This window comes from Wyeomyia smithii, chromosome 3 (genome assembly GCF_029784165.1).
Source record: "Wyeomyia smithii strain HCP4-BCI-WySm-NY-G18 chromosome 3, ASM2978416v1, whole genome shotgun sequence".
Classification (NCBI taxonomy): Eukaryota; Metazoa; Arthropoda; class Insecta; order Diptera; family Culicidae; genus Wyeomyia; species Wyeomyia smithii.
The window spans coordinates 169,248,116-169,392,294 of NC_073696.1; the positions used below are offsets into that span (position 1 = coordinate 169,248,116).

The 144,179-nt window shown below is 37.1% G+C and overlaps 3 protein-coding genes across 4 annotated transcripts in view; 2 read left to right on the top strand and 1 right to left on the bottom strand.

The window, feature by feature from the left end:
* Positions 1–10,378: 10,378 nt before the first annotated feature.
* Positions 10,379–12,527, top strand: LOC129728830 (uncharacterized). Its single transcript, XM_055687297.1, has 2 exons — positions 10,379–12,425; positions 12,502–12,527. Exons 1-2 carry the CDS (start codon positions 10,379–10,381, stop codon positions 12,525–12,527), a joined length of 2,073 nt encoding a protein of 690 aa, XP_055543272.1.
* Positions 12,528–34,961: 22,434 nt separating this feature from the next.
* Positions 34,962–117,616, bottom strand: LOC129732222 (O-acyltransferase like protein). 2 transcript variants are annotated; one of them, XM_055692873.1, is made up of 13 exons: positions 117,555–117,616; positions 116,634–117,428; positions 110,803–110,993; positions 109,124–109,353; positions 95,039–95,301; positions 71,979–72,058; positions 71,254–71,352; positions 70,870–71,147; positions 70,621–70,815; positions 58,915–59,084; positions 58,359–58,535; positions 57,958–58,154; positions 34,962–35,137 (listed from the first exon to the last, which is right to left on the bottom strand). In XM_055692873.1, the coding sequence occupies exons 2-13, from the start codon at positions 117,361–117,363 to the stop codon at positions 35,027–35,029; spliced, it is 2,721 nt and encodes a 906-aa protein (XP_055548848.1). In that variant the 5' UTR covers positions 117,364–117,428; positions 117,555–117,616; the 3' UTR covers positions 34,962–35,026. The 2 variants fall into 2 exon arrangements, with proteins under 2 accessions (XP_055548848.1, XP_055548847.1); XM_055692872.1 differs by having other exon boundaries at positions 117,528–117,596.
* A 26,274-nt stretch (positions 117,617–143,890) lies between these two features.
* The window catches only part of LOC129728831 (uncharacterized), a 5,448-nt gene continuing 5,159 nt past the window's right edge, over positions 143,891–144,179 (top strand). Inside the window, exon 1 of the mRNA XM_055687298.1 lies at positions 143,891–144,179. This exon is cut by the window's right edge and continues 995 nt beyond it. Coding sequence (XP_055543273.1) covers positions 143,891–144,179 — 289 coding nt within the window.

The following is a 144,179-nucleotide window of genomic DNA, read 5'->3' on the forward strand; positions in this document are numbered from 1 at the left end:
CTTCACACCGTCACGACTGATTTTGGAACAGAAAGCAAAACTTCAGCGGAACGATTTATTACTCCGCCACTAGTGCGAAGCACGCAAAACGTTAACGAAGGTAATGAAGAACCTTCTAACAGCAGTGTAAGTCTCCCTTTTTACTATTCACTAGAAGAAGGTAGAGCAACGCATAAATGGACCGACGGTCCAAATGTAATCCGGCGGTCGCCTTTGAAATGTTCTCAAATGAACAATCCGTTTAAAGGCAGGCCGCCGGAACAAAATTGTACCAGTTTATGCTGGTTTGAGGAGATTTGCTGGCCAGACACCAAGATTTTTCCCGGTAGGATCAACCAGCTCGTAAGACGAAGACCCCTTTTTGGCGAGAACTTTCGCCGGTAAGTATTGTGGTCCAATTTTGGCGTTATAAGGCTCTAGACACCTTCATGTCGTTCGACACCTTCATGTTTCGTCGGTAAACAATTTGACCGACGGCGAATGGCTTCGCAAGTTGGCGATGTCGCCCGTTGTATTGCTGTCGAGCACCCTCGGAGGCCTTACTAAGATTTTTAACCACAATACCCCGAATTGTCTCTAATTTGTCCTGTCTTGATTTTAGATCACCCTCCCCGGAAATCCTGTAGTAGTCATCCCCTGATGCCATTTCGCAACCATGGACGACGAAATGAGGACGAAACCCGGTGAAGAATGAACTGTGGTATTTAGGATGCGTTCCACATCAGAAATGCGGACATCCCAGTTGCGCTGGTCCGTGCGGGCGTACGCGCGAATTGCCGTATTTATAGAACGATTCGTTCGTTCTACCGGGTTAGCCTGCGAATGATATCTCGAATTCAGCCAATGTGTAACATTTGTTTCTTTTAGGAACCGGCTGAATTCTTTGGAGATGAACGTCGAACCATTATCGCTCAACAGGATTTCCGGACTTCCATGGCGGTTGAACCATTGTTCGCGAAGTGTCGCACAAAGTGAGGCACTGCAAAAAGGCACTGCGAACGGGGGTCAACATTACGTACTTGCTGAAGACGTCGAGGACGACTAGCAAGTGTTGATTGCCCCGTTTGCTTCGAGGAAGTGGGCCTATGTAGTCCACCGAAATCATCTGCCACGGTGCACCGGTTGTGCGTGACTGACCCATTTCTGGTTGGACTGAGGTAAATGGTGCTTTTATCTCTTTGCAGGTCCCACATTGGCGAATATATTCGCGAACTTCTGGTCCCATACGAGGCCAAAAATAGCGTTTTGAACCTCGTGAATCGTTTTATCATAACCCACATGAAGCAATTCATCGTGGGTATGTTGCACGATTTCTTCTCGACACTCGGGAGTTGGGACCAATTTCCAACTAAACCGAGAGTCGAATGGTACACTTTTCGAGGCAACGTATTTGAAAAGTTTACCATCTTCGACTTTAAAGTCAGGATAATCATCAGGATTAGCTGAAACTTTAGACTTCATGGAACAATACCAGTCTGAAGTGGACAATGCCGAAATGGCAGCTACAGCACGGGATAAGGCATCCGGAACGACATTGTCCTTACCTTTCCGGTGCTCAATGGACATATCGTAGAGTTGTAGTTCCAAACTCCACCGACTCAGGCGCGAACTGGTTTTCCATTTGGTTTTCAGTATCCAGGTAATGGCTGATGAATCAGTGACAAGTCGAAAATGATAACCTTCCAAGTAACCTCTAAAGTGTTCAACCGCCATAATCACCGCCAGACCTTCCTTTTCGGTAGCGTGGTAATTCCGTTGGGGAGTGGTTAGCTTATGTGAAAAATAAGCTACCACTTTTTCCCCCTCTGGATGTTCTTGCACCAACACAGCCGCGACAGCAGTGTCGCTGGCATCTGTCTGCAAAATGAATTCCTTTGAAAAATCTGGCAGGACAAGCACTGGAGGAGTGACTAAAAGTTCCTTTACCATCAGGAACGCGAGTTCTGCTTCGGAGTTCCAGCCAATATTCTTGGCCTTTGTTTTCAAGAGGTCGTTAAAAGGCGCGGTCACCTCACTAAACCGATCAATGAAACGCCGGTAGTTACTGCACATTCCAAGGAATCGGCGCAGTTTAGTAACCGTCACCGGCCGCTCGTAATCGAGTATCGGCTGAATTTTGTCAGGGTTGACCTTTAGACCTTCCTGATTCAACAAATAGCCAAGAAATTTTAACTCTGGAACCCCAAAACGGGATTTAGCCAGGTTTATCGTCAGATTGGCTTTGGCTAGACATTTGGCCACCTCTTTAAGCAATTGTAGGTGATGCTCGAACGCTTCGCTTACCACGATAATATCATCGAGGTAAACGAAGACGTACGGTTCCAGTTTTCCTCGTCCTAACACCTGGTCCATCAGACGTGCCAAAGTGGCAGGGCTGTTAACAAGACCGAAGGGTAGACGAGTAAGTTGGAACATACCCCTGCCGGGCACACTGAAAGCAGTAAACTTACGACTGCCCTTAGCCAAAGGAACCTGGAGAAAAGCCTCCTTTAAGTCTATTGTAGACAGGTACTTGGCTTTAGGCAGGCTTCCTAAAATGCGCCCGGGATGCGGCAGAGGGTATGCATCACGTACTGTACGCTCATTAAGAGGCCGGGCATCTAGACAAAGCCGAATAGAGCCGTCTGGTTTGGTCACCGCGACAATATTCAAAGACCAATCGGAATCTGACTCTTCAATAATACCCATAGATCGCCAACGGTCGACTTCTTCCCAGACTTAAGACAGTTTTCTTGGGCTCATTTTATAGGGATATCGGCAAACAGGCGCGGCACTTTGGAATTCTTCCCTAATTACGATCCTGTGCTCTGTTAGCGAGGTCGTATTCAATTTTTCGGGCACTACCGCCTGGAAACAGGTCGTAACCTGTTCGATACAGGCAATCTGCTCCGGAGTAAGTATAGACTCACTCGGAGCATCAATCTCTACTTCTTCGTCCTGCTCCGAACCTGAGTTCAACAGAGCACAAGTTTGCAACTCGGGTGTTATTCCAAAGGCGCGCCAAAAGTCCATACCGAGTATTGAAGAAACTGTTAATTGCTCCACTACAAGGGTGCAAATAACCTTTGTCTTGTTTTGGAAAGTGTACGGAAGATATATTTGTCCAAGGATCGGTAAGGTCTGTCCATTTGCTGAACGAAGTTCAACTGGCCTTTCCAAACCTTTCAATGGACTTTTGGAAAACTTTCGGTACAATTTTTCGGTGATAATGGTGGCATTACTACCACTGTCGAGCAAAGCCTTGAAGGAATGGCCATATACTGCGACAAAAACGAAAGGACGATTATCGGACGGATCAACGAGGATGATGGTTTCAACAAACAACGGATCACGATAATCCTCATCATGAGCTGGTCGAAAACTGTTGTAAATTTGGGGGTCTAATTTTAGGCTTTCTATGGGGCGCACAACCTTGCACAACTGCGACTTTAGTTGGTACGAATCCCGTTTTTTAAGCAGTAGGGACAGCGAGAGACATCGAAACCCTTGAATCCACACAAAATACAGAAGACTCGTCTAGGATTTCTATACGCCTCATGCTCGTGTTCAGTACCACCGCAGTTGTAACAGACTCCGAGACTAGGAGGTCGATGCTGTTCCATCAGATAGTCGAGACAAATCACCGGTTTTTGTTTGGATTCCGGTTTCGAATTTCTCTCGACAAGATTCTTTTCCGTCTGAACACCTGGCTTTTTCTTCGTGTTTTCAGACGGCGTTTTGGAAGCAAAATTATCCTGTTGGGAATTTTTGCTCCAAAATGTTTTGGTTTTAACGTGGCTGTTATTCGAACCACCTCTCTTTCTGTTTGGTTGGTCCTTTTTCGAGGTGTTAATTGGTGGATTTACCGAATAAGCAGCGACTTCCTTTTGAGAACCGAACACTTTTCGGTAAATCGGTGTTTTGTACGCATCAATCGATTTACCTAAAGTCATCAATTCTGCAAGCGTACTCACTGGCTTTGAAATTAAAACTTGCTTATAGTCCGGCCTGAGGTTCCGCTTGAGCACGTCGAGTTTTTCGCTCGGTGTCATGGGAACCGTCATAGCACGAAATATTTTTTCCATTTTCTGGAAATAGTCCAGGAAACACTCGTTTCGCATCTGCAGGCGCTGGGAAACCTTTGATTTGAGAGCGGCGTCAAGTTCCGGATGAATGAAATTTGCCTTAAGCTCACAAACCAGATGGTTCCAGTTGTAAAGCCTGTTCTGCGATCTCATAGCCCGATACCAAGTGAGAGCGTTGTCAGTGAGTAGGTGCATTGCAGAATTGAACAGCTCCTCCTCTGAAATTTGCTCGCACTGAGCATAATTTTCAACGGAGTCCAGAAATTCATTCAGTCCTAGCCCATCATATGTCCCAGCGTATTTCTCGATTTTCCAATCGGAAACACGCTGAGGTCGACGAATGTAATGGTAGCCCGAGCAGGATGGTATTTCATTACCCGTATGATTGGGCAAAGGAAAACGCCCACCTGTCGGGCTTGACCTTCCATTCCCATGGTGTTTTGGGGCCTGGGACTGAATGACTGGTAAAGCTGGTTTCGTGTTCTCAATCGGAAGTGACGGACATCGCTCTTTCAGGAAGTCCAGGAGTAACTTTTCCACCACGGTTTGGTTTAATGTGGGCGCCAGTGGTGGATCAGGTACTTCCGGTTCTTCTGGCTCGTCGATTTCGTCCGTCTCACGTCTTTCGTCCAGATCGGTCTGAAGATCAATCTCGGGAACGCCAGCTGGTTTAGAATGTACCAGCGCCCGAAGTTCACTGACGGATTCACGAAGTGAGACAACTTCTTGAACCGTCTTTCGCAAAACTGAAGCAATCGTGTTCAGTGAAGCAATCCCGCCCATTAGCATCTGAGTAGCTTCCAAAAGACTATCAGGCCTCTCAGCCGCTAGAGATCTATCCTTTTGGGATTGCTGACGTAAAAGTCGAATCTCGTCCCTTAACTCGCTCAAGACAGACCCAACATCTTCTTCTACGAGCGGACCAGATCCTACACTTTGCAGGGAAATGGCTGCCGTTTGTGATGGTGGCACGTTCGTGTCCAGCAAATCTCCCAAACCTGCTCCACCTTCCCCAGTATTTTCAATTGGAGGAAGCACTGCCGACAATTCAAAATGTTCTTGATATGTAGCAGCAACTTCCGCCAACAAACCCAAAATTTCCTGGTTGACCTCCCCTGCTGTGTATTTGTGGATTATCTGGAGTCTAGACCCCAGATGGAGTAACCTTGCTCGGTAAACCTCCTTGTTTGGGCATCTATAACGGAGATCTTCCTTAATGGAACTCAACTTCCCAAGGCAGATCTCCATTTCTTCAGCAGCATCCCCATGAAACACACGCGAGCGTTCCACCGGAGAAGACCGTTCTTCGGCCAACAATCCCCGTAAACGACGCTGCCGCTGAACCCCAGATGGATCCGAATTAGCCGAGATGACAACATTCCGCGAGCTTAACTCAAAATCTAGCTCGTCGAAATGCAAATGGTCGACCCGCATCAACCAATAAGCTCTATTGAGCTCTTCCACAATCATCGCCATTCTCTCGATTTTTCCGGAAAAGAGCTCGAGAGCACAAAGCATTCAGTATCGACACGGTAAGAAACTTTGTATTATTATTTCGCCCACTAACGATTCCCTTTTATTTCAGGAATTTGAGCGGAATTGAAAAATGTTTTGAATCGGATCGGAATATTTTATGGTTGGCAACCACTGGAAAAGACTCAAGCTTTCCACAACTCGTCTGGCAGTTCCACCAAAACCAATGCAAAATCACCGATTCAGAAAACAGAAATAAATAAATATATACAATAAATATTTAATAAATAATATAAATAACACTGAGAAATAAATAAACAATACGACCGCGAACAATATTGCGGAAGAAATCTCACCACTTGCGTAACAAAAATTCTAGCAAAAATCCAATTTTTGATAGAGGTACCCCACACTCAAAAAAAAAAAAATATTTTTTTTAAGACAAATATTTTTTTCAGTGTGGTTTTTGCGCTGTGCGCCAATTATTAGTTGTACCTCTATACACTTTCAGATTCTTGCTAGAATGCAAGAACAAAAACCAAACAAACGAATAAATAAAACAGAAAGACTTATCGCGTTTATTCGTCCTTCCTCTAGCTGCGGTGGTGAAGATTTTCAGTTGTGGTCGTCTGGTGTTTCCAAGCTGCTCCTGCAGCAGTCGTCGGCGGGCGGTGTTTTTTCCGCCTTGACGATTAGCCGGGGTAGCGAACACTGCCAATCTGGCGAGCGAGTAAACACCGAAACTCGCGCACTCGATCGTGACACAACAGAACAACCTTCGTTGTAAAGCGGAACAACCTTCGCTTTCACTACACACAAACTGTAAACAACCAACAGTTAAAACGCGCACTTGAACCGGACAAAACAAATGACGCGTGTGTACTTGATCACGATCGAGGCTAAACTCACTATCCCACGATGGCTGCCGACCACAACAAACCCGCCGAGACTTAATTCAGCACCACTTTTTCGCAGCTAGAGGAAAATACCGGCCTATCTATCCCTAACAATTATTCTACAAATATGACATAAAAATTATCGAACCTATCTAACGCGACAATATCGTTCACAAACGGAAAAACGAACGAATTTAAACGAAAATAAACAAACTTATGTGAACGATATTCAGCGCAAGTGGTGACAGTTGTCATGTTGGGTACACGCTGCTGCGGGGGTGTTTAAATGAGGGTAATTTTTACTCATACACTCTACCACGGTAGTACCAAAATTAGGTAAATTTCCACTCGATGCTGAAATTGCAACCGCACCCGTTACAAATGTCAACTGCCTGGGGCCAATTACGGCAGGTAAACTCTCTTTTTTGCAACAGGCAATGTTCGATCTTATGAACGCCATGTTGCAGGCAAAATCAATGTTTGAAGCCATTCAAATAGGCACAAATTTTACTATTAAAATTGTTTCTAATTTAAAATTTAGCAATGATTTTAAATAAAACAATTAAAATATTAAATTGGAATGCTCGCTCATTGAAGGCCAATGAGAATGAGCTTTTTAATTTTTTAACAGTAAATAATGTGCATATTGCAATTATTACTGAAACATTTTTGACTAACATAAAATTAAAATATGATCCCAATTACGTGGTTCATAGATATGATAGGATTCAGGGTTCCGGCGGTGGAGTTGCAATTGTTATTCATCGTCGAATCAAACATCGTGCTCTTCCCCATCTTGAGACGAAAGTTATTGAAACTTTGGGAATTGAAGTTCAAACTGAACTTGGGACTTTATTTATTGCCGCAGCATATTTACCATTTCATTGCACACGCGAGCACAAAAATTATTTTAAAGGTGATTTACAAAAACTCACCAGAAATCGTTCGAAATTTTTTATAATCGGTGATTTTAACGCTAAACATCGTTTATGGAATAATTCTCAAAGTAATTCCAATGGAAAAATTTTATTCAATGATTGTTCTTCAGGATACCATTCTATTTTGACTCCGAATAGTCCTACATGCTTTTCTTCTGTAAGAAACCCTTCAACAATTGATTTGGTGCTAACAGATCAAAGTCATGTATGTAGTGATTTGATCACACATGCTGACTTTGATTCTGACCATCTTCCAATAACTTTTTCTTTATCACATGAATCAGTTTTAAACCCTATGAGCTCTGTTTTTAATTATAACAAGGCTAATTGGGAAAGATACAAAACTCATATTGGGAGAAATTTCAATAATGAGCTTGATTTGCAAAACGAAGTGAATATTGATTCCGCTTTGGAAGCATTAAAATGTGCAATTATTGATGCCAGAAATTATTCTGTTCCAAAGGCTCAAGTGAAATTTGATTCACCAATAATTGACGAAAATCTTCAACTTCTAATTCGTTTGAAAAATGTCCGCAGACGTCAATATCAACGTTCTCGTGACCCTGTTTTTAAAACTATTTATAAAGATTCACAGAAAGAGATTAAACATAGATTTACTCTTCTGAGAAATCAAAATTTTGAAACTAAAGTTGAAAAATTGAAACCATATTCAAACCCTTTTTGGAAGCTGTCGAAGATTCTTAAGAAACCTTCAAAGCCTATTCCAGTTTTAAAAGATGGTGAACGTTTTCTTGTATCCAATGAACAAAAGGCTCAAAGACTTGCTCAGCAGTTTGAGAGTGTTCATAACTCAAATTTGAATTTTGTGAGTCCAATTGAAAATGAAGTCACACGTCAATTTGATTTAATTTCTTCCCAGAATTTTTTACCTGCAGAAATAATTGAAACTAACTTGAATGAGATTAAATCAATCATTAAAAATTTAAAAAATATGAAAGCACCTGGTGACGATGGAATCTTTAATATATTAATCAAACATCTCCCTGAAAGCACAATGGAATTTTTAGTGAAAATTTTCAATTGCTGCTTCAAAATTAGAAAATCTATAACGAGCGTCTTAGCAGAGTGATTGAGATCAATCAAAGAAATAGTTATCGGTTTCCGTTATACTCTACTAAATTTTTTGGAAATAAATATTGAAATTCAGTCCGCAAATATATATTTCGACTGTGACGTACAGTCTTCCTCAGTGCTTATGTGAACCAGTCCACATAAGCACTGAGGAAGACTGTACGTCACAGTCGAAATATATATTTGCGGACTGAATTTCAATATTTATTTCCAAAAAATTTAGTAGAGTATAACGGAAACCGATAACTATTTCTTTGATTGAGCTTCAAAATTGCCTATTATCCCAAATTATGGTAAAATGCAAAAATTACTCCAATTTTAAAACCGGATAAGAACCCAGCTGAAGTTTCCAGTTATCGACCAATCAGTTCGCTTTCTTCAATAAGTTAATTGTTTGAGAGAATTATTCTTAACAGAATGATGTCACACATGAACGAAAATTCAATTTTTGCAGATGAACAGTTTGGATTTCGCCGTGGGCATTCCACTACTCATCAATTGCTCAGAGTTACTAATATGATACGAACTAACAAATCTGAAGGTTATTCCACTGGAGCTGCTCTTTTAGACATAGAAAAAGCATTCGACAGTGTTTGGCATAAAGGTTTGATTGCGAAATTACAAACTTTTAATTTTCCAATTTTCCTAATCAAAATTTAAAAAAATTATCTTACTGATCGAACTCTGCAGGTTGTCTATCAGAATTCAAAATCTGATAGATTTCCTGTCAGAGCAGGTGTGCCTCCAGGTTCAGTCTTGGGTCCAGTCCTGTACAACATATTCACTTCAGATCTTCCTGATTTGCCTCCAGAATGCACAAAGTCATTGTTCTGCGATGACACAAGCATTTCCGTAAAAGGAAAAAGTCTCCGTGTCATATGCAGTCGATTGCAGAAAAGTTTAGATATTTTTTCTTCCTACTTGCAAAAGTGGAATGCTCGGTTTTTATTTTTTCAAAATCACTGTGTTTTTTAAATTATTTACCGCTCAATATTGACGAACAGATTGCTAAATCATTCCTGTGCTGCGTAAAAGTGAAGTTTTTCTTGGATATACTTATCTAATACTTGATTTTACGAAAAGTTTGTGCTGGTGAATTTGTCTCAAAATAAACAATGGAGTTCGTATGTAATAAGTGCGCCAAACCAACAAAGGAGACTGATTATATCAAATGTCAGGGCTTCTGTGAGATGGTGGCTCACTATAAATGTGCTGGCCTAAACAATCAACATTTTACAAAACTGAAGGCATCCACGGAAAATATTCTCTGGCTTTGCGATGGATGCTTAAAGTTGATGAGATTCGCTACTTTTCGTCCTACGATCGCCGCACTTGGCAATACTATTGCTGAGTTGATCAAACAGCAAACTGCTGTCATCAATGAACTGAAAACGGAGATGCGAAAAGAAGTAGCAAAACATACTTGTGTTATTGATAAAGCAGAAGCTATACCCCGCGGCTTCCGTAGCAACTGGCCAACCTACCGTCCAACGCCAAAACGTCGCCGTGAAGATCAGCCCAATTCTAACCGGGACGTTATAGTCGGAACGAAAACCAACCTATCATCAACTGTTGTTACTGTTCCTGTAGCAGAGAAAAAGTTTTGGGTTTACTTGTCTAGAATCCATCCAGACGTTACAACCGAAAACATTCAAACTATGGCAAAAGAATGTCTACAGTGCAACGAACCACCTGATGTTGTGAGATTGGTTAAAAAAGACGGGGATTTAAAGTCGCTGCGCTTCATTTCATTCAAAGTGGGCATTGATTCTAAACTTAAAGCGGTAGCGTTGGCACCTAGTACTTGGCCCGCCGGTATTTTCTTTAGAGAGTTTGAGGATTATGGAGCAAAAAACGAACGTGGTGTGGCGGCAGCCACGCCATCGGTAAACACACCAGTTATTCCTTAGATGCAATGACTTTACCGCCGGGGGACTCTGGGGGCCAACGGGCCCCCGACCCAGTTAAGTATATGTATTTTAATTGTTTACAAAAAACTCAGGGAATGTGCGATTTTTTTAGCCCACTTGACCAAAGTATTCACTATAATGCTATCTTTGACAAATGGAATGAAGATGACTACTGCGAAGGGTTCACCCTATTCAATAATAGTTGCATTTTTGACGCCGATCGTGATAATCGTGATTCACAAAGGCTTCATCAATATAACAGCGAGGACTATAGCGCTTTTGACTCGGGCGAGTATCAGGAAGCTGATTTTATATCGCCACCATCTGCACCTCCGCTTTCTCAGCAATGCAATCCTTCTGATTTGACCAAGGAAAACCAGGATGTGCTACGAATCTTTTACCAAAATGTACGAGGACTCCGAACTAAAATAGATGACGTTTACCTGGCGATTTCAGAGAACGATTATGATGTATATGTACTAACAGAGACTTGGCTCGATAGTCGTATCAATTCATTGCAACTATTCGGCGATTCATACACTGTCTTTCGCACTGATCGCAACTCAAACAACAGCGTTCGTCAACGCGGTGGCGGCGTATTAATTGCTGTTTCCACGTCGTTCGTTTGCTCTCAAATAACCGAAGTAGTTCCGGTCTGGCTTGAAACGCTCCTTGTAAAAATAGCTATTGATACCCAACATGTTTTTATCGCGGTGCTTTACATTTCACCTGAGAAACGTTTAGACTGCGACGTTATGCGAGCTCAACTGGAGGTGTTTGAAGCTGCTACTACTAGGATGAGGACGCATGATACATTTTTGATACTTGGTGACTTTAACCAACCAAATTTAGTTTGGAAAAACTATGCGCAAGACTATGCGATTGCAGATCCAATTGAGTCTGTTTTTACGCCCGCTAGTCGAACGCTGCTTGATGGTGTCGCCTTTTTGGGACTCAGACAAAAAAATGTTGTTTGCAACCACCAATCGCGTTGCTTGGATCTTGTTTTTGTTAACAAAGATTGTTGTTCTAATTGCCTTGTCTCGGAAGCACCAGAAACGATTGCTGTACTTGACGTGTTTCATCCTGCTCTATGCGTAGAACTGACTGCCCAACGGATTGTTGAATTTATGGACGAGCAAAATTTGAACCAACTGGACTACCGCAGAACGAACTCAGTGTTGTTACGTGACCTGCTGTTACAAGTAGATTGGAGTGTGCTAGAGCAGTTCACTGATGTCAATGATGCCGTCGCCTTCTACAATCAGATAATGATGGACTGCGTATTGATTGCTGTACCCCCTCGTCGAGCTCCCAGAAAACCTCCATGGTCCAACGGCAAGCTTCGTCACATGAAAAGAATCCGGGCGAGGGCTCTTCGAGCTTACACTCGGCAACGTTGCCCATTCTTGAAACATAGCTTTACCATAGCCAGCAACAGATATCGCAACTATAACAAGTTTCTCTACAATCTTCACATTCGTTCTACGCAGCAAAGTTTGAGACAAAATCCAAGAAAATTTTGGAAGTTCGTTAATACGAAGAGAAAACAAAATGGCCTACCTTCGACTATATTCCTCGATGGTGTGACTGCTACATCGCCCATCGACAAGTGCAACTTATTTGCACAGCACCTTTCAAGCGTTTTCAGTAGCACACCGATTACCGTTGCACAAATTGAACAAGCTCTGACCAATGTGCCACCAGAAATTATAAGTATGGACATTTTAAGCGTAAGCGAACAGCTCGTTGTTTCCGCCACCAGTAGAGTAAAACCATCCTTTTCGCCTGGCCCTGGTATAATTCCTACGGCTATTATGAAAAGATGTGCCGATGTTATAGCTGCCCCGTTAACCTGGCTCTTCAATTTATCTTTCCATCAACAGTGTTTCCCCATTGCTTGGAAACAATCTTGCATGTTGCTGGTTTTCAAGAAGGGTGATAAATCCAACGTAGTAAATTATAGAGGAATAACCTCTCTATGCGCGGAATCAAAAATTTTTGAGACGATTGTCAACGAAGCGTTATCTGCTGCCTGCCGAAATTATATAAGTACGGCGCAACATGGATTTTTTCGCGGACGTACCGTAGAAACCAATCTCGTAAGTTTCGTATCGCATTGCTTCAGGAATGTTAGCGCCAAAGCGCAAGTAGATACGATATACACCGATCTAAAAGCCGCTTTTGATACTGTGAACCATGCCATCCTTTTAAATAAATTAGAAAAAATAGGCTGTACTCAAAGATTTTGCAAATGGCTGGAATCCTATCTAATAGGCAGGCAAATTTTTGTGAAAATCGGTAATTTTAACTCTGATGAATTTACGAACCTATCAGGTGTACCACTGGGTAGTAATTTGGGCCCATTGTTGTTTTCAATATATGTTAACGATGCAGCGATTATTCTCAATCGAGGCGGGAAATTGTTTTTCGCTGATGATCTTAAAATATATTTGACAATCCGCCGAATAGAGGACTGTAGAGAATTGCAAAGGTTGCTTGATCTGTTCCATGACTGGTGTACGCGAAACCAATTGATGCTGTGCGTCGATAAATGTTACGTAATAAGTTATCATCGTACCCAAAATGCAATCCATTTCGAATATAATATAGCCGGCATCAAACTAAGCAGAGTTAAGCAGGTTAAAGCACTCCCAGGAGTGACGCTCGATGAAAAACTGACTTTCAAGCTGCATATATCCGCGATTGTTGAAAAAGCTAATCGTCAGCTCGGATTTATTTTTAAAATAGCTAATCAGTTCGTTGATCCCCTATGCTTCAAAGCACTGTACTGTGCATTGGTTCGTTCAAACCTAGAGTTTGCCAGTGTTGTTTGGTGCCCGTATCAAGCATTTTGGATGGACAGAATAGAAAGCGTTAAGCGAAAATTTGTCCGCTATGCTCTACGGAACCTTCCTTGAAACGATCCTCAAAATCTACCTTCCTATGAAGACCGTTGTCGACTGCTTGGGATGAAAACTTTGGAACAACGAAGAAGTGTGTCACAAGCTGTATTCATGGCAAAACTAATCACAGCCGAATTTGATGCTCCAGATTTTCTGTCTGAAATAGGATTTTATGCACCATCCAGAGTTTTACGATCGAGATCCATGCTCCAGGTTGAATTTCAGTCAACGCAATATGCTGCCCATTCTCCAATTTCTTCAATGATTCGTCAATTCAACCGCTATTCTGATCAGTTCGACTTTAACGAAGCTCCCATTCTATATCGCCGCAGAATTGAAAGCAATATGTAAAAACTATCGTAACTATGTTATTGTGAATTATGTTAATGTGAATTATGTTAATGTGAATTATGTTAAAGTGAATTATGTTATTGTGAATTGTAAAATGTAGTGTAATGCTATTGTAATTGTTAAAAGGTGGTGGAGTTTTTACGCACATTTGAGGAGGGTATTAAAGACCACCTCCAATGAGCTTTTTCCCACCCACACACTCTTTACATTTTATTTAGATCGTAAATGATCAGTTAAAGAATTCAAATAAATAAATAAATAAATAAATAAATAATTTTTCCGCATAAGCCTAGGGCTTCTTTCCTCAAGCCAAACAATAATCACGTTGTCAAGATGAATGGGGTTATTTTAAGTTGGTCTGACAAGGTTAAGTACTTGGGACTAATTTATGATAAAAAACTTATTTTCAAAGAGCACATTGAGAGTATACAAGCCAAGTGCATCAGATATACGAGATGTTTATATCCTCTCATTAACAGGAATTCTAAACTTTGTTTAAAGAACAAACTTTTGATTTACAAACAAATTTTTAGACCAGCAATGCTTTATGCAATACCGATCTGGTCAAGTTGCTGTTCAACAAGAAAGAAAACGCTCCAAAGGATTCAGAATAAAAATCTGAAAATGATGAAAATGAAGCGTCCTCCTTGGTTTGGTACACTCGAATTACATAGACTTACTGGTGTTGAACCATTAGAAACTATGTCAAATAAAATTATTAACAATTTTCGACAAAAATCGTTGCAATTCTCAATTTCTATATAGCCAATAAGTTAGCAATTAAGTTAGTTGTAAGTTTACTTCCCCTTTTCTGACAAGTAGGTTTAAATCCCTACGAATGATAAGTCCTAATTGCGAAAGCAAACAAATCCTAACAATTAAAATTACAAATTTCTAACAGTGTTAAGAAGTCACCATTTGTGATTGGACACACATACTCATTATTTACTAATATTTATCATAAATACTTAAGCTACTAACAAATCCCCCCCTTGAAAAAAAAAAAACGTTTGTAGTTTGATTTGCTTGTCTCAAATCAACTGTTCCTCCTGGTTGAAGTGGATTCAAAAATTCCGAGCTTATATTGTGCATAGTCGTGTTGAGGTCTTAATTCGTAGGATTTTGCTTTCAATCATCCGAACCTACCAGTGTTTACCAGATACCATTTCGAAATTCCGTAATGATAACCAGTTCTACGCATATTTGTCCCATGCTCCAGATCAAACAAACGAGTGTTTAGTGGGACGAATTTGATTAGAAAATGTCAAGTGGGTTAAATATGCGTGGAAAATCATTGATGGGACAAACAGGCTTGGTATTGTTTTTGCAGATTTTCGGAACGAACAATGCTATTTTTAATATATTCTGAAAAACCCCTCCCTTAGTTAGCTTAACCAACTTCAAACGTTTTTCAAAGCTGTCACAGGCGGCACGGATTCGCAGATTTTCTGGATAACCGCTTTAACCACTTTACAAGTTGGAGATTTTGTAAAAAAAAGTTTATTGAGTTGACATCAGGTGAACTTAACGGCAATTTATTTCTATTTAAAAAGTCCCTCGAATTGTCCCTATACCAACCTTGAGTCAAGTTCGCAGTATGCGCTGATGCACCGTCTTGCTAGAACATATAGAGTTTTCGAAGACACGGGGTAACGTTTTTTTTCTCCAAAACTACCGTTTTATAATTGTCATCACGGCAAGTGATTTATTTTCATGTTTCTTATTTGGGAAAAAATATCCCATTGGAAACTATTCTAATTGCAATATCGAGCTAGATACGTTTGAAACGGAGAATAAGAAATGAAAAGTTGCTATAATGTTTACGTAAAGCTTCGCAGGTAAATTTAGCGCTTTTGCTTTTGTATCGCATTCATATGCGCACGACCACACCTACGCATGTTTCGTTCGCGCATGTATCTCGTATTATCCTTAGCGTTGATTAGCAGGATAAGCGAGATGCATCTAAAAATGTATGTGTTGGTAAGTTTATCAAGTTGTATGAATGAATTTCTGTTCTTGTTTCGCGCATTGATAAAGATAAGTATCTAGCCATTCTTAATGAAGGAAGGAATCTCTTCTCTTTCTTACCCATTGTTAGTATGTATTTTACATTTAAGACAGTGCATTAGATTTAGGTATAAAAAACTCTGTAAATTTCATTAATAAATTCATTCTGTTTGTAAATTCTTTTGTGGAATATAACGATTCAGTTCGTTCACAAAGAAAAGTCCATTCTTTAGGAAACCATAGCGATTCAGTTCTTTCCTAAGAATCAAAAGCAGTCGAAAAAACTAGTGATTCAGTTCACTCGTAGAAAACTGCAAGGACGTCAGTTGGTATCTGCTTCGGACTCCTGTGCCGAGTCGCAAGCACGGAAATACCAGAGAGGACAAAAGCGTGTTCGGTGCTTGGAAACCGAACTGTAAGTAAAAAAACAAGAAAAAACCGTCGGCACAATAATAAACAGCATTAAATTCGGCGTCTTTGTAAATGAAAATCAGAGGAAATTGCTCCCGAGACCATCACTAAAGCTGTACTCTGCAATCGAGGAACACTCCTTTAGAACTCTGAAATGTTGTCTCTTGCTGCTGCCCACATTCGATTGTTTCGTGTAACCAGTCACACTCCAGGCCAAATAGTTTCTCATCAGAAACAATGAACTCACGAACAGCGAGTTGTGAAAGTATCATTTTCACTCTATCGAGCCTCTTTTTCTAAAAGAATCGGCCAAAATATTGTGGACCGATTCAATAGTTATACTCAGATGGGTGGGAATTACAAACTGAACGTTATCATTTCGCCGGACACGCTTCTTCATAACAGTCACAATTTTACGACTTGCGGCATCCTTGCAGATCGTGGCCGACAGAATTTTCAACGATCTCCCAAAGATCCTATGTTCTAAAGACATAAATTTCAGATAAATAATTTAATTCACTTTTGGTTCAACAATGAATTTCAAAACCCTCTTTTGTATATTTTTGGTCACTATTTTGTCTCTATTTGGTCACTATTTCAATGAAAAAAGTCACTAAAGTCACTATTATTTTGCTCCAAGTTCGCTACTAGCCCTGCCGTTTTAGGAATCATTATTGTCTCAGGAAAATTTGAATGTTAATTTTCTCTGCGTAACTTGAAAGCTGACTTGCATGCAAAATCTTGCGCATTTCTCGCATTCAAGATCTTGCGCATTCAACCCGGGTGAATGTTTATAAAAAATGCATTTTCGGCATCATGATATGAAATATTGATTAAGTTCCAAAAACTGACATTATGTTCTGCGGGAGGTTATGTTTGATGTTTTATATTGTTGATATTTCATATCTTATGTTAAGAGCAATTTGTTCGGTGCAAAATTTTGAGTGTTTTGTGAAGCTTCTTATGTGCAATACCCATGGGCGCAACTAAGGAAAATTTCTAGGGGGGGGGGCTAGTTTTCATACACTTCATTTAAAAAAATAGGAAAAAGAGTTACAATGCGCCTATTTAAAAACGCATAAAGTAGTGTCGTAACAGAAGACAAAATCACTTCAATCGGGAATAAATCTCCGAAGATGTATTGAATATCTTGACCATCTCTTTCAGCTGACACTGATTCGATATTGAGGCGAACTAAGTTTGGTAAACGGCTGGGCAGTGCGTACTAGTAGTACACCCGTGCTAGTCGGCATAAAATAGATCCCAGTGTGGTCCAAGGCATAATGCCATATTCTTAACTCCACGTGGAACCGTGGAACCGTGGAACCGACTGGAATACGAGCAACCATGAGAAGATTGGGGAACCGGGGGGAACTTGGTCGTATGCTGACAGAGAAGCGGTAGTTGTTCTCTTCGGAGAGCAGCTTGTCTGAGCGTCTGTTTTCCAGGATGGGGGCGGCTCGAACAGCGACTGATGCGAAGTGGACGGTGAACTATGAAATGCGGTTTCTCGCCTCTACACCCAAGACAGCGGCCCCGTCGCGAGACTAGGTAACAAACTACGAATAATCAAGAATTGAAAACGAACCGGAATTACCCACAATGATCTAGTGACGAAATAAGGCCGACGATTAGAAGCACGGTACATGTAACAGTAGATCGCTTAACGCCTCGGATGCCGACCGGATCCTGCTGGATCAGCTAGAACTTCACCAGTTCGGCATCGTTGCGCTCCAGGAGCTTTACCGAAAAGGAGAGAAGGTACGGCGAATTTGTGGCCGCAAGGCACAATTTTACCAGAGCGGCGGCACAAACAATGAGCTGGGTACCGGTTTTATAGTGCTGGGCAGGATGCAGAGTCGTGCGATCAAGTGGCAGGCGTTCAGCGACACGTTGTGTTTGTTGAGAATAAAAGGCCGGTTCTACAACTACACCATCCTCAATGCCTACTGCCCTCTCGAAGGACGTCCCGATGTAGAGAAAGAAACGTTCTACGCACAGCTGGGGAAACTCTACGATAGCTGCTCGCGTAGAGACATCAAGATCGTCATTGGGGACATGAACGCTCAGGTCAGTAGGGAAAACATATATAAACCGGTGATTGGCCCGCACAGCCTGCACACCGTCACGAACGACAACGGCCAGGGATGCGTCAACTTCGCAGCTTCCCGCAGACCGGTAGTCCGAAGAACCTGCTTTCCCCAAAAAGACATCCACGAAACCACCTGGAGATTACCTGACCAACGAACAAACCAAATTGACCATGTTCTCATCGACGGCTCTTTTTTCTCAGACATACAAACGTACGCACCAATTGTGGTGGGGGTATTGGCATGACCACTTCGATCGAGTCTAGTGCGACGAAGTGAAAAGTTGACGATGTAGCTGATACGACCGGTAGTTCTCTACGGAATCGACACATCAACGCTTCTGGCCTTAACGCTCTTGAAGTTTTCGAACAGAAGGTGCTGCGGACTATCTATTGTGGACTACAGACAGACGATGGATAATGGCGACAGTGCATGAACCATGAGCTGCACGCGCTGCTTGGAGAGAACCCTGTTGCACAGCTGGCGAAAGTCAATAGGTTGCGGTGGGCCGGTCGCGTCGTAAGGATGCCGGACGATGATCCTGTGAAATCACTTCTCTTCAGCAACCCTGTGGACTAGGGGGCGCAGCGTGTGCGATGGCTCGACCAGATTGAAAGAGACTTGCGGGTGATGAGACGTCTGAGAAACTGGCGAAACACAGCCCAAAACCGAGCAGCATGGCAACAACTCCTTGATACAGCACGAGCCACCACGGCACTCGTCTTATTAGTAAGGTAAGTAAGAGAGCTAGGTTTGAGAATCGATCCTGGGCACAGTACTAGTTCTCAGCCAATGAATGATGACTTCTCAATTTGTGTTGATTTTGATGCTCTGATAGGAAGTATGGGATGTATTTATATTGACTACAATTATTCTCTGGGAAATTCTAGGGGGGGGGCTTAAAACTTGCTAGGGGGGGCTGTAGCCCCCTTAGCCCCCCCGTAGTTGCGCCCATGGCAATACCTACTGAATATTCTTTTTTTGGTTATTCTAGATCTAGATCTAGAAAAAATGAAATCAAAATCTTCAACGAGACCTACAATTATGACATTATGTCTTCACGTTAGCACATCAGTTGAATTCACTGACAACAGTGATATTTGAGCTCACGGGTGACTTCAAAAACCCATGACTAGATTCGGGAAACATGATTTTATTTTATTTTCAATTTCGTTATTTCGTTTAGACTTTTCCCCGGAATCGTATTTCAAGAACAACTTTGGTGATTGGGATTCCATTTTTGGCATGTTGTTAGGGATCATTCATATAATACATAACGCGCTCAGGGGTGGGGGGGTATTCAGCTAAGCGTTATTTTGCGTGTGTCAAACATGTGAAATTGCGTTACGTGGGGGTGGGTGGGTATTGAAAATTGCCGAATTCCGCGTTATGTAATATTTGAATGGTTTCTTAACATGTTGTGTGTGCGTTAAGGGGTAATATGGCGTCGTACACAAATTACGTAACGCTAAAAACCTAGATTTCAGACCCCCCCTATGTAACGATAAGTAACGTTCGATATGACTTCCCCCCCTAAAATTACGTAACGCTGGACAACCTTTCCCCCTCCGAATTAGCAATTTTGAGCAAACATCACAGTTACGTAACGATCTCAACTAACCCCCCCCCTCCCCCTATGTAACAATAAGTAACGCAGACTTAACCCCTACTCCCCCCCCCCCCTTCATGCGTTACGTAATTTGTGTACGACGCCTATCTACCAAATGCTCAAAAAACAAGGCTTTTTTCATGATTTTTTCTAAAGGACATTTGAGGTGTAAGGTATATAATTAATATATTGTTGGATTAAGCAACTCTTGGAGAGTAGAAAAAAAAATTTATTGCTGCTTTTTTACAAAATGGCGGCTGTGCAGCAATTGCCGTAAACCGCTTTTTTAAAAGTTGTTCCGCGGCGAGCAGTAGAAGTCGTGCCCAACTCCACCTTTCACTAAAACAAAAATTTTCTCATTATCTACATAAGTGTCGCTAGTGAAGTACACATGATTATATTTTTAGAATTTTTCTTCGCAAAATGGCAACGGTTTGCACAAAAAAATTCTTTTCCGACAAAAAAATTGACTTTTATTGTTTATAACTTTTGTTGTTGTTAATCAATCGCCAAAATCGTGTGTACTTCACTAGATAATCTAATGAAGATGCTACAGTTTCAAGTCAATCGGATGTAAACTTGTTCAGTTCTACTGCTCGTCGATTTTGAAAACATGGTTTTGAGAAAAACGTTAAATGTTTCAAAATGCTATAAATCATAAGAATCGCAATAATAAAGCCCCTAATAATTTTTTAACCTTCAGTCAGCTATCCCTGTGCCGTAAAGCTGTCCTTCCTGGGCTTTATCTACCTCTTCTTCCTTTTTTTAATCTGATCTAAGGCTGCGCCTAGCCTCTTTCGCGGTATCAGACATGCGACGCTTAGTGACTTTGACGCGGTTGGCGTCAGATCCCACGCAAAACTCAAACTTGTCACTCATATTTAAGTACTTTTGAGGATAACTCACAGTTAAAAAGTATCAAAAAACTCAAACAAAGAACGTACACCACGAGAACGGCTGATCGACTAAACAAATGGAAATTGTGAGTAAACACATGCTGTATAGACGCTCTGTAACGGTCGAAACTTAATGCAGCGACCTCTATACTTCACATTTGAAACACGATATCGATCATAGGTAACTTCTACTGGTTTACAAAGCCTCGAAATTGAAAACAAAAACAAGCATGGCCAAAATAAACGAAAAATGATATTCTGGAGCATAAAAGTTGTTCGGTAAAAATTGATTTAAACGAATTTTGAGTTTAGATCAGTACTTGGGCGATGTAGATTTTGATTCTAGGATAGTTTTAGCATGATTTAAGCCAATGAAAAAACCTAAATTAATCCACCTAGCGGTGAGACCCAGCCTTTCTCATTCGAACTTATTATTTGTTACAATAGATTTACACCAACACTTAGAAAATACACTTTGATAATTTCTGCTGGATTTGTTATTTATTCTAAACAACAAATTTTTTGTAGCCAACAGCACAACTATACCGAACATTTAAAATGTAATATATGAACATACATTAACACATATACATGCAAATAACATTAAATTCTTTCAAATATATGATGCGATTTTGTTTTGATCGTGGGAAAATCGATTTGTACTCATATACTGCGTATAAATATTCAGATTGTTTATGTCAACGTTAGTCAGTAGATTTCAAATAATGTAAGGGTAGTGGGGGTAAGCCCGGCCCCCTAAGGAAACTGATTCTTCAGTAGCACTTGATGGCGAATATTGTTAAATTTCTTTCACAGAATGATTGCCCAGATTGTTTTCTACAAGATATGAAGGTTTTCAGTACTTTCAGACTGTTATTTTACAAGGAATAGTGAAGTACATTTGACACCTCTAATAACCCTTGGAATCATTCATAAATCACAGAAGAGCTTGAGTGCATGGTTCTAAGTCAATTAATTAATTAATTTATCAGCGAGACATCGGTAATAGATGCGAAATATGTGTCAGTAACATCCAACTAGCCTCAGACCATGGCGGGCTTACCCCACTCACTGGGTGACGGTGTTACCCCGACAGCACACATTTTTTTTAAAAGAGTATTTCTACAAATTTATCGCTTCAATTTACCTCAGATCGAATTCCTGTGATTGCTAACAATACAGGCAATAAATTGTAAAGCAACGAAAAAATATTTTAGTCTTTTCAAATGAATAAAAGCTTAAGTTCCACTCACGAAAAATTACATCCGTTTACGCATCGGCTGCAGTTGCGTATGTTTTGTCTACTAATTTGACGTTTGACGTTTCACGGTGGCTTCGATGTGTCTTAAAATGTCTAAAATAATAAATACCAACACTTCACATATTCCAAAACACAGTTAATTAGCGTTTTCTAGTAATATCCTAGGGGTGACGGTCTTACTCTCAATGCCGGGCTTACCCCCAGTACCCCTATAATTAAATGTTGTTCCTTATACATTAATTTGAATGATCTTATCAGTGAAAATGAAATTCTTTAACGCAGTTGATATTACTGATCGTTTTTGAGGGGCATCCAATAAATGGCCAAATACCAATCAATATGGGTTCTTAAAACTTGGATTATACCGAGTGGTCAGAATCCGACCTCAAACCTAGTTTTCAAACAAGATGACCACTTCTGGTTGCCTGATAATCATAAAATCATAAAATTGCCGAACTGCCTGATCTGGGTATTTCGATGGCGAAGATGGTGACAGTTTCCGATCAACAGTCTAAAGTGACAAATATCATCCAATACGATTTGGGGTAGCGGTATGATATCCGGAAGCCAGAAATCATCTTCAGGCGCAATTTTATATTTCTAGACAGTAGCATCCGGTTTCTGGAAACCAGTCTAAAAGGGACAAACATTACCCGATGTGAGTTTTTCAGTACCCGGGATGATGCTCAGAGGCCAGCAATCAACTTCATACTTCATTTTGAAATCCGAATTAGCGACTTCCGCTTTCTGGAAAACATCCTTCAGTTGCCAAATACAATCCAACAAAGGTATATCAACTCTTTGGATTGTAGAATATTGATGTTGTATTTGAATAAATAATTGGAGCATAGTATTTGAAATTTGACATAATATTTGTATTGAATAAATAGTTTTTCTATCATAATGACTCCTAATTTTGAACTTTGATCAAAGCAGCTAGTTTTAAACAGACTTAAGGGTTTGATTCTTTTTAAGTTTGAGGAACAACCTGTTCGTTTGACACCTGTTTTCTTTGAACAAGTCGTTTGAGATGGAGAGAATAGATTTTCAATATTTTTACAACTTAACACATAATGGTTAAAATAAAAGTCCGATTACACTGGTCAACACAAGTGTTGCCCCGAAGGTAAAACTAAGAAAAAATGAAAAAAATGTAAAATTTTGGTTTTTCCTTTGAATTTTTTTCTTTCTAGGGCAACTATTGTGAGCTTTCTTTTCATAACCTTCGAACTACGTGTTCAATCATCATAAAATTCGTTATTTAGGGGTTTTGAAGACAGTCCGTTCATTTGATACTATTTTGTTCAATTCGGTTGTGTAGTTTCTGAGATAATAGAGTTTCATAACTTTTACATTTGGGTACATAACAGATAAAGTTACAGTCCGATTATAGTAAAATTCAATTGGGTCTTATCAGGCAACTAGACCTCTCTATTGCAACTTATTTTGTGAAAATCGGTCGTTCCATCTCTGAGAAAAGTGGGTGAGTTCAAACAGTTTTAGAAACATGTTTCTTGTCATAGCCTGATTTCCCATTATTATACATAACGGACAAAGTTGAAGTCCAATAACAAAAAAATTCAATAGAATCTTATGGGGCAGCAAGACCTTCCATATGACACTAATTTTGTGCAAATCGGTTCAGCCATTTCTGAGAAAAGTGAGTGAGTTTAAACATTGTTTGAAACACGTTTCTTTACATAACTTTTGAACCACATGGCCAATTTTTATAAAATTATTTTACAAATGATTCAAAAAACAAGCTCGTTCTTTTGATACCAATTTTGTTCAAATCGGTTGTGTAGTTTCTGAGATAATGAAGTTTTGTGATTTTCACATTTTGATACATAACCTCGAAACTAATAATCCGATTACAATGAAGTTCAATGGGGTCTTATGGGACAACTAGACCTGTCATTTGCAATTAATTCCATGGAAATCAGTCCAGCCATCTCTGAGAAAATTGAGTGAGAATGGGAGACCGTTTTTTTCCCTTGTAGAAGAAGACTGTGGGAGACCGTTACATACATACATACACACACACACACATACACACACATACAGAAAATGCTCAGCTCGTCGAACTAAGTCGATTGATACACGAGATTCGACCCTTTGAAGCACTTTTTTACCTTTGGTTTTTTTAGTGATTGCTATACCTTTCTAGGAGAAAGGCAAAAATGACAAGAACATTTTTTTGGTAGATATTACCCCTTAAGGCGCCGATCACTTGTATAGGGAAAAGTGACCAACAAAGTGATTGAAGTTTGGCCTCTTTAACATAAAAAAAATCAGCCAGGCTCATGAAATTTCGGAATAATTGTTTTGATTCCATATAACTTAAAAATGCACAAAACGTTGAGATCTGGTATCATCTAAAAATCCCTTGGGTGATTTTTCAAGACTTCTTGAACATTTTTCAAAAAGTATCTAAAAACGGTATAAAACGGCAAATGGTCGAAAAAACGGTACTGTCCTGTTTAAAATGGTACGTCTAATCAGCCCAGCAAACCCGCTTTTTGAAAATAAGTTGAATCTAAAAAAATTTCGCTCGTGGAAAATACTCATTTTACTGAGCCAAACACGTGTGCAAAGATTCATCAAAATTAAAAATGGTCTATATTCGATGATAAGTTTTTTGGCATGGATTCACTTAATAGAAAAACCATATTACTCCGTTAGATAAATTGAATTTTCTGAATAATGAACCGATATCAAACACTGGCTATAAAAATTATTTACAATTTCTCACAGGACACCCACGTTAGGCGTCGTACACAAATTACGTAACGTAATTTGTGTACGACGCCTAATGTGGGTGTTCTGATGGGGTTCCCCCTCGCCTCGATGTAACGTTAAGTAACGTTCGATATGACACAAACACATACACACACACACAGAGACACACAGACACACACCCACACACACACACACACACACACACACAGACACACACACACAGACACGCACACACACACACACACATACACACACACATTCCGGATAGGTGGAAGCGGTAGAAATTGGTCCTACTGCCGAAGGCTGGGAAACCACCAGGTGACCCATCGGCATATAGGCCTATCTGCCTGCTAGACACGGCGGGCAAGGTGCTTGAGAGGATTATCCTCAACAGACTGGTGAGGTACACAGAGGGTGTAAACGGTCTGGCAAGCAACCAGTTCGGCTTCCGGAAGGGCAGGTCCACGCTGGATGCCATCGCCTCCGTCACCAAGACGGCGGAGATAGCACTCCAGCGCAAGAGAAGGGGAATACGCTATTGCGCAATCGTCACGCTTGACGTGAAGAATGCGTTCAGTAGCGCCAGTTGGGACTCCATAGCGCTCGCGCTCAGGAGCATCCAAGTACCGGTGTCGCTGTACAAGATTCTGCGAAATTACTTCCAGAATCGAGTACTGGTTTACAACACAGAGGAGGGTCAGAAGTGCGTTCCAATCCCCGCAGGGGTTCCGCAAGGTTCCATCCTGGGTCCGGTGTTGCGGAACGTCATGTATCACGGGGTGTTGAAACTAAAGTTTCCTGTAGGGGTTGTGATCGTCGGCTTTGCAGACGACATAACGCTAGAGGTCTACGGCGAGTCGATCGAAGAGGTCGAGTTGACGGCTGCGCATTGCATAAGGAAGGTCGAGGACTGGATGCGCTCCAGGAAACTGGAGCTCGCGCACCATAAGATGGAGGTCACGGTTGTGAACAACCGTAAATCGGAGCAACAGGCTGTGGTCAGAGTCGGAGACTGCACCATCACCTCAAAGCGATCGTTGAAACTCTTGGGGGTTATGGTCGACGACAAGCTCACGTTCGGGAGCCACGTCGACTATGCCTGTAAGAGGGCCTCATCGGCTATTGCAGCATTATCTCGTATGATGACCAATAGCTCAGCGGTCTATGGCAGCAAGCGAAGACTTTTTGCCAGCGTGGTTTCGTCCATACTTAGGTATGGTGGGCCAGTATGGTCCAGAGAGCTAGGTACTAACAGTTACCGCGGTAAACTGGAAAGTACCTACAGGCTCATGTGCCTGAGAGTTGTGAGTGCGTATCGTACGGTGTCATACGATGCAATCTGTGTCTTGTCCGGCATGATGCCTATCAGCATCGTCAACAAGGAGGACAGAGAGTGTTTCGACCACCGTGACACAAGGGGCATACGAGGCACCAGAAGGTCATTCTCGATGCTCCGTTGGCAGAGGGAATGGTCTAATTCCACAAAGGGCAGATGGACGCACCGACTTATACCGGAGATATCCGGCTGGGTCGGGAGGCGACATGGCGAGGTGAACTTCCACCTGACACAGATCCTGTCAGGCCATGGTTGCTTCAGGCAATATCTGCACAGGTTCGCGCACGCGGGGTCCCCCATGTGTCCCGAGTGCGTGGAAGAGGAGGAGACTGCAGAGCATGTCTTCTTCGTATGCCCTTGTTTCGTAAAAGCGAGGAGCAACATGATGGCTGTGAGCGGGCCTGGCACTACTCCGGACAACCTTATCCGGAGGATGTGCGACGACCCGGACATCTGGAACGCGGCCTATGTGGCCGCCTCCCAGATTGTCTTGGAGCTACAACGTGTGTGGCGGGTCAACCACCAACACGCCAGTGGTAGCTAACTACGAGTCTCCAGGTAGTTAGCTAGGAGGTTATAAGAGTAAAGAGGGTGCATCACGCACAAAAGCCACGGGAAGAACAGGGCTGGAGACTGGAGGGGTTTTAGTGGGTCGGGACAGGGATCAGTAGGTGTCTGGGGGAGTGTAACTACCCCAGCATCTCTCCCCTAGTCTCATCCCCACACCCTGAGTTCTCTTCTCAGGTGTCTGTTTGCAGATTTCCTCGCCACCTTTAAAAAAAAAAACACACACACACACATACATACAGAAAATGCTCAGCTCGTCGAACTGAGTCGAGTGACTTATGCCATTTGGACCAAAAGCACTTTTATACTTTCGGTTTTGCCAATGATTTGCTATACCTTTCTAGGAGGAAGGTAATACACCTTAATCATTTCTGCAGGAATTATTTTTCACTCTAAATAACGAATTTCGAGAAAAGCATAACTATAGCGAAAATATTGGAAATAACATGAAATAAATATGTTTTAAATATATGATCCGATTTCTTTTTTCTTTTCTTAGATACCCAGAGGCCAAAAATCAATTTCAGACGCCATTTTCATTACCCAATGTGAGTTTTTTAGGAAGAACCGGGATTATGCTTAGAGGCCGGTGATCAACTCCAAACTTCATTTTGAAATCCGATTTTGCGACTTATGGTTTCTGGGAAACAACCTTAAATCGCCAAATTGAATCCAATAAAGGTATATTGATGTTGTATCTGAAGTAATAATTGAAGTATAAAATGTGAATTTTAATTTGTAATCACGAGCTATACCGGGAACGTTCAAATAGTACAATATTTTTGATCAATCAATTTCGTTTCTTTCCATAATTTTTGAACCACGTATCAAATTGTTATGAAATTTGTTATTTGTACGTTTGAGAAACAGTCCGTAGTTATGTTCAAATAAGTCGTGTAATTTTTGAGTTAATAGACTTTCGTTGTTTTCAGAATTTAATACATAACGGATGAAATAAATGTCCGATTAGAATTGGGTCCTAAAGTTTTGAACGGTTTTCTGATTTTTATATATCAGCTGAAAGAGTGCAGTTTTCTGAGCAAAACGTGATTTTTAAAAATTGTTCATCATTTTTTTTTTGATTTTTAAATGAAGAATGAAAACTGATCGAAATGCCTTAAATGACAGCTCTCTCATATACCGTACATGGGCGAAACGTCATCTAAGACCTTTCGAGCACTTTTTTTATTCCTTATTTACAAATCGAAGGAAAACGGTAAACATTTTTTAAAAATCACGTTTTGCTCAGAAAACGCGGCTTTTTCAAATGATATATAAAAACTGGTATTGCTTTAGGACTCAAATTGAATGAAATGGCAACCAAACCGTTTATTTGACACTGATAATGTTAAAATTAGTTCAGCCATCTTTGGGAAAACGAATGAATTTGGAAAGTCATCGGAACATGTTTCTTTTCACAACTTTTGAACCACATGCCTAATCATTATAAAATTTTTCAGTTAACCCTTAACTAGCCCGTTAATTTGATACGAATATTGTTTGAATCGGTTGTGTGGTTTGTGAGATAATTACAATCAGGGTACGTTAATGAAAAGGTATTCTGGACTCGAAGTGTGTCGACACACGATTCACACATACACTCTTAAATATGACGTGTTAGCTTTAATAGAATGCGGCAAACGCATAGCATTTCATGACGAAATCATTTTTTTGCTGCAAATACTACTCGCTCTACTACTTTTTCCCCGATAGTACTGCTGTAAAACGTAGTATATTGCGTCTAGTCTACCTTTAAAGCTGAAACAAATAGCGTGTCTGAGCTGATCCTGCAACTGCGACGGATTATCCATAGGCTAAAGTATGATACTAACATTTCAGATGAAAAGAAGGGACATTGATTTTTGTTATTGTCCAGAAGGTAAATTTATGGGATAATGATTCCATAAACGTTGACATATACGGCTTTTAGACCAAAATCTACGCTCTAATTGAATTTATAAAAAAGTGTATGGGCGAAAGCCCATGCAAATAGGGCAGGTCAAGTATGTGTGGTTTATGTATACATACATCCCAGCATTGCTTAAAACTAAACTAAACTTCATCGATATTTTTAGATAAATAGTGTGAATTAGTGATAGTGTCTGGGAGATTTTGGTTAAGTCTGCTCATACAGGCACTCTAAATAACCCAATGTTTAGATGAAAAAGAAGCCCAAGATAGAATTCCTTTACGCTGCAATAAACAAATCTGTACATTAAACTAAAATAGAATAAATATAAACCAATTTAGTCAAATTTCCTATACAACTCCATGCAACTTGCAAAGCTAACACGTCACAGCCTCTCTACTTCTAATGCACTAGTTTTATTATAAATGGAACTTGATTCCACAGCACCTTTCACATTCATCCTAGCCTAACCCTCTAGTGCCCAAGTTAATTTTCAGACGAACTTCGGTAAAATCACTTTAAATCTTTACAAACATTCGAACTTCGGTAAAATCACTTTAAATCTTTACAAACATTTTTAACTTCAATGGATAATTGAAGTTTTTTAGAGGTTTTACTGAAGCCCGGCACTGGGCACTAGAGAATTGAAGGGTTATATACCTTTTTGCTCGAGAAAAAAGAGCAAAGTTTGATTTTTTTTAAATTCAGTCATTCAACAACAACGAAACACGTTTGTTTATAATAAATACCAATTATTTGGTGAGTAATGGCGTCCCCGAAACGCTTTTTTCGCAGAGGTTTGCGGTGTTTACCATAGCGACCCAGCGGATCAACTGAAATAAAAAAACTCATATTATTTCATTAGTTTAGAAGTGTTCCGGGTATTTAACCGATAATTTGTATAAGTATTATATTCTCAGGGCAAGTTGGAACGTTTTTCCCGAAAAAACATGTTTTTAGCGCTAAAAATTGCATTACAATTTTTTTGCAGCAAAGTTGAACTTCGTGTATCAACAAACGATCGTTCAACGACCGGGGAATTAAATAAGGAACATTTAAAAAAAAGATGAAAAAAATCGGTTCAGTTGTTTTACCGCAATCGTAAACACGGCAGTCATTTTTTGAAAAACACCGTTCCGAGATAAACGCGTATAAAGTTCAAGTTTAGTTTATGCGCCCGTGGCGAGGCGCGCTGCAAATCGCTTTAAGTTTTTCTCTATTGCTCAAATCTTTTTGAAAATTTGTAAAAATTTTCTCAAGACGTTATACTTTAAGATAATGGTATTTTTATTTAAATACAAAATATCAGATATATCCAGTGGTGGGCACCGCTAACCGAAAATTTAGCGACGCTAATCGCTAAGTCGCTAACCGGAAAATTTAGCTCGATAATCGCTAAACGCTAAACCCACATTAGCGGAACTTTCGCTAATCGCTAATCGCTAATCGCTAATCGCTAATCGCTAATCGCTAATCGCTAACTTATTAATATGTAAATAGTCATATCGCTATGTTTATTGCTCATGTTTTGTAAGATTTGGACCACTTTGATCTGTTTTGGTTAAATAAACGAAAACAATTACTTTTTAAAGCTATTTACAGTAAGAGGTTCACGAAACGGTATTCATATTTGATTTTGTAAAAACAAGAATAACAAAAGTTATTAAGCTTGCATTGAAAATAGATACTCTTAGGAATGTTTTCATGAAAATTCAATTATCATCTGAATCGAAAAAATAGAACCAAAGTTGTCATAATTTCAAGCGCATTGCAATTCATCAAAGTTCTTGGTGTGCCAAAAATTCAATCTAGACCTTGTGCTTGTTTTTCAAAATGCTCCTGTGGCTTGTACGCAACTGGAACTCCATTCTAGGGTAAAAAACTGACAAGAGCCATCAGCAATTCACAGTTTTTTTAAATATTTCTATTGTCGCTTCTCCACAAAATTTACCGAATTAGCGATTAGCGTTTCGAAGGCCAAAATTTTAGCGACGCTAACAGTTTCGCTAACCAGGTCAAAAATTAGCGAAATCGCTAAATCGCTAACTGAATTTTAGCGTCGCTAATTAGCGAATTTGTGAATTAGCGGAATGGTGCCCACCACTGGATATATCAGGAAAACACGAATGACAATAATATTTATTAGCAGATTTTTTTCGTCAAAGCAGCCTTGCATTTCTGATTTTTCTATGTCTTGAAAAGAAAAAAAAACTGTTCGCAAACGGTCACTTTGGGCTTGTAATTTCGAAATGCTCATCGCAAAATCTATATCACAAAATCTGAATTTGAAATTGGTTGTTTAATTAACGGCTTGCAGGAAACGTAGACAGGGGCGGACGAAGGCTGATTTGAGCTGCAGGCGAAGACTGATTTTGCCGCCCCCCCCCCTCAAATTTTTATTTTATATGAAACGCATTTTCTATAGACTCGAAAATTTGATTAGACAGCATGTGTTGTGTTAACAATTCAAAAATGAACATTTCATGCTTTCAATGTTGAAAATTTTTTTATCGTTTCCGAAATATCAATTTCTTGAAGCACCTGTCTTTCTATCGATATTATCGCCAAGCCACACAAACGTTCTTGCGACATGGTCGATCGTAGTTACGTTTTTATAAGTTCTAATTTTGAGAAACTTCTCTCGCCACTTGTTACTTACTTAATTTACTTTTAAGGCGACAGACCGATTATCAATCCAGTGCCGAATCCAGAATACGTCGCCATGTCACTCGGTCTTGGGCTGCTATACTCCAATCGCCCCTAACACCTATTTCGCGTGCATTCTCGTCGACAGCACACATCCAACGAGTGCGGGGTCTACCCCGAAGTCGACGACCTCTATCGGGATTCCTGCCAAATATAGCCTTCGCTGGACGCTCATCCGGCATTCTCGCTACATGCCCAGCCCACTGAAGCCTGCCGTGTTTTATCCGCTTGACTATATCCGCCGACTTGTATGCCTGGTACACTTCATGGTTCATGCGTCTGCGCCAAACACCATTTTCTAGTTTGCCGCCAAGGATTGAACGCAAAATCCTACGCTCAAAAACACCAAGAGCTCACCGATCGGCCTCTTTCAGCGTCCATGATTCATGGCCGTAGAGAGCCACCGGAAGAATCAGTGTTTTATAGAGTGCAAGTTTAGTACGGATTTGCAGACTGCGGGACCTTAGCTGGTTACGTAGTCCGTAAAAGGCCCTGTTTGCGGCTGCTATCCGCCTCTTTATCTCACGGCTAACCTCGTTGTCACATGTCACTAATGTACCCAGGTAAATAAATTCGTCGACTACTTCAAATGTTTCCTCATCTAGCACCACCGCAGCACCAACCTCCAACGGACTACCACGCACTCTGCCAGCCACCATGTATTTCGTTTAGGCAGAGTTTATGACAAGCCCCAATCTCACAGCTTCTTGCCTGAGAGGTCCGAAGGCCTCTTCCACTGCTCTACGATTAATACCAATAATGTCGATATCATCCGCAAAACCTAGAAGCATGTGCGATTTCATAATGATGGTGCCGCTTCTCTGCACACCAGCCCTCCGTATAGCACCTTCCAATGCGATGTTGAACAATAAGTTCGACAGCCCATCACCCTGCTTCAAACCATCTAACGTCACGAAAGGGTCCGATATCTCACCGGTTATCCTGACGCTTGATGTAAAACTTTCAAGGGTGGCACGTATCAGCCTAATCAGCTTTGTTGGGAAGCCATGTTCGAGCATGATCCGCCATAACTCATTTCTCTTAACTGAATCGTACGCTGCCCTGAAGTCTATGAACAGATGGTGCGTCTGCAAGTTGTATTCTCGAAATTTATCGAGGATTTGTCGCAAGGTAAACATTTGGTCCGTCGTGGAGCGTTCCCCTCGAAAACCGCATTGGTACTCGCCAACAAAGGTCTCCTGCAACGGCCTCAGTCTGTGGAACAGGATGCGGGAGAGAATTTTGTACACGGTATTAAGAAGAGTTATGCCCCGACAATTGCTACAGTCCAGGCGATGACCTTTTTTTGTAGATCGGGCATATGAGACCCTCCAACCAGTCCGAGGGCAATTCTTCATCAGACCACACTCTGCGCTTTCATTGTATGTCTTTTCCAGGAGCTCAAAGAACACCACTTTTTACACTAATGGGTAAAGTGAGTAAAATTCTCAAAGATACAAAAACATTTGAAAAAGTATCAATCAGTTGATTTTTTGTGATGTAGTTTCACGCATTCATTGGAGTCGTCTCAGCTGCCAATAAGGTGATAAACTAACAAGTTCTTGGTGCATTTCATGTCCATCGATGTCACACTCTTTCTTGTGTGTGAGGATTTTCTGTAAATGTAGACAACTTTTCTCTAACTGATCTGTACTACAACCCATTAAACTGTGAATATCATACAAGAAGCTGAAATTGTCACTGTGATTTTTCATTAACTGGAATCGATCATCGAACGATGCAATAGCTACATCCAATACAGAATGGAAGAAATTCACTTTGAAAGAGAGTTTTTTCGATGTAATTGGTTCATCTGACTGTTCGTATGCAAACTGTTTCTTTATCATTCTCGGCCGAATTCGTGTTTCTGTTTGAAACTCCGGATTTACTTCTAGAGCATCAGTAATGACGCTATTCAAACCTTCATTCCTCATATTTTTAAAAAAGTTTTAAACGCTGCCTATCAAGTCTATAGTGTTTTCGAGACTGCTATTTATTTTTTGAAGGTACTTACTCACTAAATTGATTTTGAACAAAATTGAATGCCAAGCTACCAAACTGCATAAGAATTTGATTTTTTTAATTTTTTTTGCTAGGCTTTTTGCAGTATTTCTTGCAAACGCATCTTGCTTCAGATCCTCGATTGCTTCATATAGGGCATAATAAATTTCTCCTATATTAATCTTCAAGGGAGTGACAGCATCAATTCGACTTTCCCAACGCGTTCCACTCAGAGGCTTTACCGTAAGAGAAGTAATGTGTTTTTTGAACGATGAGTTGAAGCAGAAAAGAAGTTGAAAATTTCTTGCACGACACTGAAAAAGTCTACTGCATCAAAACATGACTTGGCACCATCGCTAACAACAAGATTGGTTGCTGCATGGAACGGATTGATTTTTACTAAAATTGATTTTTACAAAAAAAGTTTAAGATAATTAGTTTAAGAGATTATGACAGATCTCGACGTTTCATGCATTTATAAGACCATTTTTTTCAATATCGAACATTCTACGAACTACCTGTGCATTTTTTATCGGCCGAAAAAGTGAAACTTTGACCGCTACGAGGCACCACTTTTCGAAGTCCGACTGAGCTGAAATTTTGCAAGAAGACTGTGGCATGTGGAGTGTTAGTACGACGTTAGTTCATGAAAATGTGGATGGTCGCGTCGCACGTGAATAGAAATCCTGCTAGAGAGAGAAAAAATTTCCTCGTCGCTTAAAAAATAAGCACACGCATTAGCCGTCTGTTTGCCGCCCCTCGATGATTGACGAGCAGGCGACCGCCTGCTTCGCCTACGCGTTAATCCGCCCCTGAACGTAGAATATGCTATAAAAATGTTTGTTATTTAAAAAAAAATTCATTTTTCTTGCTAAAATTACATTTTTTGCCTAACTTGGGGTTTGCCTTATTTTTCGTTGCAAAAAATAGTTTTCGTTATCCCACTGTTCCTTTCTTTATACAACATCTAAGAGTTTTTTTCCTGTTCTTTAGGATTTTCCACCACTCTGTTTCCACATTTCGAATTTTGTCTATTTAAGCTTTCCTTCTTCACTTTTTATTCACTTCTTTCAGCTGCATTTTTCGGACAATTCTAGGCATATGACTGTCGGATCAATAGCTAGATACTACCGTGAAAATATTTTTATTGTAGTTGGAATAAAAGTAAGACAAAATTAAGGATAATGAGAAGAAAGTCAAATTAGATCCATCGGGCTTTCCTTCTTCACTTTTTTATTCACTTCTTTCAGCTGCATTTTTCGGACAATTCTAGGCATATGACTGTCGGATCAATAGCTAGATACTACCGTAAAAATATTTTTATTGTAGTTGGAATAAAAGTAAGACAAAATTAAGGATAATGAGAAGAAAGTCAAATTAGATCCATCGGGCAAAAAGTAAATTTGATTGTTCTAAAGATTCCCTGACTTTTCCAGATAAGATCAAGTTTCCAGATAGTTCCAGGTTTCCTAGGTTTTAGCTGCTGCTCCTTTTCCATTTCCTTTTAGGAAGTACTAGTGAAGTACGCTAGCTCATAGTAGGGGCGACTAACTTGGACGTTGGTTTACCAATGAGATATTTTCGGTTTCATTTGCAAAGTTTAATTCAAATTTAGCTTTAACAGTTCAACGATCCTAAAATTTTGTCGCTAATATGGCCAATATCGAACACTTATTAAGAAAGTTAAATGGGAAAACAAGGCCCAGCATATAAATGAAAGTTTAGTTACAAGATTGATATGTTGCAAATTTATAATAAATATTTAGAAAACAGCAAAGCATGAGTTCTGGACCGTGATTTATTTCTTTTACTTATAAGTCGTATAATATATCCATTCATTTATTACATTCTATTATTTATTATTTTATTTCTTAAATGCTATCTTCAAAAGCTTTATCACAGGTGCTTCAAAAACTATAGATACAAAAAACGACAATATAAATGAAATAACAGCGTTTCCGAAGAAAACAGTCACCTGAAATATACAAAAAAAAAAAAATTATGAATATATAATTACATCAATGTTTGGTACATGGAGTTTTATCTAAGTTTAAGTCTAAAGCGTAACGGTGCAAAACCACATCAATATTCTGCAAAATTAACGCAATTTTTCATTAAGTTTGTAACTTGAATATCGAATGGGTTTCAGTAATCTTATGTGTAAACGCGGGAATTTTTAATTTATTGACAGTTAATACTAGCGATACTCAGAGGGAGAGATACGCGAAGAGAATGTTGTGAGCCAAACGAATATGTCAAAACCCGAGCCGAACGAACAAGAAAGTTAGCACATTGAAAGGTGTTGCAATCAAGTACAATAAAGGATATAATTATTTTCACTCGTTTTTCATGTTTTATTGCTATACAGTCATGTTTTTTACGCGGTTTTTGATACGCGGTTTTTTTATGAGGTTTTTTACGCAAATTTTTGAATTAACGCGGTTTTTTACGCGGATTTTTTAATTAACGCGGTTTTTTTACGCGATACCGCGCTAATTCAAAAAAATTTTCACGAATTTCCGAATTAACGTGGGTTTGGAACCAGAAACGTGTAAGTGTTTATCTAGTCAAAGACTTAGTCGAAAAAATCCGCTCACCGAAATATCCGGAATGACCGTCAAAGAGGACAATTTTAAATACTGGTTCTAGAGCGTCTCGGGTTTTTTCTAAAGCCCTTCTTGCTGGACTACTTTACGCGGATTTGAAAAAAACGTGTTTTTTTTACGCGGATTTTTGAATAAACGCGGTTTTTTCTACGCGGATTTTTGAATTAGCGCGGTTTTTTTACGCGGATTTTTGAATTAACGCGGTTTTTTTACGCGGTTTTTTTTACGAGGTACGTATCCCCCGCGTAAAAAAAACCTGACTGTACAATGAATTGAGAATGCTCCAAAATTGGTTTATCACAGTGAAACCTTTTATATGATCAACAAATAATGATCAATTATGGTGTAAGTATATAAAGTTAAATATAAACATAAAATTTAACACCTTCACGGTTTTTGTGATGCACTTTATTATTCCCAAAGACTTCCACCGTCACCATCAGTTATACGAGTAGAATGAAAAAGTTAGTCAACATTGCGCTTTGAGAAGAGATCTGGCACCTCTGACATGTGAAACATAGTTGCCAAATTGGCGTTTTTTTTTCATCGCTTATTTCTCTCTCTCTGAGTCAGTGTTATGAAAATGACTGCAAGACAATGACAGCAAATTTTTAACTGATCCGGCTCTCATTGTATTACACAGCTCTCTCTGTTTCCCATACGTTCGGTGAACAGTCCGACAGCAACTGACGACGGCACACATGCAACTCCATACGGGCTGTTAGTTTTCATCTCCTTATGTCTGTTGGTTATTCCAAGCTGTCGTAAATGACAGCCTATAATCTTCCGACATCCTTCAGCACGAATCCGAGCGGGATGTCAGGTGATTATGATACACGACAGTAAGGCCGATGAAAGAATGAAAGAGAGATAGTGCGAAGCACGTTTTTTCTTACGTGGGGAATAATATCAACAATGGAAACGGTTTGCTTTGTATTCAATATGCCACCGGCCTGTGAAAAAGGAGAAACGAAAAAATGCGAGTCGAGGACAGCCGCAGCCGATCAGCAGACTGTCACACTGAGCAAACTAGGCTGTCAGGTCCGAAAGAACAAAATACATGCGCAAGAATGAACTGTCGTACGCAACACAAGACAGTTTCTTTGCCTTGTTTAAGCTGTAGCTGTATGTGAGCTCTCAAGAAAAGCTCATGCATGAGGCTGTTAGAGTGAAAAGAGAGAAAAGTCGTCAGTATAATGTCGCTCTCCAGTCATTCTCCTAAGCTTGCTCTGAGTATTTCTAGTTAATACCACGTTAGTATGACCACAGAGAACAGACATTTATGTTCATATAAAAAAATTGAAAATCGTGTGTAAAAATTTGAATCAAAATACGTTAATACACTAAGGCGGCATCCATAAACTACGTAACACTCATAGGGAGGAGGGGGGTATCCTTGAGCGAACGATTTGTTACACAAGGGTGGGGGGAGGTGAGTTCAGCGTTACGTAACAGAAACTATCTGGAGAGACTCTCCAAAAACGAGTATTTTTATTAAGCAAATCCTTCTACAGATTTCGTTACGTATAGGGGGGTGGAGGTCTAAAAATTGGGTTTTTGCGCTACGTAGTTTATGGATACTGCCTAATGACATCTGTCTTGTGGTGTCCCAGTTGCACTGCATAAAGATTGCCGTATCGATATTTTATCGAGATCAATGCTTGGTTTATCTTTAACACAAGCGCCACGTAGCGGGAGCATTACCACTTACGCACAGAGCGGAAGGTCAACTTCAGGTGGTATAAAGTGGCATAATTTATTCGATGTTTTGAATTGACGGTTATTTCAAAAGTTTAACCTGTTCAATTCGAACTTTTACGTGCAATGCAAAAACGTTGTGCGAAAACAGCAAAGTTTGACATTTGTACAATTTTTTATATTCGAAAATGTATAATGTGGCATAGTGGAAGTAAGTGAAGGTATCAACACAAGCTATCTGATGTCCCGTAAATGTTGGTTTGGAACACGAACCACAATCAATGCTATTTAAAACCGGGTGTTCGAGACTGTTAATGATGCAATTATTGCGAAGGTCTTCCTCTCACGATTGTATCATGTGTTAGCGACAGTTATTCATAAAAATTAGTTTGAAACTTTATCGTTGTCATAAATTAAATATGAAGTGTTTTTTTTTTGTTTTTGTTTAAAGGAAGTGCTACTTTGTGTTGTAAGAAGATGTTGTACAGATAAATTTTGTTAGGCAAATATCTAGATATTTTATAATATTGAATCAATACCTTAGTCGACCATGAAATTTCTAAACAGGTTTCATCCTGTTATTTCATTATATCACATGTTTTATCGATCACCCGAGATCCAAACTCTGAAAGTATATTGGTTTTGGACTCATTGGTGCTAGATGCATCCGATGGAATAAAAATAAGGAGGATGAGATTAGTTAAACTTGGATAAGCTTCAGGAGCAACGGATAATGTGGTTGTACGAACGGATAATGTGATTGTAGCATATTAATTTTGCGAACGATATTTCGATATTAACTATTCACGGATTTCTGTTATTTATATATCAGCTAAAAGAGTGTGATTTTCTGAACAAACATGATTTTATATCATTGTCCTTCAATTTTCCAATGAAGAATAAAAATCGCACTAAATCGCATGAATGACAGTTGGTACATGGGCGAACTGTTATTGTAGCGATTTCGAGCAGATTTCGAACTGTTTTAAATCGGAATTTTATAACCGAAGGATAACGATAGAAAATTTTGAAAAATCTTGATTTAATTTGAATGTGTGAATGAGAATGAGACGGTTCTTAGAAAAGAGCGAAAAAATGAACGGCTCATGAAAAAGAGCCACGGTTTTTTGAGCGCATCAGAACTGATGGATTCGCGTGAACCCGAAGTTTACCGAGAAAATACGAACTGTCCACGTGAATATTTGCGAACCATGAGCCGTTCATATGAGTCTGTTCGGAACGGTGAGTGAGCGGTTCAGAGCCGCTTTTGCAAAAGAGCCGTTTCGCACACCCCTATGTGAAGTCTTGCTCTTCGGCCTAAATAACACAGTTATACATTTTGCCAAAGCCCGTCAACATGTTGAGCAGGAGTGTGGATGAAATAGCTGGTCCCCGGGTCGTTTCACACCTCCTGTTCTACTGTTCTTATTTCGAAAAATGTACACGAAAAAGCAGGTCTTCTTCACACAGAGTTCTATTCCACAAAATCAATATGCGTCGAAGCGAAAATAATTTAGAACACTTCTATATTAAATTGAAATAAGTCTTAGAATGATCTTTCACATTATGTGGATGTAACCAATATCTTCTTTTCAATGGTAGTACAAAGGATTTAGCAAATAGGATATGCAATCTCTCTGGTGCAGCGATACTATGTTAATCGCAGATTCTAAAGCAAAGCAAAGCCTTGCTACTACATTCTAAATCGGAACTAGATAATCTGTTATACACCGACTTCGCATCCAACTGTTTGAGTGTACAGGACAATTGCGGGGCTAGCACTACGATCCTACTGACAGTGTCAGTCTGACACTAACAGTCTCTTCCCAGCCGAGACTCGAACCTACGACAACTGGCTCGGTAGGCTAGCATCGTACCTCGAGACCATCTGGGACGGTTCGAGATCGCACATTCTATAAGCATTCGGATCCTAATCACTTTTCGTGACGGACGCAATTTAAATATTTCTTTCATCCCCGTACCTCTCTGCAGGGTTGATATTTGTTGACACTCTTGAGTGAAAGTGAAAAAAAGCATCCATAAACGTTATTTTTTTACAATCCTTTCAGAGTTCTCCCTTCCCGGAACTGAACTGACAAAACACCTCATCATATTTCATGCGATGGAAGCAAGACAGAAAGCAGAGCTTAAAAATGTGTAAAATTATTTAGGTTTATTTTCATATCAGGGAAGGGTTCGACGGTTTTTTCACATTATTAAAGTTTGTATCCACAATAATCCAGACACCTTTAAATCAGTGTAAATCTGGCAATAGACCATTTCACGAACTGACAGGTGTCACGGATCCTGCTGATATTGATGCTGCTTTTACGTACGTTATGTCAGCGGTTCCGAGCTTTCTGTCGAAATTTCATTCATGAATTGAGTTCAGAAACGTCTCGTAAAATGGTCTATATACAAGCTATGAGCGGCTCTTTTCACTCAAACAAAGGAGGGGGTCACTAATTTCCCTTCGCCTGCTTTGATTTGCTTTGACATTTCGTTAACAGTGCTCAAAATGTCGACGAACAAAAATACGTGCGCGAGCAGATCTTGTACAGCCGTACCGCGAATCCTCACATCTCGATACGTGAACCAGCAAAAAAGCCTAATTTACCCAAAATTACAGTCCTCAATGAGATGAATAGGTTTGCTGAACATTTGAGTGTCGAAAGGAAACCAAGCAGTGACAAAAATATTGGTCGTACGGATATTTCTAAGGACAGAAAAGTGAAGAAAATTTTGAAGAGGAATCCGAACCTCTCTATCTGAACTGTGGCTCAAATAGTAGGAATGTCACTAGGTTTTGAAATTGAAGGAAATCTAGGAAATTGAAAAAGCGTTTCGTTTTGAAGTCCTACAAACTTAAAAAGAGTCCCCATACACTTTAAACTATGTCACTTGGATTGAAATTATGCACTAGAGCAGTGAGCTTGAAACCGAAGAGTAAAACCTCACACACAAGCACGGGTATAAATGATAAGCGTATCACTTACTTCAATAGTGATACCGCAGACAGACGTCCAAGCTGAGTTCCAAACTTGTGTAAAGTTTTTTGCAGTAGCAATCTGTAACCAGATAGCGCTACCAGTACAGCCAGCCTCGTGCACCAGCGAAAAAAAATGTATTGTAGCGATAAGGTCACCAGGCGGCGCTAGTGTACAAGTGATTTATAACGCAATTTACACGGAAATTTTGATCAATGTTGTTCTTGCTTGGACGTCTGTCTGCGGTGATACTGTCAATAATATGAAGTGCGGAGTACATAAAACACCTGGGTAATATCACAATAGATCAAATGTGGTCGTAGTGATGGCTACTCTACTATTACTATTACTTAACAGTTTGATAATTTGTTTTCGATAGGAAATTTATAACTAAGCATGTGAAAGTTAATGCTTTTAGATATAACACAAAATATCCATGTGAATGACGTGAATCCTTCCACTGTCTACCCTTTTTAGATTAGTTAGTTAGTAAACAATTATCGAATATATGGATATCACTCGAATTTGGTATATTCGGAACTGGGATGACCCCACACAACATTTTCCAAAATGGCGATTTCTGGTTTCAGGAAAATAACCTAAAGTGGTATTTGGTCAACCATGTCGATACTTCCGAAAGTGGAACTCCATACGTCATTTTTATATCCAAAATGGCGACTTCCAGTTTCTGTAAAACAGCCGAAAATAACAAAATGCAATCCAATATGAGTATTTCCGTTCTGTACGTTCTCAGAATATTAAAGTACTTAAGTGGTAATATCCACCAAATGCTCAAAAAACAAGGCTTTTTCATGATTTTTTCTAAAGGACATTTGAGATAGAAGGTATATAAATGATATATCATTACATTAAGCAACTCTTGAAGAATAGAAAAAAATGTATTGCTTATTTTTAAATTAGGGGGCTTGTTAGTAGTTTAAGTATTTATGATAAATATTAGTAAATAATGAGTATGTGTGTCCAATCACAAATGGTGACTTCTAAACATTATTGGAAAAATTGTAATTTTAATTGTTAAGATTTGTTTGCTTTCGCAATTAGGACTTATCATTCGTAGGGATTTAAACCAACTTGTCAAGAAGATAAGTGAACTTACAACTAACTTGATTGCTAACTTATTGGCTATAAAGAGAGCTTATCATATCAATTGAGGATTGCAACGATTTTTGTCGAAAATTGTTAATAATTTTATTTGACATAGTTACTAATGTTTCAACACCAGTAAGTCTATGTAATTCGAGTGTACCAAACCAAAGAGGACGCTTCAAAATCATTTTCAGAATATTATTCTGAATCCTTTGAAGCATTTTCTTCCTTGTTAAACAACAACTTGACCAGATCGGTATAGCATAAAGCAATGCTGGTCTAAAAATTTGTTTGTAAATCAAAAGTGTATTCTTTAAACAAAGTTTGGAATTTCTATTAATGAGCATCACGTATATTTGATGCACTTGGCAATGTGCTCTTTGAAAATAAGTTTTTTATCGTAAATTAGTCCCAAGTACTAAACCTTGTCAGGCCAACTTAAAATAACCCCATTCATCTTGATAACGTGATTATTGTTTGGCTTGAGGAAAGAAGCCCTAGGCTTATGCGGAAAAATTATCATTTGAGTTTTAGAAGCATTGGGAGAGATTTTCCACTTTTGTAAGCAGGAAGAAAAAATATCTAAACTTTTCTGCAATCGACTGCATATGACACGAAGACTTTTTCCTTTTACGGAAATGCTTGTGTCATCGCAGAACAATGGCTTTGTGCATCCTGGAGGCAAATCAGGAAGATCTGAAGTGAATATGTTGTACAGGACTGGACCCAAGACTGAACCTTGAGGCACACCTGCTCTGACAGGAAATCTCTCAAAAAATTAAAAAAAAATTAAAGCTTTGCAATTTCGCAACTATGGCTAAAAGAGCAGCTCCAGTGAAATAACCTTTAGATTTATTAGCTCGTATCATATTAGTAACTCTGAGCATTTGATTAGTAGTGGAACGCTCATGGCGAAAACCAAACTGTTCATCTGCAAAAACTGAATTTTCAATGATGTGTGACATCATCCTGTTAAGAATAGTTATCTCAAACAGTTTACTTATTGAGAAAGCAAACTGATTGGTCGATAACTTGAAACCTCAGCTGGATTCTTATCCGGCTTTAAAATTGGAGTTATTTTTGCATTTTTCCATAACTTGGGAAAATATGCAATTTCGAAACAGTTATTGAAAATTTTTACTAAAAATTCTATTGTGCTCCCAGGAAAATGTTTTATTAATATGTTAAAGATTCCGTCGTCACCAAATGCTTTAATATTTTTGAAATTTTTAATAATTGATTTAATCTCATTCAAGTTAGTTTCAAATATTTCTGCAGGTAAAAAAATCTGGGAAGAAATTAAATCAAATTGACGTGTGACTTTATTTTCGATTGGACTCACAAAATTCAAATTTGAATTATGAACACTCTCAAACTGCTGAGCCTTTTGTGCATTCGATACAAAAAAACGTTCACCATCTTTTAAAACTGGAATAGGCTCTGAAGGTTTTTTAATCTTCGACAGCTTCCAAAAGGGTTTTGAATAAGGATTCAATTTTTCAACTTTAGTCTCAACATTTTGATTTCTCAGAAGAGTAGATCTATGCTTAATCTCTTTCTTTAAATCTTTATAAATAGTTTTAAAAATAGGGTCACGAGAACGTTGATATTGACGTTTGCGAACATTTTTCAAACGAATTGCTGCCCCTTGCATGAATATTAAGACTTTTGTGATTATCATTCATTGGCTAATTTACTAATAGGGGGTGAATGTTTGTAATGATTTATTTATGTACTAATATCTATTCAGAATTAATATCGTGTGTTCTGCCACAAATGGTGACATATCAACACTATTATATATATTTGTACGCTTTTTTATATTATTGAATGTTATCAGCTTTCGCAGTTAAGTTAATGTAGTAGGAAAATTATTCAACCTACTTGTCAAGGAGAAAAAAAAGGAATAAAACAATACTTGAAATAAACTTAAAACTATCTTACTGACTATAAAGTGAGCTAATCGTTGCAATTAAGAATTGCAACGATTTTTGTCGGAATTTGTTGATAATTTGGCTTGGCATATTTTCTAATGTTTCTACATTAGTGAGCCTATGTAGCTCGTTCGTGCTAAACCAGGGAGGACGCTTCAAAATCATTTTCAAAAGTTTACTCTGATTCCTTTGAAGTGTCTTCTTCCTGGTTGCACAACAACTTGTCCAGATGGGAACTGCATATAACATTGCAGGCCTAAAAATTTGTTTGTAAATTAACAGTTTATTCTTGAGACAAAGTCTAGAATTCCTATTGATAAGAGGATATAAACATTTGATATACTTATTGCACTTTGACTGGATATTTTCAATGTGCTCCTTGAAAGTAAGATTCTTATCATAAATTAGCCCTAAGTATTTAACTTGCTCGGACCAATTTAAGACCACACCGTTCATCTTAATAACGTGGTTATTGGTGGGTTTGAGAAATGAAACTCTTGGCTTATGGGGAAAAATAAATCACAGTGTTTTAGAAGCATTAGGGGAAATCTTCCATTTCTGCAAGTATGAAGAAAATATATCTAAACTTTTTTTGTAGCCGACTGCATATAACACGAAGCCTTTTTTCTTTCGCGAAAATGCTTGTATCGTCACAAAACAGAGATTTCTCATAACCTGGTGGTAAATCAGGAAGATCAGAAGTAAAAATGTTATATAACATTGGGCCCAAGATACTCCCCTGAGGCACACCAGCTCTAACAGGCAATCTATTAGATTTACCATTTAGATAGTTAACCTGAAGAGTGCGGTCAGTTAAATAACTTTGTATCATTTTTATGAGGTAAAGCGGAGAACTGAAATTTGACATTTTAGCTATTAAACCTTCATGCCAAACACTGTCGAATGCCTTTTCTATATCTAGAAGAGTAGCTCCAGTCGAATAGCCTTCAGATTTATTAGTTCGAATCATATTTGTTACTCTAAGTAACTGATGAGTAGTGGAATGCCCATGGCGAAAACCAAACTGCTCATTTGCAAAAATTGAGTTCTCATTAATATGTGTTATCATTCTATTGAGAATTATTCTTTCAAAAAGTTTGCTAATAGAGGAAAGTAAACTAATTGGTCGATAACTTGATGCCTCAGCTGGATTCTTCTCGGGTTTTAAAATTGGAGTGACTTTGGCATTTTTCCATTTCGTAGGAAAACGTGCTGCAAATTGCCTAATTTATTATTTTGCTTTTTTGAACTGACACCTTAGAAGCGCAGTGGTAGTTTTGTTTGGTTATTCATTCGCAACATTTAATATGTATTTTTGAGCATGCTTTAGTTGAAAATTATGTTGAAACCGAGGTTGAAAATATAAACAAAATCAAGTGTTACATGATTGATTGGGTAATACTGAGTATCGATATTTTTGATACTTTTGAATAACGATACTTTTTCAATTGTCATTGTATCGATATCTGACGTCACGGTTTCAAGTAAACTTTATGAGATTAATATATATCGGTATCAAGCACTGAGCATTACTGGAGTAATTTCTTATTAACCTAAGGTAGCAGTCATGATGAAGTATCTTTGTCAATATAATAAAATATTCCTGTTAAACGTTTCGATATCGCTAGTATCGATATCTATCGCCCATGTGATAATTGTGTCTTACGGGGTAATCTGAACTGATGTGAAAGTCGCAATAGAAGTTGAAGATTTTCGTCAATTATTGGTGAATCAAATTTCACTTGAGCCTTTGGAACAGAATAATTCCTGGTATCAATAATTGCACATTTTAGGGCTTCTAAAGCGGAATCAATATTCACCTCGTTTTGCAAATCCTGCTCATTATTAAAATTACTCTCAATATGAGTTTGATATCTTTCCCAATTGGTGTTATGATGATTAAAAACAAAGCTCATAGAGTTTAAAACTGATTCATGTGATACAGAAAAATTATTGGAAGATGGTCAGATTCAAAATCAGCATGATCAGTGTCATCAATTCACTACATACATGACTTTGGTACGTAAGTACCAAATCGATTGTTGATGGATTTCTTACAAAAGAAAAACATGTAGGATTATTCGGAGACAAAATAGAATAGTATCCTGAGGAACAATCATTGAATAAAATTTTGCCATTGGAATTACTTTGAGAATTATTCCATGATCGATGTTTAGCGTTAATATCGCCGGTTATAAAAAAATTCGAACGATTTCTGGTGAGTTTTTGTAAATCACCTTTAAAATAATTTTTGTGCTCGCGTGTGCATTGGAATGGTAAATATGCTGCGGCAATAAATAGAGGTCCAAGTTCAGTTTGAACTTCAATTTCCAAAGTTTCAATAACTTTCGTCTCAAGATTCCAATCTTTCAATGTTTGAGCCAGTGAGCGGCATTCGCCTCTTCGACCAATTTGATAAGTAACTTTGACGTCGAAGAGAAACGTTAAAAGTCCTCTTTCAAAAATGTTAAATTCAGAAGCAATAGTTACCACAATAGGTGGAACTTTTTGCCTTTCTCTTAGAAAGGTATAGCAATCACTGCAACTAAAGGTATAAAAGTGCTCCAAAGGGCCGAATGTCGTATATCACTCGACTCAGTTCGACGTGCTGAGCATTTTCTGTATGTGTGTGTGTGTGTATGTGTGTGTGTAACGCTCTCCCAATCTTACTCGATTTTCTCAGAGATGGCTGGACCGATTTTCATGAAATTAATTGCAAATGAAAGGTCTAGCTCCTTTATAACATTCTATTGGATTTCATTGTAATCGGACAAATTCACTCGTTTACCTGAAGATAGCTGGACTTATTTTAACAATCTTGTTGTCAAATGAAAGGTTTGGCTTACCACTTCATTTGATAATAATCGGACTTTTATTTCAACAGTTTTGTATTGAATTAAAGAAATAACGAAAGTCTATTATCTCAAAGATTGCACGACTCATTTGAACATAACTACGTGCTGTCTTTCAGACTTGCAAGTAACAAATTTGATAACGAAATAAAACGTGGTTCAAAAGCTATGGAAAGAAATGAAATTGATCGATCAAAATATGTGGCCTCAACATAATTCAAACTTGGTATTGTACTATTTGAACGTTCCCCGTATTGCTCGTGATTAAAGTGTTCGAAATTAAAAGTCATTTTTTTTCATTCTGCTATTTCTTCAGCACAAATATTGCGTCAAATTTCATATTTTACACTTCAATTATCACTTCTAATACAACATCATTATTCTAGATCCCAAAGATTGAATATACCTTAATTGGATTGTAATTGTCAATTTAATAATGTTTTTTCGATATCGGAAGTCGCAAAATCGGTTTTTAAAAATGACGTATGGTGTCCCGACCTCCGAGCATTATCCCGGTTCCCAAAAAACTCACATTGGGTAATGTTTGTCCTTTTCATGCTGCTTTTATCCAAAAATTCAAAATGGCGGCTGATGTTTGGTTTGGGTATCATATTGTTTCACAAATACTCATATTGGATGATATTCGGTCACCTTAGACTGTTTTTCAGAAACCTAAAATAATTATCTTCGCCATCGAAATATCCAGATGAGGCTATAGTTGACTATTCCTAAAATACAACCTTAATTTATTCAGGCAACCAGAGGTAGTCATCAGGATTAAGAATGGTGTTTGAGGTCGGATTCTGGCTTCTGGGAAACATCCCGGTCCTAAAAACCTATATTGAATGGTGCACGGATGCATCTCAGAAATGGAGGGAATAATATCACTAAAGAAACTGCCTTAGGGAATTTTATATATATAAACAAGACCATTTGAATAAATTTATAGGGAAAATCAGAAGACATATTTATTACAAAACCTAAATTAATCCACCTAGCGGTCAGACCCAGCGTTTCTCATTCAATTTTTTATTTGTAAAAATAGATTTACATGAACGCTTCAATCCAATAAATGTATATTCACTCTTTAGGTTCTAAAATATTGATGTTGTAATCTTTACATATAAAAATGCAGTCAAGTCTGTCTGTCTGATCCATATAGGCTCGAAAACTACCGAACCGATCGACGTGAAAATTTGTATGTAGGGGTTTTTGGTGCCGATAAAGGTTCCTATGATAGTTTGAGACCCCTCCCTCTTCTGGAAGGGAGGGGTCCCATACAAATGAAACATAAAATTCTGCACAACTCAAGAACAAACCAAGCAAATGAAACCGAATTTGGCATGTGGATGTTTTGAGGGGTAACTAATATGTCCATAATAGTTGGATGAAACACAAATTTGTGCACATCTCGAGAACTAATCAACCAAACGGAACAAAATTTGGTAGGTAAATGTTTTTAGTGGAAACAAATATGTACATAATGGTTTGAAACCCGACTCCCTCTTCTATAAGGAAGGGATTCCATGAAAATGAAACACAAATTTCGCACAGCTCAAGAACCAATCAAGAAAATACAACCAAATTTGGTATGTGAATGTTGTAGAGGTAACAAATATGTCCATAATGGTTTGACGCCCCTCCCTCTTCTGGTAGTACATGTTTCTTCACAAATTTCTGCACATCTCGCGAACTAATCAACTAAATGGAACCATATTGGCAGGTGAATGTTTTTAGTGGTAACAAATATGTTCCATAATAGACCCCAGACAACATTTTGGATTGTAAGATGGCAACTTCCGGTTTCTGAAAAACAGCCGAAAATGGCCGTTTTCCACCCAATATAATAATATCCGGATCTAGAATAATACACAGGAGCTAAAATCGACCACAGATAGCATTTTAAATTCTAAGATGGCGACTTCCGGTTTCTGAAAACAGCTGAAAATGACCAAATACCACCCAATATTAGTTTTTCTTCAACCAGTATGCCGTTCAAAATCCAGAAATTGTCTTCAAATGCTAATACGAAATCCAAAATGGCGACTTCCGGTGTCGGAAAAACAGCGGCAAATGACCAAATACCACCCAATATGGGTATTTCCGGAACCTTAATGATGTACTGGAGCTACAAATCGACTTCAGACAACATTTTGAATTGTAAGATGGCAACTTCCGGTTTCTGGAAAACAGCCTGAAATGGACGATTCCCATTAAATATTAGTATTTCTGGAACCAGAAAGATGCACAGAAGCTACAAATTGATCACAGACACAATCTTGAATTTTAAGATGGTGACTTCCGGTGTCTGGCAAAAAGCCGGAAATGATCAAATACCATTCAATATGAATGTTTTCGGAACCAGAATTACGCCCAGATGACAGAAATTGATTTCACAGGCAATTTTAAAGTCCAAAATGACGACTTTCGGCTTCTGAAAAACAGTCAAAAGTGACCAAATATCACCCAATATGAGTTTTTCTTTAACCAGTATCCTAAATACCATTTTGAAATCCAAGATGGCGACTACCGGTTTATGAAAAACAGCCTAAAATAAACAAATACTATCCAATATGAGTATCTCTGGAACCAGAATGATGCAAGGAGCTAACAATTGACCTCAGGCACCATTTTGAATTGCTAAATGGCAACTGATAGGAAACAGTCGGAAATGACCGAATAATACTCAATATGGATATTTCCGTAAACGTGATGATGCATAGAAACCAAACATTGACCCTGGACACTATTTTGAATTTGAAGACGACCACTTTTAGTTTCTGGAAAACAACCCAAAATACCTCCCATTATGGGTATTTCCGGTGTCAGATTGATGCCAGAAAGTCTGCTGATAATGACAGAATACCACCCAATATGAATATATTCAGAACTAAGGCGATGTTCAGAAGCCAAAAGACGAGGATGTTGTCATTTCGATAAAACCAATCATTTCAAACGATTTTTTATTTGACTTTGATCATATCCTATGGCCGATTCGTCGTGCATTTGCAGACTTCAAACAAACCGCAAGGAATCAATGAACTTGGAACGTTCAAATAGTACGACACCACATTTAAATTATTTTTAGGCCATATATATCGATCAAAGCGAGTATGGTTTCAAATAGTCTTTGAATTTCTCTTCTTTCCATATCTTTTGAGCCACACATCAAATTGTTATGAAGTTTGTTATTTGTAAGTTTGAGAGATGACTCGTTCGTATGACACTAGTTATGTTCAAATCAGTCATGTAATCGTTGAGATAATAGACTTTCGTTGTTTTATCAACAATTTAATACATAACGGTTGCTTAAGTTCGATTATAATCAAATTAAATGGGAACGTGTAGGGCAGCCAAACTTTGAAACCACGTGTTCAATCATAATTCATCAGTTAAGCCTTAACTAGCCCGCTCATCTGATAATAATGATCAAATCGGTTGTGTAGTTTCTGAGATAATGAAGTTTCGTGATTTTCACAAGTCGGCACATTACAAATGAAGTTACAGTTCGATTACAGTAAAATGCAATAGGGTTTTCTGAGGCATTCATTTGACACTACTTTTGTGGAAATCGGGTCGGCCATCTCTGAGAGAAGTGAGTGAGTCCAAGTAGTCTTCGGAATATGTTCCATTGCATAGCTGGATTTCACATTTTTAAACATAACAGGCAAAGTAATAGTCCGACTGCAAAACAAATCAATAGGGTCTTATGGGGCAATTAGTCCTTCCATTTGACCTTAATTTTATGAAAATCGGTCCAGCCATCTCTGAGAAACATGAGTGAGATTAAACAGTCTTCAGAACACGTTTCTTTTCATAACTTTTGAACCACAAGTTCAATCTTTATGAAATTCAAAACTTAAGGGTTTTCTAGGTAGCTCGTTTTTTTAAGACCAATTTTGTCCTAATCGGTTGTGTAGTTTCTGAGATATTGATGTTTCATGATTTTCACATTTTTAAACATAACCTCTAAACTAAAAATTCGATTACAATGAAATTCAACAGGGTCTTATGGGACAACAAGACCTTTCATTTGCAATTAATTTAATGAAAATCAGTCCAGCCATCTTTGAGAAAAGTGAGTGAGAATAAGAATCTGCACATACACACACACATACAGAATGCTCAGCTCGTCGAGCTGAGTCGAGTGATATATGCCATTCGGCCCTTTGGAGCACTTTTATACTTTCGGTTTTGCAAGTGATTGCTATACCTTTCTAGGAGAAAGGCAAAAAATTATTTATGTCGAGTACTTTTTTATAGAAATACAGTCAAACGTAAAGAAAAGTTTTGATCAGTGTATATTGATTTGTTTTCTTTTGACCATAAACGTCAACTTGTTTTGATTTTTAGTTTAGAGGTTATGTGTCAAACTGTAAAAATCATGAAACATCATTATCTCTAAAACCACACAAATGATTTGAACAAAATTGATTTCAAATGAACGGGCTACCTGAAAAACCTTTAACGTTTGAATTTGATAAAGATTAAACTCGTGGTTCAAAAGTTATGGAAAGAAACGTGTTCTGAAGACTTTTTAATCTCACTCATGTTTCTCAGAGATGGCTGGACCGATTTTCATAAAACCAGTGTCAAATGGAGGGTCTAGTTGCCCCATAAGACCCTATTGATTTGTTTTGCAATCGGACTATTACTTTGCCTGTTATGTTTAAAAATGTGAAATCCAGCTATGAAAAGGAACATATTCCAAAGACTACTTGGACTCACTCACTTTTCTCAGAGATGACTGACCCGATTTCTACAAAATTAGTGTCAAATAATAAGTCTAGCTGCCTCATAACACTCTATTGAATTTTACTGTAATCGAACTGTAACTTCGTCTGTAATGTACCGAAATGTGAATATCACGAAACTTCATTATCTCAGAAACTACACAACCGACTTGATCAATATTATTATCAGCTGAACGGGCTAGTTAAGGGTTAACTAATGAATTATAATTGAACACGTGGTTTCAAAGTTTGGCCGCCCTATACGTTCCCATTTCATTTGATTATAATCGAACTTAAGCAACCGTTATGTATTCAATTGTTAAAACAACGAAAGTCTATTATCTCAAGTATTACACGACTTATTTGATAATTTAAATTATAATTCAAATGTGGTATCGTACTATTTGAACGTTCCAAATTCATTGTTTCCTTGCGATGTGTTTAAAGTCTGCAAATGCACGACGGATCGGCCATAGGATATGATCAAAGTCAAATAAAAAATCGTTTGAAATGATTGGTTTTATGGAAATGACAACATCCTCGACTTTCGGCTACTGTACATCGCCTTAATTCTGAATATATTCATATTGGGTGGTATTCGGTCATTTTCAGCAGAAAATACCCATATTGGGAGGTATTTAGTTACTTTGGTTGTTTTCCAGAAACTAAAAGTGGTCGTCTTTAATTTCAAAATAGTGTTCAGGGTCAATGCTTGGTTTCTATGCATCATCTCGATTACCGAAATATCCATATTGAGTATTATTCGGTCATTTTCGACTGTTTCCTAGAAGTTGCCATTTAGCAGATCAAAATGATGCCTGCGGTCAATTGTTAGCCCATTGCATCATTCTGGTTCCAGAGATACTCATATTGGATGGTATTTGGTTATTTCAGGCTGTTTTTCACAAACCGGAAGTCGCCGTCTTGGATTTCAAAATGGTACTTAAGATAATTTCTGGCCTCTGAGCGTCATTTCGGTTGAAGAAACACCCATATTGGGTGTTATTCGATAATTTTCAGCTGTTTCCCAGGAACCGGAATTTGCCAACCCAGAATCCAAAATAGGGTCTGTGGTCGATTTCAGCTGCTGTTAGACGGAAATCGACCATTTTTGGCTGTTTTTCAGAAACCATGATTTGCCATCCTACAATTTATAATGGTACTGGTAAGATTAATCACCGTGAACGTTTACTTGTCTGGTTTATTGGCTCTTATCGGTGAAAATTAAATTAATTTAAAAATTAATTTTCACCGATAAGAGCCAATAAAACAGACAAGGAATTCATAATGGTGTCTAAGGTCAATGTTTAGCTTCTTGCAACATTCTGGTTCCGTAGATACTCATATTGGGTGGAATTTGGTCACGTTGGGCTGTTTTTCAGAAACCGAAAGTCGTCATTTTGGACTTTAGAATTACCTGTGAAATCAATTTCTGTCATCTGGGCGTAAGTCTGGTTCCGAAAACAATTATATTGAATGGTATTTGCTCATTTCCGGCTGATTGCCAGACACCCATATTGGGTGGTATTTGGTCGTTTGCCGCTGTTTTTCCGAAACCGGAAGTCGCCATTTTGGATTTCATAATGACATTTGGAGACAATTTCTGGATTTTGATCGTCATACTGGTTAAAGAAACACTCATATTGGGTGGTATTTGGTCATTTTCAGCTGTTTTTCATAAACCGGAAGTCGCCATCTTGGAATTCGAAATGGTATCTGTGGTCGATTTGAACTCCTGTGTATCATTCTAGATCCGGATATTATTATATTGGATGGAGATCAGCCATTTTTGTTTTCCAGAAACCGGAAGGTGCCATCTTACAATCCAAAAGGTTGCTTGAGGTCGTTTATTGAACATATTTGTTACCACTAAAAACAATTATCTGCCTAATATGGTTCCATTTAGTTGATTAGTTCGCGAGATGTGCATAAATTTGTGCAGAAACATGTGAATATACATTTATGGGATTGAAGCGTTCATGTAAATCTATTTTTACAAATAATAAGTTTGAATGAGAAAGGTTGGGTCCGACCGCTAGGTGGATTAATTTAGGTTTTTTTAAAACTCTTACTTGTTTTGATTTTTAAAATATATTTGAAATTTTGATTTCTTTTTTGAAAATTTTGATTTTTGTAATTTTAATCAAGTTTTTTGGTATTATCTTATTTCTTATTTTCATTTTTTGATATTTGCATTTACTTTTATATTTAATTTTTTTTCCTTACACATTTTCAAGTTCTTTTAAATTTCTTTTTTATTTTATGAATCAATTAGAAAACGTTCATTGATTAAAGGGTGAGTGAAAGAAGCCCGCAGTGTGTGGATACTTTGTTTATCGCGTCTTCAATAATCGCGTTTAATTGTGGTGCATAGTGCGAAAAATTGTGAAATGATGTAACGATTTTTCAGACATCTACAGATGCGGATGCGGATGCGGATATGTGATTACGGATGCAGATGCTGATGCGGATGTCAATTTTCATGCAGATGTTCCGCATTCGGGGATGCGGATGCGGATATCCGTAGCATCCCTTGTGTTATATTTTGCTTTTTTCACATAACCGTGCCCCTCCCTAGTGCGAAAGTTATTTGGGCGAGCAGTAAATACACCAAGGAAAATTTTTCTACTATATTTTATGAAGCGATATTTTGTTTCAATATCCGCATGGTATGATGCGGATGCGGATGCGGATATGTGATTACGGATGCAGATGTTGATGCGGATGTCAATTTTCATGCGGATGTTCCGCATTTGCGGATGCGGATATCCGTTACATCCCTAATGCTTGTCGCCGATGGCAAGTCCTGCTGGGAGGCAGGAGCCGCGAGAGCGGCAACTGTAATCATGGAAACGAGTGCGAGCGCGGCGGCGTGCTTGACTCACTGAATGCTGCTTCGGCGTCTAAGATAAGTGCATACATTTACAGATATGTTAATTTAAACTGCTGGTGGCTTCCACCGACATGAATCAAATACTTATTTTTTAGTATGTGTTTTATCCCTCGAGTTGTTGGGCTGATTGTGGTGTGCTGAGGCTAGACGGCGCAAAGTGTAGCGTTTTTATATATTTTCTCATTGTGGACATTCATATTTCTTACCTGAGAAAAGACGCGTACCGCACAACTTGTTTGTCTGTTTCGCGATATTTTTGAATTGTGAAAATGTTTTGAAATTTTGAACTTTAAATTTGTCCAATTACTTTGTTTTGATATTCTTTGTTTTTTTATTTGCTCTTAATGACTCCTCTGGCTTTTGGATGGTTATTTTTAGCTCCAAGCTAAATTTTTGTTATATATTCATAGACGCAACACAATTAATTTTGGACGTTTTAGTTTAGGTGTGTGTGTCTCCTTTTTTTCTAAATATATCTTTTTATCTTTTATTAGGTATTTTTTGCGTTAACGATTGATATTAATGGCGAATATTCATTTAGTTTTACTTACACATGAGCAGGCTGGATGCGACAATACCCGCGTTTGAAAATAATTTACTTTTCACAACTCGCATTCGAATATAAGTCACATTCAAATGTGATGAAGATAGCAACTTTATACCGTATAGTGGCCGCTTCAAACAACGTCATCGCGATATATATTGAATGTTCACAGTATTTTTTTTATTATTAAAAATATCAACTGAAAATTCTTATTAAAAATATCAACTAAGGGTCTAAAATAACAAAAAAAAAAAGAAAGATAGGTTTTGTTTTTAGTATAGTGGTTAATCGTTGAAGTTCGATTTGACTGTGACTCGCGTAGCTCACTCTCACAGGACATAAAATCGGTATCTGCGAATCAGCTCGTTGTTTCGCGCTTAGCTTTTGTATCTGACGATTTATTATTTGGTTTGAAAAATTATTCTTCGCGCGCGGGATTTAAAAATATCTGATAGTATTGCCTACCACGGCGAATCCTGATCTTTCCTTTCCCATCATACTAACACAAATACTCTTCCTGTGACATCCGTAGAGATGCAGAGGTGAACTCGGTCTCATAACAACGTTTGTCGAACTAACAATCCTCTTCCTAATTTTCCCCAACGACTGTAAGGCCCTGGACGGCGCCGTTATTGATCTTTTTAAAGTGAGAGTTACTGAATTGTTGTACATTGAAGATGGTATAACATCCCAAAAACTATCTATGTGGTTCTCTGTGCAACTTCACTAGTTCAGGTCAATCACGGAGGTGCAACTACGATATGTATGATCGTCAATGCTCATGCTCATGCCCATGCTCAATTAGAAAACGTTAATTGATTACGCAGAACAAAAATTTATATTTTCGAAAGATTCTCCTTTTGTATAGATCCTCAAAAATTTTCGCATGGGTGACATCATTTTAACAGATAGCGCTCCCTTCCTTTTCCCCAAGCATTACGTATTTTATGAACGTTTTTTACGACATTTCAGCTTTGAAACAGCGAAAAATTTGAAATAGAAAAATATTTTCCCACTATGAATAATGGAATCTAAGATGATATATAGCCGAAACTATATATATACGAGTCCGACTTAACAATTAGAACAGTTGATTATATAACGATTAAAAAAATTGCGTCATATATTTGAAACATATTTATTTCATGTTATTTGCATGTGTATGTGTTAATGTATCTTCAAATGTGTGTGAATGTGAGGTTTTAAATGTTCGGTGTAGTTGTGCTATTGGCTATCATGAATTTGTTATTTAGAGTGAAACATAAGTCCAGCATAAATAGTGTTCGTTTAATTCTATTTAAACAAATTCTAAGTTCGAATGAGGCTGGGTCTCACCGCTAGGTGGATTAATTTGGGTTTTTAAAGAAATTTCACTTTTAATAGTTTTACTTTCGAACTTTTCAATTTCGCCGGCTTCTTGCTCAGGCAGAATATCAAATAAATTTTCACTGCATAAGCTAGTGTCAGAAAGAGATGCCTCTCTTTTCCTCCCCGTAGCGATGCGTGATTTCTGTTTTCGTCCTGCCATTTCAGGTGATACGAAAAAGTTGAAAAATAGTATCAAATTACAAATAGGTAGTCTTGAGAATGACTGATGTAGCTTAACTTTCAGGCAATCTTTCAAAGACGCACAGTGGGGCGACTCCATACCAATGCTGGCCAACCAAAAAACTGTCAAAATCAAGGAAAATACATGGCTTTTATATAAGTCCGAATTTGGCATTATTAATGCAAAAAAATGTGTACTTTTGACGCCAGGTGAATTTTCATATTATATATATATATATATATATATATATATATATATATATATATATATATATATATATATATATATATATATATATATATATATATATATATATATATATATATATTATATGAGAAAAAATTTACGTCGGCTTCAATGTTTTGAAAAATAAAATGCATGATGCTTGAAAGACTTTCATATGCCATAAAAAAATTAAAAAATTTGTTCAATTATTGAGAAAATGAAAAAAATATCAATAGAAAAATATGCTTCGTGTTGAAAATCACTTATGATTTGTTTTTTTCAAAGTGACTATATTACATTGCTTCTTTTAATCGCATTCTTCTTTTTATTCACCTTCCAACTTCATCTTCATTTTTGTGTTCCTTTTTATTACAGTTTTAATATCTTCAAGGAGAGTTTTCAAAATGCAGTTTCTAACGTCAAAATATTAATTCACTATTCACTGTTTACACGATTGTTTTTACATGTGACTGATATGATGCAAACCTAAAACATGATTTTGGTACTCAGTGCTTTGTGATCCAAAACATAAACATTGATTAATTTTTGATACTGCGTTTAATATCGGAATATTGATGAATTAAACTTGTAAATATGAAAATAGTGTGATTAATTATACTGAAACATGTTTGAAAACGTTGTTATTATAAGACTAATACGAGCCTTTTGTTATTCTGTTGATGATTTGCAGTGTGCAATTTAAATTTACCTTTTTTAAATCCGATATGTGCCGAACACTCGTTGTTTCTCTTCAAAATAAGGGTACTCTGCGCAACTTTGCGCAGGTTCGGACTAGATGCATTTGAAAGCATTTCTTCCAAGCTATCTTTTAAAGCAAGTGCCAATAGTGCCAAACCCTGCCGTCTAAACGTTAAACGCTGTTTTATGCAAAATTCTCATGGATGTCACCCCCCACACCCGGGGCCGCCACCTCCTCCGCCATCGCCACGCTACGCTAATGGTTCTACCGCACACATTATCAGGCTGTAGTTTTTTTCTGTGAGCGTGAAGTGTATGTGCTAATCTTCTTCAACGTGTTATTTTCAATAGAATTCTCGCCAAACATGCGAAAAGGGCTCATGTGCCATATGTAAACAAGCCAAGTTTCTACGTTTTTTTATTAGTATAAGCTCAATATACCCGTACAAACAAGATTATTTGATTACTAAGTTTTTATTTTCAATCGAAAAATCTTTTTTGTACGGGTAGATTATGCTAATATTAATCAAAAAACGCATAATTCTTGGCTTGTTTACATTTGGCACATGGGTCCTTTTCACATGTTTGTCGTGAATTGTGTACTGGTATATCCATTTTTATATTTATTTTAGAATTCCGTTCATTTGAATAATTCTGGAGAAACATTTCAAAAGGTCCTATCTGCTTTGATCGATTTTTTGATCGATAACTTTAATTTAATCACCACAACTTATCGAACACCTTTTATGACACGCTATTTGCACAAGTTGATAGCAGAGCGATCACTCTAGCCTTCGAAATGAAAACTACGGTTGGGAGATTAACTGAAGCTGAATTATTACCAAAATGAAAAGGCGCTCCGGAAAAACGATGAAAGCAGATAGGACCTTTTGACATGTTTATCTAGAATTATCAATAGCAACTGTAATGCTCATTTATTGGGGATATTTTTTAAATTGGATACTCACAACCATTACATGTTGCAAATGCATTGGTGCTTCCATTTGGAACGACGTTACCATCATTATTACTGGATGAAGTAAATATGCGCAATATGATAATCTACTCAATGGATAAAGGCCACGATAAGATAAAATTCTATTAACGATCGATGCATATCCCCAGCAGCATGATAATGTTATCCAAACGAGAGCAGCACCCCAAGCTGTAAAAACAAGATTCATTATTTTATAACTTCGGTACTTTTAAGAGTAGATTTTGGGCGTTAATGATTTTCTTTTCGTGATGAAATTAGTTAGGAATCATGAGTCCATCTTTTAGCAAAATTGTAAATCAAAATGATTGAAGTCGTTTTATGAGGTAATTATGGCGAATGACACTTTTGCTTATATACTAAGCTGCTACCTACCTGTATGTCCAAGACTAACATAAAGGGCTGTTTCCGGTACTGACAACGTGCCTTTCCAAACGCCGAATACAAGCCCAAAAATAGTTGCTAGTGAACATGCCCATAACAGGATGTTAACTATACTCGATACCTTTGGAGGCGTCTTCTTGAAATAGTAAATATATCCAGTTACCATACCTGCGACGAAAAAAGTACTTATAGGATCTATTTCATGAAGATTATTAAGAACTTTTAGAACGTTATAACATTCTGTATTCCAACGATAATTTTTCAGAAGTTTTTTCTCAACTCCATAGCAAGCTTGTATCACGGAAAGGTTCTTTCAAATTATGTAGTGTCGAACTGAACATATTATCATTATAAATAAATGAAATTAGTTTAGATTTTCGAGTTTCATATATCCAGAAAGTGAAAAAGGAGAGTAAGGGAGTTGAGTAGGAGAGAGAAAAGTAGAAAAAGTTAAAGAAGTGGCGAGGGGTTTCGGGTACCATACATTTATTCCCAATGCTTGATGCTTACCGTATCAATTTAATTATTTCGAGGGATTTATACTTACCCATTAAATAAGGTGTAATTCTTTGCCATGGTTTATCGTAAAGAATATCAAAAGATTCGAATGGCTCAGCTACTTTATAAGAATAGTTGAATTTTATTGAAATGAAGATTGATGTTATCCAAGAGCAAGCCATTAGCAGTAGCATTATAAACGCTGTTGTCTTGAAGTATCTGTAGATTACGATTGAGAATATTTTTGTTAACAAATGGGTTGAGTGAGGACTACATATTAATTATCAGGATAACGGTGTCCTATTTTTCGAAATACCAATAATCATTGAAATTCTAAAAGTGAAGATTATACCATAGACAAAAAGACGTGCCACTCGATAACGATTTCTTCACCCAGGCATTATTTATTTCAAAATTTTGTGTATTAGGCAGTAATACCACTGGTGTCGCTATAAGCAAGCGTGCACTTTCATTAACAAAGTCAAAAGCCGTCAATAATGCCGCTGATGTCGAAAATCAGACGAAAATAAACTACATATCGTCAGTAAGCTCACATGGTGGCGCATGAGTGTAACGTTCTGAATAAGGATGAAGATTTTTCAGATTTTTATTTCGAAGAGGCACGTCTGTTTGTCTGTTATTATATTGCAATAGATTAACACTCTTCTTTGAAAGCGTTGATAAAAGTATGGTTTTCGTATATAAGAATTACTCAAAAATTAAAAATAAAATCAAGCAGAAATACGTATTAAATCACTTGTATACTAGCGCCGTATGGTGATATAATTGCTGCAACAAATTTTTTTTTCTCATGTGTACGAGGCTGGTAAACCTATTTTTTTACGTATTGACCATTTTACGAACTGACAGGTGTCACGGATCCTGCTGATATTCACGTTGCTTTTACGGTCGTTATGTCAGCGATTCCGAGCGTTCTGTCAAAATTTCATTCATTAATTGAGTTCAGAAACGTCTCGTAGAATGGTATATTGCGATAACGTTTAAAAACTGGTGATTATCAGTTATACAAAATCGTTAATCTTAATGAACGTGAGATTGCGTTCAGTTATTTGCTTGCGGAATTAAATAAACATCGCCAATATTTTAGCCTTTTACATAAGCATGTTATATTTGAAACCACCAAGAATTATCAAGCTGCATCACGCAGGGGGAGGGAGTCAAAGAATTCTCGACTACTTTGTGATAAGGTCGTATGTCTAAACGTCAATAAAACGAGTGAGAGTTATATTCCTTGTATTTCACAAGCACAAATCATCTCTCACTCGTTTTGTTTACGTTTAGACATACGACCCTATCACAAAGCAGTCGAGAATTGTTCTTTTTTCGTTACGTAATTTATGGATGTCGTTTTACGTATTAATATGGAGACATGCTGGAAGTGACAGAAAAGCTAGTTACCTTTTTTAGCGCCACTCGTATAATGCACATGTTATTGTGAAGTGAGTTGCAAAAAATATTTTAAATAAAAATAAATTAATATGCTTGTTAAAGCAAGGCTGTAAATGATGAATACGAAGATTAGGACGCGTAAACAACAAACTCAAAAAGATACGAAAAAAAACAAACAAAAACACTTTCAAAATGAAGAAATCTAAAGAATAAAAAAAATAGTTTTTCCCCAAAGAGTTTAATTTAATTATCCATAGCTGTGATCAATAATATACACAATAAAAATTTTCATACACCAATTCCAACAAAATATGCAATATAAGTATGAAGCTAGAACTTTTTCACAAAGTTATTAAATGATTCACTTCACTGTGTTTTTCATAGCCTGATTGTTTAAATATAAACAATTTTGGCTAATATCCAAAATAATTGAGAATTTGGCTAATATCCAATATCCAATATGAACCTGTGACATGTTCACGAACCAGTGTATTATTACTGAACTGTGTTTCTTCTAACTTTCGAAAGTGTGTTGTAACTTGGTGGTTACTGGCGACTGAGCGATCGTAAAGCCCTTGCATCAAATTTGTCTTTTTCACGAAGAATATTTGATGCTACAAGAATTTATTTGTTGTACTGCGAAACCCAATGATCAAAACGTGTGACTGTTTCCTTCTGTCATAAATTTTTACATTTAAAAAAATGATATTTAGCTCTTTGTTTAGGAGTAATATTAATAAGGAGAAGATTCAGATTTCATTTTGGATTTGATGAGAAAAAATAGGAAAGTGGATTGTGAGATTACCATGAATAATAATATTTTCGTTATATTATTATATTGCTGCACGTAACAATTGTCTCGTCGTCCTTTTCATCCTCAATTGTGCTTCCATGTTGTTTTATTAAATTTAAAACCATTTCCATCACCATCGAGTACGATATAATTCACATCGTATGGATACTAGCCAAATTGCACACCGTTTTGTCAACTGACCTTTCGTTTATAATTGAAAAAACGGCTACTGTGTTAAAAATACAAGGCGGATGATATTTTTCTACAGATTTCTCTGTTTCAACTCAACGGCAAGGTTCCAGCATATATGAAGGGTGATATACTCAATAAAAAAGTTGTCATGAACAGTCAAAATATGTTGTACCGACAAAAAATTTTCGAATGCGTTTTTCTCGATTTGATGCCTATGGCATGTTGGCCAATTTTTGAGTTATGGGCAGGATAGTATATTTGCTTTCTCGGGATTGACAACGAGCTGATTGCTACGAGTGGCAAAGGCTGCTTCGCGCGCGTCGTTCGGAGAGGATCGCGGTGTTCGGCAAGAAAGATACCCATGGTTCGTTTTCGTAATAAGCGCGCAACATTGTTATATTCCATTTTTCAAGTGATTTTTTCGAGGGATCGTATCGTTTATTTTTAGAAAAGACGAAGTGTATACGAGAGACGTCATTAGTCGATTTGTTAGGTAGAAGAAGTCTTAGTAGAATCAATCAATCAATGTCGAAAAGGACTTGACCATGGGTTTATTCTCAGACTCCTTCAACCACTTACCCTTTCTTTACGCAAAATTCTATTTTCAAAAAATAAGTCCCTTTTGGGAATAAAACTGGCCAGAAGGACGCACAACGAAACTTCTCCTAGGAATTGAAATGGCGATATTTGAGAACGAGGCACGTTGTCGTAGTGAAAATATGTGACATCTGGTGGTTCAATCTTTTTTCGAAACCGCGGGATATTTCGGATATTTCTGTGGTCCCCGTGGTTCTGTGGTTAGCGATTTCGGTCGGCTAGCTCTCCCACACGGTTGTGATATCGGGTTCGATTCCCGATCAGGTCGAGGATCTTTTCAAACTAGAAATTTTCTCGACTCAGCACTGGGGCACGGTGTATCGTTGTACTTATCCTACAACATGCAAAACATGCCGAAAACAATATCGATAACGAATTCTCTCAACTAATCTTGTTGATCCGAGACCGCATTAGCCCCCCAGGCTAGCGTGCGATATTGTATTGTTGGGATATTTCGTAGGTGCTTAAGATAACGCGGGACGTAATTCTAAGCGGGACATTTTGTTGAAACGCGAGAGTGTTCCGCAAAATGATACTTTATGTAGAAGTAAAACAGCCCTTTTCGGAAATTATTTTTATAATGTTTTTCAGGTATGTACCAGGCTAGCAGTTATTAATCGTATGTTTTGAAACTTTTTACATTTACTCGAAAAAGTCAAAAGACTTACAAGACTTATATTGGTAAATAATCTCATATAAAATTAATTTTACACACACACTTTTTTTTCCTGTATGGGCTTCCTCACTGCGACCAGAATCGTAGATCTATTGTGAGATATGCCCGGGTGTCTGCTGTATCCCGCACTTCTGTTAAAAGCAATACACACACACTTTACATAATTAGACAATAATTCTACCAACTCTTCACACTAATACATTTCAAGCATTGTATTTTAAAGCCATTCTGTATAACAGCAAATCCTAACCTTTTTTGCTCTGCGGTCTTTTTTGCTAAACACAAATAGCTCCGCGGCCCCCTTTGCGGAACACAGAGAGCTTTGCGGTCCCTCAATAGATTTCAGATACGGGTTTTGCAAGACGAGGCTGCGTTTTTCAGTCTTATATCGTCGTCCAAGTCTAATTTGTTTCACGTCTTGCTCCTAATCTGCAAAAGAATTGGAAATCTGCTTTCACAGAGATATCTGGAAACAAATTTATGTTATCCGTCAAATTTACCAAGAGCTTCACGGACCGGCCCTTTTTGTTGGCCGCGGACCCCCGGTTGGAAACCCCTGATGTATAACATGTCGGTCAAAATAAAAATGACCCACAGATAACAAACATCCTAGCTAATTTCGCTTCATGTGTATAAAAATGCAACGGTATTTTATCATGTCGAAACACGCAGTATGGTGACGCTAAGTACACTCAGTAGTCAATGATTTGATAACATCAATAGATTTCCAGCTCTTATAGACAGTGGTGGGCACCGCTAACTAGAAAATTTAGCTCGATAATCACTAAACGCTAAATCCATATTAGCGAAACTTTCGCTTATCGCTAATCGCTAACTTATTATTACATAGATTGTCATATGGATATGTTTATCTTCTTCTTACTATATAAAAATGGAATTCCGTAACTCTTGATCTTATTAATATTATTCCCTCCGTCTCTGAGGTGTACAGTAATTATTATCATTTTGAATCATTCTAAATCGAAACATAAGCTGTGACACGTAGGTTTCTACATGAAAATGTTTGCTGATGTTCAGGAAAGACATTTGAGAAAAAATAATAGGTGTATGATAACTAAAACTACGTAAAACATACAAAATTATGACTTTTTGGGCTGAATTTGCCTCTAAATCAAAATTTAAAGCGATGATATATGATTCTTTTTTAATAAAAATGTTTGTTAATGTTTATTTAAGACATTTGAGGAAAAACTATTAGTATTTGATTACTAAAACTTGACATATTCATTCACAAAACTACGCAAAACATGCAAAACTATGACCTTTTGTGCTAAATTTGTCTCTAAATCAAAATTCAAAGCGATGACATATGATTATTTTTACATTAAAATGTTTGTCAATGTTCAGGAAAGACATTTAAGGAAAAATATTTATTATCCGATCACTAAACCTTGAGATATTATTCACAAAACTGCGTGAAACATGCAAAATTACGACTTTTTATACTTAATTCGTCTCCAAATCAAAATTCAAAGTGATGACATGTAATCCTTTTCCACTAAAATGTTCGTTGATGTATAAGAAAGACATTTGAGGAAAAATAACAGGTATCTGATTACTAAAACTCGAGATATTATTCACAAAACTACGTGAAACATACAGAATTATGACTTTTTAAGCTGAATTTGCCTCTAAATCAAAACCCGAAGTTGTGTTTTTTATTTTTTTTATAATCAAATGTTCGCTGATGTTTAAGTAAGATATTTGAGGGAAAATTAATAGGTATCTGATTATTTAAAATTTAAATATTTTTCAAAAAACCTCATGAAAATTGCAAACTATGGCTCAATTTGTCTCACAGCTATTTTTTCAATAAAATGTTTGTTTATGTTAAGGAATGACTTTTGAGTAAAAATAACACTATGTGAAACATGCAAAATCATGAATATTTGGGCTCAATTTGCCTCTAAATCAAAATTCAGACCTATGATATGTAATTGTTTTTCATTGAAATGTATGTTAATGTTCAGGAACAACATTTGGGAAATAATAATGGGTATCTTATTGCTAAAAGTTGAGATGTTACTTTTGAAACTACGTATGTTTGAAGATAATTTTGTGCATACAGAAAAACACATTAAAATACTCTTTTTGAAATTTTATATACATACATTACATATAATGCATGCAAAATTTTGACATTTTGAGCATAAGCTCAATTCGCCTCTAAATCAAAATTCTAAGCGATGACATGTGATATTTTTAATGAAATGTTCGTTGTTCCTTCAACATCTGCAAATATTTTCTTGCAGAAAAATCCATGTTTTGATTATGTGCGAGTCGAGCAGAAAAAAAATTACATCTCTGATGTTTTCTTAGTTTTGTGAATGGTAACACATTACGGGATTCGATTTACTTTTTTACTTTTAACTAAACTAGATCTTGGGACATTTGGCTGGAGGAAAGGCCGCATTTTATTGGTTTAATCATAGATTTGGCGGCGACTCCTGGTTTTTTTTCAATTTCTACGTAGTTTTGTGAATTAAAGCATTAACTTCTTCTCAGACGTGTTTTTTTGGACACCAACGAACATTTTCGTTATAAAAATTCACATGCCATCTTTTTAGATATCATTATAGAGGAGAACTAAGCATGAATGGTTATGCTCGATTCTTATTACTTCGATTTCTTTCTTTCAAAAGTTACATAAAAAGAGATTTTACTGTAATCGGACATCACCCGAATTTGGTATATTCGGAACTGCGATGACCCCACACAACATTTTCCAAAATAGCGACTTCTGGTTTCAGGAAAATAACCTGAAGTGGTATTTGACCAACCACTTCAATACTTCCGAAAGTGGAGCTCCGAACGTCATTTTAATATCCGAAATGGCAACTTACAGTTTCTGTAGAACAGCCCAAAATCACAAAATGCAAACCAATATGAGTGCAGTAAGTTTTCGTTTTTTGCAACAACCTTTTAAATTTCAGTTGCCAAAACTGGGACCATGCCAGAAAAGAAAACCTTTTTTGTCATTAATATATTCAATTTGAGACTTCAAAATTATTATGAAAATTTATTTATTTACGTGATTCTAAGGTTTTTAACAAAATCCGTCGTATATAACGTACAGTAATAACAAATTTGTCATTATTTTTATTCTCTCGCGGTGCTTGTACAACAGCGTCTGTGACGTCAAACTCTCTGTTCCACTGTTGCACGACTTTTTATTGAGTAAACTTTCTACCCATTTGATGAGTAACAGCTACCAATTAGTCTTTTGATAATTTTTTAATTGACCTTCAAAACTTGAATTTTGCACTTTGTGATATATCATTCTAGGGGAACTGCATTTAATCACGCTTGCTTCTTTTGAAATACATAATGAAAAACATATAAAAAAAGAAGACCTCACGGAAGAATTCCATCGTTACATCAATAGTGTTGGTAGTTGAGCTTGTTAAAAACCATCAGGCGTAGGATGTTTTCAGTTTCAACCTAGAACGGGTGCCAAAATCAGCTTAGTTTGTTGCATAAATTATTGTATACTATGTGCTATAAAATGTTGCTAAAATCGGAACATTTTGTTGCCAAAATCGGAGTACGCCAAAAACGGAGCATGCCAAAAATGGAACATGCCAAAAACGGAAACCTACTGTATTTCCGTTCTGTGCGTTCTCAGAATATTAAAGTGATGATGGACGTATAAGATGTGACATATTTTTGAAGTGAGTTGTGCTAATATTGCAATGAATTATAAAAAATGATTCCTAATTTTGAAACCTTTGATCCCGAGCATCGCCGGGAACGTTTTACTAGTTCAACTAGTAGGAGCAACAAAAGTGATTCTGTTTGTAAGTAATACAAATATTTTAAAAATCTCAAACATTATCTGATTGGAAAAAGTAGAACCAAAGTTGCGCATGGTAATATGCAGAAATTTTTGGTATTCCAAAAATTCAACTCAGATCACCTTGAGCTTGTTTTCCAGAATGCACCTGTGGCTTATACGATAACTTGAACCTCATTCTAGAGTAAAAACTGACTTACACTAGTGTCATAAAGAAAGGAATTCTACATTCTTAAAATTTATTGCCGGGTCTCGGTAATTTTTGCCGAGAACGGCACCACTGAGTGCTCGGTTGAAAAATTAATGACAGCTATACGAAAAAATGTGTGGCATTGACTGTCAGAGTGCGGATTTATATTGAGGGCTTATATTTATTTTCAGGTCTCATTCTACTAAAACTTAAATTTTGATATGTCGCCAGCCAGGTAACATGGGAGTCGTGTTTATAATTTTCGAGTGTCCTCATATATCACAAAAAATGTCCCCTGGGAAATTGTAATTTAAATAGTGTAGATGATACTTCCAAAGTAGCGAGGACACAAATTATGTACAACACTCTGATCAACGCTATATTGTCATATATAAACATATCATTTTCTCACATTATCGGTTGTTGTAAAAAAGAACAGAATATTCAAACCCGGTACATATTCATATAAATATAGAGCAAATGTTATGATTTGTGTAAAGTAGCACAATAAACTTTAGCTAATGTGGTTAATGTCAAGCAATGATAAGTTAAATTGAACTTATTGTTACTAGTAGCAGAGCGCAATGACTTGATGTCGCTTTTAAAGAGGTAATGCCATCTGCCAAAAGAATATGAGACAATTTTCAAATGCTTCTAGAGCGGTTTTATTGTTATTATTATGACCTTATCAACCTAGAAATATCGCTTTTGGTTTTTGGTGGAAATACTTGTAGAAGCTTTGTCGTTAATTATTAACTTTATTAACCTCGGCAAAAGTGGAAAACTTGCTGTAGTGTGTGCTCATAGCGGTTATTAAAAAGTTCTGATGGTACGCTTAATTTTAAATGATACGCCGATAATAAACTAAACATTCGCACACATTATTATCATTTTTAAGATGGCAGCACCGTACAGTCGTCCACAAGGATACTAAAAAAATGTTCCACCTTTCAGCAGTCATGTCTTGGCCTTGTTAGTTGATTTTGACGTCAAGTATACATCAAATTAACAGTGTATAAATTAGTTCGACTTTTGTTCACGCGCAGCGACAATCATGTCCGATGAATTCTGCAAGAGTCAGGTATCTTGTTCTAGTCATCCTTGGTTTTATACTAAAATTCATAGTTGTTTTGCGACATTTCGCTATTGCGACCTTTCTCTATAACGGCATACCAAAACTAAAAACATCATATCAAGAAGACTGGGAACTCTGCCTGAGATTGAGCGACAGTTTTGGCAGCGCAGTCTTTCGAGTGAAAGTGGAACTGATGCATGCTAGTGTGTGTGCTGGCGATGCGAATGCAAGCTGAACGCACAGGTTGGACTACCACATACGCCCACTCTGTCTTTGCAGCGATGCAAACTTCCACCTTTGATAGATGGAGTGTGCTGTTTGATTCGACGCTTGTCATTTGTATGGGATCGATCCAGAGATACCAGTCTTCTTGATATGATGTTTTTGCCAAAACTCAAACTTGTCATTCTTTATTGCGACAATAGTACAGTCGAATCTCTCTATAACGACATTGCAAAATCTTAAATGACGTTCTCAACGGTACCTTCTGTTCTACATATATAAAAATTCTTCGTACTATTGCTAGGGATACCATCCGTCCTGATTTAGCAGGACATGTGCTGATTTTGAGGTCATATTTGGGCGTCCTGATTTATTTTTCATATTCTAGCATTTGTCCTGATTTTTATAAGACATGCAATTATCTTCAAACACCAAGCTCATATTGCAAGACACAAGTCGGTAAATTTTTAACAGAAACGTGAATGTTGCCTGATATTAGAAATAGTTGGAAATTGCCCAGTATTTATTTTTTTCATTTCTGGTTGCCAGTTCGAATTCGTCGCTGGTAAAAATGAAAACAAAAGGACATTTTTCTCGGATAAAAATCTTAAAGTAACACTTTATGAGGTAAAATTGTAAAATTTGAAGTGATGACCGTTTTGCGGGCTAAAGGAAATAAAGGGGCCTATTACAGTCAACAAGGTGAGCAGCGAGTTACTCGCCTGACCAATTTAGATATAACAGATGGTGAGTCGGCTGGATCTCGGACGAGTAGCTCGTCTGCGAAACTGCTCCACTCAGCTGGTACCAGCCAAGTTTTACTCGCGTTTCCTAATACAACATTTTGCTCGTCAGTGACTCTAGGCGAGGCAAATTGCTCGCCTCGTTACCTGTAATCGGTCCCAGAATCAGGAAAAATCTGCATTATTTTTTAAATATCTTGGAGATTAGACATTAGACCTGTCTATCTTGATACATGTTCAATAATGTGGATAATCCAGATAAATCTCGATATCTGACCACACAACGCTCACTGCGTAAATTATTTCTTTGGTTAGGCCTGAATCAAGTGAATAGTGTTAAGCTTTTGACAATTTTTATATTTAATTTTAAACAGTTTACGTGTGCTGAATTCTTTGGGGACATACAAATTCCTAAAACTCCAAAGTTGCTTGATAAAATTGGATCGTTCGAGATACATGTTGAATAAATTAACAGCCGAATAGCAAATCACATACCACCAGTTTAAACCAGAATAAAAATAATATGAATCAAATTTGTGCCAGAAAAATAGATGTCCTGATTTGTACCTCTGACCAGATGATATCCCTAACTATTGCGACATTTCGCTATAACGACAGTCCCTTGCGGTGTCGCTATAAAGGGATTCGACCGTAGTTTTTTGTCGCTTCTCTACAAAATTAGCGAATTAGCGATTAGCGTTTCGAAGGCCAAAATTTTAGCGACGCTAACAGTCCGCTAATCAAAAATTAGCGAAATCGCCAAATCGCTAACTGTATATTAGCGTCGCTAATAAGCGATTAGCGACTTAGCGGAATTGTGCCCACCACTGCTTATAGATATTATCGCAATAAGAAGGGTTGCCGTTTTTTTAATGTAGAAATTTTAAGCAGTCGTAACTTGACCTTAATCGACTATTTTATCCATTTCCAGTTTATATTTGCGATAAATTTGTTTGTTTTACTGTTGATTTGAAAAAAATAAAAAAAAACAGTGTTATATCGTTGCAAAAACAGCGACTCTATAATCGGACTTGAAATTTGTGAGAATTTTCATGCGCCTGGCAGCTTTGACAATCCAGCGCTGCCATCACTAAATTCGCAAGTTGCAGAAAAATTTCATTAGCATTCCCAACGAGTAAGACTTTGAAATCTTACACGCGATTTCTGGAGTTTTTCCTTTTAGCTTGGATGCCTGTTATCTGTGATAGACTTCTCTATTTGCGCTAGTAATAGTGATAATTTTTACTAATACATGTTATTTGCTGGTTGTAAATAAATAACACGCAGGAGAAAAACGCAAAGCCGATTTTCAGTTTTATTTCACTTGTTTTTTTTTTCATAAAATACAGCGTTTTTCTGAGAACAGGTGTTGGATGTTGCAAAAATTAGCTTATCGGCGAGGGACGTGCAAAAAAATAAAATATAATATTAGAAGAGACATCCCATTATTCCAATGATTTTCACTGAAAAGAGACACGGATGCCAGTGAAGATCATTTTCAACTTGAGAGAATAAATATGTTGTTTTTGTTATTTTCGTAGTAATTTTTTTAACACCTTCGTTATCCAAGTTAGTAATGCTTACAAGTTAAATTGTGGATAGTTGGAGTATTATCCTTGCCAAAATTAAAATAATTCTAACTTTGAGAAACATAACAAACGGATGAAATTCTCACATTCAAATCGCTCTATAAGGTTTCTCATATGGGACAATTATGTTTCATTCGGAAGCCGCCACAATCCTTCAAGAATTTCATTGAAAATAAGAATAAACGTCATTGCTTTATTCTATTTACTTAATGTTTTTGCGTCTTCTTGGAAGAAGGTTAAACTAATGAAGCAAATGTTTATAACTTGTACTTTTTTTGCGGTGCGGTCGCTCATAATGCTTAAAAAAATTGTGGCTGGGAACCTTATTTCCAGCCTCCATGTAATTTGTAAAAAAAAATGGTTCAGAAAACTCCGAGCTAACGGATTATAGCATTTGAAACTAAGTTGTGATCGAATGTGGACATTTTAAAGAAACAATTTTCTCCAGACTTACCTTACAGCAAAACTTAATGCTATTATAGCAATGATATAAAACTGCATGTCGTTTGCTAGATACCAAGACCAAATCATACACATTTCACTAAATGGGTACCAATTGTTGATATATAGTATGTTTCGCCACCAATAGTTATGACATGTTATATGATCAATGATTCCGGGGGTAAAAACCGAACGCCCATATGTCCATCTGAAATGCAACGTTCATTAATATTTGGGTATTTCCAATCTTCTGGTGCATTACTTCAATGCGAGCTCGTTAAGAATAATAACAAACAGGTAAGCAGGTGTCAATCGTAGAAACCGGTACAATATTGAAAGAAATATTCTTGAAATTGTTTGTATTAACTTTCGATAGCGAATATATGGTCTTTCATCATTTTTATCATTTATTTTTTTGGTTGTTCTGAAGAATAACACTACAACCAGAACTCCACTAATAAAGAAAAATGTGTCGACTGAAAATGTTGCGTTTCCAACCACTTGATATGTGAAGGATCTCTCTGTGATTTTTCTTCCGTACTAAAAAGATAGAAGTTTAACAAAAACAAAATTGAGTACATAGTATATGAATATAAAATAATTACATGTATACTCTATGCTATGAAGATAAAAAAGGTATACTCACTCTATTCTCGCCTACCGCAAAAAGTTGTAAATAAGTATGCACCATTATTGTCCAAAGAAGCGAATAAACGCGCAGGCCGTGTACGCATGTTATAGAATCCTGAAAAAGCCAACTTATTTAAAAAAAGATGCATGCGTTCCTATTTTCAAAATAATATTGATTGAACAAGGTTTGAATGCCCAGACAGAAAGCATTATTGTGCGGTCTTATCTACTCCTTAAAAATTTATTCTGGCTTCCATGGTAGTAATCCGGAAAACAGGTAGCGGCCGTTCAACGAATATAAATAATAAGAAATAGCTCTCCGTTCTATACACAAAATATTCAAGAACAAGGAAACAGTAAGTAAGCCAGAAAGTTCCGTTGTTCGAACTTAAACATCAGCAAAACTTTAAAGAAGAAGAGAATAGTGTGTGGAAAGAAAACCAAATTCCCAGCGTACACTAACGATCAGATCCAAACCGTGAGATCCCAATGCTGCAGGAAGACTCGGAAATACGGCAGAGTGTCTTTCCTTCTGGATGATGAAAGCTACTCTCCTCTATCGAAATCTGAAATGCCCGGAAACGACCGAATTTTAAGTTAACCCTTCATATGAAACAAATCAGTTTGAACAAAACTTCTCTGTTGTTCTTTTTTTGACCCATTTTTTTCATTCTCATTTTAAGTGGACAACCGTTATTAACATGAATAATGTATGCCACGGCACTTTTAACCTCTACATACCTCGTTAGCACGGTCCACAGACAAAATTGTTTTTGAGTTTGGTCCAACAGCAAAACACAGAAGTATTTTTGATACAATACCTAAAAGTATATTAATTTATTAAATCTATCATTATTTGCAAAGACTATCAATTATTACGTCCAACAAAAGTAGACTGTTTACATACATTAATAACTAACTTACAAGGTATATGTTATTTACACTAGTGAAGAGAAAATAATTGAAATTCAACCTAAGTGATTGAAAATAAGTTAACTTAATTTGTATAGAGATAATTACAATAATTATCTCAATTTAAATTATGCGTTAAATTGAAATATTGTTTTAATGTAGTTCTCGACGTAAAATAGCCAATGGCCAACATAATTGTTTCGTTGATGTAACGCAAACAATGTATGAGCTCGTAAATCTCTAGAAGGGACATACAAATTCACCTTTACCCCAAGTTCACTCTGATTAGCATGAAAAATATCGATTCAATACGTATGACAAATTCTGAACAACTGAACATTTTGCATAAATATAGAATCAAGTGACCAGCCATACCGTATTTCGCAGGACAGTCCCTCGTTGTAGTTAAATGTTCTGCTTCAAAATACATCCCGCGTTCACCTAAAGTATTCAGCACGCGTTTGAAATGTCTCACATTTTAACAAAATTTCAATCCTGGGAAAAGAAATTACAAGATTTGCAGCCCTGGCGGTTGTAGAACTAACCATTGTAATTGAAGGTTAAAAAGTCAACCAATAAAGGACGTAATCGTAGGTTCAAATCTTGACAGAATCAGGTCGTTTGTCCTATACATTTCACACGTTTACTCTCAGGTTCCCCATAAATCCTTCCTCTATCATATTTTGTGCAATATCCAAACGAATTTCATTTTCACTTTTTGATATTGTGCCTGTCGTAGTTTTTGTATAGGCACCAAGTGTTTCACATTGCAATGTATCAGTAAGAAAATAATCTTATTTCCACAAAAGCCAAGAGCTCAAATAATTCGAATCCACCACGATAAACGTTAAACTAATATTACAAATGCATAATTATTATATTTTTGCCTTTCTCCTAACTGGCAAAACTAACTCAGTTCGATGAGCATTTACTGTGTGTGTGTGTGTGTGTGTGTGTGTGTGTGTGTGTGTGTGTGTGTGTGTGTCTGTGTGTGTGTCTGTGTGTGTTTGTGTGTGTGTGTGTGTGTCTGTGTGTGTGTGTACCTGTGTGTGTCTGTGTCTGTGTCTGTGTGTGTGTGTATGTGTGTGTGTGTATGTGCAACTTTTCAATCTCACTCGATTTTCTAAGAGATGGCTGAACCAATTTTCATAACATTACTCTCAAATGAAAGGTCTAGTTGCCCCATAAAACCCTATTAAATTTCGGATTTTTAGTTTGTATCTTTTTCATCGAAATGTGAAAATCACGAGAGTTAATTATCTCAGAAACTACACAACCGATTTTAACAAAATTGGTTTTAAATGAACGGGCTACCGAAAAAACCCTTAACTTCCAAATAGATAAAGATTGGACATGTGATTCAAAAGTTATGGAAATAAACGTATTCTGGAGACTGTTAAATCTCACTCATGTTTCTCAGAGATGGCTGGACCGATTTTCATATAATTAGTGTCGTATGGAAGGTTTAGTTGCCCCATAAGACCCTATTGATTTTTTTTTGCAGTAGGACTCTTACTTTACCTGTTATGCTAAAAAACCTAAATTAATCCACCTTGCGGTCAGACCCAGTCTTTCTCATGCAAACTTATTATTTGTAAAAATAGATTTACACGAACGCATAAATTCAATAAATTGATGTTGTAATTGAAGTATAGAATATGAAATTTGACGTAATGTTAGAAATAACTCTTAATTCCGAACAATTTAATTACAAGCTATACCGGGAACGGCCAAATAGTACAAAACCACATTTAAATTATGTAGAGGCCACATATATCGATCAAAGCAGGTATAGTTTCAAATAGTCTTTGAATTTCTGTTCTTTTCAAAACTTTTGAACCACATATCAAATTGTTATGAAGTTTGTTATTTGTAAGTTTGAGAGATGATTCGTTCATATGACATATTTATATGTTCGTGTAATAGTTGAGATAATAGACTTTCGTTGTTTCAACAATTTAATACATAACGGTTGCTTAAGTTCGATTATAATCAAATGAAAAGGGAACGTATAGGGCAGCAAAACTTTGAAACCACCCCTTAACCCTTAACTAGCCCGTTCATCTGATATCAACAGTTTCTGAGTTTCTAAGATAATGAAATTTTGTGATTTTTGTGGTTCAAAAGTTATGGAAAGGAACGTGTTCTGGAGACTAGTTAACCCTTTCCCGCTCATGGTGACTCTAGAGCACCAAGAATTATAATCATCATATCTTGACATAAAATAGTTTGTTGTGCTTACGATTGTTCCATAAACTTTTGTATGCTGCTTCAGAGCATCACTGGGCATTTTCTTCAAAATACTACAGTTGATAATAATTTTAGTTAGTCTACAAAGTGTTTAGCTTGAATTTTCTCGCGAAGCTATAAATTTTAATGATAAACCTTGTGTGCGGGAGAGGGTTAATCTCACTCATGTTTCTCAGAGATGGCTGGACCGATTTTCATATAACCAGTGTCATATGGAAAGTCTTGTTGCCCCATAAGGCCCTATGGATTTTTTTTTGCAATCGGATTTATACTTTGCTTGTTATGTTTAAAACCTAAATTAATTCACCTAGCGGTGAGACCCAGCCTTTCTCATTCGAACTTATTTTTTGTTACAATGGATTTACACCAACACTTAGAATATACACTTTGATAATTTCTGCTGGATTTGTTATTTATTCTTAACAACAAATTTTGGGAAGCCAACAGCACAATTATTCCAAACTTTCAAAATACCTGTTTTTGTGCGACGTTTTTTTTATGCGTTTATTTTATTTGTGCGACTTTTTTGTGAGAATTTTTTTTAGTACGGTATATGACAAAAAACCACATCCGACAAGATTTTCCGATCCCTGGAATGAATTTCAACGCATTACATTAGTGTTGTGTCAAAAAATTACTATTTGAGTCAGTTTTACGAAGGAAAACTCACAACAAACTGCTAGCCTATGAAGGATAGCGGTTGGAAAAAATATTGTGTTTAAAAAAGTTACGTTAATTAATCAGATGTTTTAAAATTGTTCTCATAGGTATTCTGAATCAGGATCATCAACTTACGAGTTATTTTCAACTCAAAATTTTTTATGCGGTCCCTATCCACCGCATAAAAAAAGTTTTTTCCAATAATGTAGTGGAAACATTGTTTTGTGAAGTTTCAGAAGATTTTTTTTATGCGATTTATTTTGTGCGGTCCCTCGCACAACAACAGATTTGACTGTATAACATTCACACACATATGAACATACATTAACACATATACATGCAAATAACATTAAATTCTTTCTAATATATGAGGCGACATCCATAAATTACGTAACGCAAAAAACCCGATTTTCGGACCCCCACCCCCCCATATGTAACGAAACGTAACGCCAACACCTACCCCCCATAAAAATTACGTAACGCTGCAGAAGGATTTCCCTGATAAAAATGCTCATTTTTGGAGAGTCTCTCCAGAGATTCGTCGTTACGTAACGCTGAACTCACCTCCCCCCCTCCCCTGTGTAACAAATCGTAACGCTCAAGGATCCCCCCCTCCCCCCTATGAGCGTTACGTAATTTATGGATGACGCCTGATGCGATTTTGTTTTTGATCGTGGTATAATCTATTTGTACTCATATACTGCGTATAAGAATATAGATCGTTTATGTCAACTTTAGTCAGTAGATTTCAAATAATTTGAATGATCTTATCAGTGACAATGAAATTCTTCAACGCAGGTGATATTACTGATCGTTGCTGAGGGGCATCCAATGAATGGGCAAATACCAATCAATATGGGTTCTTGAAACCTGGATTATACTCAGTGGCCAGAATCCGACCTCAAATTCCATTTTTAATCCAGATGACCACTTCTGGTTGCCTGATAATCAAAAAATCATAAAATCCATTATAAAATTGCCGAACTGCCTGATATGGGTATTTCGATGGTGAAGATGGCGACAGTTTCCGATCAACAGCCTAAAGTGACAAATATCACCCAATACGATTTGGGGAAGTGGTATGATACCCTGAGGCCAGAAATCATCTTCAGACGCCATTTTAAATTACTAGACAGTAGTTTCCGGTTTCTGGAAACCAGTCTAAAAGAGACAAACATTGCCCAATGTGAGTTACCCGGGATGATGCTCAGAGGCCAGGAATCAACTCCATACTTCATTTTGAAAAACGAATTTGCGACTTCCGGTTTCTGGAAAACATCCTTCAGTTGCCAAATATAATCCAACAAATGTATATTCACTCTTTGGATTTTAGAACATTGATGTTGTATTTGAAGAAATAATTGGAACATAGTATTTGAAATTTGACGTAATATTTGTACTACATAAATAGTTTCGCTATCATTAGGACTCCTTATTTCGAACTTTGATCAAAGCAGCTAGTTTTAAACAGTCTTTGGGTTTTGATTCATTGTAAGTTTGAGGAACAACCTGTTCGTTTGACACCTGTTTTGTTTAAATGAATCGTGTAATCTTTGATAGAATAAACTTTCAATATTTCTTCACAATTTAATTTATTTATTTAATTTAAAAGTCCGATTACACTGGTCAACACAAGTGTGGCCCCGAAGGTCAAACTGAGAAAAAATGAAAAATAATAGCTTTTGAACCATTTTTGTGATTTTTTTTCTTTCTAGGGCAGCTTTTTTTTCGATTTTGTCAACCAGTGTATAATCAAATGGAATAGGTACGAATAAAGCAGCTAAACCTGTAATTTGAAACTAAGATTGTTGAAATCAGTCATGCCATCTTTGGCAAAACGAGTAAATTTAAAAAAGTTTCCTGAACACGTTTCTTTCCATAACCTTCGAACTACATGTTCAATCATCATAAAATTCGTTATTTAGGGGTTTTGAAGACAGTCCGTTGATTTGATACCTATTTTGTTCAAATCAGTTGTGTAGTTTCTGAAATAATGGAGTTTCATAACTTTTACATTTTGATACATAACAGACAAAGTTATAGTCCGATTATAGTAAAATTCAATAGGGTCTTATCATGCAACTAGACCTTTCTATTGCAACTTATTTTGTGAAAATCGGTACATATATCTCTAAGAAAAGTGGGTGAGTTCAAGCAGTTTTAGAAACATGTTTCTTGTCATAGCCTTATTTCCCATTATTATACATAACGGGCAAAGTTAAAGTCCAATAACAATAAAATTCAATAGGGTCTTATGGGGAACAAGACCTTCCATATGACACTAATTTTGTGAAAATCGGTCCAGCCATCTCTAAGAAAAGTGAGTGAGTTTAAACAGTCTTTGAGTCGTTTCTTTGCATAACTTTTGAACTACATGTCCAATCATTATAAAATTATTTTACAAATGGTTCAAAAAACAAGCCCGTTCTTTTGATTCCAATTTTGTTCAAATCGGTTATGTAGTTTCTGAGATAATGAAGTTTTGTGATTTTCACATTTTGATACATAACCTCGAAACTAAAAATCCGATTACAATAAAATTCGATAGGGTCTTATGGGACAACTAGACTTCTCATTTGCAATTAATTCCATGGAAATCGGTCCAGCCATCTCTGAGAAAATTGAGTGAGATTGGGAGAGCGTTACATACATACACACACACATACAGAAAAAGATCAGCTCGTTGAACTAAGTCGATTGATATACGAGATTCGACCCTTTGGAGCACTTTTATACCTTTGGTTTTTTCAGTGATTGCAATACCTTTCTAGAAGAAAGGCAAAAATCCAGCTTTGAAAAGAAACATTCCGAAGACTACTTGAGCTCACTCACTTTTCTCAGAGAGGGCTGAACCGATTTCCACAAAATTAGTGTCAAATGAAAGGTCTAGCTGCCTCATAACACCCTTTTAAATTTTACTGTAATCGGACTGTAACGGGTTAGTTAAGGTTAGTTAACTGATGAATTATTATGTTTATGATTGAACAAATGAAGACGTGGTTCAAAATTTGTGCAAAGAAAGTCACATTTGAAATGGTGTATATTTTTCTGAAAATTGAAGTGTTCGTGTAAATCTATTTAAACAAATGATAAGGTTGAATAAGAATGGCTGGGTCTGACCGCTAAGTGGATTAATTTAGGTTTTTTATGATAATGCTATCAGTTTACTCAAAAAATTTTTTTTTGAATTTTTCTTCAATAGAACTTTAAAAATTCCGTCCTATCTTGTTAAGCACGAATATTTATTAAGATCTCATGTAAAGCTATGACACAAGTTTTGAGAAAAATACACAATTTTATGAATTTTACTGTGCTACAGCGATAGAAAACTGTAGTTGTGACTACCCCTAAACTTTGAAGTATGGTCAAAATACCGTTTATTGGATCTCAGCTCATGCAATTTTGACGTAAAACTACGTCTCTCAGAAAGTTCGACTACATGCCGTATTTTGACAACATACAAATATTTTGGGATGCTGGCATTTAAAATATATGGGCCGTCAAATTTTCAGTGTGGAAACAGCTTTCAACTGTGTTATCAGAAAAATGCCACAACCTTTGTAATTTTTTTATTCGGAAAAGGTATATCTACCGTTTACTTTTTCTCTGCTCTTTTCATAACCAAAACTCATAAGTATTAAACTCATGGAAAGGAGTGTGCGGAAATATATCATTGCATACAAAAAATAATCTCACTTTTTGACAGCACAAGGAGATTTGTTTGCAAGGTTCCAACACTTATTTCGATTTATCGTTTAGTTAGTTCGTATTGTTGAAAGAAAAAACAAACACGTTTATGCGAATTTCTCATCACCGGACAATAATAAGCGCTCTGCTGAAAACATCCGATCCGAAAATTTTACAAGCTTCCATTTCTTTTTTCTTGTCTTTTGAGACGGCCTCGTGCAATGAGCTATATTGCGAACTCCAGCAACTGTTTCTCTTGTGTTTACACCATACAAAAGCGAAATATCAAGTTTTTCCAAGTGAGCAAAGATGACTAGAACAAGATACCTGACTCTTACAGAATTCATCGGACATGATTGTCGCTGCGCGTGAGCAAAAGTCGAACTAATTTATACACTGTTAATTTGATGTAGACTTGACGTCAAAATCAACTGACGACAAGGCCAAGACATGACTGCTGAAAGGTGAAATATTTTTTTTAAAGTATCCGTGTGGACGACTATACATCTTAAAAATGATAATAATGTGTACGAATGTTTAGTTCTCAAACATGAAACATTCCAGGAGAATCAAGTATCGGCGCATCAATTAAGCGTACTATCAGAACTTCCTGATAACCACTATCAGCACACTCTACAGCCAAGTTTTCCACTCTTGCCGAGGTTAATAAAGTTAATAATTAACGATAAAGCTTCTACAAATATTTCCACCAAAAACCAAACGTGAAATTCTTAGGTTCCCGAAAAAAAATAACATTAACAAAACATTTAAAAAACCTTAAAAATTGCTGTAACTGTACATAGTTATACCGTAATTTAACTATGTTTTTCATTGTAGATACATCAATTTTACATTAAATATCATTGTCCAGAACAATAATTTTTACAATGAAAAAGGGGGGTCGTTATGTATCTTAACAGCATTTTTTCAGGCATTTTTCCCATACATTTAGAAGTCACTGACAATGTTTTTCATGGTAAAATTATTGTCGGTGGTAGATTCAACAACAAAAAACGTTGTTAAAACATAGTAATGACAACAATCGTTTACAAGCTTACAGTAAAAATACCATGTTTTTTATGGTTCATAAAAACACGGTATTTTTACTGTATGCTTGTAAACGATTGTTGTCATTACCATGTTTTAACAACGTTTCAATCAGATTTTATTTATCTCTGAAACAGCAGAAATAACAGCATGATTTTTGTCTGCATGACCAATGAAAAGCGATTACAGTGTTCAGTCAGAATGGACCAAGTGTTTATTTTCAAGGAGACTGCCTTCGGTCAGCTATTGATAAAAGCGATCGAACGGAAGAATTTTCAAGCGTTTTTCCGGATTTCTTTGTATCAGAGAACTCTTTCACTCACCCCCCTTCGGAATCTGTAAAGTTTCACGCACTGTCGTGGTTTTGAATGTGTTTTTGGACCGTTTATTGCTGTCACTAACATGACCTGATATCATGCCTTATTGTGTGCAGACAAAGTGAACCTAGTGTTAAGCAGAAAAAAGATGAAATTATCGGAATTTAGAGCACCGGTTTGAAGTCAACATAAATGAATTTCAACACTATCAGGCAACTTATCAGAATACTTCTTTACCCGTTTACCCGTCAAAAAAGTATACTTTACCAGTAAATGAGGAAAATGTACATGGTCCACTCTGATTGAACACGTAAATGACAAAAGTTAGTCATTTCATTCTGTGCCGAACACGCATCAGCATCGGTTGTGTTTCGAATTCGCTCCGATAAAATTCAAAACGTGTGCACAAGTGCTGGCATTCTTTGACCGGGCCCGGTGTCTTTTGTTTAGATTGCTGCTTCGCATTCAAGGTCAAGTGCCTTTGTGTAACTTTGTCGCTTTGTAGCTGCCTGCTGTCGAACGATTTGGTGGTGAGTGCAGTGTACTCCTGTGGACGTTTATCCAACACGAAGGAGAAAAGGAAAGGAAGGTACGTGCTTCTTGTCTGTTCCATCGGCGCGCTAGTATTAGCGCGATGGATGTAGATCCCCCACCTCCCGCACCTCCATCCTCGAATCCCACCGACCCTGTCCCTCCTGCCCCTCCTTCTACTGTTAATTCTTCAGCTCCCTCACGTGTCAGGTTGTATCCAGACGGATCGACGCTTCCAGTGGCAGTTTACCTCAGGCCTAAAGCAGGGCCGAAATCGAAATCATTGAATATATTACAGATTTCGAAAGACCTGACGTCACACTATAAAGCTGTGACTGAAATTTCTAAAATCAGGCCGAACAAGCTCCGTGTCGTGGTCAATGACCTTAAAGAGGCCAACGATATAGCTTGCTCCGAGCTCTTTACACGGGAATACCGTGTCTATGTACCCGCTAGAGATGTGGAGATCGACGGTGTCGTGACCGATTCGAGTCTTTCCGTGGAGTGTATATTGAAAAGTGCTAAAGGGTGCTTCAAGAATAGCACATGTCCCGATGTGAAGGTGCTCGACTGCAAGCAATTGCGGTCGGTATCGCTCGTCGGTGACAAAAAAGTTTACACTCCGTCAGACTCGTTTCGAGTTACGTTCGCCGGGTCTGCACTACCAAGCCACATCTCGATCCACCGGGTTCGTCTCCCTGTGAGGCTCTACGTAACCCGCGTCATGAACTGCCTGAATTGCAAGCAGTTAGGCCATACAGCCGCCTACTGCTGCAATAAGGCACGTTGTGGCAAGTGTGGGGAGTCTCATGCGGAAGATTCTTGCAGTGTTAACGCTGAAAAGTGTATTCACTGCGGGGAAAATCTGCATGAGCTCTCGACATGTGCGGTGTACATGCAGCGCAGGGATAAAATAAAACGGTCTCTCAAAGAGCGTTCAAAGCGTTCCTACGCTGACATGCTGAAGAAGACCGTTACCACTTCTCCCGTTACTTCGAACCCCTTCGATCTGTTGTCCTCTGATGAAACCGATTCTGACGATTCACCAGCGGGAATATCTTACGCCAATCCTGGGGAGTCTAGAAAGAGGAAAAATATTTCCTCTCCTAAACTTCCCCGAAAAGGTCTAAAGATTTCCCAAAGTGAAATGAATGGTACAAACAAACCTAAAAATGCAGCGGAAAAACCGAAGCAAACTCCTCCTGGGCTTGCAAATTTAAAGTCCCAGAAGGAGTTTCCAGCACTTCCTGGAACATCTAAAACCCCAGTTGTTCCTTTTGTACATCCAGTTGAAAAATCAAATGCTGGACTGGTGAAATTTTCTGACATTGCGTACTGGATTTTTGAAACTTTCAATGTACCCGATCCAATAAAAGTTTTTCTTACAGCATTCCTCCCAACAGTTAGAACATTTTTGAAGCAGTTGACTGCTCAATGGCCCCTCCTTGCAGCGATCGTATCCTTCGATGCCTAATTCATCTGCTAATCTGAAGGATTCTATCTCTGTCTTACAGGGGAATTGTAGAAGTATTTTACCAAAAATTGATTCGTTTAAAGTTTTGATAAATAAAAACAAATGCGATGCATTTTCCCTTTGTGAAACTTGGCTTACTTCAAATATTGATCTCAACTTCCATGATTTTAATATTATTCGCCTTGATCGAGACACCCCATATGGAGGAGTACTTCTAGGGATTAAAAAGTGCTATTCTTTCTATCGTATTAACCTCCCCTCGATTCCAGGCATCGAAGTTGTCGCATGTCAAATGACAATACAAGGTAAAGAGCTTTGTTTTGCCTCAATATATATTCCTCCCAGAGCACAAATTGGGCAACGGCTGCTCTTTGATTTAATAGAACTTCTTCCCTCGCCACGTTTGATTTTGGGAGACTTCAACTCTCATGGTGTGGCTTGGGGTTCCCCTCACAATGATAACCGCTCCTCTTTAATCTATAACCTTTGCGATGACTTCGACATGACTATTTTAAACAACGGTGAAATGACACGTATCCCGAAACCTCCAGCGCGCCCAAGCGCTTTGGATCTATCCTTATGTTCAACGTCGCTACGGTTGGATTGCACATGGAAGGTAATCCTCGATCCTCACGGTAGCGACCATTTGCCTGTTCTTATTTCAATTACTAACGGGTCAACTCGCATGCGACCAATTGACATTCCGTATGACCTCACACGGAATGTCGATTGGAAGTTATACGAGGAAATGATTTCCAAAGCGGTCGAGTCGATTCAACATCATCCACCACTTGAAGAATACAACCTCCTCGCGGGCTTGATTCTCGACGCCGCGTTGCAAGCCCAAACGAAGAAATATCCCGGCGTAACGATCAAAGAACGGCCTCCCACTCCGTGGTGGGACCAAGAGTGCTCCGATGTCTACACGCAAAGATCCGACGCGTTTTTGGCCTTCCAGAAGGGAGGTATACCTGGCGACTATATACGGTATTCGGAGCTTGATACCAAGCTTAAAAGCTTGGCTAAAGCAAAGAAACGCGGATATTGGCGTCGGTTCGTAAATGAGACGTCGAGGGAGACATCGATGAGCACTCTTTGGAACACAGCCCGACGAATGCGAAATCGTATAACGGTCAACGAAAGCGAGGAGTCTTCAAGTCGGTGGATATTTGATTTTGCCAGGAAAGTATGTCCGGACTCTGTTCCTGCGCAAAACGTTGTTCGCGATGCGTCTCCGGGCCACGACGCGATAGAATCACCTTTTACGATGGCAGAATTTTCAGTTGCCCTCCTGTCCTGTAACAATAACGCGCCTGGGTTAGATAGAATCAAATTCAACTTGTTGAAGAATCTACCCGGCAATGCCAAGAGGCGCTTGTTGAACTTATTCAATAAGTTCCTGGAGCAAAACATTGTACCGCAGGATTGGAGACAAGTGAAGGTGATCGCCATCCAAAAACCAGGGAAACCAGCTTCTGATCACAACTCTTATAGGCCGATTGCAATGCTATCCTGTATCCGGAAGTTGATGGAAAAAATGATACTCCGTCGTTTAGACCATTGGGTCGAATCAAATGGTCTACTATCAGATATTCAGTTTGGCTTCCGCCGTGCCAAAGGAACGAATGATTGTCTTGCGTTGCTTTCAACAGATATTCAGCTGGCGTATGCTCGCAAAGAACAAATGGCGTCAGCATTCTTGGACATTAAGGGGGCTTTTGATTCCGTTTCTATTGACATTCTTTCGGGTAAACTTCACCGACAAGGATTTTCTCCAATTTTGAACAATTTTTTGCACAATTTGTTGTCCGAAAAGCATATGCATTTTACGCATGGCGATTTGGCAACTTTTCGAATTAGCTACATGGGTCTTCCCCAGGGCTCATGTTTAAGCCCCCTTCTTTACAATTTTTATGTAAATGACATCGACGAATGTCTGGCAAATTCATGCACGATAAGACAACTTGCAGACGACAGTGTAATCTCTGTTACAGGAGCCAAAGCTGCCGATTTGCAAGGACCATTGCAAGATACCTTGGACAATTTGTCTGCTTGGGCTTTACAGCTAAGTATCGAATTCTCTCCGGAGAAGACTGAGATAGTAGTTTTTTCTAGGAAGCATGAACCTGCTCAGCTTCAAACACAATTAATGGGTAAAACGATTTCTCAGGTTTTGGTACACAAATATCTTGGTATCTGGTTCGACTCTAAAGGCACCTGGGGTTGCCACGTGAGGTATCTGATGAAAAAATGTCAACAAAGAGTGAATTTTCTTCGTACAATAACCGGACAATGGTGGGGAGCCCATCCAGGAGACCTTATAAGACTTTACCAAACAACGATATTGTCTGTTATTGAGTACGGGTGTTTCTGCTTCCGCTCTGCAGCAAACACACATTTGATCAAACTGGAGCGAATACAATATCGTTGTTTGCGTATCGCCTTAGGTTGCATGCAATCGACCCATACGATTAGTTTGGAGGTCTTAGCTGGAGTTCTACCTTTAAAAACCCGCTTTTGGAGCCTGTCTTCTCGTATTCTTATCAAATGTGAGGTCTTGAACCGTTCTGTGATTGAAAATTTTGAAAGGTTAATCGAACTTAATTCTCAAACCCGTTTTATGACATTGTATTTCAATCACATGTCCCAAAATATCAATCCTTCTTCGAATATTCCAAATCGTGTCAACTTATTGAATACTTCTAATTCTACTGTGTTTTTCGATACATCCATGATAGACGAAACCCTTGGAATCCCGGATCATTTACGCGTGTAGCAGATCCCCAAAATTTTTTTCTAATAAATATCGAAACATCAACTGCGACAATATGTTCTACACTGACGGATCACTTATCGATGGGTCCACTGGCTTCGGTATTTTCAATAACAATTTAACCGTCTCCCATAAGCTCGATAATCCTGCTTCTGTTTACGTCGCAGAATTAGCTGCAATTCAGTACACCCTAGGGATTATCGAAAAAATGCCCACGGACCATTATTTCATCTTTACGGACAGTCTCAGTTCCATTGAGGCTCTCCGATCGATGAAAGATGTTAAGCACTCTCCGTATTTCCTGGGGAAAATACGGGAACATCTGAGTGCTTTATCCGAAAAATCTTCTCAGATTACCTTAGTGTGGGTCCCTTCTCACTGCTCGATACCGGGCAATGAGAAAGCGGACTCTTTGGCTAAGGTGGGCGCAACAAACGGTGAAATTTACGAAAGACCAATTGCTTTTAATGAATTTTTCGCATTTGTACGTCAGAATACGATCATCAGTTGGCAAAATTCTTGGACCAGAGGGGAACTGGGAAGGTGGTTACATTCCATTATACCCAAGGTATCGACGAATCCGTGGTTCAAGGGGTTGGATGTAGGTCGAGATTTCATTTGCGTGATTTCTCGGCTTATGTCCAATCACTATAGATTTGATGCGCATCTCCTTCGTATTGGGCTCGGGGAAAGTGGTATCTGTGGCTGTGGTGAAGGTTATCACGACATAGAGCACGTTGTTTGGTCATGCCCTGTACACCGTGACGCCAGGTCTAAGTTAGTAGCTTCCCTTGAGGCCGGAGGTAGACGGCCAGCTGTACCTGTTCGTGATGTCTTGGCGAGCCGTGACATACCCTACATGACCCTTATATACGTTTTCCTAAAATCCATCCATGCCCCAGTCTAGTCCCGTTCCCCTCCGTCTACACCCAACAAAACGACAAGAACACGTTTGAACCTTAAGCACAGATTTTGGAATCAGCAACTGCACCCCACTCGAATTCGCCACGACCTGAGAACCCGAGGCCTTCAGTGATATTTTGGCTCAGCGGCACATACCAAATGGCCACTTGAACACTAGCGAACAACAACAACGAACCATAACCAGCAACTAGACCCCGCACAATACCTCCAGGACCCGAGAATACAAACCTCTGCCCCAGCTCATGACATCGGCCATTCAAAGAGCATCAGACGACCATTCAACAACAAAACACTGATTGAAAAATTCATGCTAGTTTTAAGTTAGACTTAATTTCAGCTCGTAGTCGGCAGCGAGGATAAAAAATTTGCTTTTAGTTTTTAAGTCACCAGATATAATTGGCGCCGTTTAACATTAAATTGTATTTGTGCCGTGTCAAATAAATGATATATGAGGAAAAAAAAAAGTTAGTCATTTGTGTGGGTGACACAACATTCCACAATTTCAGAAAGAATTTCAAGTTACAGTAGTAATACTGACTTAAAACTTGATGATTTTACAAATGAATTATATCCTCAGGAGGTTGAAATAAGTGGTAAGTGTATGTTTGTTACTGTTTTATGCAAGTTAATTAGATTTATGCCCGTAATGAAATTACGAAGCTAAAGGCAACACAAGCGATTGTTTGGAGAAGACATTTCATATTAATACAAGAAGAAGCTGACTCGATTGACATTTAAGTGTGTAAAGCATGTTGTCAATATCTATTTAATATTATTTTCTAATCAATAGTGGAGAACCTGTGCCAACTTTTCATGAAGCTGTCCTTGAAGCACTACATCCAAACGTGACAGAAATCTCAGATCCAAAACACGAGGAAACCATCCAGTCCATTATCAATTCTACGGCAATTTTAGCCAAAGTTGCAGAGAAAGTGGATGATTACGAATAACTTAATTGAGTGAATTAACCATATTTTTGTTCCATTAAAATATTCCGCTCCTACCATAGATTTGTTGAACGAACACAGTTTAAAGTTTATTCAAACTATTTTCAATAATTGTTGATGTCGCAGAAGCTAACCATGTAGATTAAAAAGTTTTTGGCTGTTCGACGATCAATGGACTAAAATTATTTGTTCAATTGTTCAGTCATAATGGACCAAGTCATTAATGATTCTTCTTTGATTCAATCAGAGTGGACCAAGTACATTCAATCAGTTACAAACCTGTCCTTTTTGAGCTCACGGCACTCCTTTTTTTTCAATTGTCACATTGCATGATACAGTTAGAGAGTTACTCCAACTTATAACATCAAAACTGCGCAAAAATATTGAAAACTTCAAAATTCCCAGAGCAACAAACTTCAAACTCGTTTTTCTCGAAATGATCAAAATGTCACTTCCGGTCTGACCGGTCTGACTTAACACCGACCATATAGAATAGGTGTACAGAATTTTGTTACATTCCATAAATAATTTACAATGACTGATACATTGTAAATTTCCAGTTGTTAGCTTACTGTTCTCAAGCTTTTAGTCATTATTTCAAATAATACAACGCTAGACAACACACCATATGTAAACAAAGCAAGTGTTTTGGTGTATACTGATATAATTTTGTCGTGAATGTGAATTCCGCAAACTGTACCGTTCATTATAGCTTGGCACAATCTCACCCCAAAAGGGCTCGAAAAGTGTACAGTTTGGAAAAACATTATTTTCTGAGCCAACATAGGTTCAATGCATAATATTTCGTCAAAACATTGGAGACGACATCCTAACGTACCAACTGAGTAGTAAGTTGATGTGATATCTTGATCACTGATACACCTTTTCTATTACAGCTGATAGCTGGCAGAAATTAATTAAGGACATCCTTAATTGTATGGAAACAGGCGGTGATATGCTATATCTTTTACACATACGTTGAGATGCTAACTCTTGAAACATGGCGCGATGTCATAGGGGTGTAAAAAACTAAACAAACACGAAAACGTTTTCCGCAAGCCTTTAAACTAAATTACCGTCTGCCGGGGTGAGATTAAGCCACGGGGGTGAGATTAAGCCAAAACGGAAAATGTTTGTAAGTTAAATTACTTGAGATTTCTAGAACCTAATACCTCAAATTCAATACTTTATGAAACGTGACATGTTTATTCACAACTGCAAATGGAATGTATATAGGGGAGGAGTACCAGTTATGGCAATACCTAAAAAATGTACCAGTTACGGCATGAACCAGTTATGGCCTATGGAGTTTAAATGGTGTATTGCCATAACTGGTACCATTGCGCTTATGCGATATAACCATAACTGGTGCACTTGCCATAACTGGCTCACCTACCCTAATATCAGTGAACTGTTTCACTTAAATTATGTTTCATAGTACAGGGTGAAAAACATGCGCAAATAACGTTATCCAAAAATGGCCCAGGCAAACCAACCCGATCAAGATATCACATCAACTTACTACTCAGTTGGTACGTTAGGATGTCGTCTCCAATGTTTTGACGAAATATTATGCATTGAACCTATGTTGGCTCAGAAAATAATGTTTTTCCAAACTGTACACTTTTCGAGCCCTTTTGGGGTGAGATTGTGCCAAGCTATAATGAACGGTACAGTTTGCGGAATTCACATTCACGACAAAATTATATCAGTATACACCAAAACACTTGCTTTGTTTACATAGGGTGTGTTGTCTAGCGTTGTATTATTTGAAATAATGACTAAAAGCTTGAGAACAGTAAGCTAACAACTGGAAATTTACAATGTATCAGTCATTGTAAATTATTTATGGAATGTAACAAAATTCTGTACACCTATTCTATATGGTCGGTGTTAAGTCAGACCGGTCAGACCGGAAGTGACATTTTGATCATTTCGAGAAAAACGAGTTTGAAGTTTGTTGCTCTGGGAATTTTGAAGTTTTCAATATTTTTGCGCAGTTTTGATGTTATAAGTTGGAGTAACTCTCTAACTGTATCATGCAATGTGACAATTGAAAAAAAGGAGTGCCGTGAGCTCAAAAAGGACAGGTTTGTAACTGATTGAATGTACTTGGTCCACTCTGATTGAATCAAAGAAGAATCATTAATGACTTGGTCCATTATGACTGAACAATTGAACAAATAATTTTAGTCCATTGATCGTCGAACAGCCAAAAACTTTTTAATCTACATGGTTAGCTTCTGCGACATCAACAATTATTGAAAATAGTTTGAATAAACTTTAAACTGTGTTCGTTCAACAAATCTATGGTAGGAGCGGAATATTTTAATGGAACAAAAATATGGTTAATTCACTCAATTAAGTTATTCGTAATCATCCACTTTCTCTGCAACTTTGGCTAAAATTGCCGTAGAATTGATAATGGACTGGATGGTTTCCTCGTGTTTTGGATCTGAGATTTCTGTCACGTTTGGATGTAGTGCTTCAAGGACAGCTTCATGAAAAGTTGGCACAGGTTCTCCACTATTGATTAGAAAATAATATTGAATAGATATTGACAACATGCTTTACACACTTAAATGTCAATCGAGTCAGCTTCTTCTTGTATTAATATGAAATGTCTTCTCCAAACAATCGCTTGTGTTGCCTTTAGCTTCGTAATTTCATTACGGGCATAAATCTAATTAACTTGCATAAAACAGTAACAAACATACACTTACCACTTATTTCAACCTCCTGAGGATATAATTCATTTGTAAAATCATCAAGTTTTAAGTCAGTATTACTACTGTAACTTGAAATTCTTTCTGAAATTGTGGAATGTTGTGTCACCCACACAAATGACTAACTTTTTTTTTCCTCATATATCATTTATTTGACACGGCACAAATACAATTTAATGTTAAACGGCGCCAATTATATCTGGTGACTTAAAAACTAAAAGCAAATTTTTTATCCTCGCTGCCGACTACGAGCTGAAATTAAGTCTAACTTAAAACTAGCATGAATTTTTCAATCAGTGTTTTGTTGTTGAATGGTCGTCTGATGCTCTTTGAATGGCCGATGTCATGAGCTGGGGCAGAGGTTTGTATTCTCGGGTCCTGGAGGTATTGTGCGGGGTCTAGTTGCTGGTTATGGTTCGTTGTTGTTGTTCGCTAGTGTTCAAGTGGCCATTTGGTATGTGCCGCTGAGCCAAAATATCACTGAAGGCCTCGGGTTCTCAGGTCGTGGCGAATTCGAGTGGGGTGCAGTTGCTGATTCCAAAATCTGTGCTTAAGGTTCAAACGTGTTCTTGTCGTTTTGTTGGGTGTAGACGGAGGGGAACGGGACTAGACTGGGGCATGGATGGATTTTAGGAAAACGTATATAAGGGTCATGTAGGGTATGTCACGGCTCGCCAAGACATCACGAACAGGTACAGCTGGCCGTCTACCTCCGGCCTCAAGGGAAGCTACTAACTTAGACCTGGCGTCACGGTGTACAGGGCATGACCAAACAACGTGCTCTATGTCGTGATAACCTTCATCACAGCCACAGATACCACTTTCCCCGAGCCCAATACGAAGGAGATGCGCATCAAATCTATAGTGATTGGACATAAGCCGAGACATCACGCAGATGAAATCTCGACCTACATACAACCCCTTGAACCACGGATTCGTCGATACCTTGGGTATAATGGAATGTAACCACCTTCCCAGTTCCCCTCTGGTCCAAGAATTTTGCCAACTGATGATCGTATTCTGACGTACAAATACGAAAAATTCATTAAAAGCAATTGGTCTTTCGTAAATTTCACCGTTTGTTGCGCCCACCTTAGCCAAAGAGTCCGCTTTCTCATTGCCCGGTATCGAGCAGTGAGAAGGGACCCACACTAAGGTAATCTGAGAAGATTTTTCGGATAAAGCACTCAGATGTTCCCGTATTTTCCCCAGGAAATACGGAGAGTGCTTAACATCTTTCATCGATCGGAGAGCCTCAATGGAACTGAGACTGTCCGTAAAGATGAAATAATGGTCCGTGGGCATTTTTTCGATAATCCCTAGGGTGTACTGAATTGCAGCTAATTCTGCGACGTAAACAGAAGCAGGATTATCGAGCTTATGGGAGACGGTTAAATTGTTATTGAAGATACCGAAGCCAGTGGACCCATCGATAAGTGATCCGTCAGTGTAGAACATATTGTCGCAGTTGATGTTTCGATATTTATTAGAAAAAAATTTTGGGGATCTGCTACACGCGTAAATGATCCGGGATTCCAAGGGTTTCGTCTATCATGGATGTATCGAAAAACACAGTAGAATTAGAAGTATTCAATGAGTTGACACGATTTGGAATATTCGAAGAAGGATTGATATTTTGGGACATGTGATTGAAATACAATGTCATAAAACGGGTTTGAGAATTAAGTTCGATTAACCTTTCAAAATTTTCAATCACAGAACGGTTCAAGACCTCACATTTGATAAGAATACGAGAAGACAGGCTCCAAAAGCGGGTTTTCAAAGGTAGAACTCCAGCTAAGACCTCCAAACTAATCGTATGGGTCGATTGCATGCAACCTAAGGCGATACGCAAACAACGATATTGTATTCGCTCCAGTTTGATCAAATGTGTGTTTGCTGCAGAGCGGAAGCAGAAACACCCGTACTCAATAACAGACAATATCGTTGTTTGGTAAAGTCTTATAAGGTCTCCTGGATGGGCTCCCCACCATTGTCCGGTTATTGTACGAAGAAAATTCACTCTTTGTTGACATTTTTTCATCAGATACCTCACGTGGCAACCCCAGGTGCCTTTAGAGTCGAACCAGATACCAAGATATTTGTGTACCAAAACCTGAGAAATCGTTTTACCCATTAATTGTGTTTGAAGCTGAGCAGGTTCATGCTTCCTAGAAAAAACTACTATCTCAGTCTTCTCCGGAGAGAATTCGATACTTAGCTGTAAAGCCCAAGCAGACAAATTGTCCAAGGTATCTTGCAATGGTCCTTGCAAATCGGCAGCTTTGGCTCCTGTAACAGAGATTACACTGTCGTCTGCAAGTTGTCTTATCGTGCATGAATTTGCCAGACATTCGTCGATGTCATTTACATAAAAATTGTAAAGAAGGGGGCTTAAACATGAGCCCTGGGGAAGACCCATGTAGCTAATTCGAAAAGTTGCCAAATCGCCATGCGTAAAATGCATATGCTTTTCGGACAACAAATTGTGCAAAAAATTGTTCAAAATTGGAGAAAATCCTTGTCGGTGAAGTTTACCCGAAAGAATGTCAATAGAAACGGAATCAAAAGCCCCCTTAATGTCCAAGAATGCTGACGCCATTTGTTCTTTGCGAGCATACGCCAGCTGAATATCTGTTGAAAGCAACGCAAGACAATCATTCGTTCCTTTGGCACGGCGGAAGCCAAACTGAATATCTGATAGTAGACCATTTGATTCGACCCAATGGTCTAAACGACGGAGTATCATTTTTTCCATCAACTTCCGGATACAGGATAGCATTGCAATCGGCCTATAAGAGTTGTGATCAGAAGCTGGTTTCCCTGGTTTTTGGATGGCGATCACCTTCACTTGTCTCCAATCCTGCGGTACAATGTTTTGCTCCAGGAACTTATTGAATAAGTTCAACAAGCGCCTCTTGGCATTGCCGGGTAGATTCTTCAACAAGTTGAATTTGATTCTATCTAACCCAGGCGCGTTATTGTTACAGGACAGGAGGGCAACTGAAAATTCTGCCATCGTAAAAGGTGATTCTATCGCGTCGTGGCGTAGAAAAGGTGTATGGAAACAGGCGGTGATATGCTATATCTTTTACACATACGTTGAGATGCTAACTCTTGAAACATGGCGCGATGTCATAGGGGTGTAAAAAACTTAACAAGCTCATGACATCGGCCATTCAAAGAGCATCAGACGACCATTCAACAACAAAACACTGATTGAAAAATTCATGCTAGTTTTAAGTTAGACTTAATTTCAGCTCGTAGTCGGCAGCGAGGATAAAAAATTTGCTTTTAGTTTTTAAGTCACCAGATATAATTGGCGCCGTTTAACATTAAATTGTATTTGTGCCGTGTCAAATAAATGATATATGAGGAAAAAAAAAAGTTAGTCATTTGTGTGGGTGACACAACATTCCACAAGTTCAGAAAGAATTTCAAGTTACAGTAGTAATACTGACTTAAAACTTGATGATTTTACAAATGAATTATATCCTCAGGAGGTTGAAATAAGTGGTAAGTGTATGTTTGTTACTATTTTATGCAAGTTAATTAGATTTATGCCCGTAATGAAATTACGAAGCTAAAGGCAACACAAGCGATTGTTTGGAGAAGACATTTCATATTAATACAAGAAGAAGCTGACTCGATTGACATTTAAGTGTGTAAAGCATGTTGTCAATATCTATTCAATATTATTTTCTAATCAATAGTGGAGAACCTGTGCCAACTTTTCATGAAGCTGTCCTTGAAGCACTACATCCAAACGTGACAGAAATCTCAGATCCAAAACACGAGGAAACCATCCAGTCCATTATCAATTCTACGGCAATTTTAGCCAAAGTTGCAGAGAAAGTGGATGATTACGAATAACTTAATTGAGTGAATTAACCATATTTTTGTTCCATTAAAATATTCCGCTCCTACCATAGATTTGTTGAACGAACACAGTTTAAAGTTTATTCAAACTATTTTCAATAATTGTTGATGTCGCAGAAGCTAACCATGTAGATTAAAAAGTTTTTGGCTGTGCGACGATCAATGGACTAAAATTATTTGTTCAATTGTTCAGTCATAATGGACCAAGTCATTAATGATTCTTCTTTGATTCAATCAGAGTGGACCAAGTACATTCAATCAGTTACAAACCTGTCCTTTTTGAGCTCACGGCACTCCTTTTTTTTCAATTGTCACATTGCATGATACAGTTAGAGAGTTACTCCAACTTATAACATCAAAACTGCGCAAAAATATTGAAAACTTCAAAATTCCCAGAGCAACAAACTTCAAACTCGTTTTTCTCGAAATGATCAAAATGTCACTTCCGGTCTGACCGGTCTGACTTAACACCGACCATATAGAATAGGTGTACAGAATTTTGTTACATTCCATAAATAATTTACAATGACTGATACATTGTAAATTTCCAGTTGTTAGCTTACTGTTCTCAAGCTTTTAGTCATTATTTCAAATAATACAACGCTAGACAACACACCCTATGTAAACAAAGCAAGTGTTTTGGTGTATACTGATATAATTTTGTCGTGAATGTGAATTCCGCAAACTGTACCGTTCATTATAGCTTGGCACAATCTCACCCCAAAAGGGCTCGAAAAGTGTACAGTTTGGAAAAACATTATTTTCTGAGCCAACATAGGTTCAATGCATAATATTTCGTCAAAACATTGGAGACGACATCCTAACGTACCAACTGAGTAGTAAGTTGATGTGATATCTTGATCGGGTTGGTTTGCCTGGGCCATTTTTGGATAACGTTATTTGCGCATGTTTTTCACCCTGTACTATGAAACATAATTTAAGTGAAACAGTTCACTGATATTAGGGTAGGTGAGCCAGTTATGGCAAGTGCACCAGTTATGGTTATATCGCATAAGCGCAATGGTACCAGTTATGGCAATACACCATTTAAACTCCATAGGCCATAACTGGTTCATGCCGTAACTGGTACATTTTTTAGGTATTGCCATAACTGGTACTCCTCCCCTATATACATTCCATTTGCAGTTGTGAATAAACATGTCACGTTTCATAAAGTATTGAATTTGAGGTATTAGGTTCTAGAAATCTCAAGTAATTTAACATACAAACATTTTCCGTTTTGGCTTAATCTCACCCCCGTGGCTTAATCTCACCCCGGCAGACGGTAATTTAGTTTAAAGGCTTGCGGAAAACGTTTTCGTGTTTGTTTAGTTTTTTACACCCCTATGACATCGCGCCATGTTTCAAGAGTTAGCATCTCAACGTATGTGTAAAAGAAATAGCATATCACCGCCTGTTTCCATACACCTTTTCTATTACAGCTGATAGCTGGCAGAAATTAATTAAGGACATAGGTATATATATATATATATATATATATATATATATATATATATATATATATATATATATATATATATATATATATATATATATATATATATATATATATATATATATATATATATATATATATATATATATATATATATATATATATATATATATATATATATATGTTCTGAGAACAAAATAGAGCGCACGTACTCTTACCAATGTGTTTGTTTTCTATCCAAAATTCATTCACAGATGCATACTTTTTATTACTTTCCAGGTTACTGTGCATGATGTGTGATTCAATTGTTTTATTATCCAGCTCATTAGCTTTGCCGTGATTCAACATTTTTTGTTTATTTTTAGATTTAGTTGACGATAACGTACTGTCCAAACCCACAGGTACACTTTCATGATTCTCGATTGTATATTTATAATATGATGCGAAGACTGTCGTGGTGGTTAATATGATTCCAACTAAACTAAAAAGAAAGGAAATTATAAAAATAACTATTTTTAAATATATAGGAGTGAGCAGAATCGCGCCAAATGATCTGGAAATACGCGAAAATTTAATCGACCATTTTTGATTTGAATGAAACTTTGCATACGTATTTGGCTTAGCAAACTGAGCTTTTTTCACAGATGGAGAGATTTTTTACACCCATGAGTTATATTATAAAAGGGCGTATGCCTTTTGGCATAGGTTTTATTCGAAACATTGTAGCCCAGAAACCGTTGGTTGTATAGAAAACTGTCTGAGAATGAGTTGTAGGGAATTAAAAATGCGTCATAAAAAAATATACACCGTACAAAAAAACAAAAAATTCTGACCAAAAAATAAATAAGCCTTTCTCATTCAATTTTTTATTTGTAAAAATAGATTTACATGAACGCTTTAATCCAATAAATGTATATTCACTCTTTAGGTTCTAAAATATTGATGTTGTAATCTTCACATATAAAAATGCAGCCAAGTCTGTCTGTCTGTCTGATCCATATAGGCCCGAAAACTACCAAACCGATCGACGTGAAAATTTGTATGTAGGGGTTTTTGGTGCCGATAAAGGTTCCTATGATAGTTTGAGACCCCTCCCTCTTCTGGAAGGGAGGGGTCCCATACAAATGAAACAAAAATTTCTGCACAACTCAAGAACAAACCAAGCAAATGAAACCGAATTTGCCATGTGGATGTTTTAAGGGGTAACTAATATCACATCTGTTCAACTGAAGAACCAAAAACGAGACAGAATCTCTTTATTTTAAGTATCGACATCTAGCGGTGGAGAGAATGCATTTTACACTCGAAATTTTATCACGCTTATATTCCATTCATTCAACAAAAGAACCGTATGAGCTCTCGCCGCTTTTTCGTCGAGAGAATCCTTTGTTCTCCCCGGTGCTGGTATAGCGAGGGTGCCTTTTCATGATAAACGTACAGTGCCACCCGCATACGTGCAACGGTTTTTTTGTAGATATATTTTTAATGAATTTCATTGTTGCCCAAGTTGAAAACTGAATATCTTGACTAACGACAATTATTTTTTTACATTGTACCTGATGTCGTAAGCAGTGCTGGTACAGCGCGTCTGATATGCATTTCTAGCAATGTTAGGTATAAAAAACGGTACGAGAAAAAAATATTGTCGTTGATCGAGAAATCCGGTTTCCAAGTCCAACGAAAATATTCAAGTAAATCAACTAACAGTTTAAAATAGTTCCAACAGTCGTGAGGTGTACGATCCAAGAAAATTTGTTAGACAATGTTTGAATGGTTGAAAGATTTTTAGTTTAATTTGTTCTATTGACGTTGATTGTGAATTGTTACTGAATTTCCACTTCAAAGATCTCTTGAATGCGGTCCTGTGTGAAGTGCAGTCGGTCCTGTGAACTTGATTTTGATAGATTCAACTATTCAAGATCACCTTTTTGCCTGGTTATTAAAGCAAAAAAAATAGTTTTTTGGTGCATGTTCAAACTATTGGAGCGAACTGTTCGAACGATGCACTGGAAAATCAATGTAGGATGGAACAGCAAAATATGAATGCGAAAGCTTGGGCACCAATTTGCTGCAGAGTTTTGTTCGAAGTTGCATATCTGTTCTGTGCTAATATGTCCATAATAGTTGGATGAAACACAAATTTGTGCACATCTCGAGAACTAATCAACCAAATGGAACAAAATTTGGCAGGTAAATGTTTTTAGTGGTAACAAATATGTACATAATGGTTTGAAACCCGACTCCCTCTTCTATAAGGGAGGGATCCCATGAAAATGAAACACAAATTTCTCACAGCTCAAGAAGCAATCAAGAAAATACAACCAAATTTGGTATGTGAATGTTTTTAGAGGTAACAAATATGTCCATAATGGTTTGACGCCACTCCCTCTTCTGGTAGTACATGTTTCTTCACAAATTTCTGCACATCTCGCGAACTAATCAACTAAATGGAACCATATTGGCAGGTGAATGTTTTTAGTGGTAACAAATATGTTCCATAATCGACCTCAGACAACATTTTGGATTGTAAGATGGCAACGTCCGGTTTCTGGGAAACAGCCGAAAATGGCCGATTTCCACCCAATATAATAATAGCCGGATCTAGAATAATACACAGGAGCTAAAATCGACAACAGATAGCATTTTAAATTCTAAGATGGCGACTTCCGGTTTCTGAAAACAGCAGAAAATGACCAAATACCACCCAATATTAGTTTTTCTTTAACCAGTATCCTAAATACCATTTTGAAATCCAAGATGGCGACTACCGGTGTGTGAAAAACAGCCTAAAATAAACAAATACTATCCAATATGAGAATCTCTGGAACCAGATTGATGCAAGGAGCTAACAATTGACCTCAGGCACCATTTTGAATTGCTAAATGGCAACTTATAGGCAATAGTTGGAAATGACCGAATAATACTCAATATGGATATTTCCGTAAACGTGATGATGCATAGAAACCAAACATTGACCCTGGACACTATTTTGAATTTGAAGACGACCACTTTTAGTTTCTGGAAAACAACCAAAAATACCTCCCAATATGGGTATTTCCGGTGTCAGATTGATGCCAGAAAGTCTGCTGATAATGACAGAATACCACCCAATATGAATATATTCAGAATTAGGGCGATGTACAGAAGCCAACAGACGAGGATGTTGTCATTTCGATAAAACCAATCATTTCAAACGATTTTTTATTTGACTTTGATCATATCCTATGGCCGATTCGTCGTGCATTTGCAGACTTCAAACAAACCGCAAGGAATCAATGAACTTGGAACGTTCAAATAGTACAAAACCACATTTAAATTATGTTGAGGCCACATATATCGATCAAAGCAGGTATAGTTTTAAATAGTCTTTGAATTTCTCTTCCTTCCATAACTTTTGAGCCACATATCAAATTGTTATGAAATTTGTTATTTGTAAGTTTGACAGATGACTCGTTCGTATGACACTAGTTATGTTCGAATAAGTCATGTAATCTTTGAGATAATAGACTTTCGTTGTTTTATTAACAATTTAATACATAACGGTTGCTTAAGTTCGATTATAATCAAATGAAATGGGAACGTGTAAGGCAGCCAAACTTTGAAACCACGTGTTCAATCATAATTCATCAGTTAAGCCTTAAGTAGCCCGCTCATCTGATAATAATAATCAAATCGGTTGTGTAGTTTCTGAGATAATGAAGTTTCGTGATTTTCACAAGTCGGCACATTACAAATGAAGTTACAGTTCGATTACAGTAAAATGCAATAGGGTCTTCTGAGGCAGCTAGACCATTCATTTGACACTGATTTTGTGGAAATCGGGTCAGCCATCCCTTAGAAAAGTGAGTGAGTCCAAGTAGTCTTCGGAATATGTTCCATTGCATAGCTGGATTTCACATTTTTAAAAACATAACAGGCAAAGTAATAGTCCGACTGCAAAACAAATCAATAGGGTCTTATGGGGCAATTAGACCTTCCATTTGACACTGATTTTATGAAAATCGGTACAGCCATCTCTGGGAAACATGAGTGAGATTAAACAGTCTTCAGAACACGTTTCTTTTCATAACTTTTGAACCACAAGTTCAATCTTTATGAAATTCAAAACTTAAGGGTTTTCTAGGTAGCTCGTTCTTTTAAGAACAATTTTGTCCAAATCGGTTGTGTAGTTTCTGAGATATTGATGTTTCATGATTTTCACATTTTTAAACATAACCTCTAAACTAAAAATTCGATTACAATGAAATTCAACAGGGTCTCATGGGACAACAAGACCTTTCATTTGCAATTAATTTAATGAAAATCGGTCCAGCCATCTCTGAGAAAAGTGAGTGAGAATAAAAATCTGCACATACACACACACACATACACACACACACACACACATACAGAAAATGCTCAGCTCGTCGAGCTGAGTCGAGTGATATATGCCATTCGGCCCTTTGGAGCACTTTTATACCCTCGGTTTTGCAAGTGATTGCTATACCTTTCTAGGAGATAGGCAAAAAAAAAGAGTTGAATTTTTTTTCAATTATTTTTAAAGAAACTTGAAGTTAATTCGCAACTTTAAAAAAAAGTTTATGATGGAGAAATGAAAAATATTTTTTTTATGGTATGGTAGAGAGTCATTTTGAACCAAAAAGCTCATGGTAGTTAACATTCTAAAGGCATCGGTTTACGAGTTATTCTGATTTTAAGCTCGAAAAATTATTAATATTTAGGAAAATACACATTTTTCATAATTTGTCCGTTCGTTGTTATCCAGCAAAAACCATTCGTTCATTAGAATGCTTTATCAAAAATATACAATTCATTCTTTGACAACAAGAACGGTTCTCAAGAAAAAGGTTAATATGTTTCAAGTAATATATATATATATATATATATATATATATATATATATATATATATATATATATATATATATATATATATATATATATATATATATATATATATATATATATATATATATATATATATATATATATATATATATACAGGTCGGACTCGATTATATACAGTCTCCGAAAAATTTTCACTGTATATAATCGAATCCTGTATATAATCGAATCAGAAAAAAAATTTTTTTTTGTTTATTTTGCATAAATATTTTGTTGTTTTTGAATAAATAAGTAGGATTTTTGTGACTAACCCCCTTAAAGTCGCAAAAAACCTTTCTTACAAAAATTTATGCATATATAATCGAATCAGAAAAAAAACTTTTTTTGTTTATTTTGCATACATCTTTTGTTGTTTTTAAATAAATAAGTAGAATTTTTTTGACTAACCCCCTTAAAGTCGCAAAAAACCCTTCTTACAAAAATATATGTATATATGTATAATCGAATCAGAAAATTTTTTTTTGTTTATTTTGCATACATCTTTTGTTGTTTTTAAATAAATAAGTGGAGTTTTTTTGACCAACCCCCTTAAAGTCGCAAAAAACCTTTCTTACAAAAATTGATGTATGTATAGATTTCGTAGTTACTCTTTATGTTATTGCAGTCAGCCATGGCAAGAACACTACACCGTGCTGCACGGGTGCCACTTTTGCATAGAAACACTACACGGCGTGTACGGTCGTTCTTACACATTACGCAGTGCAAGTTGCAATACACGCCGTGTAGTGTTTTAAATATTTTCTCCGTAGTGCGTGTTTTAAACATGGCTGATTGCAGCAAACCTTAAGAAAAATTTTGATCAGTGTGTATTGTGTTTGTTTACTCTTTTAGTTTTGATATTGTTGTGCTGCGTTTTCAAGCAATTCAGAACAAAAAATGGCAAGTGCTTACGTAAAAGCCAGGAAACGAAGAAACGTTTTTACTTTTGCTCAAAAAGAAAAAGTTCTTTACGATCTCGAACAAGGTCTGTCGGTTCGTGACGTACAACAAAAATACAACATCGCTGAAGCAACTGTGTATCATTTGAAAAAAGACAAAGAACGGACCTTTATGAATCAATAAGGAAGCGCTTATTTATAACGTAACGCAAGAATAATTATTGTTGATCTCCTTTCCCCCTTTGCCATGCTTTTTGTTTAAATTTTCCGTATGGGTTGCAACACTTTGCCAACTCTTTCCCGGTTCCTGAGCGTTACATAATTTGTAAACGTTCCCTCGCGATATTTCTGTTTTAGATCAGCTTTACTTTACTTGAAACATTATGGCTCAAAAACCAACGTTTTGGGTCAAAAAATGTTGCGTTACGTCATATTGGACTGAAGGGAACGTCCATTAATTACGTACCGTAAATAAAAACTATTTTCGACCCCCTCTTTCCTCTAGGTAACGCTCTTTGTATAGATCTTCAAAATTTTAAGTATTGATTGCTACGTTTCGTCAAATCTCTACCTCCCCCAAGCGTTACGTATTTTTGGTCGATCCCTATACGACATTGCTGCTTTAGGTAAGTTATACTCAAAATTGAAAAAAAAAAAATTTTTTTTTATGATTCGATTATATACAATTTTGTATATAATCGAATCATATATAATCGAGTCAATATATAATCGAGTCTGTATATAATCGAGTCCGACCTGTATATATATATATATATATATATATATATATATATATATATATATATATATATATATATATATATATATATATATATATATATATATATATATATATATATATATATATATATATATATATATATATATATATATATATATATATATATATATATATATATATATATATATATATATATATATATATATATATATATATATATATATATATATATATATATATATATATATATATATATATATATATATATATATATATATATTAGTTTCACCTTATATTTTATATAGGGTACCGGATCTATTTTCGTCAGGTTTTACCTATTATCGTCCGGGGGGTAAATGATGTCCTAGAGCGTTTGTTTCTTGCATGATAGTTCTTCATAATGCAGAGTACCTCTCTGCAAAATAATAGTTCTCTATGCCTTCATTACCCCCACGACGATAATAGGTAAAACCTGACTATAATAGAGCCGATACCCTACATCATAAGTAAATGATTCGTCATCTTTTGAAAACAGCTTCGTCTGTATCTTATTTTCTGAAATTGAAACAAAAGAGTGATACTTTTGTGTGCCAGCTATTATTTTAGATTTTTTGAAAATACTGCTTCATTCTGTTACTCCTTGTTCATATTCTTCATATGATACCTAACTGAAAACCCGAAACCCGAGCCCGACCCGTACCCGACGGGTTCGGGTCGGGTTTGAAAATTTTTGAAAGTGTCGGGTACGGTCGGCTTCGGGTTTTGTGAAAAAAATATTTTCGGGTTCGGGCTTTGAAAATGTCGGGTTCAGGTCGGGTTCGGGTTTTGAAGAAATAAAATTTTCGGGTTCGGGTCGGGTTCGGGTTTGAACGAAAAAACAAGTTTCGGGGTCGGGTCGGGCTCGGGTTTCGACCGAAAAAAAAATTCGGGTTCCTTGTCGGCTACGGGTTTGAAAAACATCAAACCCGACCATCTCTAGTAGGTAGGCCAAGGTACAGCGCCTGAGTTATTTATCCAATCGTTTCGTTGTCAAAGAATGAATTGTATATTTTTGATCAAGCATTCTAATGAACGTATGGTTTTTGCTGGAGAACCACGGATAAATTAAGAAAAAGTGTATTTTCCTAAAAATTACTAATTTTTTAAACTTAAATTCAAAATAACTCGAAAACCGATGCCTTTAGAATGTTAACTACCAAGTGCTTTTTGATTCAAAATGACTCTCTGCATCTTTTGAAATTATCAGAATACACATATTTTGAAAAAAGTTTAAATTAGAATTTTTATAAAAAAATTAAATTATTTTTCGTTTCTCCATTCTGTACCTTTTTTAAAAAGTTGTGTATTAACGTCAAGTTTTTTAAATTAATAAAATTTAAAAAAATCAACTCTATTTTTTTTTAAATTAAAATCTAATATTATTTTTTTTTTTTTTTGTACAGTGTATATTTTTTAATGATGCATTTTTAATTCCCTACAACTCATTCTCAGACAGTTTTTCTATGCAACCAACGGTTTCGGGACTACAATGCTCCGAATAAAACCTATGCCAAAAGGCATACGCCCTTATAGAATATAACCAACTAGTTGAACGTTCCCGGCGATGCTCGGGATCAAAGGCTTCAAAATTAGGAATTATTTTTTATAATTCATTGCAATATTAGCACAACTTACTTCAAAAATATTTCACATCTTATACGTCCATCATCACTTTAAGTACTTTAATATTCTGAGAACGCACAGAACGGAAATACTCATATTGGATTGCATTTTGTGATTTTGGGCTGTTTTACAGAAACTGGAAGTCGCCATTTCGGATATCAAAATATCGTACGGTGTTCCACTTTCGGAAGTATTGAAATGGTTGGTCAAATACCACTTCTGGCTATTTTCCTGAAACCAGGAGTCGCCATTCTGGAAAATGTTGTGTGGGGTCATCCCAGTTCCGAATATACCAAATTCGGGTGTTTTTTCGGATATTCGATAATCGTTTACAGTAAAACCTCTTTTTATGTAACTTTTGAAAGAAAGAAATCGAAGTAATAAGAATTGAGAATGACCATTCATGCTTAGTTCTCCTCTATAATGACATCTAAAAAGATAACATGTGAATTTTCATAACGAAAATGTTTTCGGTGTCCAAAGAAACACGTCTGAGAGGAAGTTAATGCTTTAATCCACAAAACTACGTAGAAATTAAATAAAAATTAATGCCTAAGTCACCTCCTAATCGATGTTTAAACCAATGAAATGTGGCCTTTTTTACAGCCAAGTTTCGGTAAACGTAAAAAGGAAATCGAATCCCGTAATGTGTTTACCATTCACAAAACTACGAAAACATCAAAAATGTATTTTTTTTTCTGCTCAACTCGCACATGATCAAAACATGGATTTTGCTGCAGGAAAATATTTGCAGACGTTGAAGGAACAACGAACTTTTTATTGAAAAAAAAATCACATGTCATCGCTTAGATTTTTTATTTAGAGGCGAATTAAGCTTATGCTCAATGAATGAATGAATGCATTATATGCATTCAAATATTCAAAAAGAGTATTTTAATGTGTTTTTCTGTATGCACAAAATTATCTTCAAACATAATTCAAACATACTTCAAACATACGTAGTTTTTAAAGTAACATCTAACAGTAACAACTTTTAGCAATAAGATACCTATTATTATTTCCCAAATGTTGTTCCTGAACATTAACAAACATTTCAATGAAAAACAATTACATATCATAGGTTTGAATTTCGATTTAGAGGCAAATTGAGCCCAACTATTCATGATTTTGCATGTTTTACATAGTGTTATTTTTACTCAAAAGTCATTCCTGAACATACACAAATATTTTAATGAAAAAATCATATATCATAGCTGCAGGACAAATTGAGCCTAAAATATCATGGTTTTGCATTTTCATGTGGTTTTGTGAAAAATATTTAAAGTTTAAATAATCAGATACCTATTAATTTTTCCTCAAATATCTTTCTTCAACATCAACGAATGATTTATTATAGAAAAAATCACAGCTTTGGGTTTTGATTTAGAGGCAAATTCAGCTTAAAAAGTCATAATTTTGCATGTTTCACGTAGTTTTGTGAATAATATCTCGAGTTTTAGTAATTAGATATCTATTATTTTTCCTCAAATGTCTTTCTTATACATCTACGAACATTTTAGTGAAAAAATAATCACAAGTCATTGCTTTGAATTTTTATTTGGAGACGAATTAAGTATAAAAAGTCATAATTTTGCATGTTTCACGCAGTTTTGTGAATAATATCTCAAGGTTCAGTGATCGGATACTAAATATTTTTCCTTAAATGTCTTTCCTGAACATTGGCAAACATTTTTATGAAAAAAAACCTACATGTCACCGCTTATATTTTTGATTTAGAACGATTCAAAATGATAATAATTACTGTACACCTCAGAGACGGAGGGAATAATATCAATAAGATCAAACGTTACGGAATTCCATTTTTATATAGTAGATGGGTGTAAAAAATCTCTTCATCTGTGAAAAATGCTCAGTTTGCTAAGCCAAATACGTGTGCCAAGTTTCATTCAAATCAAAAATGGTCGATATTCGACCGCGATATTGGCGCGATTCTGCTCAGGTGAAAGAATTTTTCGACAGTAATTTTCTTAAAGAGCGTATGCAATTTGGCATTGGTTTTATTCAAATCGTTAACCTCAGAAACCGTTTGTTGTTATAACGCAACTTTTTATAAAAAATCCAGGATGGAGAAATAAAACACATTTTTTAAGGAGGGTTAAGGTTAACAAAATAGTTTCAAAATTTTCAAAATTATTTGTATCTCAATGATTTTAAACAATATAAATGGTCATTTTAAATCGAAAATGGTATAATAATCAACTTTGTAAACGCATCCGGTTTTTCAAATTATTTTTAATTTACGTTGAGAAAATTAGAAAATAAACATTAATTATATCAATTGTGGCTCTCCAGCAATAAACAAAAACAAATTCAATTCATTTTTTGACAAGGAGATTAAATAAATAATTGAGAAATTATTTATGTTCATTGAATTGTCCTAATGGCTACTAATACAAATATCTCCGGAGCAGTGACAAAAATTAAGAACGAATAACTCTATATGATAAACGGAAGTCGAAAACTAACGACACTTTGTTGAAAGCACATTGGATACCTGTGATGGCACTGTTTGAGCTATACACTGGGGTCGCTTTTTACGCGGTTGGTTTTACCGCATTTGAAAGATTAGATTGAATATATTCATACTAAACTTATTTGATACCGCGTACAAACAATCTTCCGAATCGAGTAGAAATAATCCGCGTTATTGTAAAAATATCACGTAAAAAAAAAACGCATAAAAACAACCCGCGTAAAAAGCGACCCCAGTGTAGTTGGTTCGGCGAAAGGGCAAGTGCAAAACTGGCATCCTTCGCGGGGTTCTAGTTGGAGCATGCAGGTTAATTTGACGCAGAATGGCAGGGCAGTCGACCCGGGCAACAGAATATCGGAGACGAGCATACACGTACTGTTTCCCGACTTAGCTGAATAGTATCAATCTGACGCAGCTGGCACCGGTCCTCACACCTGGTATTACGCCAGAAAAGCATTCGAAGTGCCTAACGTACAATATGGCACTGGATGTTTTCGATTCGGTAGATAGCATTGTTGTATTGAGCGCCAGACTGAAGAACAGTACTCCAATGAAGACCGAACAAGCGAACAGTAAGGCGTAACTAAGCAATGGTTGTTTCTGAAATCACGTGTCATTCGAAAAATGAGTTCTAGTTGTCTAGAAGCCTTCGTTGCGATGAAAGATATATGTTGTTTGAAATGAATCTCCGTGAAAGTGAGCATAACCATAAATTTTAACCCTTTATAAGGCCGTGAAAACTACGCAAGGAATCGACATAAACTTTAATATAACGTATTCCTTGCAGAAGCAACAACACAAATGTACCTTTGTTAAAAAATTCACTATTGAATCAATTGAAAAAATTGGTGGAAATATAGTTGCCACTGCCCGTTAACCCCGAAAACATTGGTGGCAATATAGTTGCCACTGCCCGTTAACGCCACGATGTTGCTGGCAATATAGTTGCCACTGCCTGTTAACGGCACAAACGTTCGTGGCAATATAGTTGCCACCGCTTGTTAACCCCGAAAAAGATGGAAGCAATATTTTTGCAGCTGCATTGTAAGCTTAATTTATTGAAATTATAAGAAATGGAAAATCATAGTAATTAGAATGTAACAGTAGGACTTCATTTATTTTGCATGGAGAAGATCGAAGTAAAGGATTTTTCAAGTGGTATCCAGAAAAAAAAAATGGGAAAAAATTTGAAATTTGTCGTCCAATACACCATGTATTTTAACGAAAAAACTGCATAGTCTAACACAGTAGGTCCTGAATAGGGTTTGCCATCCCGGGAACGATTTCCTTTTGATATATAATATTGATTCCCGGGATCCCGGGATTCCCGAGTTCTTCGAAAAATTTCGTAAGATTTAATATAGTTTCCCATACAATTGTGCAATAAAATTTAAGATACTGTAAAAACACGAAACTTAAGTCGTCAAAGTGCATATCACCTTTAAAGTGGGCATTATAGGGAGCAAATATTTGCTTGAAATTACGGTCAATATTTGCTAACCGTGTAATATAAAATAATTTGCTTCAATTATTTGTCAAAAACATTTGCTGTCTTATTCAGTCAACGAAAAGTTAGGCAAATAAATCCAAAGGGTTTGTAATGTTGTTATGCCAAATTAAACTATATTGTTACAAAGATTATTTTATGAAAATAAATCGCATTTTGTGGTGGTATAGCAAATATGTTCGGTAAAACATGAGCGAATCGGTTCTGCTATTTTTTAAGCAAACAGAGTTATAATTGATATTGATTATAGTGCAATACTACAGTATATATAACATAGCCCGAATAAGTATTTCGCTCAATGAAAGCAGTACCAAATATAGCAAATATTTGACTTGTTTAATGCCTGCTTAACACTCAGCCGGGAAACCAAACTGAAAGTATTGGAAATTCCAGTTTCTAATGGAATGTAGCAAGAGATGGAATCGGCGGTTTAGAAATATTATAGAAATCGAACACCAGCGGTTTTCTAGCGGACTCAAGCAAAATTTTACAGAAGGAAACTACATTATTTGGGTTTAACGGGAAATTGTCAGTGGATCTGAAGCGATTGTTTGACGACATAAAAACCCTGAACCCTGTTTTGTTTTTTAATACGTTTTTCATGCGAATTGATAACGAAATTGTATACGATTTTTTAATGCCTTTTATTAATAAACCTTGTTTGAAATCTCATTTTTGCAAAGAATTTTTTTCCATTCCCGATTCCCGGGAATTGAGATTTTTCATTCCCGTTTCCCGGGAAACCAATTTCCGGTAATATTGCAAACCCTAGTCCTGAATAGAAAGTTCCTGGTGAAAAACTTACCAATTTGTTGGATTTTCACCAAATTAAAAATGAATTTCCTAAAGACGGTCTTAAATCGCGGTTTGTGCACATAAAAATGATTTCAAAATCTATATTGTACACTTAAAGCAGTCCTAGAAAAAAACTGAACTGTTCTCAAACACCTTTAGAAGTCTTTGATTAAGCCAAATTTGAAAACAATATTCTTAGTGCAGCGAAAAATATAAATTTTGTTGGTGGCAATATAGTTGCCACTGCCTTATAAAGGGTTAAATTATTCATCCAATTTCTTTAGTGTCAAAGAATGAACTGTGTTTCTGAGATACTTTCTTTATTCTCAGACAGTTTTCCCTTAAAACCAACGGTTTCTGAGCTACAATGCTTTAAATAAAACCTTTGCCAAAATACATACACCCTTTTAGAAAATGTTGCTCATAACCCAGGCAGAAGAGCATAACAAAATCATACCTCTCCAATAACATATTTAGCTATGAGGACTTATCGTGTTATTCGAAAGATATTCACGTTTCAAACATGCATATGAAAGTATCATAAAATTTTGATATCATATCCCGCTATGCCTTTAATGAGATATTTGAGTTGATTTAAAATATCTCATTAAAAGTAAGTTTTTAGGTGAAAATTATTCGTTATTGATTATTTATGATATTTCAGCTATGCATTCTGTGTTCAATAAGTTGAAAATATCTATATCGGTCATTTTCGTGATTTTCAATGCAAATTCTTGGTTTGTTATTGAAATATCAAGCTTTGTTATTCATATAGTCTTGGAGGAACAATATTTTGGTATTATCTTATTAAGATCAAAATGAGGTGTATTTCCAATATCTGGTTGTGATATTATAATGATATTTTCTCCTGCCCGGGAAACCTGTTTTTGATACGACCGATACGGAACATATCGTCAGTTGAATTCAATACTGGCACAACTCAAAATTTTGCAGTTTTGATTTATTGATGGCAAACGATGCCAAATACTATAAAGTTTCATCTCACAAAGACCCGTTTCAAAATTCACAATATTTCCAGAAATATAAGTAGATGTGCCTTTATTGCACAAATCTAAAATATCCCTAAAAGGAAGAAAAATGAGGTTACAATTATTATAACTTGCTCATCACATGCACATGATAGACCTAAACAAGTTCAATAAAAATAGGAAGTCCTAAAATTAGAAATTTTCATGATAATGAAAAAAGAAATTTTTGACACAAATTTTCAAACGCTTTACTCGAAACTATGAGTATTGAGTTGTGCCAGTATTGAATTCAACTGACGATATATACTGCAATATGATTCTTGAGCACTTACCTGAGTAAAAAGAATCTTCTATCATTCAAAAGACTGTACTCTCCTGGTACCGTACGAAGTTCAAATATGTTTATTTTATTACAGTTGTCTTGAATATAAGTTGAATTAGTGGTTTTGCATGCGTTATCATTCAGTATTATTTTAGCGATCGGGTCTTGGGTTAAAATATTATAAACATCCCTTTTCGTACAATTTTTTGGCAAGCACTGTCCTAGTTGTAAAATCTTTGGCTGAAAGACAGTTCAAATGTTGGTTTACTAACATAGATGAATAAAGCCAAAAAATAATATTATACCAAATACATTAAAAAACATTTTCAGATTGTTCTAAAACAAAAAGCAAAATGCTTTAGACTTTTACGCTTTACAAGTACAGGTACCTACACCCTACAGTCACCAGTATTCGCGCGGATGGTTGCATTTTTTGCGAGAATTTCCCAGAAAAGGTTTTTTCACGATATGTTTGTGATGTTTTTGTTTTTCAAATCGTTACTTCAGAGTGTCAGTTGAATTTCCAGAATCAATTTCTCGAAAAAACATTAATTTCAACTGACTGAACGAAGGCATCACAGCAAAGCAATTCCATAAAAAAACGGGCAACCAATATAAACGACCAGTTTTGATTTGGCTGAATTTTTGCATAGACGTTTCTATAGACAAAAGATGCCATTTTGTGCTATTGGTTTAATTTTTTGGCACACGACTCATTTTTGAGAAGCTATTGAAAGTTGTAGATAATAATGTTGTCTTTTCGAAAAAATATACACTCTAAAAAAATTATTTATTTAAAAAAAATGTTAAAAGAAAAATTGAAAATTATTATTAAAAAAAGCTCATTTTTTATATTAAAACTACAAAAGATTACCTAAACAATGCAACCGGTCCGATCATGGAGAAATAAAAAAAAGTTTTTGAAAAAAAAATATTTTTTAAATATTTTTTCGAGGGGCATATTTTTTGGAAGGACAAAATTATTATCTACAACTTTGCCGAAGACACAATGCCAATCAAATGATCTGTTTCGACTGTGAAAATATTTTTGATTCCCCATAGAGTGTTTTATTGGATATTAAAAATATTTTTACAGTCAAAACGGTTTGTTTGATTGGCATTGTGTCTTCGGCAAAGTTGTAGATAATAATTTTGTCCTTCCAAAAAATATGCCCCTCGAAAAAAAATTTAAAAAATATTTATTTTTCAAAAACTTTTTTTTATTTCTCCATGATCGGACCGGTTGCATTGTTTAGGTAATCTTTTGTAGTTTTAATATAAAAAATGAGCTTTTTTTAATAATAATTTTCAATTTTTCTTTTACTTTTTTTTTTTAATAAATAATTTTTTTAGAGTGTATATTTTTTCGAAAAGACAACATTATTATCTACAACTACGGTACCGTAGTTTCTTTGACAAAGTTGTAGATAATAATTTATTCCTTCCATACAAAATATACGTTGTGAAAAAAAAAATTTTTTTTTTTTCAAAATATCATAACTTTTTTATTATTTCCCCATGATCGGACTTGTTGCATTGTTAAGGTAATCTTTTGAAGTTTTCATACAAAAAATTAGAATTAGATTATATTTGGAAACCCGCGTAAAAAATAACCTAGTGTTTCTGTCTTTTTTTGAGTAAAATCATGTTTTGTGAATGAATATTTTATTTTTATTTTTTGGTACATACCTCGGTCGCTATTTGATGAATTTTCATTTTTATTGACGCCACGAAAAAAATCATCTCAACAGCTTGTCCATTTTCCAGGCGATGATCTATGCTGTTTACTTGGTTTATTTCTTCGCAGAAAGATTTTGATCCAAGCCAGAAATCGTTTCCGAAAAAGGATAAACCAGCATACCGTCCGGAGGAGTCGCTAACTAAAAACATGTATATTTGAAGTATTCATTCAATATCCAATTTATATATAGCAGGTTTATTAATTATATTCGAACATGCGAATGAAATTTTTTAATCAATTTATTTTTGTTTATTGCTGGAGAGCCACAATTAACTCACCAACAGGGATCGTCTAACTACTCAGAGCTGTGCAAAAAATCTTCGTGCGTCTCGCAGATTCTTTTGCACTTCTCCAATATTTGGAAGTAGTAAGAGACGAAGGAGAGAGATTTTCTACCTGATAGTCAGAGATCGGGTGTTACTCGTTTTTTTTGCGTACAAAGCACACGCCGTTGGAAGACTGCACATTAATTTCTAAAGAGACGAGTAAGAGCAGTTCGGATTGCACTGTACATTCGTTTCCAAAGAGACGAGTAAGTGCAGTTCGCATGTCACAGCACTCTTTATCCGTCTCTTTCCGGAGATGTATCTGTGCAATTATGTGCAATGAAAGCGCTCAAAACTTGCTACGAATGTTGCATTAAAATTTGTGTAGGGCATTGGCAATTGGCACCCTTCTTTTATGCGAAACTACGCATTTTTTAATACAATATAGTATGTGGAACTCTTCCGTAGTTTCTACAGTATCTCTTTATGTAGAACAAAAGTGATTTGTCTGTTTAAGATATGGAAATATATTGAAAAAATCAACTTGGTTCCCGGATGTTGGAAAAATTATTATTATTGCGCACTACAAAACAAGCTTCTACGGTCGCTTAAATGGCTCAATCAAGTATGCAGACACATCAATATGACGTATGGGTCGTACCCCAAATTTCACCATCATTGAAGTTTTGATTTTAAGCTATAATTAGTGTTAAAATCTCATATTAACTTTGACTAATTCAATAGGGGCGAAATGGTCACTCAATGGTGGGGTGAAAGGAACACACCTTGTCTCATAAATTTATCTGAAATTCATCTCAGTAGACTTGTGAGTTTGTCTGTTTCCATAGTCAATGTTTGTTTACAGTGATGGTGCGAACATATCCGGACTACTTCGTAATAAGGGCGAATCCTTGCTTGTTTTCCAATCTAGTTTCGCCCTGATCACGAAGTCGTCCGGATATATTAGAAAACCCTTGAGACCGAATCGGCCAGAAAAAGGGACTGCAGGCAGTATTGGCCACCACAAGGCGCAAAAGGACATTCACGAAACAAGCCGCCAAGTATCACGGCATCTCGCGACAAACGTTGGCCGATTAGCTGTACTTCTACACAGTTTCAAGATATATTTTATTAGAGTGCCTGTAAATATATAGAGTGGCGACACTGCCAAATTGGAATAAAAATTATCTGTCAGTGTCATTCCAATTGAGCAAACAACCTATTAAACACGTGTGGGAAAAAAAGGATGTTCAGTGTTACCAGTGTTACCAGCGTAACTTTGGATGACACGGCGCCACTCTAGTTATATATAGGCACTCTATGTTTTATAAGTGTTGGCTCTGGCGACACTGCTATGCCAGCTACCAATATCTCCGATAAAGAAGTTTCTACCCAAAACGAAAGTGGAGCTGTCAAGCGGGCGGAAGCAGCAGACGACAATTAGGAGACGACAATTAGGAGACCAACAGCATACACGTTTCCGAGTGAAGTTGCGAATTAGTCGACTGATTGTTAGTTTTTGATGCATGGAACTAATTTGTGTTTTTCACTATTATACGTTAAACTTTTCAATTTGTGAAGAGTGTACCTTTAATTATAGATAGTTAATTCAAGTTTTGCACTGAAGACAGCTTAAAATTTTTTGTCGTTTGCCATGCTTCAATCAGCAACCAAGTTAGGGTACTAATTATGCCCCTATTCCCCCTAAGAGCCAGCAGGACGACGCAAACGGACAAAATTTTCACATAGCGCAGGCATAATCAGGGTTGCCACTCACATTTTTAAATACATTTAACTACTGCACAAGAAGTGTGAAGCTAGCTAAATTTTGTTGGTTTTGCTGGAAAGTCGAGAAACTTCGTAATCAATAATATCTTTAAAACGTCGAATTAAAGAGAATAAGAAGCCCCTGGAAAAGGAACAATTTCTTCGCTTAAATATGTGATAAACATGGGTTTTGTTGTTAACTAAATGAAATTTTAAAGTCTACTCTACAAGATGTTCTCTGACGCCAAGCATCTAACTCTTTAAGTTTAGGTGCTATCTACTTTAAACGCAATAAGCTGTTCCTTCATTTAGTGTTGTGAGATCAATTTTCTTCAATCTGTATGTTGTTCAACATAGAAGCATAGCTTTCAAAACAATAACAATGTGCGTTGAACGGTTCATTTTTCACTTTTTGAAAAGGTGTGATCCGCATCCTCATTAAACCCAGAAAATTTTTATGCGTGAAAATGTCGCAAAACAAAATCTGTATAACTACAAATTAATCTGAATATGTGGCATCACTGGCCGTGATCAAACACCCTCTCAACAAAGAGACGCACAAAGCCCAAGAAATTTTCTGAGGTAGGTGACTGCGGGTATTTCCACGGCAACTTCCGGTTTCTGGAAAACAGCCTGAAATGGACAATTCCCATTAAATATGAGTATCTCCGAAACCAGAGAGATGCACAGAAGTTAAAAATTGATCACAGACAAAATCTTGAATTTTAAGATGGTGACTTCCGGTGGCTGTCAAACAGCCGTAAATGACCAAATACCATTCGATATGAGTGTTTTGTGAAAGTGACCAAATACCACCCAATATGAGTATCTCCGGAGCCAGAATGTTGCAAGAAGCTAAAAATTGACCTCAGACACCATTATGAATTGTAGAATGGCAACTTCTGGGTTCTGGAAAACAGCCAAAAATGGCCGTCTAACCCGAGTATCTCCAGATCTAGAACCAGATAACTCGAAATTTGACGTTTCGAGAAAAACGAGTTTGAAAATTTGACCTATTTTGGTTATGACGATTCAAATGCCATTTTGAATTGCTCAGATTTTCTGAAACGCATCCTTATCATTTCAGGTCTGTTAAAGAAACGAAAAAATCAACAAAGAGCCGAGTTTTTTAGTTCTAGCATTAAACACACTTATTTTAAGTTGAGATATCTATTTTTATAATCGATGAATAACACTTTTTTTTGTAATCGTACTTCAACGAGTCTTGGATATGTTATAGAGCTCGACGCGATAAATATTATGCCATACTTAACTCAAAACCGACAAATTTCGAGTTATCTAGTTCTAGCATTAAGGGGACGAAATTCATCTTTAATTGTATGTCATGGTGGAGTCTTACCGATTTACGATTGTTAGCTTAAAGTTGTAAGTAGAGATGCACCGAATAATAGGGCTGGGAAAAAGTTATTTTTGAATATTACCGGAAATTTGGATCATCGAATAATGATTTGAATTCGAGCTTGTCCAGAGTAATTCACTTTAATTCAAGAGTAATTGGTTTTCAATTTTTTTCGTTTAATCGTCATGTTCTGTTGAATATTCGGCTATAAACTAGCAATACTCAGAGGGAGAGATATGCGAAGAGAATATTGTGAGCCAAACGAACATGTCAAAATCCAAGTCGAACGAACAAGAAAGGTAACACATTGAAAGGTATTGCAATCAGGTACAATAAAGGATATATTTATTTTCACACGTTTTTTATGTTTTATTGCTAAACAATGAATTGAGAATGCTGCAAAATTGCTTTATCATAGTGATTTTAGCTGGTGGTTCACAAACCTCACAATATGGTCAACAAAATAATGATCAATTATGGTGAAAGTATATAAAATTAAATATAAAAAATAAATTAACCACCTTCCCGGTTTTTGTGATGCACTTTATTATTTCCCAGGATTTCCACCGTCAACTTCAGACAATACTAGCACCGGTTAATCATTCATAAGTGTAATGATTTCGAGCCGTCCAATACGCTAAACATTCGCTAGAGCATCAAATCTCGCGTAATTTTTCAAAGGGACCTAAGTAACAATGACAGATTCCCTCCTCTCTCACTTTGTTCTGTTAATTACGTCGTCATTATATATATTTTCTAAGCTTTCTTCCCCTTAATCGAGAGATAATAATACTGTCTTGCTTACTATGCATTGAGTGTTATGAAATATGGAAAAAATAACATAGTTATTGATCAAAGAGAAAGTAAACAAAGAGAGTCTCTCAATGTTAGATAGGTCGCTTTGCAAAATTACGCGAGAAATGTGTTATGAACAACACACATCCGTTGTGCTGGTTCCAAAATAATACAAGAGATGCGCTAACTTTACACAATATTGATGTATTTCCGCACCATCAAACTGTTGCGTGTGTAAACTATTAGCGAATTTCTTTATTCGCACTGCGGGCAAATCTGCCGAGCAATAAAAAAACGACATCGCGATTTACGACGCAAGTAAGAAAGAGATGCCAGATTAATGTTTACGAACTAAGCACGTGCGGTGGTGGGTTGAAGCTGACAAATTTGACAGTGCGCTTCGGGCAGCGCGCCAGGTCAAAACTGGGTCAATATCGAGCGAATAAAGAAGGGTTTTGACAGCAGTTAGTGCGCCTCCAGGTCAAAACGAGGTGAGCTGGTGGAATTGAGAAATTCGCTATATGGTATTTCCAATGAATCTAATCGATTATATGATCGTTAGATTTTTAAAAATTTACTTATTTTGAGTTACGTTCTTTCAAAATTTTTTCTCGGAGATCTGGAAAAGGTTATTTGCTCCTGGCTAGACACCTTTATTTCAGAAAAATATTTCGATGATATGAGACAATACACGGGTGACGTTTCACTGCTTGTACGTTTGTTATTGTTGCTGTTTTTCAAGCTGCAAAACCAAAACACGACCATAACCGAAATCTCTTAATGTCGGCAATAATATCAAAAGTGATTTTTTGTTGTTGTATTTAGGATTGGCCCACGCGATACTAGAGCTACCGATCATATAACATTTGTTTTTCACGCTTCTGGATCCGGATTGCATCCAAGCTGCGACCGATCGAACATACATAAAGCTGTCATAAGTTAAAAACAGACTGAAATCAGCTGATCGCAACTGTCTCGTGGATTGCCTTATTACACGATATTGGTTGATATATTTTGATATTTATCGTTTATCTGTCAATTGACATCCCTCCAACGATAATTTGACATCAATGAGCTATGACTCAGATAGAGGGGTGCCCAAAAATGCAACGATCAATACTTTGTAATATTGAATATTTGAAATATTTCGTAATAAGTAGACATAATTTACAAAATAAATGACATGAATATTACTTTCCCAAATACGTCCACGTATGTATAAATCAAATATTTTTTATAGAATAAGAATAGGATGTTGCATTTATTGAACATATCAATTCGCAACTACGAAGTTGAAAGAGATTTTAAAAGCTCTTCGCACCTAGGCAAACTCTCATATGCAATTGTCAAAATGTGTGTGATGACAAAAGCAAAAATATTTCCTTCTTTTTCTCATGCAAAAACCAAACAAATATCAGCACCTTCGTAGTCGCGAATAACTTTTCTTTTTGTAAGAGCTTTAAATGTGTATAGACAGGTTTTTGAAGCACCAATGCATTAATGTAAGTAGGGTCATAGAATAAAAATTATTGATTTATATTGCTGATAGTACTTCTTATGTTTTATAACTATTATTAAAAAAATAACATACCTTGTAAAGCCCAATTTCTCTGTTGTCGTAATTGCTCTAGGTATATATCCATGTCAACAGCGCAATCATAACTAAGTTTGTGTCGATATGTCGTTGTGTTCCAAAGATGATGATCATAAAGCTCCGTAAATAAATGAAACATACTTTCCGGTATTTTCAAAATGTTATCATCCATAGATGATGCATTTCTTACACTTGCTAAATTCTCAGTTTCATTTACGTGCATATTGTGAAACTGGTCAACATATTTTTCATTTAATTCAATAATCGTTCTATTTGCGCCAAACGTATCCCTTTTATCATAAGATTTTGTGTTAGCAGCTGTCATTTTACCGACATAGGGAACATTAAATACTTCTGATTCCATTAAAACGGAGCGCTGTGTAGTCTTCAAATATTCTGGCGAAGAATTGTTAGTTATGGTTTCGTTATCGTTGAGGCCATTTTTATAGTAAGAATTTGTCTCACTTATTTTGTTAAGCGCCGCAGAAGGTCCGTTGCTGATATTGGTATGAAGGTTTGCATCTTTTAGATCTGATGTAACACCCGATGCATTTATTGCTATGATGTTGCTTACGTTATACCTTGCAAACAACTGGTACTTGTTTTTTGTTATTGCAGCAGCTGACTGGTTTTCACCACCATTACTTTCATTATTTCGTTCGTATGCGAAATAATAACCAAACTGAAGCATAAATATTGCTATATGCAGAGCCACCCATTTTACCATTTTGATAATTTCTTGACGATCAATGTATCTAAAGAATGCTAAACAAAGACTAGTTTTGGATAATCCTGTTTTGAAAGAAATAGATATAAACTTCACGAATTTAGGAAAAAATAACCGCCAAAACTATTTATAAATTCTATAATTCAAATGCACGCTAGTTTTACTCGAACACATTTCAAACAACAACTCACGACCACTGGATATACTCTGGACGACCGAAAGCGGTTAGCGTCTAAATCGTTTAAAGGTGTGCAGCTAACTAAAGTGCATTCGGTTTATGCACATGTTTCTGCATCGTAGATCTTTCGCAACCAATTTCTTAATGCTTTAGAGACCTACGCCGAGTGCTTTAGTAAAATGTATATAGTCATGCAATATATTTTGAGCATGAAAATAAAATTGTGATGATTCCAATTACTACGATAACGAGAAATAATTAATGATTTTTTTGATTTTTTAAATTATATACACATAACCTCTGTTGGTTAAACGTGCACATGATTGGAAAATATTTTGTGTGGCTCAGTTTGAAGCTCTGCATCTCGTTACCAATAGCTGCTGTATAAATGATGTAATATGGAAATATTGGATATATAGATATATTTCAGTACCATTAATTTAGAAAAAGAGTGCAGTATTTTTTCGTAATAATGATGAAAACTTTGTGATAAATTTTATTGAGCTTTTACGTGAATGTAGTAATTTTACGTGGAAATTTTGTTTGAAGACTCTATCGCGGGTTAGGGTGGCCTAATGAATCATAACGTGCAGCTATTACCCTGATGTTAAGAAAGCAATTGAAAAACGCAAACATAGACTTTCATAGTTTGTTAAAGTTTTAAATCGATATAAATACAAGAACTTCAAACATATGAAAGCATCTGGAGATGATGGGATTTCCTATATCCTCATCAAAAAAAAAATCGTAGCACACGTTACAGACACCAGTCGTCATTGTCAAGCCTCTTCCCCTGACCCTTAGCCGTAGAACGGCCTAATAGGGAGCCAACCGATGGAATTGAAGGCGGCGGCACTTTCGGTCACAAGAGTAGGTTTTTATTTTCATCGATTTCTACCGATAACAGCTATCAATTTTCAGGCACTATATGCGTTTGAATAAAATTGATCTAAGAGTACACGTGAGTGCAATTTAACCAACAACGGTACGGTTTTCACAGGTAAATGTTACAAAAAACGAGAGCAATAAAACACTGCAACGTACTTGCACATTACACACGACAGTGCTTGGCACAAATGTTTAATATTTAAAATGTCCAATTTCTTTCCTCTTTACATCACAAGAATGGTACAAAATTACTTGACCGACCGCACTTTTCAGGTTAACTACTTAAATGTTAAATCTGGTAGATTGCCTCTTAGAGCAGGTGTACCTCAAAGAAGTATCTTGGGCTCAATCTTATATAATACTAGGTGACCCGGCAAACTTCGTCTCGCCCATTTTTGTGTTTAATTTAATAATTTAAAACTTTCCAAATTCATTGATTCCTTGCGATTTTTTATAGTCTGCAAAGGTACGACGAATCGGCCATAGAATATGCTCAAAGTCAAAAGGCAAATCGTTTGAAATGATTGGTTTTTTAGAAATGACTTTTGGCTTCTGTACATCACCTCTAATCTGAATATATCCATATTGAGTGGTATTCGATCACTTTCAGCTTTTTTTTTCTGGCATCAATCTGATTCCGGAAATACCAATATTGGGAGGTGTTCAGTAATTTTGTTGTTTTCAAGAAACTGAAAGTGGTTATCTTTGAATTCATGATAGTGTACAGGTTCAATGCTTGGCTTTTATACATCATCTCAATTCTAGAGAAACATTTCAAAAGGTCTTATCTGACATTGATGCTAATCAGAGAAAAACGAACTTGAAGTTTCGTAAATCTATTTCAAATGTCAATTTCAACAAAAATAAATTTTAATCACTTTTATGACCTCCAGTGTTAAGAAAGAACATCGTCTTTACCTTCAATGCTCTTTTTAATGTTTTGAATCATTTTTCCAGGTTTTATTGATGATTTTGTTACATAGGACCTATATTGTTTTCGTTATCACATAGGCCCTATATGATTGGTCTCTTAGTAAATATTGGCGGCACATTGGTCCTTTGATTTCAAGGCTTCAAAGGCTTGATGAGAACAAATATATTTTAATGATTAACGTATGCTATTCGAGATTTATTTCCTTAACAATATTATCTATCTTCTTCTAGGGACCTTGTATTTTAAAGCAACATATTTCATGCATCAAGTTCTTCTTGAAGACCAAAATACACAGAAATCCATAAGCACGTCATCATGAAGAAAGGCGATTAGGGTGTTTTGGTCTATTAAATGACCGCCAAAGATGAGGTGGGAAATCAAATGTTAAAAGGAAACGATAAACTCAATCAAGGAGGAAAACGTCATTTGTCGTAAGATGTGTAAATATCTAATACAGTTTAATAATGAAAAAAAAAAACTGTTACAACTTAACTATTAATTTGTTTATTCATTTGAATTTATTACAATAAATTCATTAAATTTTTGAATAATATTATCATTATTATGATTATATATAATTGCACACCGTTGTCTTGGGATTAAGATCCGCCTCGAAGTGGTTAGGTAAAATTATTTTTTGCACGTCTATCTTTTCTAGCAGGAACCAACGGTTTTAGAAACGTTGCATAATATTTATCATGGTGGTGATAAAGACGATTACCAAACCTGATTGCAATTTTCGCATGAAATTTTACCATTAACAAAGAGGGAACCATAAGAAGTTGAACGGCTATTCTCGAGGCTAAATCGTCCAATCTTGAGGTGGTGACACTGACTGAAAGAAGTTCGAAAAGAAGGTCCAGGACAAGATAAACAGTTGTTTGTCTCATACTGTGGAAAAGGTGACTTTGTCAGCAGGACAGTAGTGACATTGCTGGGGATGGTACTGACTCTTGAATGACGAATTACTATCTGAAATAGTATTTTTACCTAAAATTTAATTTTTAAACTTCATAGAAATTATGGCAATAAACTTTACCTTGCAAACGAGTTGTTTGCGTGGATAGATCATTTTCTCGTTTTTTATTACCGCTATAATTTCATGTGGTTTGTAGTCTTTAGATTTCGAATGTCGTCATCAATTCTCTCAGCGGCATGCCGCGGCATCTAAAAAACAATGTAAAATATATAAACAATATAAAAATAATTCATCAACTTACCGAGATTAGATGAAAAAAACTCCATCTTCCGCTTTCCATTGCATTTTACCGATTAAGAATATTCACCAAGTTTTGCAAACAACAACTTTAAGTTCGAGGTCCAATCTGCATCTGTCAACATTTTTATTCGAATAACAGATTGGCCTACTTGCAGGAAAAACGTCCAATCAGAAAACTGAGTAATATTGTACTATTCATCCAATTGGACGTTTTTCTCCCAACCTCTGAAATTTTTATAGAAATCAAAAATCGATTTTAATTTTTAAAAACTCAAAGACATAAAGCTTTTTTACAGGAATAAGCATAAATCGGGTTTTGTTTACAAATGTCAGATTGGACCTTTTGAAATGTTCCTCGAGAATTACGAAAATATTCATATTAAGTAATATTCGGTCTTTTTCGGCGGTTTTTCCGAAACCGGAAGTCGCCATATTGGATGTCAGAATGGCATTTGGAGACAGTTTCTGACCCCTGAGCGTCATTCTGGTTTTGGTCATTTTCGGCTGTTTTCCAGGAACCATCTTACAATTCATAATGGTGTTTGTGGTAAATTTTTTGCTTGTGAAGTCATCTTGGATTACAAAATGGCATTTAGAGAAAATTTCTGGCCTTTGAGCGTCATTTTGGTTGTAGAAACACCCATATTGGGTGGTTTTTGGGCATTTTTGGCTGTTTTCCAGACACCAAAAGTCGCCATCTTAGAATTCAAAATATTGGCTGAGGTCGACTTGTGGCTTCAGTGCATCATTACGATTCCGGAAATACCTATATTAGAAACAGGAAATTTTCATCTTAAAATTAAAAATGGCGTCTGGAGTCGAGCTTTGGCTCCTGTGCATCGACCCGATCATTGTTGGCTGTTTTTCGGAAAACCTGGTTGAAATATCTGTTAAGCTTGTATGGAAGACCTGCCTCCCCATCCGGAGTACGGAGGAGTATCAAACTGGAGTATCAAACCAACATAGAAATTTGTAAGAAACCCCAACCTTCCAGAAGATGGATGGGTGTCAAACTATTACATATTTGTTATCCCTTAAAATATTCACCTACCAAATTTGGTTCCATTTATTTGGTTAGTTCTCGGGATGTGCAGAAATTTGTGTCTAATTTGTGTGAATCCCTTCCTTCCAGAAGCGGGAGGGGTCTCGAACTACCTTAGTCACCTCTCTCGGCCCCTAAAACCCGTATATACAAAATTTCCCGGCGATCGGTTCATTAGTTTCCAAGCCTATATGGATCAGACAGACAGACAGAGTTGAATTTTTATATGCTAAGATTGTTCAACCGATCACCGTGACAGTAGCCACCAGTCAAGCGTACTTCTATTTCAGTGGTAGCTTTTAAAGGATGATTATGAAATAACTATCGAGAGTCACCTGTTTTAAATTGCTGTCATATTATTGTTGTTCATTGCGCCTTCTGCGATCTCATTTCTTAGTTGTATGGAAATTCTATTTTCGTGAATTCTACCATTTTCCTTTGAATTTTCCTAGTTTTCTCGCCGTAACAATTTTCCTTGGACAAAGACGAACACAACAAAACAAAGCCAGCTCAAATCAGACGCTCCGTTGTAAAGTTATGGGCGGTCGCACATATGTAACTTTATTTTTTATATAAGACTAGCTGAATGTACCCGGCCTTGTTCGTGTAAAAAATTCTGCTTTTTCTATAATTTTCTATATTTCCATATTTTTTTCCAACCCATCACTTCGAATAATATTTCTATTTTAGTTATGAACTTGCTTATATACCACCTTTTTCGTTGATTAACAATCGATGCGGAGGCATTCCAGCTGGGTCGAGTGAGCTCAAAAATTTCATTGGAAAATGGATTGCCTCATCAGCATCTTCGACGGTATCGATTAACTTACAATAAACTCAAATTAGACTGAAATAACATAATCAATAGCCTAAGCTCACCTCTGATAGTTAAAATTATTGCTGGTTGTGTCTTCTCGTTTTATATTTTTGTGTAAACAATATCAATATCATCCTTAAAGTTGAATATCAATCTTCATGAATTAATTAACAATTTGGAAATACTGGGACTATCTCCACATTTTCCTCAAGTTTTGAATAACTTCCAATGCAGAAAAACAACCCTCACTATACTAAACGTTCGGAGACCAATATTCGGTTTTGGGGAGTCAGCTCTGACCCATGAACCTAATATCAGTGAGTATTTGAATATTTTTCTTCTTGAATTTGAAAATAGCGTTGGACGCCCGTTGTCATTTTCTAAACATAGTTCTCTTTCTAGAAATATTGACTTTATTTAACCATTTTACTCAGTTTTACACAGCTTGACAGGAAGCAGAAATCGCGGAATCGATTTCAAAACAGCGTTTCAATATTACGTCCAAGCCTTCTTCTGTATTTTAGTAACCTTTCCAGAAAATGTAATCCACCATGTACGATTTAAAAATTTGCGCCGGACATGAATATTTGGATTCTGACGTCATCTTGATATCGAAAATATACATATTGCAGAGCATATATTCGTTTTTCAGAAAATTCTGAATCCGGAAGTCGCCATATTGAATTTAAAAAATGTCGTTGGATGTCTGGTTTCTAAAGGTCATCCTAGTTCCGGAAATACCAGTGTTTGGAGGTTTGTAAACGTTTTCTACATTCGTATACAGCTTCCCAGAAACCAAAAGTCGCCATCTTTGAATTAAGACCCCCTCCCTCTTTGATAGCTGCCTCTTTCTCTTTTCGACATCATGTTCCGGTCTCTGGAAATCAATTTCCGGTCTCCAGACATGACCAAAGGCCTAAAAACTATCGTATTCATTCAGAAAGTTCCCATAATGCATGAAAAAACTTGATTTGCTGACCAATTAAGATCCCCTCCTTCTTTGGGGGTTACTCCTTCCTCTTACCAATATTTCTATGACCACTTCCTCTGTACAAAGAACACGTATGCCAAGTTTGGTTGAAGTCGGTACAGTCATTCGAGAGTTGCTGGAACATACATACATGCATACAAAACTTTTATTTAAATAAATAGCTGGATTTTAGGAGCTTATTTGATCGATTCTCTAAACCAAATTTATTTCGGTAATAGTTGAGCTTCAGCAACTTTTCCAAACATATTTTTTATCCAAAACGCTAGATTGGACTCTCCGTTATCAAATTATGCAAGAAATATGTCAAGAAATCGTTCCAAAAACGGACCAAGCAGGTTGGATGTTTTTAAACACTTATCTAGAAACATTTGCACGAAAGCCGATTTTCGGCTGCAAACAGACGTCACTACGTTTCAAAAAAGGTCAATATTTGGAAATGTATTATAGATTTTCGTAAGACAACGTCATTCCGATTCCGAAAATATTCATATTGCCAAGTATATAATTCAATTATTAATTTTCGCAGATTTCCAGAAACTGGAAGTCGGCAACCCAAGTTTCAAAGTATCGTAAGACACCGAAAACCGGTTCTTAAGAGTCATTTTTTCTTCGAAAATACAAACATTGGGGGGTTTAAGAGCGTTTTCCAGTTTGAAATGGCTTCCCAGAAACCGGAAGTCGCCATCTTGGATTAAAAATGGCATCGAACATCATGTTTCGGTCTCTGGACATCAACTTCCGGCCTTCAAATATGACCAAGAACCCGAAAATCATCAAATTTCAATGAAAGGTTTCCATTATGTATGAAAATTTATTACTTTGGACCCCCTCCTTCTTTAAGGGTGACCCCTCCCCCTATCCAATATTTCTATGACCACTTCCTTTGTGCAAAGAACACGTATGCCAAGTTTGGTTGAAATAGGTTCAGGCCTTCGAGAGTTATGCTGGAACATACATACTACATACATACATACATACATACATACATACAAAACTTCTCTTTTATATAAATAGATAGATAGATAGAAGATAGATTACTTCTGATCATCCTGATTTACCACCAGAATGTGAGATATCTTTTTGTGAGCATATAAGCATTTCCGTAAATGGAAAACGCCTTCGTGTCATATGCAATCAGCTGCAAAAAAATAGCATAGCATAGCATAGCATAAACAGCTGCACAACTTCGTAGGTGGTGTCAGCAACAATACTCTATTTACGAGAACAAATTACCCTCGATTGTGAGCGACATGAAATTTGGGATCTAATCAAATGTTGCTAAACAAAGGTCAGATGTTTCCAGAGAATTGTTACCGCCCTGGCCACGTGCTTGCAACTGTTGGGGAACGGAAAAGGAATGTTAGTTCAACATTTACTTAAGAGAACCGCAAAGAACTCTGCGTGCCCTCATAAATGTTACGTGAGATTGGAAATTTTAGTGGGAAAGCGAGACCCTGGGATACATTACATTGATTATATTATAGGTATGAATTTTGAGAGCTACGAAGAGCTGAAATTATTGTGATTTAACGACTTTTCACTTTAATTTGTATTTTATCAGTTGAATTTTTAGAATTTATATAGCAATTTTTCTGTTTTATGTTTTGTGGTTGTGGGTGAATGAATACGTAGAGTTTAGACTCTTAATAATTTAGTTTTACGTTTATTTTTATCCACCGGTTTGACATAACTTTCATTAGTAGCAAATCAATCTCTAGTCAGTCAGCCTAAAGGGATTTATTTAAGGATTTATTTGAGCCTAATGATCTCGAACGCAACTGGAGAAAGGTCTTTTTCGAAGATGAAACTGATTGAAAATAGGTTGCGTACGACTATGAAGAGTGAAAGGCTGTCAAACTTAGCATTGTTAAGTTGAGAGTACAATATTCTGAAGGAGCTGAATGTTGATTATTCAATCAATAAGTTCTCTGCAAAAAAAAACTCGTAAGAAAAAATTTTAGCAATTTTTTGGTAACTTTTCAATAACAAATAAATGTTTTTAACTCGTACGACAAAAAAACGGGTTTGTTTTATTTTGGGGCCTCCACTGTAAAATGGGCCCCGGGCCCCCACAATCGTAAATCCGGCTCTGCACCTACCATTCGATTTCTGAGACTTTTTTACTCAAAATAAGATATAATTTGACTACCACTTTGAGATATTAGCGAATATAATTAATGCTCAGAATTAATCGATATTATTTTGCTTTGTGAAATATACTAAAACTATGCCAAAACCGGTTTCGTAGAATCACCGTTTTGAGCTCAGTTTTTGTCCGATTTAAGATCTGTTTTTTTTTTAAAGATGGGTAAGAAGATGCTAATATGTGGACAAACTCATGGAATTTTGATATTTGATCTTATAACAAAATGGCGTCGAAAAAACATCGAAAATTTCCGATTCCGAAAAAATACAAAATGGCGCCATTGTTGCCCCTTAAGTTGAAATATGTTCAAACTCGGAGAAATTTGTTTTCCCATCAAACTTCATCAAAAAATCATACATAAAAGCCAAGGCAAAAAAAATTGTTGCACTGTGTAATTTATTGTTGCCACCAAGTCAAGAATGAAGCTTTTGCATTTTAGAAATATAGAATGTACTGAAAGTTCAATAATAAAAATGTAAAAAAAAAGCCAATTGAAAAGACCATTGAAAAGACCACGTGGTTAAAGTCTCAAGGGGGTGGGGGTTGACCAAAAAACCACGAAGGACGACGGGAGGGTACAGGGGTGTTGAAAGGAAACAAAATATGACCACGTTGTTTAGGAACGGCCCCTATGCTGTAAACTGCAGGCTGGTGAAATACCTGTGTGTTCCACAACCGAGATTTCAGACAGACAGATTTCGCTAGCGAAAATGTATGCCCGAAAAAAAATTTACGATGTATTTTGCGGTGAGAACAGTAAACGGACAATGTTTTGTATTGTAACCATAAAAAACATGGTATTTTTACTGTAAGCTTGCAAACGATTTTTGTCATTACCATGTTTTAACAACGTTTTTCGTTATTGCATCTACCACCGATAATATTTTTACCATGAAAAACATTGTCAGTGACTTCTAATAATGTATGAGAAAAATGCCTGAAAAAATGCTGTTAAGATACATAACAACATCTTCTTTTTATGGTAAAAATGACGAAAACAATGTTTTTTATTGTCCTGGTCAATGATATTAATTGTAAAATTGATGTATTTACAATGAAAAACGTAGTTAAATTATTGTATAACTATGTACAATTACAATCATTGCGCAAAGTTTTCGGCGGTGCTCGCAAATTTAGAATCGAAAGTCACCGAGGTGAGTCGATTTCTTCGTTGAAAAGCTTTCCAATCAATAGATCAATAGCGCTTGCAGAATTGTTCGCCGTCGTTGCAGTGTGTCTAAACCCAGGAGTAGACATCGGTCAGGATGCGGTGGAATCTGATAGTAAATCCTTTAGGGTCAGTCTAACAAAACGTTTCTGGATACGCCCAATTCTTATACTCCACAAGGTTCGATATGGGCACCATACTACAGTAGCAGTTTCCAAAAGCCTTGAAACAGTGGGGATCAGAAAAATCTTTAATTATTTTCGAAATGAATCCCAGTGGACGACTCGCTTTAGAAACAATCGCCGAACGATGAAGTTGAAATGACATTTTCGTATCCAACAGAGTGCCAAGGTCATTCACCTGGTTTACTCTCCTGAGAGTTACGCCATCAATTTCGTACGCAAAAGTAATAGGTTTCGGGATGCGATGAAATGTAATTACTACAAATTTGTCAATACTAAGACACGCTTATTTCTATGACACAAAATGGCAAAAATATCAAGTAATGATTACAGACGTTCCAAATTCCTCAACTGTATGCACAACGAAATTAAGTATGAGGTTGTCCGCATAAACCAGCTTGCAGTTATTCTGTAGTAAAAGGGCGGCATCATTAAAAAATAATATGAAGAGCCGTGGACTAAGGTTGCTTTCCTGAGGAATTCCTGACATGTTAGAAAAAGGTTTCGAACTACAGGAATCAATAATTAAGTACTTGAAGTACTTAATTCGAAAGGTACGATTTGTACCACGAAACTAGCTTACTTCGAGAGAGTTATTTAGTTATTGGAGCAGTATTCGGTGGTCGATTTTGTCCGAAGCGGCTTTCAAGTCGGTATATATAACATCCATCTGATCTTTTTTGTTCCAATCTCGCAATGCAGGTAGAAATAAATTGCAGTAAATTAGTAGCCACTGATCGGCCGGGCATAAAACCATGCTGGTCGAAGGAGATGTATTTTTAGTACGCTCTAGAAGTACACCGCACACTATAATCTCAAAAAGTTTTGATGCAGCAGAGAGACTTGTTATTCAGCGATAATTCTTCATCTTTATACGGTCGTCTGTTTTATAAACTGGGAACATTAGGGCTGTTTCCATAATAACGGAAATTCATCGTCATGGAACGAACAGTTCAAAATACAACACAGTGGATCTACCAATACTGCTATACGGCGGCAGCATACTAGATCTCAATCTGAGATGTACAACCAGGGATAAAGACCGAAGCAAAATGTCTAGTAAAAAGGTTACATGTAGTTGAAGCAGTCGTGGCTGTTTCTTGGCTAAGAAAAACACTCGATGGGATCGATAAGATGTTACGTTTAGAATTAACAAAGTTCCACGAACCTTTGAGATTACGTCGAAGACTCGACGAAATACTCAGAACGTACGACTTGTAGAGCGCAGCTTTGAGTCAACGGTAAGCATTGCTATCTACTTGAAAATTCAGCTTATGTTCAAGTGTTCTACGAAGGCATATGTCGCGCTTTCGTTTCAGTTTAGGTACTCCCGGTATACTCCAAGCAGGCAAAGCTGCAGTACGTTTGGTAGGTACATTTGTCAAAAGCCACGAGCATATTACGTCACAAAACATTTTGACCATACCATCGGCGTCACTGATAGCAAATAGAGATTCCAATTCACCGTCGATAGGTACTCAAATAAAGCAGTAAAATTTATCTTGTGGTAATCCAGCATTCGTTCAGCATTAGCAACAATTGGTACAAAACAGTCAGTGATGGCGAGCATTGAAATCTCTAACGGTGACTATTGCTATGCAAAAACGGAGCGGGGCATACATTGATACTAAGCTTTTGCTCAAAAGTACAGAAAATCAGATCGAGTGTATGATTTAATCGGTCGAGGAATGTTGTTAACCCACTCATGTGTTTATTCGACAGTCACGACGAACGAGAGGAAAGGGGCAGCGAAAGGCGCACCGTGCACTCCATCGTCGGAAGACACGCGGTATTTTCAAAATCCGCACCATTGTGTGACATCTGGTATACCGGAGACCGCCGGTGAGTGTCCGGGTCGAGGTATCTCCCTGTAAGCGGCACTAAGGAAGCGAGTTTATCCCCACCGCAGTTCATCCCCCATCGACGTCTGCCGACCGATCGCGCGCACGTTGTCACATGTGCTCGTCGTAACCAGCAGTCAACCGTAGCCAGCAAAGCAACCTACAGCAGCATCAGTAGCCAGTATCCAGCAAAACAATCAATAGCAGCATCAACAGCGACCGTAGCAGCAGTCTCGGTGAGTCTTATAGTTTTTTATACTAGTGAGGCCTCCTTTAAGGATGCTCTATAAGGCTGGAGTGGTTTTTCCGACTTGGGTCGGTCGCTACCGCCGTGTCCCAAAATATAAGGTGAGCATAATTCAGCGTGCACGCAATTATGAAATTTCGACTTTTTTGAACGCCACCTTACCAAATCAGACACCCGGCTGCGAGCACTTGCCAAACGTCACTACAGATTCATTATGAAGCAGCTGATTGAAATATAAAGCACATTGGTCCACGAGCACAGTAGGGAGAGAAAAGCACACGAACAATAGAAGATAGGCCGAGAGTTAAGAAATACAAATTCCAATACAATACACATTAAAGCATGCAAGTAATATGAAATACAAACCCGTTTTTTGTAGTCTATAATAAATGGTTTGATTAGTTGAACAAGTAATGTATTTACCTGAAGAATGTAGTACTTTCTAATATAAAAATAAACTTTTTGAGATAATCAATTTTTAAGCAAAATCGAAAATCACAAAAATTGTTATCGACCATTTTCTATATGAACGAAACTTTGCACACGTATTTGACTTGGCAAATTGAGCATTTTTCATAGATGAAGAGATTTTTCAGACTCATGATTTATTTTCTAAAAGGGCGTATGCATTTTGGCATAGCTTTTATTCAAAGCATCGTAGCTCAGAAATCGTTGGTTGTATAAAAAACTGTCTGTGAATTAGATGTAGGGTACCAATAATGCATCATAAAAACACCAAAAATTTGTTTCGACAAAAAAAAATTTAGCATAAACAAAAAAGAGAGTTGTTTTCATTTAGTTTGTAAAGAAACTTGAAGTTATTACGCAACTTTTTAAAAAAAACAAGGATCGAGAAATAGAGAGGCCACTCAAAACCCGAAATCAAATTCCCGGGTTTTTCTCGGTGTTTCCCGGTTCGTTCAAATATTTATCCCGATTAATTGTACTTCTAAATTCCGTAGTTTTCCATACAGATAAGGATTCAAAAACCATGACTTTCGATTTACATCCCAATATGCTCAAAGTCACTTCTTAAACGTGTTCAGCCTTATGGAAACCAAGAGATATTGTCGCAAAAATTCGAAGAATGTGACGGACGTCATCTTTTCCCAGAGCAGATCTTGTCTACTAGTATCCTATAAACAACGCTTAACATACTCATTACCGGGGACCCCTAGGTAAAATTAATTAGTAAGAACCGTTCAGACTTCAACCCATCTTTTGCAAAACTAACTTCTTTTTCATCAGGCCAATAAGATTTTCACAGCACTTCAGCAGCGCAAGCATCTCCTCATCCATCAGTGCTGCCTTTTTCTGGGTGTCCGCGAGAAGTTTTGTATTTTTGGCTTCTATCGCTTTAATAGCACTGGCCGTGGCTTTCTTTTTTCCGGGCTTCTTCATCTTGATCTGACTGCTCCTTCTTCTTTACCATTCATTCTTGGTTGTGAGAATTACGAGCGTAATGGATCAACGACTTGGTGATATCCATTTCGTCTATTCCACAGGATGCCGTACTGCATCGTATACCAAACCCTGCGCTACGAGGCTTTCCACTCCCAGATTCACGACTGAGCACTACTTGTTTACGGAGAAATCTCGCTCCAACGTGGCAAGTCTTTAAAGTCTTTTAAGAACGATCGACAGCCAAACAACTCTTTGTCGTTATACTTCTTCAGTTATACTCTTGAAGACCACATATCCGTTGTGAAAAAGCCAATATACATCATATTCATTAACATCAACAAAAAAAGAATCTTTAGTATTGGTAAAATCTCTAAGAGTCATTGAGCGCCAAGTAAGCTTCCAGGAAGAAGATGAATAAAAACAAAAACTGGTTTATGCACTGTAAGAAATGAGTTGAATTTCTGTTTTATTTACATCAAATTAAAATATGAATTACGTGGTTCATAGATATGATAAGATTCAGGGTTCCGACGGTGGAGTTGCAATTGTTATTCATCGTCTCTTCCCCATCTTGAGACGAGAGTTATTGAAACTTTAGGAATTGAAGTTCAAACTGAACTTGGGATTCTATTTACTACCGCAGCATATTTACCATTCCAATGCACACGCGAGCACAAAAATTATTTTAAAGGTGATTTACAAAAACTCACCAGTACATGCTTGTCATTCTCCTCAGTATGTGGAAGAAGAGGAGAAAAAATTCACTGCGCACTTCCCTTCCAGTATGTGCCTGCGTGTAGCAAATGCTTTCACAACATTGCTTCTTTCTCCACTCCAAAGTCTCAACCAGCTTACAAAGAGACAAACACACTTCCAGCTCACCCCACATCTGATAGAAACAAGAGGGGTGAATCACTCTACAGAGAAAACGCAGAAGTGCACAACAGTGTCCACTGGCGAGTAGTCCGGAAGGTGAAAAAAATTCTACCGGGCAAAAATGTAGTCCTCGTGTAGCTACACTGCGAAAACGAATTCCACCAGTGTAAATTCGACCAGCACGAGCAACGCAGTCTATTTTTTCTCCCAATCTTTTTTCCTCTTCTGCCATGCTCAAGAAACCAACTGTGAAACGCAACGCAGATAGCTCTGCAGTGTAATTATTGTGCGTGATGTCCACACGTGTGAGAAAGTACACCATAATTCATTGCCTCGCAAGAGAGAGATTTCAGATTTCACCACAGTGCGATCAGGAAGCTCAGCAGATAAAAATCGTTTGTCGCTCTCTTCTAGCATGAGCGTTGATTTGCTCTTTAGTGTGACGGCAGTAGTTTTCGCAGTGCAAGATGTTCTCCTGCACTCTAGAGGTTTTCTGAGGGGAAAAGAAAACATGCCAGTAACCGTTCAAAATTTTTCGTAATTGGCGATTTTAACGCTAAACATCGATTATGGAATAATTCTCAGAGTAATTCCAATGGCAAAATTTTATTCAATGATTGTACCTCAGGATACTATTCTATTTTGTCTCCGAATAGTCCTACATGTTTTTCTTCTGTAAGGAATCCATCAACAATTGATTTGGTGCTAAAAGATCAAAGTCATGTATGTAGTGAATTGATCACACATGCTGATTTTGATTCTGACCATTTTCCAATAACTATATCACATGAATCAGTTTTAAACCCTATGAGCTCTGTTTTTAATTATAACAAGGCTGATTGGGAAAGATACAAAACTCATATTGAGAGAAATTGCAATAATGAGCTTGATTTGCAAAACGAAGTGAATATTGATTCCGCTTTGGAAGCATTAAAATGTGCAATTGTTGATGCCAGGAATTATTCTGTTCCAAAGGCTTAAGTGATATTTGATACACCAATAATTGACGAAAATCTTCAACTTCTAATTCGTTTGAAAAATGTCTGCAGACGTCAATATCAACGTTCTTGTGACCCTGTTCTTAAAATTGTTTATAAAGATTCACAGAAAGAGATTAAACATAGATGCTCAAAAAACAAGGCTTTTTCCATGATTTTTTTACAGGACATTCGAGACGTAAGGTAGGGTAAGGAACGGCTTATGCAGTGGCGCCTATTTCAATCAGTAGAAGAAAACAGGCCTCAAACTCCTGAATTTTGATCAATATCGACAATTTCAATAATGGAAATGAAAACTTTGATTGTCTAGCTGTCTTACGAATATAAAAAATACCGTTATTTGCAAAGAAATCTGCGAACAATCACCAATTGAAACAAAACGACCTATATTGCAGAATTAATTATTCAGGAGCCACTTCGGGTGCTGAAAAATAAAACGCCAAAGCAGATGGAAACTGCTTAAAATTGGTTCGGGGTGATTGGAATAGTGTCCTTCGATTGGTAACTTTAATTAATTATTGTTAAAGTTTGCTAACTTAGTTTTACAATCTGAAAACAAGTTCTGACAGAGCAAAAGATAGAGAACAGATTGTTATACTTCTGTTTGAATATTACCCAACACATTTCGAGTATTTCGTCTCAATACACAAGCGGTTCCTAAAGCTGCTTAAAATATGTTGCCTACCCTATATAAATAATATATCATTGGATTGAGCAACTCTTGCAGAGTAGAAAAAATATTTGTATTGCTATTTTGGTTACAAAATGGCGGCTGTGCAGCGATTGCCGTGAACCGCTTTTTTTTAAAAGTTGTTCCGCGGCGAGCAGTAGAAGTCGTGCCCAAATCCACCTATAACCAAAACAAATTTTTTTTCATTATCTACATAAGTGTCGCTAGTGAAGAACACATGATTATATCGATTGCAGAAAAGTTTAGATATTTTTTCTTCTTACATGCAAAAGTGGAAAATCTCTCCCAATGCTTCTAAAACTCAAATGATAATTTTTCCGCATAAGACTAGGGCTTCTTTCCTCAAGCCTAACAATAATCACGTTGTCAAGATGAATGGGGTTATTTTAAGTTGGTCTGACAAAGTTAAGTACTTGGGACTAATTTACGATAAAAAACATATTTTCAAAGAGCGCATTGAGAGTATACAAGCCAAGTGCATCAAATATACGAGATGTTTATATCCTCTCATTAACAGGAATTCTAAACTTTGTTTAAAGAGCAAACTTTTGATTTACAAACAAATTTTTAGACCAGCAATGCTTTATGATGTACCGATCTGGTCAAGTTGCTGTTCAACAAGGAAGAAAACTCTCCAAAGGATTCAGAATAGAATTCTGAAAATGATTTTGAAGCGTCCTCTCGAGTTACATAGACTTACTGGTGTTGAACCATTAGAAGCTATGTCAAATAAAATTATTAACAATTTTCGACAAAAATCGTTGCAATCCTCAATTGCTACGATAAGCTCTCTTTATAGCCAATAAGTTAGCAATTAAGTTAGTTTTAAATTGACTTCCCCTTTTTTGACAAGTAGGTTTAAATCCCTACGAACGATAAGTCCTAATTGCGAAAGCAAACAAATCCTAACAATTATTATTACAAATTTCTAACAGTGTTGAGAAGTCACCATTTGTGATTGGACACACATTCTCATTACTCACTAATATTAATCATAAATACTTAAGCAACTAACAAATCCCCCCTTAGAAAAAAAATTCTCTATCCTAGTGATGCTTTCGAATAAATGGAATCAGTATTTTTTGCAAACACTCTTACTTGTACACTTCCTGGTTAATGGCCAAACCGCTCGGTTTGAACCACGGCTTCGAGATTCCCATATCGGATGATGCGATGTACAACTAGGATGGTCGGTATTACCGACTTTTCGAAAAATCGGTATTTCGGTATTCAAAAAAATAAAAACCGGTAAAACCGGTAAAAAACCGGTATTTTTATTTCTTTCGGATTAATACAAACCAGGGGTGACTCGTGGTCTTTCAACCTACTTTTTCAACTAAAAAGTTCTTTAAATCATAGTTCGGGGAAGTAATGATGATTGTCCGCAAAAAACGCAAGTCATTTTCCCTGTACTATTTAAAAATAATACTGAAAAATAATTAAAGATATGGGGTGTCGAACGTCTTCGGTAGTGGTTTTCTGCCGCAGTCTTATGCAGAAACTTGCCGAAGTAAGCCACTGCCGAAAACATTACCTACATAAATTTGGATTTGAAATTTATTTTTTGCTTAGCGTCTCAGGTTGCATCTATTTATGGACGTGTCGCTGCATGATTATGATTTTGCATTTATGAGTACCTCTGCTTATTTTGATCTCTTGTGGTATACGATCCAGATACAACACTGGATAACAGTGTTGGAAAAACTCTAATGAATGAATCTAGTGATATGATTACGAAGAACATAATTTCGAAACTAATGTAATAACGAAAAAAACATGCAGATTTTTATTTAAATTTTCTTTCACATCGCAAATCTTAGTTTCAAATTAGTGAACAACATTAAATTTCGTAGAAAAACAATATTTGAAACTGTTGAGAAGAGTATATGAATGAAATAAAAAAAAAAGAAATCACGATCAGACCAGAATTTACTTTTTACGAATCCGAATGAATCGAAGGTAAATACTGCTTTATTCTGCTCGATGCTCTTTAAACAATTCGTCCAAATTATTTATTATTATTATTTTTATGATTTTATTAACTTTAGCTTCTAATGGAGAAACGAAAAATGTGGCATATGAACAAGTTTGTAACTGAAATAGAAATAAATATTTGAAATGAGAGGTTGATAAGAAATATAGAAATATATAGGAAATTATAGAAAAAGCAGAAACTTGTACACGAGTGAGGCCGGGTACATTCAGCTAGTTGCTAGTAAAAGCCCGCTGCGGTACGGGCGACGAAGCTTTGACCATGCTACAGCTATTTAAATTTCACTTTTTCAAGGAGCAGTAATTTTTAGGATAAAATCTTTATTGGTTGATTATTTCATCCTGTAAACACTTTGTCTCAACAAAAAATAAATTCCTAATCCAAATTTATATTTATTTATAATTTTTTTAGTGTTACTTATAGCACAAAATGAATAATGACTTGCGTTTTTCCGATGACACGATTGCAATTACTGCCTCATAATTTGTAGTTAAACTGGTAGGTTTTGAACCTACCCACGCGTTCTACTTAAAAAATAAATGCTTTATTGATATGAAGTTTTTTGACATATTATCGATACACACAAACACATTGTCTGAATCCGAGCAGAACAAACAAAAAGATAACAAAAATTGGTAAATAGGTGAGGGTAAATTAATATATAATGTTGCTTCTGTCTAAATGTATTTATTATACAGGGTGTTAGGGAGCTCACTTAAAATCCTTCAAGGGGCGATAGAGGACCATGTTTGATGAAAAAAATCCTTCTACGCATATGGTCAAAAGTCAACTACTGCAGAGTTATTCACTAATTTCAGTTTTTGGTTATGTTTGCCTTAAACGAGCAGAAAATTGTGAATTCTACCACACTAAACGAAGGCGCGGCTGATTGCTTTTAAAGTGAAATAGTATCTAAACTTAAAGAGTTAGGTGCTTGGTGTCAGAGAACAACTAGTAGAGTAGACTCCAATGTTTAATTTGGTTAACAACAAACTCCATGTTTATCACACATTTCGGAGAGAAAATTGCTGTTAAGTTCTCAAAAACATTTGATTTCATATTTGTTCCTTTCTAAAGGCTTCTTGTTCTTCCTAATTCGACATTTTTGAGACACTATTGATTACGAAATTTTCTCAGCTTTTCAAGGAAACCAACAGAATTGAGCTAGCTATCATACTTCTTGTGATAGACCTCGTTAAAGGTAAACATAACCGAAAACTAGAAGAAGAGAATAACTCTGCAGTAGTTAAATTTTGACCATATGTGCAGAATTTTTTTCATCAAATAGGGTCCTCTATCACCCCTTAAAGGATTTGATTTAAAGTGAGCTACCTTACACCCTGTATAAATCGTCATGTGATTTGTAACGACTACGTAAGGGAGAAGCATTCATTAGCCTTACAAAGATTTATGACTATTGTGGGAAGTTTTTTTTCCATTTTAAGAAAAATACCGAAAATACCGGTTTTTTCGCCTCTCCAATACCGGTATTTCGATATTGAAAAAAATATCGGTTTTACCGGTTTTTGTTCTACCGGTAAACCACCCTATGTACAACAGAATCATCGATTCAAACTTGTACTTAAACTTGTATAACCTTTGGAAGAGTAGCGGATTTTGCTTCAGTGCACAGTCAGTTGTTTTCGTGGAATTTTAGACTTCAAAACAGGAAGGTAGCTTTCATCATCCAGAATGAAAGTCTTTCCTTCGAGTCATCCGGCGGTTATGGCGATTCAAGATTTAATCATCAATTACTTGACGGATTTTAATCTTTTTATACGGTAAAAAATTCCGAATATCTACAATTAGTGAAAATTATAATTTGGTTTTTTCATTTTGTAAAAAAAATCTCTAGAACGTATGCACTTTTTGGCGATCACGAATCGGACGAGTCTAGCGGAAAACAATCTTTAATCTAATTTCTAGATATTATAAACTAATAAGATAGAAAGTGAATTACGAATTAACAAAATTGACTACTTTTTAGTCGTAAAAAAATCAATATTGATCAATATTTTATTCGAAAGAAAGCAAAATAATATCCGAACACAACGTTTTTATAAACCAGCATTCTTCAAATTCATCTAAACTTTTTAAAACCTTCATACAATTTACAAGGTACGTCTCTTATAGCAATATATTCTGCAACAACGGAAAATGTAATAATTTTTGGTAAACGTATTGTTCAATATTCGCGCCACTTCGGTTAGCCTGGGTCACAACTTAAAAATTTCCCAGTTTTACCGCATACCGAATTTAATTACTTAAAACAATTTTTCTATGTTATAGGCAAACATGTTAGATTGTGGAAATAAGTTTTCATTGCGAGATTTTCGTGTTGAATATTCTAAAATAATTAATTGAATTAAATTGCTCTTGCCGGTTCATGCTAATCATATGGAGCTGTCACTTTTGCCTGCCCAACAGATGACTAATACATATGCACTGTGCAAATGCCCTATGCGCGGTCATAAGACACAAAAGGAATAAAGTATTGCCCGAAAATAATAAAATCTTCTCCGTTTATTGTGAGTGTTTCAACTCAAAAAAAACACATAGCTACATAGCTGATACATACTTGCATTATTCATTTATAGTTTTACGATCCTTTTTTTGCTTATGATTTGCTGAAGATAAAATACGTTAAAAAAGCATAATATTCCTTAGTTCTTTTTACCGTGCATGTTTGTTCATAAATGACAGCGCAATTTCATACATTTTTAGTTTTTCTTAATCCTACAAAAATGGTGACAAAACGTGAATAAGGATGCTTGACTATTGTACCATGAGATAAAGATTTGAATTGCGAATTGATTGAAGAACTAAATATGGATGGTCCTTCAGAAACCAGCAATGATGCTGTAGTTACTGCCTCGGCTTCCTGTGCCGTCGATTTGCGACTCCAACAACAAAATCCTTGGACTATGGATAATTTAACACTGTTTCTAGTTTTCTTTTATAATCTTCTTTTCCTTTCATTTCCAGTTTTTGATTTAAATATGGTTTATTTGACACGGCACGATACAATTTTAAGTTTAACTGAGCCAAGTACACTTTTTATTAATTCTAGATTAGCGGGAAAAGGAGGGAGGCACTTTTTTTATTTCTCGCGGCCGACTACGAGCTAGTGGGGATTAAAGGTGAGAGGAGGGGAGATACAATTCTTGCTTAAAACTAATTAAGATATACGATCTATTTGTTTTTCGACTGGTGTTCTTTTTTGTTTTTCAAACATAGTTGTAGGCTCTTCGTGTTCGTGTCTCCAGCGTCGTATACGGGTATTCTGACAAATAGACAAAAGAATATTAAATTTTAATGTCAGTCTTTTTCAAATAACAGTACAGTTGTGTCATGTACTGAAGATCACCGCTTCCCAGAATGTCTCTAACGGGAACGTTCGGTTGTTTTCCTCGGGCCTGGAGGGAATCTATAAGCTCGGACCTAACATCACAGAATTCGGCACACGACCAAACAACATGCTCGATGTCATGGTAGCCATCGCCACAAACGCAGTGATTACTGTCTACAAGCCCTATACGAAAGAGGTGCGTGTTTAACGTGTAGCGATTGGACATAAGTCTGGACATCACGCGAATGAAGTCCCGACCTACATCCAACCCCTTGAACCATGCTTTCGTCGATACCTTAGGAAAAATGGAATGTAGCCACCGTCCCAGTTCATCTGAATTACATGATGATTGCCAAGTGTTGAGTGTTCTCTGACGCAAAATGCTATAAAATTCATCATAAGCAATTGGTCTTACGTAAATATCGCCGTCAATAGCACCCACCTTAGCTAAAGCGTTAGCCTTTTCATTGCCCGGAATGGAACAATGAGAAGGGACCCATGCCAAGGTAACCCGGTAATTTTTATCTGTTAAAGCACTTTAAAACCGCCGTATTTTTCCCAGGAAATACGGGGTGTGCTTCACAGTCTTCATCGATCGCAGAGCCTCAATGGAACTGAGGCTGTCTGGGAAGATGAAGTAGTGGTCTATGGGCAGGGTTTCGATGATCCCAAGAGAGTACTGAATAGCAGCAAGTTCTGCGACGTACACGGAAGCAGGAGCATCGAGTTTGTAGGAGGCGGTAAAATTTTCGTGTAAAACACCGAAGCCAGTGGACTCATCTAGATTAGATCCGTCAGTATAAAACATTTTATCACAACTCACATGTTTAAACTTATTTGAAAAAATCTTAGAGATCTCTTGTGGGCGCAATTGATCCGGGATACCAATAATGTCTTCTTTCATGGTGGTGTCGAAGAATATAGCATTGTTAGAAGTATCTGAAGGTGCGACAGTGAAGGGAACGTATGAGAAAGGCTTAATATTTTGAGCCATGTAGTCAAAATATAAAGTCATAAATCTGGTTTGGGATTGAAGGTCAACCAACCTCTCGAAATTTTCAATTACTAATGTGTTCATGACCGTACATCGAATTAGCAACCGGTAAGAGAGATTCCAAAAACGATGTTTCAACGGAAGAGTACCCGCTAGCACTTCAAGACTCATCGTATGGGTCGACTGCATGCAACCCAAGGCAATACGCAAACAACGATAATGTATTCTTTCTAGTTTCAAAATATGCGTGTTCGCAGCGGAGCGAAAGCAGAAACAACCGTATTCAAGAACTGACAGTATTGTTGTTTGGTATAACCTTAGAAGGTCTCCTGGGTGAGCACCCCACCAGGTTCCGGTAATCGTACGAAGAAAATTAATCCTCTGTTGGCATTTTCGTGTCAGATACCTAATATGACAAGCCCAGGTACATTTAGAGTCGAACCAGACCCCGAGATATTTAGCGACTAAAACCTGAGTGATCGTTTCACCCGTTAGTAGGAGCTCCAGCTGAGCTGGGTTATGCTTCCTAGAAAAAACGACCAACTCAGTTTTCTCCGGGGAGAATTCGATACCCAGCTTAAGAGCCCATTCAGACAAATTGTCCAAGGTATCTTGCAATGGTCCTTGCAGAGCGTTAGCCTCGCTGCCAGTAATGGATACAACGCTATCGTCTGTAAGTTGCTTTAGCGTGCATGAATTTGCAAGACATTCATCGATGTCATTGACGTAAAAATTATATAAAAGAGGGCTTAAACATTGGCCCTGGGGAAGACCCATGTAGCTGATTCGGGAAGTTGTCGAATCACCATGCGAGAAATACATATGCTTTTCTGACAACAAATTGAGCAAAAAATTATTCAAATTTGGTGAAAGTCCCTGCGAATGAAGTTTCTCGGTTAAAACTTCAACAGAGACAGAGTCAAAAGCCCCCTTAATATCCAAGAATGCAGAGGCCATTTGCTCTTTCCGAGCAAAGGCGAGTTGAATTTCAGTAGAAAGCAACGCTAGGAAATCGTTCGTTCCTTTGCCTCGGCGAAAGCCAAATTGAGTGTCTGACAGTAAATTGTTTGTTTCAACCCATTTGTCTAGCCGTAAGTGAATCATTTTCTCCATTAATTTCCGGATGCAAGAGAGCATAGCAATCGGCCTATAAGAATTGTGATCAGAGGCAGGTTTCCCGGGTTTTCTAATAGCAATAACTTCCACCTCCCTCCAGTCGTGTAGAACAATGTTTAGCTCAAGAAACTTGTTGAATAAATTCAACACGCGACTTTTTGCAGAATCGGGTAGATTCTTCAGCAGGTTGAACTTGATTCTATCCAATCCTGGAGCTTTATTGTTGCACGAGAGGAGAGCCATTGAAAATTCCATCATCGAAAATGGAGGCTCTTCCGTAGTTACTAAAAACGCGTCGCGAAAGGTTTTCTGTTTCGGTACAGAATCCGGGCAGACCTTTTTGGCAAAATCGAATATCCAGCGGTCTGAATACTCCTCACTCTCATTCGAAACGTTGCGATTCCGCATGCGCCTGGCGGTTTCCCAAAGAGTGCTCATCGCTGTTTCCCTCGACAACGCGTTTACGAACCGCCACCAGTACCCGCGTTTTTTCGGCTTTACTAAGCTCTCCATCTGCCTGCCCAGTGCCTCGTACTTTCGAAGTAGGTTGTCAGTGCCGTACTCCCGGTTGTTCTTATACGCCGCGGACCTTCGCGCGTACAGTTCAGAGCACTCTTTGTCCCACCATTTGTTGGGAGGGCGCTGTCTAATCGTTACCCCGGGTATCGGTTTCGTCTGAGCTTGAGTCGCGGCGTCGATTATTAAGCCAGCTAAGAACGCGTATTCTTTCTCCGGAGAAAGTTCCTCGTGAGTCTCGATGGATTCCGCTATAATAGACTCATAACGCTTCCAATCAATACTACGTGTAAGGTCGTAGGAAATATTGATTGGGTTCGGCGGAGTTGAACCATTAGCAATTGATATAACGATTGGAAGATGATCACTACCGTGGGGATCGTTGATTACTTTCCACTGGCAATCTAACGCTAGTGATGTCGAGCAGAGGGATAGGTCAAGCGCGCTTTCACGTGCTGGAGGATTAGGTACACGTGTCGCTTCCCCAGTATTCAAAAGTGTCATATTGAAGTCGTCGATCAAGTTACAGATTAAAGAAGATCGGTTGTCGTCGTACAGCGACCCCCCTAGCGAACAGTGAGAACTAAAATCTCCTAACATCAAAAAAGGTGCAGGAAGCAATTCTGCTATATCAAGGAGTTGCTTCCGTTCAATCCGCGCGGATGGGGGAATATATAAAGGTCTTTTCCATTCATATTCGTTTGAATGGCAACAACTTCAATATTTGAAATCGAGGGGAGGTCTATTCTGAAGAAAATAATAGCACTTTTTGATCCCTAAAAGTACCCCTCCACCGTGTGAGTCTCGATCTCGACGAATGATGTTGAAATCGTGGAAATTAAGTTGGTCATTTGAATTGAGAAAAGTTGCACAGAGCGCGAACGCATCACAATTGTATGTGTTTATCAAATGTGAAAATAAATCGAATTTGGGGATGATACTTCTGCAGTTCCACTATAACACAGTGACAAAATTCCTAACCTCTTTCGACGTATTAGTCATCGAAAGATATGATAGCTGAAATGAGGGGCCCAGTTGCTGTGAGTTGCTTCAAAAAGGTTTTCACTGTAGGGAGAAGGGCAAGAAGAATGTTTTGAAGGGGATCTGGTATGTTGAATGTTTTAAATATCCAGTCCACAATATCAGAGAATTTAATGAACCCTGTTTCGTTTTTTTCTTCTGATCGAGAAATGGGTGCACGAGGGGTTTTTGGAGCCCCAGGAAGCAGTGGGTACTCCTGGTTTGATTTGAAATTAAAACCGGGGGGTACTTGCTTCGGTTTTTCTTCACCGCTTCCTTTTTGTGTTGTATTATTGGTCATTCCGCTAGGGGTTATCTTACGAGAAAGATTAGGAGAGTTGAGCATTCTCCTCTTCCTAGATCCCTCTGGCAAGACATAAGAACACCCTTCGACGGGATCGTCAGATGTACCCTCATCGGTTGGCAAAAAGGAAAAGACTCAGCCCTCTTAAGCATTTTTGCAAAAGAGCGCTTTGATCGTTCCTTAAGGGAACGCTTAATTTTTTCCTCGCACTGTTTGTACGCGAGACCTGCCGGAAGGTCATGCCGAGTTCCCTCGCAATAGAGACACTTTTCAGTATCCTCACTGCAAGCAGTCTCAGCATGATTGCCTCCGCACTTGCTGCAGCGTGCCTTGTTGCAGCAGTAGGTGGCTGTATGACCTAACTGTTTTGGCAATGCATGACCCGCGGTACAAACAGGCGTACAGGCAGACGAACCCTGTCCAAAGAGATGTAGCTCGACAGTGCGGATCCGGCGAATGTTACCCGGAAGGAATCCGAAGGGAAGAATTTCTTCTTCAGTAGAATGCAATTGCTTGACATCCAGTATCTTTACATTTTTATTCAGGGGTTTCTTGAAACAGCCAACTCCGTGACGCAAAATGTCATCGACCGTGAGGTTTCCTTCGGTAACCACACCGTCGATCTCCATGTCCTTGGCAGGGATGTCTCGCGGTAGTCCCTTGTAAAGAGCTCGTGACTAACAATTTCGTTTGCTTGCTTCAAGCTACTCACGACAACTCGCAGTTTGTTCGGTCTAACCTTCGTAATCTCGGTTACGGCCGGAAACTGTTTTGCCAGGTCTTTGCCTATTTAAATTATATTCAAAGGTTTTTTAATGGGCCGGAAGTAAACAACGTAGGGACCGCTAGCGGCATCTGGGTAACCTTTTACCCGTATTTCCGGTACCCTTGGTACAGGGCTAGGTAGCGGGGATGGTACAGGGGAAGGTAAGGGAGAACTGCTGGGGGAAATTTCAATTCCTTCCCTATTTGTATCCACATCCAGGAAAAGTTGCACCTGCATGTCGTCCATTTTGCGGGAGCGTTACGCTCTACCGCACACAAACGATAAATATTCGAATGTGTGGGGGGGGATCAAATAGTTGATATTAAATTTTAAAAACAATATTTCAAACTACAATGGATCAAATAAAAACAAGACAGTAATACTAATAATAATAACAATAGTAATAATACTAATAATAATAATAATAATAATAATAATAATAATAATAATAATAATAATAATAATAATAATAATAATAATAATAATAATAATAATAATAATAATAATAATAATAATAATAATAATAATAATAATTTTCTCGGCCCGTGTGAGTAGGTGAGGACTCAACGGAGCTTAGCTGCTAGCTACCGAGCGGGTCGTAGGTTGCGGATCACGGCACGGCCATTAGATATAATGGTTAGTTGCGAATACTTGAATAAGCAACCCCGGACAAGCAGCGGGGATGGTCTATGGATGTGGCGAGACCTAACAGTGGGCCCTGTTGAGTTTCCTAGAAATACCACAATATCCGAATACCAGTCCTGACAAGCGAAGTGGTACCGCCATAAGTACCTTAGCCCAAGACCTCATCAACCGGTTAGGCTTCCGATCAAAAAGTTCACCCACAATGGAGACACGATTCACTAGAAGAAGACCCATGCGATCGCCCGAGGAGGGAGCCCCTACTGGAGCTGGTCCTGGAACGGGGGACAGAGCGAGCGGCCAGCGTCTGGAGGATGACGAGGTGCAAGAGCGGCCCTCCAGGCAACGGGCTCAGCCCGTAAACTATACGCAATACAGACAAGGCAGCGATAGACTTCACCCAGGCAATGCTGCACCTGCTAACGATGCTGCAACTGACCGCCGTCAGTCGCTCACTTTGGCAGGCCGCCCACGGCAGCGGATCATGTGGACGA

Coding starts and splice junctions, on each gene's coding strand:
- LOC129732222 (XM_055692872.1), bottom strand. Junction 109,354..110,802: donor TTCATCAAATAGCGACCGAG/GTATGTACCAAA, acceptor ACTGTCTTTCAG/CCAAAGATTTTACAACTAGG. Junction 58,536..58,914: donor AATTACACCTTATTTAATGG/GTAAGTATAAAT, acceptor TTTTCGTCGCAG/GTATGGTAACTGGATATATT.
- LOC129728830 (XM_055687297.1), top strand. CDS start 10,379: ATGACTTTACCGCCGGGGGACTCTGGGGGCCAACGGGCCCCCGACCCA. Junction 12,426..12,501: donor TGCCTGCCGAAATTATATAA/GTACGGCGCAAC, acceptor GCATTGCTTCAG/GAATGTTAGCGCCAAAGCGC.